The sequence below is a fragment of the Calypte anna genome, chromosome 1 (assembly GCF_003957555.1).
Source record: "Calypte anna isolate BGI_N300 chromosome 1, bCalAnn1_v1.p, whole genome shotgun sequence".
Lineage (NCBI taxonomy): Eukaryota > Metazoa > Chordata > Aves > Apodiformes > Trochilidae > Calypte > Calypte anna.
Window position 1 is genome coordinate 181104225 of NC_044244.1, and position 144179 is coordinate 181248403.

General features: G+C 42.8%; 2 protein-coding genes across 2 annotated transcripts; one reads left to right on the forward strand and one right to left on the reverse strand.

The window, feature by feature from the left end:
- The first annotated feature begins 33952 nt into the window (after positions 1-33952).
- Positions 33953-97945, forward strand: ARHGAP20 (Rho GTPase activating protein 20). The gene is made up of 15 exons (XM_008502343.2): positions 33953-34112; positions 43905-43990; positions 64555-64725; positions 71995-72144; positions 73977-74018; positions 74936-75020; positions 77814-77891; positions 81760-81826; positions 83690-83872; positions 88192-88370; positions 90981-91142; positions 92530-92639; positions 93553-93742; positions 94231-94342; positions 95901-97945. The coding sequence occupies exons 1-15, from the start codon at positions 34014-34016 to the stop codon at positions 96956-96958; spliced, it is 2772 nt and encodes a 923-aa protein (XP_008500565.2). The 5' UTR covers positions 33953-34013; the 3' UTR covers positions 96959-97945.
- Positions 97946-122727: 24782 nt separating this feature from the next.
- FDX1 (ferredoxin 1) lies at positions 122728-137385 on the reverse strand. Its single transcript, XM_030456505.1, has 4 exons — positions 137150-137385; positions 131169-131293; positions 128012-128141; positions 122728-125252 (listed from the first exon to the last, which is right to left on the reverse strand). Exons 1-4 carry the CDS (start codon positions 137314-137316, stop codon positions 125138-125140), a joined length of 537 nt encoding a protein of 178 aa, XP_030312365.1. The 5' UTR covers positions 137317-137385; the 3' UTR covers positions 122728-125137.
- Between the last annotated feature and the right edge of the window lie 6794 nt (positions 137386-144179).

Below are 144179 nucleotides of genomic sequence, written 5' to 3' on the forward strand. Positions count from 1 at the left end.
AAGCATCATTATTCAGCCCTGTTTTGAGAAGAATTATTTAAGTTTTCATTATGAAACAATGGCTTACCTTGTAAGCCAAATACTCCAGGAACTGATGGTGGCTGAAAGAGTGGCAGTCCATGACAGACGAGTTTCCCTTCTTGGAGTATACCTTTAATAGTTGTTTCTGCAAATTGCATCCCCTCATATCTCCATTCATCCCATGTCTCATCCTTTTTTCTCAGTTTCTGGGGCTCCTGCTTTCTTCAATCACATCAAGGTTCATGATGCAGAAGAGTCCTCCAAACATGCTCTGTGATTGCTGGAATATTCCTAATTATCTGTGAAAGACAAGGCCTGAGCCTGAGATTCTATAGGGACAAGTTAGGTTTTTAAGAGGACAGATTTTGAAGATTATTTTACTAAATCAATCCACAATCTTGAAATTCGGGCTATCAAAGTGTCAAGGTATGCACTTTACACATTCACTGATATGCAAAGCCTCATTTCCTCAGTGAAGCAGAAGGCCTTCAAAGCCCTCAGTGCACATGAACCCGTCAAACAGACTTTAGACCTGAAATACTTTGAAGGGACACTCTTATAATTGGTCAATGGCCAGGGGTTTGGAGGAGCAAAAAGGTTGTGAAGACCAGCTAAAATCAGCAGTCTGTTCCTCTGGGGTTGGTACTGGAACTGGTGCTGTTTAACACCTTTGTCAGTGGCATGGACAGTGGAACTGAGTACACCATCAGCAAGTTTGATGATGGCATCAAGCTGTGGTGTGTTTGACACTCAGGAGGGAAGGGGAGGCCATCCAGAGGGAACTTGACAGAGGTGGTTCCATGGCAGCCTCATGAAGGCCAAGTGCAAGGGCCTGTACCTGGGTCGGGGCAATCCTCAGCACAATTACAGGCTGGGCAGAACATGGATTGAAACAGCCCTGAGGAAAAAAGGCTTGGGGTGTTGGTTGGTGTGAAGCTCAACACAAGCCAACAATGTGCACTTGCAGCCCAGAACTGTCTCCTGGGCTGCATCAAAAGAAACATGGCCAGGAGGTTGAGGGAGGTGATTTTCCCCCTCTTCTCTGCTGTTGTGAGACCCCACCTGATGTATGGTGTCCAGGTCTGGGGTCCCTAACATAAGAAGGAGATGGAGCAAGTCCAGAGAGGGGCCAAAAAGATTATCAGAGAGCTGAAGCACCTCTCCTATGAAGACAGGCTGAGAAAGTTGGGATTGTCCAGCCTGGAGAGGAGAAGGCTCCAGGGAGACCTTATAGCAGCCTTCTGGTTCCTGAAGGGAGCCTACAGAAAAGCTGGGAAGGGACTTTTTGTAAGGGTATGTAGTGAAAGGACAAAGTGTAATGGTTTTAGACTGGAAGAAGGGAGATTGAGGTTAGACACTGGGTAGAAATTTTTTAGTGTGAAGGTGGTGAGACACTGGCACAGGTTGGCTAGTGAAGTTGTGGATGCCCCCTCTCTGGAAATGTTTAAGGCCAGGTTGGATGGGGCTTTGAGCAACCTAGTCTAGTGGGTCCCTGCCTATGCAGGGAGATTGGAACTGGGTGATCTTTAAGGTCCCTTCCAACCCAAACCATCCTGAGATTCTATGATACACATATAGCCCTTTCCCTGCTGATTGGATTTGGTGATTGCTTTTGGGTAAGTGGCACCTTTCTTGCCTCTTTCTTGCCCAATTTCATCTCTCCAAAGTTGTTGTCTGAGACTGCTTTCACCTTGGGCCAACACAGTGTGTAGAGGCTGCTGAGGGCTGTGCAGCTACAGTCATGCCACTGTAGATGTGGTTTTGTTATCTTGTTCTTATTACACTGTTTATGGCCTCTGGGTATTTGGAACTGCTGCAGCAGATAAGTGTTATGATTCATTTTTACCCCAAGAGGCTCACCATCTCTGCTTAGCTTGTCAGCTGCCACACTGCAAATCAGTTCAATATTCAGAGCTGAGGGATCTGCTGAGGCCAAAGGATGATTTACCCATCCAGGGACAGAGGTCAAGTCGGTTGGATCGTTTTTTTTAATGTCCTATGACAATTATGACATTTGTATGGCGTTTTAATGTACTGTGGCATTTTCCACATTTTCTTATATCCTATGACTTGTACTCCTTTTATCTCTGCACAAAGCTGCTCAGCTCTCTTAGTCTCCATTTCTCTCTGAATTACTGGAGTACATTGAAGTAGCCTGAATGTCAGAAAAGACAGATCACTGCAAAGCTGATGAACAGAAGCTCTGTCAGACCAATGGATTTGATTTACCTGGCTCGTCACAGTGACTTCTACTTTGGGACTCACTTTAGAGTTGTACCTGGACTAGCAAAGTGTCTCACTGAAAATATTTTGATAAGAGTATCTCAAATATTAAGCAGATTTCAATTAATGCAGTGCCCTGTGAGTGCCAGCTGACCTTTGCAAACACAGTTTAGAGCAAGCAGAGAGGAAAAACAGAGTTCTGATTGTTTTTGCTAGAGATGAAGTACATGACACCAGCTGACATAAAACAGCTGTTCTGCCTGACCAGCTCCATGTTTTTCTTCTCCTTGTGAGGACACCTTGTGCTATAGGAACATAGTCTTTCACAAGGTGGGTGTTTTGGCATTAGCAAATGCTTCATTAACATAAGCTACTACATAATTAATTATAAACCTTAAATGAAATGACTGAGGAATTGATTCAGGTCAGAAGCAGTGAAGCTAAATGAAGGTTATTGGGGTTATAGGCGCTGATCTGCAGCGCAGGCACTGTTCAGCACAGGACGCTGGAAATCATCTTGTTGTGTGAGATCCAAACATAGCACTTCTCATATCAAAACCATTTCCAGGTGAACATAGCTGAAATTTCAAAATCTGATGATGAAGGTGATCTTCAAGCTGTGATCTTCACTGATCTTTACCTCTTCAAGGTGGTCTTCACTGGCATCCAGTGAACTGAGCTGCTCACTGATGTCCCTTGACATCAATGTTGTTTGGTCCCACATCAAGACCTTCATCATCCTATCTTAAAATCTCAGTTGGTGTTCAGCAGCTCCTTCAACCAGATGAAACAACTGTAAGCTGTGAGTGTTTGACTGCAGACAGCACACCTGAGGAACACCTTGCCCTTTGCTGTGCAGGGCAGCGCAGGGCACGGCCCCCGGGACATCCACTTTGCACTGCTCCTGGGCAGCTGCTTCTCTTGCAAGTGTTTGAATTTAATAAAGCAAAGTGGGAGAACAGAATATCTGATCTGATGGCTGATAATCTGTTGGCTATCCAGAAAATTATGAGGAGTTGAAAGCGGTTCAATAAGCAGATCTTGCCACACAGAGTGTCTGCATAGCTGGAAGACTATTTCCTTTTTCCATAACCATTTCCCTCAAGTGTCTGCAGCCTTCCAGCATTTCAGTTGTTTAGGAATCATAACACATGTGTTGCTTGGGTAACCAAGATCTGCCTGACCCCCCTATATCTAGCTGCCTGAGAGACTTCATGTTCCAGGATGTAGATCAGTCCTGGAAAGACACCTTGGCCAGATGTGGCATGGCATCCCTGTCACAGGCTCCAGCAAGGTGCTCCAAGTGAGCTGAGAGATGTGCACATAGACTGTTTGTGATGCTTATGCAAGGAGGAGACTCACGTTGTGCTTTCTGGCCAGGGTGAATCTAAGGAACAACAGCACTTAACATTTTAACTCCTGCACACCACAAAAAAAGCATTCTTCCCAACGGTCCACCACATGAAGGTGTCAGTCTCCTGTGCAGCACTGTCACCTTATCTTCTGTTTGTGTTGATGGCTGGGGAGCATCTCCCCTGCAGAGAACAATGGAACCATAAAATGGTTTGCCTTGGAAGGGATTTCAGAGATCATGTAGTTCCAATCCCCCTGCAGGGGCAGGGACATTCCCACTAGACCAGGTTGCTCAGAGCCCCATCCAACCTGGTTTTGAACACTTGCCACACTTCTTGAACACTGCAACTTGTTTCTGTGTCTCACCACCCTTATAGTGAAAAAAGACAGCTCTCTGAAAAGCCCCCCACGAGGAGCTGTTATGAGCTTAATTCTCTGTAACTTCTGGCTTTGGTTATAGTTTCTTTCTACTTATGTTTTTTAATTGGTTCAAGTTTTTGAACACATAAATATGATTTTCAGTCTGGGCTTTGGATGCTGTGCTAAGGATGTGTGCCCAGTGGTGAACTAAACCCATTGAACTGAACAGCATTCACTGACTGCAGGGATTGGTACTCTTAACAATATTTGGTGTTTAACAATATTTCAGTGTTTAAAATTACATGAGTCTCTGCTACAGGCATTAGGAAACACTGAAGACTAAAAGAGGTACACCAGCAAGCTGTGTACTACGTAAATAACCAAACTGGAAGGGGGCAGGAGATAACTGAGCAGATTTCCTCCCACAAGGTCACTGCACCCTCCTTCTGGAAATTTCATTACAGCTCAGATGAACCTGCAGAAAAGGACCCTCCCTGTGTTGCTGCCTGGCCCCTCTGCTTGTGGTGCTTTCACCAGGTGGGAGGATTATTAGCCTGTCCTCTTTGAGAGCTCTTCTGGGCTCAGTCTGAACCTCCAGTTCTTCACCCTACCTCCATCATGGGTCCTGACCTCTATGCCATCCTTCACCTACTTGGCTGTTCTGGTTTGAGTCTCATTTGAGAGATAGGACTGCAGATTCATTTGCACAAGAGACTGAAAAAATCTCTCAAGATGTAGGAAACTGAGTGCAGTGAAATACTCAAGTCTGAATTAAATTATAGGGCCTTTCTTTTCTCAACTTCTGGTCAGTGCTCAGAAATGAGACTTCTGCAAACTCAGTGGCAAAAGGCATTAACCACTGGCTTCACTGGGGTCTCTAGGAGCTTTATTTAAGATTTCATTTGCAACCACAGACTTATCCAGCAAGACCAGTAATAACCAGTACTTCTGCATAAAATCACAGAATAGTCATGGTTGTAAAGGACCTCTGAGATCACAGAGTCCAACCATAATGGATCCTAAAGCATAGTTAAGTGTATCATCTACCACCACTGCATAATTTGCTTAGTTTATGTTGACTTTCTAAAGAACATATGGATTTGTGAAAAGAAAATCTCACACAACCCCTCCCTAGGATAGTACAATGCCAGGTGGCACTGCTGACCCTGCAGAACACCCCTGTAACCTAGTTAACTTTATAATGTATATCTCCAGACACATCACAGACCATGTCAGACCTCTGTCTTATTATTCTGCTTCAAAACCATTGCTGTTTCATTCCTGATATGTTGAATGCTCAAATAGATTTTCCAGAGAGTAGATTGCTTTTTTCCCTTACAGATGCAAAACTAGTTGCACATATCCTCTCCCCACAAATTGTGGGCCATCTTGGAAGTACAAAGCAAGTAGATGAATTTTATCTCAGGAACATTCATTAAAAAAAGAAAACAAAACAAAACCCAAAGCTCTATAATCTTTCCTACCCTAAGCTGCTGAACTATGAGATACAATGAAAAGAAAGTGTAAATTTGGGAGCAGAGGGCATGAGCCGCTCCTGTGGTGCTGGACTGGATCCTGATGGTTTTCAGGTTGTTCTTTCACTCATGTTCCAAGCTGTAAATTCTGATTTAGTGACTTTATGCTGGAAAGATCCAGGCTGTCCCCTGAAGATACTGTAGCAAAAATGTTCTCCTCTCTCTGATATTCAGAACTGATGTCATCCTGGTCCCTCATAATTAATCTGATTGCTTGCTCTGTGCTACTGCTTTCACAGTTATGTCTATAACCACTATCAGAAGTGTGATGAATCATTTGTCTTTTCCTGGCAACGTACTTGAATTTTCTGGAGAATTACCTCCAGTCTATCTTCTTTTCTATCAAAAAAACCTTCACATGTCTCTGCTGCACTCCGTGGCCGGAAAGTGTAACTGGGTTCAGGACTGAGCCGCTCTGAGCATAAATTCTCAGAGTTGTTATAACAAAATGTTCTTTTGAAAAATAATAATTTCCCTCACTTCAAAAAGACATGCAGTGAAAACAGGAAAATTGTGAGCTCCTTGCTCTGGATGTTTGTCCTGCAGGAGCTTTTCAGGCAGGCAGGCTGAGGGCCCATGGCAGCAGGCACTGTACAAGCACATGGTGCAGATGGTCCTAATCCGAAGCGCTTAGAAGCTAATTGCTGTGTCTCTGTACTCATTAGTGTGTGGGCACTTTTCCCAGTCCATGGTGCAGGGCTGTGTGTACATCTTTCCACCTGATCCTGCTCACTGGGACTTCACATAATCACATAGTGTTAGGGGTTGAAGGGACCTCAAAAGATCAAGTCCAACCCCCTGCCAGAGCAGGGTCTCCTAGAGTAGCTGGACTTCTCTGCTTTCTCATCACCACCACTAGTGATGCTGGCCTCAAGCTGCCACCTTCCAAAGCTGTGGTCACAACTCCTCACCCCAGCACCACCTCCTGTGCAGGGACCTGCAAAGCCACTCCACAGGTTCTGGTCATCCCTGACTTCTCTGTGATACTTATCAAATGAGTCCCCCTGGGACCAGGGAGGCCTTGGGCATGGTCCTTGTTGCACTTCTTTGACACTGTTAGCAACAGCAAGAGACACTTGAGAACTTACTTAATGGTGTGTGGGCTACCCAGGGAAATTCTCTCTCCCATTACTGCCCCTAAAAACACACATGCTGTGGCAGCAGGAGATAATAAACAGGTTTATCTAAAAGACCAGGCCTATGTTCATTTGAGATGGAGGATAGGTTCCCAAGATTCACTTTACCTCATTTTGTGGCTTCCTCGTGCTACAAGGGCTGCTCTGTTTATCTCTTGTTTTTTCATACTTCTAATTTATTTCCTCAGAAAAATATCTGCAAGTAGTTAAATGGTGCTAATATATATCCACCAAGGAATGCTGTAAAGTTTTTACATGGTGATTGGGTGTTTGGCAGGCAGAAGGCAAATTGCTCTGTCTTTCCATGATCTCACACATCACATAAGGGTGAACAAGGGATTTTCTAAACTGCGTAGTCCCAGTGCTGCTGTCATTTGGCAAATGTTGGAGCCATACATTGAACAGCTCTTATTTTTATTGGAAATATTTCACTACAGTAAAAGCAGGCTGAAAACCAGAATACCATCCAGTTTCTGAGCCCCAGAGGTAGTATTCTCCAGGTCAGGGTTGAGCTGCTCTGGAAGATGCTACGGTTGGGGAAGTTTGTACTGCTGTGCTGGGTGGATGCAATTCACCCCTAAATATAGGTCTTAGTTAGGATACAAATAAAACCAAGGTCTTATATTTTCCCTTTTTAATGAGCTGTGTTCTGCCCTGCAGGGACAGAAGCATTTATCCTGGTACTTTAAGAACAAAAGTCACATTAATAATATATAAATAAATAAACTCTCTGTGTTGCATGGACCAGAAAGATACTGTCACACAGATCGTTGTGTCCTTGCTGTCACCTGTTCTACCCAGTAACACATGTACTCAAGCATTCCCAGGGCAAACAAACAGGAAAAACGTGACACCAAGTGACCTTTCACGTGCTTTCTGGTTTTAGCTGTCTTCATGCAAAATAATTTCTTTTTAAAACTGTGCTGAAATACCCTAGCAAGGAGTCTGGGCAGGATGGCTGTACTTTAGTGGTTGTGGCTGGAACAGCTTTATGTTGATGCTGAGCATGTGTTTACATTAATCATAATGACACAGAAGACTCTTTCCTAGAAAGAATTGTATCCAAATTAGTCCCATGCATACAAAGCCAAGGGAATTACTCACGGTGCACAGGGTCAAACATGCACATCACTGCATTGAAGCAGGACCTTGGCTGTAAGGCTGCAGGGTGCATTGCAGGTGCAGGCTGCTTGGGGATGCTGAACGAGGGCATCCCCTCCCTCTGCAGGCCCCACCAGAGCTCCTCCAATGTGGCTTTGTTGCACAGAGAGCAATCTGCTCCAAGAGCCTTGGTGTGAGTTTCACATCCAGCATTGTGTGAATGACAGCCCAGCCATGGCTGATTTCCCACCAGCAAGGGCTGCATCCCCAGGAGCACAGCTCCCCCACTGCCAAGGCCCAAGGAAAGCTTTCTACCCCTTCCAAAAAGCCCTGTCCTGGGAGCACACCCAGTAGCTAATTTGCTCAGCTTCATTATCTTCATGGAATTACACCTGCTCCAGGAATTTCTGAGCTGGAGCCATAGAGAGGAGCAAGCTGGGCAGAGGAAGCTTACTGAGAAACCCTTACTTGCTGCAGAGGAGAGAGAGGGAAGAAGGGAAATATCAGATCAGGTATTTGTTCCTGAAATTTGCCTGAAAGTGATTACTCGGAAGGAGGAGAAAAAACCCCTTTTTTTTCCCCCTTTTTCTTTTTTTGGTCTCTTTGGTGATTTTTTTTTTTTTTTTTTGAAAGGTAATGAGGTACATTATCTTCCAGGTTACCAGCATCTCATGTTGTGTACTGCTTCATCCACTCTAAATACCATCTCTTTATGCAGTCTGTGTTGACCCAGTCGTCTTAGATTATGTCATTTTGCTGAGTACAATGCATCTATGGCAGTATCCAAAATTACAAAGGAAATAACATGAAAGTGGATTATTCAAGCAAGAGCAATCAGAAACTAAAGTTTTTCCTTGGTGTCTAAACACAGTTTTTCCCCCAAGTACCTCTTGTACTAGGAAAGCCAGCTTATTCAAGGTAAATATTAAATGTGAGTCATGATCCATCAAAAGATATTCTCAACTTTCTGTGCACAGCTGTCCCTGTAGATGTCTAGAGAAATGCACCAGGATGTGTGCTGTGGTTTGAGCCGATAACAAAGGACCACGTGGCCACTCACTTCCCCTCCCCCATTTTGGGATGGCAAGGAGGAAATCCAGTTAGAACCTTGGGGGTAAAGTCAAGGGCTATGTGGGTTTCACTCACCAGTTGTGGTCATGGGCAAAACAGACTTAACTTGGGGAAAAAAATAAATTTAATTTATTATTAATCAAATCCAAACAGGGCAAAGAGAAAACACAAAACAGAGCCTGAATACTTTTCCCCCCACCCTTCTCTTCATCCTGAGCCTTGTACTTTGTTCCTGATAATCTCTACCTTCTTACCCTCAGCAGCACAGGGGACAGGGAGTGGGGTTTACAGTCTGGATGTCACAGGTTGTTCTCTGCCACTCCTCCCTCTTCAGGGAGAAGGATTCTTTAGAGTCTTTCCCTATTCCAACGTGGGGTCCCTCCCAAAGGAGAGTCCTTCATGAACCTTTCCAACATGAGTCCCTCCTGCAAGGCACAATCCCTCAGGAGCAAACTGCCCCATGAAGTGGCCGGAACCACGGACTGCTTCAGGGACAGTTCCCTCCACGGCTGCCCGTCCACAACATCTGCTCCATGATCTTCCACAGGCTGCAGGTCCACAACTGCTCCAACAGCATCCCTCACAGTTGGCATGTCCACACCTGCTCCAGTGGGGTCCTTCAGGGTCTGCTTCACCATGGTTCTCCATGGGGTGTGGGGCACAGGCTGCCATCTCACCAGGGAATGTAGAGAAAACTCCTTGGTCAGGCACCTTCTCGCTTTCCTTCCTCATCTACTTTGGTCTCTCTGCTCTGGCATTTCTTTCCTCTGGTATTGTCCATTCTTCTGATGTTGCTCTCTCTCTCCAGGCATTGCTTTCTCTTACCTCCTCCCTCCTCTGCCCTGCTCTTAACCACTGGGTGTTTTCCTTTTGTGAATTTCTTAATCTCAGAGGCAGCATCTTTTTTAAACAAAGTGACCTGAGGCAGGGCCAGGCATCTTGGAGCAGGAAGAGCTAGTCAGAACCTACTGACCTGAGTCCCCTTCCCAGCTACCAGAAACAGCAGCACCACATCAACCCAGAACAATGTGCTGAAACCCTACTGAAAACATCCAGAATTTGGGGCTAAGTGCCTTTTGTGCCCCTGTTACTTGAGTCTAAATTAAAGGAAACAGATCATAGAATCATAGAATGTCAGGTTGGAAGGGACCTCAAGGATCATCTGGTCCAACTCATCTAATATTGTTTATATTATTATGTCTCAGCACCCCATCGAGCTAAGGCTTAAAACTTTCCAAAATTGGGGAATACACCACTTCCCCTTGGAGACCATTCTAATGTCTTACTGTCCTCATAGTGAAAAATTTTCCTCTTGTGTTGGATCGGAATCTCACCGGGAGTAACTTGTCCCCACCACCCCTTGTCTTGTCCCTGTGACTCCTTGTATATAGGGAGTCTCCATATTCTTTGTAGCTGCCATTTAAATACTGGAACATCACAATAAGGTCTCCCCTAAACCTTCTGAAGGCTGAACAAACCCACTTTTCTCATATGTCAGGTGCTCCAGGCCTCCAATCATCCTTGTGGCCCTTCTCTGGACCCTCTCCAGCCTGTCTGCATCCTTTTTGTACAGCTGGGACCAAAACTAAAGGTAACCTTTTAGCTTTGCAAATCCATTGCTGTGGATTAAGCAGGCAGGGTAGAGAAAGGCTTGAAAGATCCTGGGTGCAGGGTTGCAGTGGACAGGAGCTGTAGTCGTGCTACACTATACAACCTGTAGTATCACTACACATACTGCCAAGACCCACACTGCAGTGTTTCCAAGGAGGTAATTACATCATGGTTTTGTCTCATAGGAGTTTGAAAACTGCTCCATCTGACATGTTATTTAATGTTTCCATTAACAGACCTTTGTAAAACTACCAGTTTCTGGTCAAACTTTTCTGAAGTCAGAGACCAAAATACTCTTGCATATGGATGAGAGTTTTTTGGTGTTTAAGTGTTAAAGGACAGCAACAAAACTTGACAGAAAAGAGCTCCTAACTGCTTTGAGGTTAGAGAGGCAACCTGTAGTGAGAGGCTCTGCTCCTTGGAGGCAAGGAACAGGAATGAGAGTAAAGATGGTCAGAAAAATTAGAGAAACAAATTTGTTCTCCAAGAACTTGTATCTGTCAAAAGTGGAAATGTTTTGACAAGTTAGCACTTTGCTCATCCTCTCTTTTGGAGGGAAAAGGGATAAAACATTGACTTCCTCTTTATGAAACTCACAACTTTTCTTTCTCAAAAGTGACATCACATTGAACAATGATGAGCACAGAATAAACAAGGGACATGCCCAGGGCAGATCTGAGAAGTAAACTCCTCTCCTGAGCCTGTGGGAGAAAGATGAGTGCATCAGGAGTGTTCACCCTCATGCTCTAAGATGCTCATTCATTTTCCCACCTGTCCTCATCCTCCACAAAACATGACTGTGCCAATAACAGTTTCACTAGTAAAGCAAGAATGAAATCCTTACTTTGGCCTGGATTTTGACCCAAAATCCCTATAAAATACCAATGAGCACTCAGAGTTCCTCTTATGCATTGCTACATTACCTCCCGGGGGACCAGTCTGGCACACAAGAGGTAATCAGCTAAATTTGCAGTCAGAGACATTTAATTTTAAACCTTTCTAATTATGAAGATAATTAAAGATTTTTTTTAAACAAGGTCAGAGAAACATCCATTAGGGATGGTCTGGAAGTCTTCAAGCCTGCTTTCACATCTCCTGGTTTAGTTAGAGGGCCAAAGTTGGCTCAGCTCTGGCTGCAGCACCCTGCCCAGCAGCTGTGCTGCCTGAGGCTTTTTCAGATAAGGAAGAGGTGAGGCTCCCCAGGTGTGAGAATGTTAAAAGCAAATATAATGTCGCATTGTAAATGGCAGAGCTGAATCTCTTCCCATCTGTGGCAGAAAAAACTTGCATTTCACACTTTAATTTTCCTCTCACTTCACGCTGGAGAGCAGAAGCAGGTCATAGGTGAGGACTGCAGAATTTGGCTGCTTTTGGTAAAGCCTTTGGGCTGTGTGCTTGTGTCCTCCAGCCTTTGAAGAAGCTGTCGTGTGAATTACCAGTGCTCTCCAACAAGCAATGTAGGTCATACCTGATGAATTTGCTTACTGGATTAGTAGATGAGGGGGAAACAGTAGGCATTGGTCCATCCAGCTGTCGGGGGGCACTTAATACCACACTGCACGAGAGGCTGATTTGCAAGGTCAGAAAGCATGGCATAGAATAGGCAGAAAAATGCTGAAAGGGATTTAAAAATGGCTTAATGGCAGGGAGAAGGCAATGTAATTAACAGCGAAAATTTAAAGCAAGTTATCTTTATTATTTGGTTCCTTTTTTTTTTACTGCCCTTGAGGAAGGTACTGGGAAAACTGTGAGGAGGGAGAGTGGTATAGCCTGAGAGGATGCAAAAGATGGAAACACAGAGTTGAAGTGCCTTCTAGAATGTTCCTCTCTGTCCTAAGGAACCGATCACCAGTGTATATCAGAGGCTGACTTGGCCCAGAAAGCAGAAGTTGATGACCAGAGGAGTCAGTCTGCTCCTGTGGGACGATGGGGTCCTGTTCATGCAGAAGGAGCTACAGAACTAAGGTTTCCCCCTTTGCTCTCACATCTCCCTGGGACTCCCTGCTGGCTGAGATTTTCAAGCCCTTGGTTTCAATTTACCCCCCAAATAATTCGTCCTTCCAAAATGTCCAAGGGCTTGTCTGTGCCACTTGTGTGGCCAGACCCAACAGCACTGAAGAGCAGAAGGGTTTGGGGAGACTCTACAGAGTGACCCTTCCCAGTTCATCTCCCCTTCTTTGTCAGAGTCTTTGAAAAATCGTTTATCTGTTATTGGTCACTTCAAACATACCTTCAAACATACTCTTTGGGGAGTTCTGAAAACTTCTTGGCTTGAAAAAAAAGAAAAAAAAAAAAGGCACAGGCAAAAAGGTGAAAATGTAGGTACTCCACAGTGGTGCTATCCTACTTCATTATTACCTCTCCTGACACCACTTTCAGATCAGCTTCTGCATGAAACAATTAGGAGGCCTAATGTGGCTGAGACAGCATTGCTTTGGGAAATTTAGTTTGGAAAAATTGGCCCTTTTTTTCCTGCTTCTTCTGGCTTTTAGATTTAGTACATTTTCTTTTTTTCAGCCATCTGCTAAGTAACATCAAACTGTAACGGGAGAGAATAATTTAAAAAATAACTTAAACCAGCAAAGAGTTATAAAAATAACAAATCCTGTGGGCAGCATCCAAAAGACTTTCTATCATGCTGACTGATTAGAAGGCTCGTTTAATTGTCTGTATGCAAATTCTGTGTCACCAATTCCTGACATTAAGAAATCTTGAGATTTTAAATTTAACAGGTTAATATCATTTTCATTTGCCTTTTGGCTGATTTTGGGAACTGTACACTGCAGGCTCCATTTTTTCAGAGTAAGGATTCTTTTTTCTGAAAAGTTGACAAGAAGAATCTTTTTTAATTCTTAAAAGCTGAGATTTGCTCATATTCACTAGGTTGCAAGAACTGTGGTCTTAAAATATTACTAGTATTGGGCATGCCATAAAGGCTATAAGAAATTACAGGAGTAATATTTTTTCCAAATAAAGAAAATACATGGATTTTAGTTTCAAAAAATTCCCTCTTTCAGTACTAACACATTTTCACCATAAATTGGACTGATTTCTGTTGGGCTCTCACTTGATCTGTGGAGTGAAGTGGACAGAGCCTGATAAGAACAGGCCACACAATATGATTTTTTTAAGGGCTGTGTCCTGCAATATTTAAAAATCTTGATTTTTACAGTCTCCTGAATTCACTGGAAAGGGTCTCGTTGCCCTTCCCTGAATCAGGTGTGCCTGTCACTGCTTTTCATTCACAGTGGGAAGGTGCTCCATTTCTTTCCAATAGACTTCTAGGTATTCAAAGGGTGTTGCTACCTCCATCTCTTCACATCTCCCATAAGCACTCTCTGCAAGTTTGGGATGGTCTCTGTGAGCTACTTCCCACATGGGGCCAGGTGATTAACCCTACAGAGACCCTACAGAGCTCTCTGGAGAAGATGACTGAGATGCTGGCAGAGCTACAGTCTGGGAACTGGGCCCCCATGACAGTTCTGGTTCCTGGGGAGCCCCTTTAGGGACAGGGATTTCAGGAGCAGTGGTGCTGCAGTGTACATTTCTGGAGATGAGGTTTGCCCAAGGTCTTGCTAACTGCAACCAATATCTCAAATATTAATCAGAACAGGGAGCCAACCAGTTTACCTCCCATTTTTTCCCCATAGCTGAAGCCACGTATGTTATCCTGCAGTGCAGAGAGGTTTACAGAAGCCGTCCCAGTAGCAGCTAAATTGTCCATAGCCAAACTTCCTTTAAAAGTTTATGATCTCCATTTTTGAAGGTTTACTTAAGGCAGGGTCCCACTTGACCAAACATGCGCAGTGTCTGAAATCTCAAGAGGCATGTAAGAGTGACACAAGGGGGACAGAGCTGTCTCCTCAGCCCTGGTACCAAACGTGGCTGTGGCTGTAACTGAGTTTTGCATATACTGGTGTTGTTTAATAACTGTGCTCAGGCCAGGCTCCCCTTCAGTAAGAGCAGCCAGATGGACACCATAAATCAGAAACCCCTGGGCCAAACTTCATGCTCAGACCGATTCAGACAGCTCCATTTAATGTCACAAATGGGATTTGTGCAAATGGAGCCCAGAGCAGAATTTGGCCTTTCATGTTTGTTTAGTTTAAGAAATTTGGACAGTAAAAGCCTGCTTATATTCTGGCTAGCAGGCTGGTTATTACAGCACTCTAATAGTGGGAAGCCCGGACAGATGGTTACATGAATCACAGCAAGGCAGGTCTGATTATCTTGATATTTTCCATGCAATAAAGTGGAGGGACGTGGTGCCATATGGTGGAATATGGCTGAAGGACCCTCACAGCTGGGCAGGATGCGAATGCTTTCCAAGGATGAGGGGGACGGGCAAGGAGGGGGCGGCTTTCTGAGACAGCCAGAGATACTGAGCCATTACCCCATCTCCTGATGGGAGAGTAAGGCAGGACAGGTTTGTCAGGTCTCCCGGTGCAAAAGCACCTCAGGATGCAAAGAAACAGGAGGGGAGAAGCTACATGTGTGAAGGTGAAGAAACAGAGACAAGAGGTTTTGCACAGAGGAGGATTCAAGCCAGCAGCTTCTGTGATGCTGAGTGTCTAGAAAAAGTGCAGAGAAAACAAGAGTGGCACTGCTGGGGGGGAACATGTCTACTCTCTGTTTCCAAAGGCTGCTGTTGTGTTGCTGGACCTCACAGTTATTTCTTGCAGGCCACCCTGGAATAGAAACAGGCTCTGGTTCTCTGCTCTGTCTTATCCCAAGGGCTGCAGAAAAAAAGGAAATTGCGCAAAAGGAGTGCATTTCCACAGACGTCTGAGAGCTGTTTGTAAAAGTGAATTCATGCACAGAGATCATTTAGAACCACTTCAGTTTCATAAGATGTTGGCTGACATTGCTGGTCCAAGGCTTTCCATTTTGACTGTCGCAAATCTCTTTGCAGAATATCACATTTTAAAAAATACATGCCACCTAAAATCAAGGAAATTTACTCTACTATGGTAACCAAAGGATGCAGCAGGTTTTTTCTTTTGAACCCAATGACAAGAAGTCTCCAGCAGATGCTGCTCAGGGCCAGAGGTGCACCAGGGCACTGGGTGCCAATTGCATGGAAACTGTCAAAACAATGCCACAGTGCTGTAGAACCCACCAGAAATAGCTCTGCCCTCATATAGACAGTGAAAGCAGAGCACAGCTTTAAAAATACCACTGAGCAGTTAAATATTTTAGCAGCAACTCCATGGTTAAACAAAGAAGCAAGGAGCTGGTCTTCAGGGCCTAGGGACTAAAGAGGGGTGGTGGGGGCACATGGTGCAGAGACATGTGCAGCATGCATCACAGCTTGATCAGCATTTGGCAGAGTGGTTGGACTTGGTTTTTTTGTTATTTGAAGGGGCTGGTAGGAAAATCTCACATATTTGAATTGAGGAAGTGTTGTAGGTGCTGTTTGGGTCTGGTCAGGGAAATGAGGAATGAGTTTTCTTTTGTTTGGGTTCTGTGGTTTGCTTGCTGAAGCCTATGGCTGGCTGTATATTTAGCAGACCTCAAAAATAACGTTAGATACATCAGTGAGCAACTGGAAAAGTACCAGGGAGAAAGCATGAGAAGGCTATCAGGGAGATACCATGAGGGCTGGCTGAACCACATGGTGGGCACACTGAAGCTCATGCCCTTTGGAATGGATCTGTCTGGGAACATGCACCCCATAGGACACGGCATGGGATCTCTGGTGATACTGTTGGTGGCCCTCCACAATGGGGACTGATGCTCCAGGACTGCAGGGAGCCAACCCAGACTGGCAGAACAAACTGGAAATGCAACACTGAAAACTATTTTAAGAGCAAAGTATCAAGAACTTGATCTGTAAGGAAATAGCAGACTATATAGCTCTAGCTGGAAGTAACTGGGACAAACAGTTTCAAAGCGGGTGCCTGATTTTACACACTCATATGTAATCCAACATGCAGGTAGCTGCCCTGATTTATTATCACTAACTGATATCCAGCATCCCAATTCCAGAGTGAAGCCATAATGTTTACTTTTTTTATAACTGTAGGCCTGTCTGTAAAGGCTGCTAGAAGTACGTACGCTGGCAGGGAAGTAATAATTTTGAGTATCTTCAGAGTGGGGTTACATGTTGCTGTTTGATTCTAAGAATAGATGACGGCTGTACCTAATTGCTGTTAAGTCCTTACCCCACAATAGAGCTGATTGTTCTCTGCATGCTGAGGAATTATCAAATGTCTCTTTTTTGGCATTAGAAGATCAGATGGTCAGATTGCACAACAGATGAACCGGGCCTTTTGCAAGGAGAAGTAGCTGAGTGCAGCAAGTGATGTCCTTCTGAATCAGCAGATGGCTTCATCAGGATATATGGGGTACATTTGTAGAGATGTAGAAGTGCCAGTGCTCTGCTAGCCTCTAGAGAGGCCCAAGGGACTGGAATTGGTGAGGAGCAACCTTGTTATTCTCTTGAGGTGTGGCACATGTCACAACACACAGCATGGAAAGTAGGAGTGATTAACTACAGTTGTCAAAAAAGCAAGATTTAGAGCAAGAAAAGGGAATTGATATCAGACTTAGTGTCTGAGGCACTTCACAGAAGGACTCTGGCAATTTGTTAGCCAGATCAACATATGATTTCTTACTTAGAGAGGAAATGCTCATCTGCTCAAAACGCCAACGCAGGGCTGGATGCTAGTGGAGACAAGAAAAAGAATCAGTTTGCCTCATCTGGCCTCCTTTTGCAAATGTCTTAACTTTCAGTAGCTGAGAGCTTCCATCCTCTCCACATAATTCCAAAACATCTCCAGATAAACCCTGACATGAAATCACGTGCCAGCAGTGAGCTGGCATGCAGTAGATCTGGGAATCATTGCCCGGTTCTCTACTGCTGCCATCACCATCAGAGATACATTGAGAGGTGGAGGTCTGCTCTCAGATCTCCTTGGAGCTCAGGGACAGGCATTTGAGGGATTTTGATGTGCTCCCAGCTGACAGGGTCTTCATGCAAACCAGCTGTCTGGACAGGCTGTGCAAAGCTGAGCTCTGGACAGCAAGACTGAAATGGTTTCTTAGAATGTGATGTGGACTTGCTGCTTCACTCAAGTTGCTATAACCACACAACAATGAGCAGAGACTGCCCAAGTTCAGAACAGAGGTCACTGTCATTACTGTCAGGGATCCTCTCTAGTCACAGATGATGCAGTAAATAATAGTGTCTACCCAGGCTGTGAGTCCAGCTTGCAAGCCACGGCTTGGGTGGTTTGATTTTGAAGATGTTGACCTTCCCTTGGGGATTGCAGCAGACTTTTGCCAGTCAGATTGCTTTCCTGCCTGCCCCACCTCATGTGCTAGTCTCAAACCTGCACAGAAGGTTCTGTGGGTTTATAAAGGTCACGCCATTTGGAGTTTATGACTGAAGGCATCTCAGGTCTCTGTGGGCTGCAAGAGAGTGGGATGCAGGCTCTTTTCCCAGATGGAAGTGGAAACCACCTGTTTGGCTCCTGCTTTTGCTGCCCATGGTACAATTGAGTGGGAGGAACACGTGGGGGCCTGCTGGGAGTGTGGGTTAGGGGCTTGCACAGTAGCTCCCTGTCACCCTCGTGGTCGACCAGAGCCCTCAGCTGAAAACTGCAGGAGGAGACTGGCAGGGGGGATGGGCAGGAAGGGGATGAAACCCTCCAGGCAGGTGTCTGTGCACATGGATGTGAATGTGTGCCAGGGCTGAGGAACCCTGCAGAGCCAGAAATGCTCACAAGCAAACCCTCCTGGGCATTCAGAAGAGATTAAAGCACCTTTGGTTTACCCTAGAGGAGATTTTCCTGTTACCATGCTGTTAGTGTTTCATGGTGATCAAAGTAAAGAGTTGTTGATCTGCCACTGTAAAGATCCAGAAAGCCTGAGTGGGTGTAGGATGATTCTGAGTTTTGATAGATGAAGAGAGGTGAGATGAGAAATGCATGAACATGCCATGCTATGGAGCAGTCACACTTGGAAAGGTCAGGGGAAGAGGTTGCATCTTTTTTCATGGTGAGAAGTGGGAAGCTCACTGCAAGCACAGGCAGAGACGTCATTTGCAGCCAGCTTGCCCCTGGATGACAACCATAAATAACCGGAAAATACAAATTTCTTCAATCTGCACACAAATATTGTCTATTTTCTTTTCTGTATTTACATATTAACCCCATGTCTTTCATTCACAGCTTCAACCTATAGGACTGAATTGCCCTTGCAAACATTATGCCCCATTGGTGTCTGTTCTATAAGGAGCTAGACAGTCAACAATAAGCACTGTCTCCAGAGACAGTTTAGGCAGCAGAAAGCTTATATTTACATTTTTATTTGACACCAAATCTTGTCTAATGATAGCAAGTTACTCGAGTACCTGTTATATACAAATTAGTTCTTATTTGTTAACTTATGAGATCATTTACCCCAACAGCCAGTATTGAGATGGGAAGGGGCTGATTCACAGCACCCCCTGCCTGGGCCATTCCTCTAGGTCTCTGGGGAGGGTGCAAACAAAAATTGGGACCACCTCTATTGCAGCACTTGTGTGATACTTCACCAGAATACTTAATATTTTGGTTCTTTCTGAAGATTAGCCAAAACAAGTTATTAGATGGTGCAAGGATTTTTGCAGCTTTTACCTATGCAGTTGAATTTTATGAATTAAACTCTATTTCAGCAAGTTTTGTCACTAACGAGGTCTTCAGAATTAAAAACGTTTTAAACCTTGTCCTGCTTGGGCTGGGTTTTTTGTATTTTCAGTAATGGGTTTTGCGTGTTAAATTTGTCTCAGACTTCAGCCTGATTCTCCCCAATTACATTCCCTTCCCTGGAAATAATTCTTTAATTTTCATCTTTGTATCACTGTTTCCCATTTGTTTCTGACTGTAGCACTGTGAGCTGAACTCCCTTATCTGAGTGTTACAATATCAGAACAGAAAACAGCTTTGAGATCACTAAATGGCTGACTCAGCAGTTTCTCCCACAATATCTTAATTTAGATACAAATCCCCCGCTTCCAAGATATTGAGAAATTGCGTTCCCCTCACAGGTTACTCACATCATGTTGCAGCCAAGCCCAAAGTCTGCCTGTCTGGGCACATGGGATGGTGACTGGTGTGAAATTCAGCTTCCTTGCAGATACAGCAAACTCACTTGAAGTATTTTTTGGCCAAACACAAAAGGGCTGAATTGTAGGCAGCTGCTGTCCTTACCCACAGGATGACTGATGTAAAATATTGGTTTAGCACAGGCTTTTCTGCAGTGAACATCCCACAATGAGGAAAAGAAGTTGTTTCTGTCTGATGTTTGGTGTGATTACCACTGAGGTGTTGTATGGCTGGGGTTCCCACTTCTCCTTTCAAGTGGGTGCCACAAATGCTAAATCAAGTAATGTTATCTCTGATATCTTGGCTATTATAATACCTGATCAAAAGATTTATATCTTGCTCAATGTAAAGTAGTTACAGCTTGTCTCTGCTGAGAGAAAAAAAAGTCATAAGTGGAATCTGATGTCATTAAAACAAATTCTTTCTTCTTAAGTCAAACCATGTTCATTATGGTTATTTAATTTAACCTATCTCCTGTCCTTACCACCAGCTGCTCAGAGATGCCTACTCAGCTTTCAGCTAGTAAAATAAATCTCTCCAGCAAGTCCCACCAGTGTTTTCATGTTATCAAGACAAAAATAAAGACTCTATTTGAAGACATTCAACTTCAGACATATCAGAAATACGAGCCAAATATGAGCCACCCCCTTCCAAACAAGCAGTTCATTTTTATGTTGTATACTGAATAGACATCTTTCATCTCCTCAATCAAACACAGTTGTAGAATTTCCAAGGACAAAACGTGTGTACATATACACATACATCTCCCTACTCTCATCGATATATGAAAAAATAATTTACTTACATGTGCCTATCAGTTCTCTATTATGTATATATGAATTTGTTTCCAAGCCCACTTTGCTTGCAGTCAGTAGTAAACTATGCAGAAGTAGCTGAGTACACCCCAAGTGATCAAAAACTTTGCAGAGGGGAAATTTTTAGGGTGGAGATAATAAATTTAAATTTCAAAAACCTGCATGCGTGTGTACACTGCATTTTCAGAACTGTACATATACCTAAAAAAAGATCAGAGAGCTATAAAGGTTAAGACTGAAAATATAATTCAAACATTTTGACTAGTGTTTTCCAATGTTTTTCTCTTTGCTAGCAATCTGGGATAGTAATACAAAGTATAGCAGTAATTAGAAAATCTGAAAGAAACCAGTGCAGCAAATCACTCCCAAATCTTCCTCCCAGCCAAACACTGTATTTTCAGATTGGCCAAGACTTGGTTTACTGATTAAAAACTATGGCTCTCTGCTAAATTTTGGTAAGCTGTGGCATGGTGGTAAACCACAGCTTTGCACAGAGAAAGCTCTTGAAATCATTACCTCCTTGGCATTGCTTGTGCATTTTACAAGTATTAGATCTGCAATGCAAGTTATGAGGGAATTCTTTTTTTTTCCTAAAGTAATGAACATCAGGGGGAAAGGATGACCTTCTCACAGAGAATTAATGATAAAATAAACAAACATCCTAAACCATATGGAAAAAACCCCACATCTCCCTTGCATATGTGCTCTGCATTAAAAGGAAATGTGTATATGCATAAGAAATGATTGGGCAGGTATGAAACAAATGTGTCCCTCCCTACCACACTCATGTAACATTAAGACTGAAAATACAATCATGAAAAATCAAGAGGGCAATGGAATTATGTGCAATAAGACACATGTGTTTCTAAATAAAAGATCTTGCCAGACAGTCTTGATTACATTTTATGATGGAGTTTTACCATTACTGGACAAAGGCAATGACGCAAAGAAATATTCTGGGATTTTAGTAAAGTGAATGATAGGGTATCTCACACCAAAGAATAATAATCAAAACCTGCCTGGAAATGAACATTGTCACATGGATTGAAAACTGGCTGGAGAGCTACAAAGTGCTATGAAGGAATGAAGGACAACAAAACATCAAGTAGAGAAGCCTCATGAGGCATCAGAGCAACATTTGATTCATTCTTACAGAAAAACTGGGTCTAACAGCCAAGATCAGGAGTAGCCAACCTGAAGATTGGGGCAGTTCTGCCCAGAATGAAGTATCTGGCCTATAGCTTGCTTTTGGCTGCCAGCTATCCTCAGAGATCCTGAGGCACAGACAGGACTTGAGCACTGCTGAGAACAAATGACTAATGCTAGCAGCTATTCAAAAAGATGAACAAACAATAAATTGGGTTTAAAAAAAGGGAAAATTATTTTTTTTTATGCCTGGGAAAATATTCCTTGCTGTATGTAAGTACAGAAAACAAAAAGTAAGGTGATTATGCTGTAAGAAAACTTTAACTTTGAAACCAAGCAAAACCAAAGTTCTCAGAGGTTTTTGGATATCACCATCCCTATCACCCATCCTGCAGGGAAGCTAAGACACCAGTGACTTTAAAACGCACACAATTATTCCACTAAGCTGCACTTTTTTTTTTTTCTGTTTTATATTTAGCACCATCCTGTGAAATTTTCTAGGGTATTGTGAGAATATCAGTTTTTACTCCAATAACTCTTTGCTACCACTCAGAAATGAACACTGCAACCTTACTGGTCAATATGAATATGCACACCATGGCTGATGCAATGCCACAGCCTTGGACCTGTATATTTACAATGCTTTATGTGAGGAGCTGAGTGGCATTTGAGCTAAAAAGCTCCTGGTTGGGATGATTCCCACTTGACAACAGCAACAACTAGTAGACAAAATTATACCTGCTCCACATTGATAAGTATATAGGCCAGACAGAAAGCCAGTTGTGTAATGGAAATGCTTCCACGATGCCATTTAGGTATTAATGGAGCAGCTTGACACAATTATTCCCTATCATGGCATCTATTTTACTGCCCCACTTCATAGTACTCTAGGTCCTGTGTAAAAGCAGGAGCTTTCAGTAAGCCTGCTCTGATTGCCAGCCTTTCAGTGCAGCTCTCTGGAAGGGTAAATCATTGTTATACCCATTGATACGCACCTTTATTCATTAGCTAATGCTCACATGCACATCAATCCATATAAGCCAATTATGCAATGAAGCAACCAAAGCCACAGGGTGCAAGCCAAGCTCATCTTTGTTCTGCAGTTGCTCAGACACAGAACATGAAGAAAAACCTCTTTAGGTTGTGTTAGGAACCAGATGAAGGCACATCTCAAGATACTTGTCCACTTCACTGAATCTGGTATGGTCTACAGTGAGCAGCAACTGCTCTGAAGCCTGCAGTGACCACCCCAAAGTAGAGGGGATAGATGCAAATGGGCTGAAAAAATAGTGAAGTATGAATTTGTTATTCAGCAGGTTAATGAGTCTGCAGGTAACTTTGATCTGCTGGATAATGTAAGGAGCTGGGGTTTAGTAGGTTTTTATGTTACAGCCTAAAGAGATGGCATTAATCCTTAAGGTCAAGAGTTAGGAGGCACAGGAGCAGCTCCCATGCCTTGCAAACCACCACATCACCAAGTGAAGCACCCACCAAATTTCTGCACAAGAACCTGTAAGACTGCAGCACAGCTTTGCATCTGCACTCGAGCTTCCTCCCATTCACCCAGACTTGGAAAGGAGTCTTAAATGAAAAGCATCTTTCATGGGTTGTAAGGAACCTTTCATGTTGATGCTGTGGTCTAGAGGGCCGGCCCAACAGCAGATGGGAAGCAGCATGACTGCTGTGTTTTGGGACCCATGTGCTGGAGCAGCCAGGGCTCTGGAATTTGCAGTGTAAACTATTCATGAAATGCAGTGGGGGATTTTTATTATCCTGCCAACATGGATTTTTGAGCTAAAGAGAACAGAGGGTTTTCCACTGATAACACTGGAGGTATGTGAACATACATCAACTGTGGTCTTGGTGCTGGTTCCTTCTCAAACATGGTCCTACACTGGAGTCTTCATTAATATCAGATTAGAAACCTCTTTCAAAGAAATATGATTTGTGAGCATCCTGCATGTGAATGCAGAGGTGGCAGTTTGGGTTTGCATTTAGTTGCAGGAGAAGGAAAGGCAAGTTAGGAAAGGCCAGGGTTGCTGATGACTTTGTGTGAAATAACCTTCATCTTGCAGCTTTTTACTTCTCCTCATTGATGCAGTGAGGTAACTACCATTACGCCACCCAAATATCATTAAAAAGCAATAAATAAAGCACAAGGCCAGAATGTATTGTAGCATAAGTGGATAAAGTGACATCAGTGTCAGCACAACCTTTTGAAACCAGAATTATTCTCAGGACATAAAAATATATGCCATTATGTCATACTGCAAAGCATTAAAAATCTTGTAACACACAGACTGTACGTTTCGACACATTTTAATTTGAGTTCACTGAAATGAATTTTTTGCTGCCTTGGTTACTAAAATTGGCCTGGTAAGCACATGACTTGGCCAAAACCCATAATTCACTCATTTTTCTTGACAAGCCTCTCAGGATCAACAGTTTCCACTGACCTGTAAGTCTTCAACCTCACAGCAAACCTCTTTAGTGCAGGATTAAGCTGTGAACCTTGAATGGGAGCAGAATAAACATGATAGTCCTGTGATTACTATTTCAGGTTTCTTTTTAATAAACACATAGTGCTCTTCCCAACAATAATTTTAGTCTATGTTGTTATTTGTTGGTTTGTTTTTTGGGTTTTTTTTAGGCCACGTATACATCCCCACAGCCACCTATGTTTTGACAATTGCAAATATGTAATTGTAAAGTAGGAAGGATTTTATGTCCTCCTGAGAAGAGATGCCTGAACATCTAATTGTGATTATCTCTTCTTCATCTTTTATTTCTCCTCAGGCCTGTTGTTTGCTTATGTATGAATTACATTAAAATAATTCTAAGGTGTTCTTGTATCCAAGTTGTGTGTGAAGTATTGTAATGTGTGTTAATGCTTATATTACTGATGCTATACTTGATGGTGAACAGCCATCTGACCCCTGAGGGTCTTCTGGAAAAGGCCCTTCTGACAACTAGATCAGGTGCAACATTTAAAAGTGTTTGGGGAAAAAAAAGTAACATTTTTTTCATAAAAAAGCATAGCTTTCAGGGAAGTCAAATGAACATGCCTCACATTAATTAGGTTTTCTTCCACACTCTAGCCTTGTAACAGTTATAATTAATGTGTGCACAACATTTATGTCACTGCTTTTAGGTTGAGGGAAGATCCAGTTGTTCCTTTGCCAAGCTGATGCTCCCAGCTCACCAGGAGGGCCAGGCATAGCAGTCTGGAGATATCCCCTCCTCCTCACCCAGGTCACCAGCCAGATGTGCACCCAGTCTCCAGGACAGCAACCCTGGCAAGCCTGTGCTGCTGAGGAGCAGACACCCAGGGCCATGCCAACAATCTCCCTGCTGCCTCCTTGTCCCCTCTTCCTGCCTCTGGCACTTGACTCTGTGCCTCTCTTCCTGACTCTGGCTTGGCAGCACCGTGGCTACCAGCTCTGTGTCTTCTCTGCTCTCACACCTCCTTCCCACTCCTTCAGGTCCTCTCCTGCTGCTCTTCTGTCTAAATTCCTAAGCATTCACAGCAATGAACTTTTTTACTTTTCCAGAATCCTGAAGGAATTTTTTCCCAGAACAGGTTAACCTCTTTTTTTTTTTTTCCTCCAGATTATTTTTTCCCCACTTCATTATCTAAATAAAATATTAATTTTTAACAAAGTCAACAAAACAGGTTTAGGTTTCAATGGTCTGGGAATTTTTCCAATAACTTTTATATTCTCTAAAATAATTCAAGCCTACAATTACCCTACACCTCAGGTTTCCATGCAGATGTACACACTTCAGTAGTGATCCCCTTTCGGTTAATTTACACGCAATAACCATTTAGCTTTGCTTGATAACCAGGGCCCATGTCCTGCTGAGTCAGGAGAAATGCTGGGTCACAGCTTTCACATTGAGAAACAAGCACAAGAGGAGTATCTGCTGGAATCTTATCTGAACTTAAACTATCCAAATATTTTAATAGCTTTACGTATATTTTCTGGCTTCAACAGTTGCCATGACACTTAGAAAATGCAAAATTAATAGCTTTTTTCCTTGGTAAATTGCTTTCTACATCACAAGGAATAAGAAATGTTTTTGTAAAATGTAAAACATGGAGTCCTAACCTCCTTGTGCCCCTCCCCATGGCTACACCTTTCTTCAGTTAATAAAAAAGCAGAGAAACATTTGTTTGGGAGGAGGGGTGTGAAAGGAAGAGAAACATGTGCCTGGTGTCCTTACAAACAAAACATCCCCCTTTGGAAATGATGATTTAGAAAGGAAATGTACCAAATGGAAAGAATTCAGGAACAAGATTGATTGGAGGACCAGGAATCATCAGATGCAAGGAAACGCTGAAGGATTTGGTATTGTTTAGTCTAGAAGAGAAGATTGTGGGGACACAATGTCCAAATATGTAGAAGGTAGCTCTAAGGAGGAAAGAATAAATTCTTTTTGTATCCCCTGAGCTTAGGGCAAGTTGTCATAGGCTTAACTGAGGAGCAGGCAGTTTCAGTCAGGCACCAGGGAAAACAGTTCCTAGTTGTGGGGACAATGCAGAGAGGCCACACATCCCCACCACTTGCTCATTTCTCAGAACAAGTATTCCAGCTGGCCTTAAGGAAGGACATGAGTAACCCTGCTTTCTCATGAGGTTAGGTGATCTCCTGAGGTCCTTCCTACATCCGTTTCTTATGATCACCATGTTGTAGTCAGGAAAAGCTTGGATACCCTGCAAAACCATTGCTTTCTCTCTTAGAACACTAAGTTGCTGGAATTGGCACTTGAGAGGTGCAGGGGTGGAGGCTGGAGAGACTGTGGACACCCATCTGCCAGACTCTTGCTGGCTGTCCCCTTCCAGCAACTAGGTGTGGTCCTTGGGAACACAGTTTAAGCACTGCATTTGGTAGAGTAAGGTTAATGGTTGGTAGAGTTAGATTTGGTTGGACTCAATGATCTTGAAGGTCTTTTCCAGCTGGAATGGTAAAACCTCTTGAAAAAGCCAGGCTGCATTTGGAGGTCGACATTCCTCATTTTCCACATCAGCCAGAATACCCAGAAATTTCTTCCCTTGTATAACAGACCATTTAATCCATAAACCACTAGCCATGTGGTTAAAGGCTGAGACAGCAGGAGAGCCGAGTCCTCGCTCCATGGAGTGCAGTGAAGCTTGAGCTCCCACCTTGGCTTACAGAAGCTGAAGATATGTACATCAGGTTATATTGAGTAATTCAACACTGTGTTCAAGAAAAATAGAGCTATTTCCCCTCTGAACCCTAGTCAGCGGGAGAATGTCTTGCTCATTTTTTATCAGAGTCCGTTTTGAAACATCCCACTCTTATGGGGAAGAATTTTGCAGTGTGTTGTGAAAGGACAACTAAAAATCTCGCCCATAATTTTTTTTAATGTCTGTCATTCACGGCTTGACAGTCCCACAGGTTGTCAGGAAAAGGGAGTTCTCTGTGGTGAATGGAAAACACTAAATCCAGGGAGGGATCAGAAGGGCAAAACAATCCATCAGTATGTTAAAAACACAAACTGACAAAAAATATGGCCCTGTGGGTTCTTAAATACACTCAGGGTAAAAACTGTCTAGGTTGTGAATTAGAGAGAAAGTGATGCTTGAAATGAATCCAGAGTGAGGATGATAATGTGATAACTTTTATGGATGAGTGCATGCTACACTCTGAAAGGCTCTCCTCTTCATGGGAGCTTCCTTCGTGTCCCCTAAAGAGCCAATGTCAACAGTCCACTTTCTGCTTGCAATAAATTTAAGTCCCATCAGCCATAACACAAAGATGCTCTGTAGCAGGAAGAGCCCTTCTTGCTCCTGAGGCTTGACGAGCTGCTGGCTTCTCCATCGCCTCTTGCAAGAGTGAGCTGAGCTTCTCTCTGTGGGTGTGTGTCCCACCTTTATTGGCCCCCTGGTCTTGCTCATGCCCAATAGGGGCCTGTCCTAATCAGGCACAGGTGGACTCACACCCACTCTTTGGCAACTCGAGGCACCTGGTTTATCTTGTTTCTCTACAATGCTCTATTCTTAGTGCAACACCAATAACTTCCCATTCTAGTTACTATAAATGTTCTTGTTATGAATGTATAATTCTCACCAGGCACATATATGCCAACGTGACTCCCATTACTTAATTTATCACTCTGTGCCTCAGACCACTGAAATGGGAATTCATCTGTCTACATGGCCAATGATTTGTGGAGCTCCAGGGAATCCTTCAGGAACACCTGGCTATAACAAAAAATAGCACAAGTTATTTATGATCTGTATGTTGATAACCATGCTTTTCAATGATAATTTTGGGACAAGGATCTGAAAATATGCCTTCATCAAATTTTAGGTGATAAGATATGTCTTTTCTCAAGAATATGGATATGAATAGAAACCAATCCTGATGATAAGCATCACTGTGAGTGCCATGGACTGTGGGTTTTCCAGGATTCAGGTAGTGCGATGGTCCAAGAAAGCTCAAGCTAGTACTGAAGACACCTGTGTCCTGCACATAAGTGAACATTTAGATATTTCCTGAAGTCAGCCTCCCCTCTTTTAATGGCACCTACATTTTGTACTGAGGATTACACTGCAGATTCACTACCTGCCTAGCTCCAGGTGCAGTTGCTCAGATTTCGTTCAGAAATGTTGCTCACAAAGGGAATTTATCTTAAATGAAATGATAACTTTTAATTTCTAATACTTAGCTCCTACGTGAGGTCCCTCATGGGTTAATATCTAGTCACTGGCTTTTAACTTTGCCTCAGAATTTGCAATTGAAATGTTGAACTACGGACAGTGACTGTAAGAAAACCTTCAGCACAGAGAAACCAAAAATAAACAATCTGTTGAGCGTATTACTGTGAATAAAAGGGATAATGCATAAAAATCTGAAGTAAGATAGAGGAAAAACAGGGAAAATGTGAATGATAGGAAAAATGGAATGTCATTTGCTTTTGGATAATGCTGGTATCAGGCCACATGCACACTGAGGTACTTATGCCAGCCATGTTTGCTCACAAGCATTGTTCTGGTATAAATACACAGATTATAACATTAAGCTTAATTAAATCAGAACAACGTTTGCATGCAGGGAGCATGCAGGCCTTCAAAGGCAAACTTCCCTTTGATGTGCTGGACTGAATTTCAGACAGCATATGTAATAAGGCTGAAAGGGGTATTAAGAATTGGTAGGTTCATTGCTAGGTTCTTCTGCGAGGCTGGGTGGAGGAAGTCTCCCAGGCCTGGCAATTAGACAAACATCTACCTGCTTCCTCTGTCCCTGAAATACAGAGTGGTCCCACGTGAATGTGGAGTCTGAGTTTGCAGTATGTGGTTTGTTTCCAGCAGGGATGAGTGTGCACTCATCACAGGTCCAAAGGAGGGCAACCAGGCTGGTGAAGGGACTCGAGCACAGACCCTATGAGGAGAGGCTGAGAGAGCTGGGGCTGTTCAGCCTAAAGAAGAGGCGGCTCAGGGGAGACCTCATCACTCTCTACAACTACCTGAAAGGAGGGTATAGCCAGGTGGGGGTTGGTCTCTTTTGCCAAACAACTTTCAACAAGACAAGAGGGCATGGTCTTAAGTTGTGCCAGTGGAAGCTTAGGTTAGATATTAGAAAGAATTTCTTTACGGAGAGGGTGATCAAGCATTGGAATGGGCTGCCCTGGGAAGTAGTGGATTCTCCGTCCCTGGAGATATTTAAAAAGAGACGGGAGCACTCAGTGCCATGGGCTGGGAACCGCAATGGTGGTTCAAGGGTTGGACTTGATGATCTCTGAGGTCCCTTCCAACCCAGCCAATTCTATGATTCTATGATTCTATGCACATTGAATGGGGACCCCAGCTGACAATGGGGACATGCAAGTGCTGGGAGAGTCTGAGCATTGGATGCTCCACATGGTGTCACTGCTATGGGCAGCTACAGCCATCCTGCCATGGGCACACCAGCTGCCCAGAGCAGAACTACCCAAGCAGCTGTTTCTTAGCACTTGTGGAGTCTGTGAGGCAGAGCATGGGGCACAAAGAGCCCTGCAAACTTCAGAGCATGGGAAAGGACAGAATAGGGTATTTTCTGTTAATGTGAAATTATCTGCACAAAGCACTAATAACTGCTATAGCTTGAACATTCATGAATTCCACTTAGCAACTACTCCCACTGTGTTTAACTATTTGATTAGCAAGCTGCTATCAAAATGAAGGTACCTGGGCTTTCTTCTGCCCATCGCCTCTGAGGCCACAGAGCATGGAGGATGCTCTATTTACCACAACATTTTTGGCAAGGAGTGGCAGCAAATCCTACAAAGACAAGCAATGGAGGATTCACCTAACCTGCCACTAGAGCTCCTGTGCTGAGTGCTAGCATCCATTCCATTCGTCCTGTTCTCCTTCTCCAACCTTTCTTTTCAGCTCATCTTATCTCCATCTGAGTAGCTCCAATCTGTCCAGGATATGGACCTATTTTTAGCTGCTCACAATGCATAAGCAGCATGAGATTCTAGGTATTGGGGACATTAAACCAGAAAATCATTGCATCAGATTTCACTGAAATACAAATTTCTCTGGAGTTTCCGATTGAGATCTACTTCATGTCTGTAATAACATGAGGCACTTGTGAGGTTCATAAAATTAGTGTACAGGCAAATGTACCCTTTGGGGGCAAATTTGTTAGAATCACATTTATTCAGTGCAAGTTAAGTACAGCTCACTGACTTCTAGACTCACATAGTTCCTCGAATATAATGATTTTCTTGGAAGGGAATGTCTGCTAGTGCTAATGTGTTTGGAAAGCTCATAAAAACTGGAGGTAGCTGCAGCCTGTGTATTGAGCATTTGCTAACAGCTCACTGTGGGTTTCCCTAATGTGGCAGATTTACAGGGGTCATATTTCTATCTGGATGAGTTTGCCCATGAATAGGTCTCCTCTGTTTTGTGCACAAGCGTGATTTTCCTACAACACCCATATATTTCTCTGTCCCAATCCCTTCTCTGTCTACCCAGTATTTTTCTTCACACAACACTGTGGCCAAGGCAACAGAAAGACAATGTTTCTATGAAACGTGCATGCTATTTTCTGAGCCTTGCACATATTTTTTTTCAGGGCAGAGCTCAAGCAGGATTAAAGCTGGTGCTGATGATGGTGTAACATAAGGATACTTGGTGCAATTACGTACCTCAGCTTTTCATTGTTCAGACTGGCATGGGTTGGAAATACCCACGCTGATGTCAAAACGCAGACAGCATTGATGTTATGAGAGGAAGAGCCCAGAAGGAGCCCAGTGGCCTGGGTGTCTGCTCTGTGTGTGGGGTGGCAGGGACAGGTGCAGATCCCATCCTCATGACTGGCTCCTCATCAGCCCATGTGGGAGGTTCTGCATCCCTGGGACAGACAGTGGTTTTCCAATTGGGAACCTCTGCAGAGAGGCAGGTAACAGTCAGGCAGAGGGAGCACTAGGGATGCTGCACCAGCTGTGATGGCATCCTGTCCCCAGGTTCCATCACACCACTAAGGGTCTCCCAAAACTGGATTGGATTGGATCAGTAAACAAAGTCCTGATCTGCCAGATAGAAATTGTCAGTTAAGCTCTGAACAGTCCTTTGGAAAAACCTATTTTTCCCGATTCTTGTTTTTGGCAGTTGTTAGTGGGTTTGTTTATTTATTTTTACCCTTTGAGATTAATGACTGTAAAGCGTGGGAGCCACTTGCTGCCAGCACCACACCAGAGGTCTTTTCACAGGCAGGGTGCTCCAGGCTGTCTGTACATCCCTGCTGCACCGTGTGGGCTCCCTCCTGCCTCCTGCCTCCGTTGATGGTCACAGCAAGGGGAAGCGAGGCTTGTACAGCCCTGCTCACCCCAAGTCAGTCCCACCAGCTCACATCTCCAGTGCTAAACTCTCCATCCTCTTTTCTGGAAGAGCAGGCTAAGGAAAGGTTTGGGAAAGTTAGCACCAAGGAAGGACTGCAGCTAACATAAACTTCACAGCCGTTTTGTTCTCATATGCACACAAATATGTTTGTGCTGCACAGAGATGAAAGCTTCGCTGACCTTGCTCACCAAATGACAAGATTTTTGACATATTTATCTCAGTGACCAAGTGAGAGTAGTATTCACTGAAGAGTATAGGAAATGTGCTTGTGGTGGTGGATATAAGAACACCTCTAACCATTTGCGAGCATTTTGAAAGCTTATGTAAGGTTTCCCCTGTTAAAATAAACATCCTTACAGCCCCATTTCCAAAATGTCAACAAAAATATCAACACTTACAAATATTTCTGGGGAGGACGTTGCCAAATTGCTAAGTATACTCTGGGCTTCAGATAGGTATTTTGTACTGTTTCCTTTCTACTCTGACAAATCTTCCCTTCGCCCTGTCACAAAAACTTGGAGACCTGCCCAGGGGTGGCATCCCACTGGGATGGGTGCTGTGCAGGAGTAACTGGAGACTCACCTCCTGATTTTATGGAGGTGGGAGCCATGCCAGGGGAAGCTTGGAACTCCACTTCTCCACTTGCTGCTAAACCCCCGCAGGACCAGAACGCTGGTGGAAGGAGGGGAACTGGGGACAGGACCAGGGGGATGTGTGTGGAAAGATGGGAGAACCTGAGAGAGGACAAGGTCTGCAGGGCATGTGGGACTGGGTGCCTTGCCTGATGCATACATTATGCCGAGGCCCCTAGGTGAAAAAATTAGCTGATATCACAGGGTTTAGAGACTCATGCTTTAAAAAATCAGGGGTTTTATACACTCATTTGCTTTAGTGATGTATGGCCATCTGTCTGTAAATTACTGCAGATACCAAGAATGCATCATTTCAAGGGTTTCACACTTCAGCTGAAAGACTGTACAAATTCAATGAAGATGAAATGGTGCAACTCACAATGTGTTAACATACATAATGCATAAAAACCTCTGCCCTAATGATCCATTTATCTTTTCCAAGTATATTGAGACAGCCTGGTGGGCTTTCTGAAATCAGACATAAAGGTATGATATTATACAAGAGCCATGTCTTGGTGGCCTAGTGGTCAGAAATGCAAAGTTAAAAGAGGAAAAGTTAACAGTTGGATCCAGAAAATGCCTGAAGAGGCACTTAAACTACATCCTAGGCTTTAATATTTCATCTTCTCTTTACTTACACTTATCTGATTCTAATGACTTGCAGAAATGAGAGTGCAAGGAGAGGGCAGGTGACAACATCAATCTCAACAAAAAGCACTGAAGCACTATCAGCACTGTGCTGAAACGCTGTGCTGGGCCTAAGTAACTTCCCCAGGTGGCTGAATAACATGGAACCAAATTCATCATTTACTGCTTCTTCAGTCACATACGGCAAGAGCAGCTGCCACCAAGTTATGAAAGCAGCACATAGATTCTGCCAGCAGAAGAACCAGCTTGGGTTCTTCAGATAAAAAGTAACCTTATCAAAGCTGGATCAATTTCCAATCCAGTTCATCACAGGGATGTAGAAACACATCTTCTGGCAGACGGGGTAGATGAGGAAAGCTGCACATGAGATGGCAGGATCTCTCTGCTTTTTTTTGTGATCTACACGGGAGAAAATGCATGTAGAGCCTGTGACAGCTGGCAAGGCTGGAAATAAAAATATCCCTCATGAAGTGTAGGAAGACAGGATTAGAAAGGGCCTCCTCATCGGCGATCAGCTGTACCCCTTGCTGTCGAAGACACCGTATTTAATGGGGGTGTACGGCACTGTACAAACACAACAGCCATTCCAAACTGCCACCAGAACTGCTCCTGCCTGGAGGAGCTCCTGCACAACTTCATCTTCTTACGATCAGCACGATCTGTACATTTTCGTACCATCTCCAGTTGAGATTTATTTATAGCACCCATTTGTTCACGAGCTGACACCACTCATCAGCTTAACTCGTGCTCCCTTACTTATCCTTCACGGCTCTCTGGGGAACAGGGGCATCTCCTCAGCCTCCCCGGGATCCCCCAGCGACTCGGAGCCTGTGCCGCTACGGGCACCTGCCACCTCACACCAGGGACCCTCCCATCTCTACCTGCATCCGCACCCACACCCAACCTGCTGCTCGCACCTCAGATGGGCACCGTCCCTCAGCAGGGCTGCGGGGGGACTGCGGGGAGCTGTGGGAGGGCCGTGTCCCGCGCTGACCTGCCTTCTGCAGGGAGGGGGCGGACAATTCTGGGGTAGCGCAGCACCCCCCGTCCCTGTGACCACATAACAGCGCTTCCCGCTGAGACCCCACAGCACCCCCGCACTCAGGAACACCCAAACCCATCCCCCCTCCCCCTCCCCGCTCTCTCCCGCCCCTGCCGCGCGCACCGGCGCACAACGAGCCGCGGTCCCCCTGAACCCCGCCAGAGGCGCATGCGCACCGCCCTTCCCCGCCACAGAGAGCGGCGGGAACCCGTGGGGGCGTGGCCTTTACCAGGGGCGTGGCCCCAGCGAGGGGCGTGGTCTGTGCCGGGGGCGTGGCGCGGCGCGGCGCGCCCTGTCCATGGTGCGGGCGGCGGCGGAGGCGGCGGAGGCGGCGGGGCGGCTGTCCCCGCGGCGGGAGGGCGGCGGCGCGGGGCTGCATGGACGTGATGTCTCCGCAACAGGAGCACCTCGGCCCGGGCCGCTCGTCCTCGGTGAGCGACGAGAGCAGGGTCTTCGCCCCTGCTGACAGCAAGAAGGTGAGGTCGCCCTCGGGAGACCCCGCGGGAAAGCGTCCCCCCGCAGTCCTGAAACCTCCCGAGGGCCACGTCTGATCAGGAACCCCGCAGGTCCCGGGGCTGGACGGCATGCTGCCGTTGAGAGTGGGGTCAGGGAGGAGCTGCCGGAGGATCTGGAGTTGGGGGTTCCCGCGGCAGGAGCTTGCTGCAGGGATGCCTCGGGGAGCTGAGGGTGAGATGATGCCCGGGGCGGCTCAAGGGACTCCGCTGGGTGGGTAGCCCGGGGACCTAAGGAGGGTTTCTGCATGGATGTCCTGGAAGCAAAGGAGGCTGCTGCTGCCAGAGTGTCCGGGGCAGGTGAGGAGTGCTGCTGCATGGGTGTCCCGGGAAGCTGGGGAAGGATTTGCTGGATGGTGTTTGTTGGAGCCAATGGGCTTTGCTGCATTTCTTGGTGAGCTGTGGGGGAATTGCTGCATGGGTGTGCTGAGAAGACCTAAGGGGAAGCTTTGCTGGATGGATGTCTGGAGGCTTTGCTGGGTGGGTATCAGAGTGAGCTGGGCACAGTTTTGCAGAATTATTATCCAGGGGACCTGAGGGACCTACTGCCTGTGTGGCTGGGGGGAGTGAGGAGAGGGTTTGGTAAGGCTGAGAGGGTTTGCTGGTTGCTCTCACACGTGCTTTGTACAAGAGAAATGTAAGAGGAGCTTCCCGAAGAAGCGCCTTGTGCTGTGTGTCAGAATTGCTAGCAGAAGAGCGTAATCCCATCTGCAAAACTGGTTGTAAAATCCATTTGATGTCCTGAATTGCTTTTCAGCATCTGACAAGATCAAGTGCAAAATGTTCACTTCTGCATACAGCCAAGTACTTGTTTCTGCCTTATACTTTGCTCTAACCAGTGAGCTGTAGTAGCCACATTCTTCCCACTGTGTAAAACAGGGATTTTTTTTTTCTCCCTGATGTAGCAACTGCTGTAGTATTTTTCTTCCCAAAGCTGATACCTTCCTACCTTACCAATATTGCCTCACAATTACATTTAAATCTGTACACTGCCTTGTCTTTAGAGGTGCACAATACTACTGGCTGCCAAAAATGATAGCAGGGTTAGAATGAATGGCCAGGTTACAGTGTCCTTTACTAAGCTTGTCCACCTGGTGACATGAATTTAGGATGCCTGGCAGTAGAGGTTGAGCTTGTGTCCAGTTCTGGTGCTGAGCAGGTTTTGGGGCTTTGCCTGCCATGCCACAGCAGTGTAGAGAGAAGTCCTGGCCCCCCTCCTCCTGATGAAGCATTTCTTTCAACTGAGAAATTCTGCTGTGCATTTCCATGGGATGTGTCTGTGTGTACCTTGCCTTAGAATCATAGAATCATAGAATGATTTGGATTCAAAGGGAACTTTAAAATCATCTAGTTCCAATGGCTCTTCCATGGGAGGGACATGAAGACATGTCGTGCTCCAGCCTGACTGCAGCCGTGGGGAACTCTTCTCATGGCAGCTGCCACCAGTGGTGAGATGGTCACACGGAGATTGTTTGGCCAAGACTTCTACCACACTTTGCTGCAGTTAGTACCTGATCAGCTGCTGAGAAGGGAGTGCCATACACCATCACAGAGTGCTGGAGGAGATACCTTCTGCTGCTTAGCTGGACAAAGTGATGTAGTAGATACTTGCCCTTTCCAAGTACTGCAGTCTAATTTGAAATGGCTAAATTTGCAGAATTGATTTATCTTCTATAATTTCTTTAATTTTTCTGAAGACAGAATACCATGTACATTCAAATCTGGCAGAACCCTGACACCAGGCATCTGCCTGAAATGAAAAGGGATGCCCAAGTGTGGTGAAGACTAAATTTTTTTTCTTACAAGTTCTACTTCATGACTCAGCATATGAAAGACAAATATTAATGGTGGCACTTGTGTTTCCTATTCCTGCTCCAAGGAGCCCACGGTCGAAGGAACACAGACCTTGTTTTTGCCAGTGCTGACAGGGGAACGAGGATTTCACTTTTTACGGATCTTGGCAGCCCTTTTGGAATTCCTCAGTGTGGAGGCACATGCGACAGGGATACAGATGGAAATCCTCCTGTGGAGAAGCAGCTTGAGACCCTGGCTGGGCCATGCAGCATATGGCAGCTTTGCACACCAGGCACAGCCAGCACAGGCAGCCACCAACATCCAGCCAATGGCTCAGCTGCTCATCCACTGTCATGGATGAGACTGCCAGCACGCCATCTCTGTCTCTCTCTGGGGAAGAAGATTCCTACCTTTATGCATATTCACCAATGGGCTAGTCCTAATTTTGCCTGAAGCTGGATCTCAATGGCAGTTCAAATATATTTTTTTACTACTTGGGTCCTACAGACTGTCTCCATACCTGTTTGGCACTCAGTGCCTAAGCATCATATTTCTTTTACAATACAGAAAGTTGTGCGTACTGCTGGGGAGATTACACTGCTTGTATTGGTTACATACAGTTAAATGGAACAATGTGTTGGTAAGAAAACAGTTTTGATACTGGTGACACAGCACCTCAAGTTGAACAGTTTTGTTGCGAACACCTATTTAACATCAACTATTTTACTTTCTGGCAAACAGCCCCAAACATGGGATGCAAAGTGACCACTGAACCTTTCTTTTTATTGCTCTGACTATACCTTTCTCAAATTAAATTATTTAGCTGAGATTCGCTACATTTTTCTGTGGTTGTCTGAACTCCTACTTCATCTTCTGCTTGGCTGAAGGGATCACATGCTTGATCTCATCACAGGACCAGGAGATAGAAATTGTCTAGAACTTTTTTCCATGTATTTCGTATGACTGTTTAAGCTACTTTTCTGGGAACATTTCCATTCATTTTCTTGACATGCAAAGTGGTTTGAAATGCTAACCTGCCTCCCAGACACTGGGAGGTTCTATCTGTTAAATTCTTACAAGGCATTCAAGACACTCTACTAGAAGGTGACACTGCAGTGTTTTAGTTACTGCTTTTGGAAAATTATAGACCTGATTCCCTCCTTTTCTGGTCTTACTGAAGTAACTAGACTATGAGTGGCTGACCTACAGAGAAGTTTTGTACTGACTGTTTAATTTAGTAACCAACACCAGTAAATTGATGCAAGTCTGAAGTGGATTAAAGTAACATGAGTAAGAGTGATTATACTGATAAAGCTTATTTCTGTAAATTTATCAAAACAAACTGTGCAGCAGAGACATCTTTTATGCCAGTGTAACTGTGTCAGCAGTAGCAGCTGCAGTCATTTAACTGCATTTATAAGTTCCTGGTGTTTCACTTCTCTCTTCATGGAGGGACTAGATTCCAACCAATCCTGAATATTTTACACAAGACAATATTTGGTAACACAAGGAGTCACTCAGGATTTTTTGCTGCCTCCTTGAAGATTTCAAGGAGCTACTTGTAATGTTTTAGAGGCTCAGGAATTTTTTATGTTTACTGATACAATGTGTGCAAAATATTTACTGTTTTCCACACCAAGAAAAACAGTATTGATAGTTTGAGACCTGAAATATGGTATCCCATCACCATAAACATGTGTTTCTTTGTGATTGTAATCACAAATATAGCAACAGTTTACTGTCAGGGAAAGGAGAGTTGTAGTGTTCCCCAGCAGTGTACTAAATGCATAAAATTCAAGCAGATTAACAACACCGAAAAAGTAAAGGTAGTCGTACATTAAGTTCATCCCTTCCTCTGTTTTACTCTGCAAAGATGAATAAAGTATGTATTTGCCACTATACCTGATGATGCCTTGATTTCATGCCCTTAGATACATTTTTTACCATAAAGCTCCTGAAGGAATTGATTGCTCTTTCCTGTAAATCTCTGTTTACTGCAAGCCTGGCTGTGGATCTGGGGAGCTGCTGTCAAAATCACACCTGGTAGTAATGGGAGTCTCAGCTGTCAAGGAACAGTTCTGGCACCTTTTAGTGAAGTGATAGACAATTTCTGTCATCTCACAAACATATCCTGTAACAATTTTATCTCTGACCAGGACCAAAAAAGCCCCCATTTTAATGAAGTCATCTGTGTGATTGGTCCTTAGGTTGAATTCCCTCAGCAGACTGTGCTGACTTATGGTAACATACTGTTGTGATGTGCTGCCTCTTGGTGCTGCTTTAATTATGAACTAGAAATAGCAATCCCTTCTCTGTCTGTCCATGAGAGAAAATGAAAATTATGCACAAAACACTGTGTTCTAATTCTTGAGTTTCCTAGTCTTGAGTGAGTTTTTTTTTTCCCCCACGGTGGCATTAGGAAAGAAAGGGACTTAGCATGTCATGTGGGATCTTATACCTAAAAACTGCATGTATCAAATCATTGCCTGTTTACTTAGTGCAGCTTGAAGTATCAATGGGGAGTGGGGAAGAATCTCCTCCCACTGTCATGGGCAACCTGCTCCTGAGAAAGCCTTGCTGTGCAGACACTGAGACACAATCATGTCCTTGTGTTAACCTTCCTGCTTTGAGTCAGGATTGAAAGGAAACTTTGGGCTTCATCACAACCAGAGTGGCAGGTCTGAGCACTGTGGGTGCAGTGCATTGGCAGTAGGTTACCCACAGACTGAATATTTGACCTCCCCATTCTCTAAATTTTTAGTAGTCTCTCACTTCCCCATCTTTTGCTGCATATGAGTGAGATCTTATGAACACATCCATATCAGTGCTCCCAAAGATTTGTATCCTTTGAGAGATAGTTGGTAGAACATCTTCTGCTCCTAGTTTCTTCCATCTGTTTTTCTTTCTACTCTGAGATGGACTTTAGTCTCTGTCTTTGCTGTACTCTTCAGCATCTTCTGTTCCATAATGATGTGCTTTTGCTTTCACTGTGTTGATAGCTCTTTCCTCTTGTGCCCCACCATTGTTTTCTCCTTGGTTATCCATCCAACCAAGAAAGGATAACCACCTTTCTTTTTAGAAGGTCTTTGTGAGCAGAAGTATTCTGCCAGCATAAACAAAAGCATGGAGTTTTATCACCTGCTCTGCCTTCATGGTAGGGGGGCTCTCTGTGGGACCTAGACATCGCTACTTCCTGAGCCAGCAGTTCAAACGCAATCATCTTCTTAACATGTTTATAAGGGCTCAGGAGTGTTATAGGTCAGTATGGAGCCATTTCTTCCTTTACCAGCCTATGAGATTCTTGTTATCTCTGGTCTTTTTAGATAATCATACACTGTAAGTCTTAACAAATACTAGATTATGGCATGCAGGACAAAAGATTATTTTTTGCCATTCATAAGTAGCCCAGTGATACAGGAGGAAGAGTGACACCCAGTTGTCCTGGAGCATTAACTGCTAGGTGCTGAGGCTTGGTTTTCTTTTTTGATTGTCAGGCAGGTAGTTGAACTTTGCCTTAAAGTTTTTGGTAAAGGTTTGTGTTCTGTGCTTTGATTCATGCTAATTGCACCACCAATGTGTGCCACAGATGGGTTTTGTTGCTCACACAACAAGAACGGAGTTTGAGTGGGTGAAATCCTTAACTTAGACACTTTTAAAGAGTAGGCTTTGTTAAAATCAGGCTGCCTTTTATTAGAAAAACAAAGCAGTGTGGGGGAGAGCTTTAGCCACTTGAGTGCAATCCTCATCTCAAGGTATTGGCACATCTGAGTGTTGTCTCTGTCACACAGTTAGATGACCCAGGCACATGTCCCAACCTTGACCCACTTCTGGAGCCAGCCTGTAAATCAAGGGTCTGAAATCCTTTCATCTCTGGGGAGGCTTTTACAACGGTATCTGCACATTGCTGAGGAGGCATTTCTGCTGCCTCCACCTGTCAGTCAGGAGCTGAATACATTTTTCAGCTATTGCATACCTGAATCTCTTAAATAGGCATTGGGTAATATAATTTTCTTATCCTAAATTCAAACCACTCTCTGAGAAGACAATTGTTCCCTATATTTCTGAACTCACAAATATGTCTATTCCCTGTCTTTTGCTCAGATAGCAAGAAGAGGGTTGAGCTGATTAACTCAATTTTCTTGGTCACCTCTGTTTTCTCTTACAGTCAGTGGGGGAAGATGGCACTTGTAGGACAAGAGGAACTGTGTACTAGTGTCATTTTTTCTCTGTTGACTACAGAAAGAGCACTGAGCAAATAGCTCAGGTGCAAGTCTGATGGTGGGTGAGAGGAATCCTCCTTCACATGCCTGACCATCCTATCAGGCAGGCACTACAGCCTGGCAGTGTGGGCACTGTGCCCCCAGGCAGCCCCAGCACACAGCCCCTGCCTTAGCCTGCCTACTCCCACCTCCTACACATTTGCAGTAGCAGCAGTGGGATATCCATTTATTACACGGATTATCCCTTCTCTAGATACTTGTAAAATATTGCAAATGCTGTATATCTGTTACTTGTTTGTCACCACAAAATAAATAGTAAGTACTGTGATTTTTTTTGTGCATTCTTTATTTAATTTGTGCTCTGCCATTCTCTAAGTTTGAGATAGTTGAGTGATATACACAAATTACAAGAGAGTGCTTTATCTTCATTTCCAGTTTTTTTGAGGACATCATGCAGATGTTGCTCCATGTTACCTTTTTCACAGAATAGGGATTAATATCACATAACTCAATCTATTAATTTACATAAATTCCATATAATATCACTATCCTCTTTGACTGTGTGGCAAAATGAGTTGAATGCTATCTGTCAGGAATAGATTTTTCCTCCAGCTTATGACTTCTGAGATATTTGTGAAAGTGTTACTGTAATCCTGTAATAAACAGAGGTTCTGATTTCTGAGGAGAGGCAACATATTCAGTGATGGTTTGCAAGCTTACTGTTCAGCATGGTGGGTTAATGTGCTAATAAACCACCTACCATCATGGCTGACAAAACAGTGTTTCAGAGTGTAGGTCTGATCCTTATCTGGTGTAAATTTGTTCTTTTGAAATCTATAAACTTATGTCTCTTTAGACCAGATGAGAAACTGGCCAAATCCTAAAGTGTACCACCAGTCCAGCAAAGGCAAAACTTTTGTTTCTGTTTAAAATGCAGTCAAGACAACCACCTCCAGAAATGCAAGAAGTATGAAGTTAAACCTGAACTGGAGAGTACAGGGGCAGGAAGTCAAGCTTTTAAATGTGGGGAAGGCAAAAATAACTCTAGTTTGTCCTGACTGATACAAGATTATCATCTTTGCATCTAGCACACTGTAAACAGTCATTATGGATACAGATTTTATGATACATTTCACATTCCTTTTCAAAACTCAGCTAGCAAGTACAAAAATTTCTCTGTGTTGACCTTTCTAATGTTTACATGAAAAAATGGAAGGTTATGATGTGTGACACATGTTGAGAAAAGCTTCTCTGTGTCCCACACTTAGATAATTGGTCATTGCATCTCCTTTTGCCCCCCAAAATCTGCACTCACTACATCTGTCCAGGATGTATCCTCTTCCCCTCCTTGCCAGGGTGACATCTTTGGACATCTAAATACAGTGAAACTCAAGAGAACAGGCATCTGGGTCCAACTTAGCCAAGAATTAATCTTCTTTCTTCTCTGAGTGACTCAATTCAAGTTATCTTGGGTCCCTTCCAACTTGAGATACCCTATGATTCTATGATAGTCACTTATCTTCTTTTCTCAAATAAAAACACTACACACACACACACACACAAACACCCCCCCTTTCTGTCTGTAGTCAGTCTCTCTCTGTAATATTTTCATTTACATGGAGCTGACCTGACTCCACTTTTTCTGTGAAATTTTTCCTGTTCCAAGTCCCATCAGTGACCTTTATATATTTTAAGGTTCTTTTTTAAGCTTTGCTTCATAGTTGTATTAAAAGCTCATCCTCAGAGATAACTCAGATGTGGACTGGGAGGGGTCTGGAGCAGCCTTCTCAAATGGGCCCTGCTCTCAGCAGGTCCAAAGAGACTGGACCAGAGATCTCCTGGGATCCCCTCCAGCCTGCATTACACAGTGTCCCTGCCAGTCCTTTGAGCATTATTAAACTTGCTGTAGTCCAAATCTTTACCTTGGTCCTCAGATATTTAAGTCAAGACTAGAATCTCACTGCCACAGGCACTATTCAGTACTGCTAACCCAAGCATGAAAAAATGGCCATAATTGACAGCTTTTAAAATTATGCCTTTTTTCCTGTGGCTTCCTTTTCAGACCTAAAAAGTCAAAGGAATTAAGATCTCTGAAATCATAACCAAGCCTCCTCTGCATTTGCAGGAGCTGAGATGCTCTAGTTTTTACCACCCCCTGAAAGCCACCTACCCAGTAATGAGCCTTCCAGTAAATTTCCAATTGGGAGTTGATGTTTTATAATAAAATTAAAAAAAACCCCACCCTGTTTTGTGAAATCTGTGGTTTGTTTTCTGTAGGAAGTTAGATTGCATTCTTACACAGGTCTCTTTTTGCCTTTTATTTGTGGGTACACTACTTTTTGCTAACAGCTTTTCAGATTTTCTAGCAGTAAGACAAACTGATTTCATTCACTGGAAAAATTTAGCAAAGTGGGTTTGGTTTTTGCTTTTTTTGTTTGTTTTTTGTTTTGCTTTGGGTTTTTTTGTTACTTTGTTTTTGGAGCAGGTTTTGTTGGGGTTTTTTGTTTTTGTTTTTTGTTTGTTTTCTTTCAAAACTAGCAAAAATTGACATTATTTTTTTAGTAATATATTGGGTTATTATCCAGTTATAGCCCAATCAGAAAAAAGACAGCTAAATGTTCCCATCTGCATTTATCAGTCTTGAACAGGTCATTTTTTTGATAAAAGGAAGAGGGAGGAAGACATAATTTTTACAGGTGAATTGAAAAGACACTTGGATTTATAACAGTTGCTGCACAGTGGCTGTAACTGAATATCTGACAAAACAAACAAGTGTGTGCTCTACACAAATAAAGGGCGAAGCAAAAAAATGACACAACAAATTCACTGCAATGAGTAGAAGAAATGCACTTATCAAAAGTAAAGCAGGTAGTTTCATAGATATTAATTTCTATAAGGGGAGCATGCTGTGCACCTGCCCAAACAGAATGTTTGCCACATCCAGCACATGCACTGGGAGAAGAGTTGGTTCCCTAATGCATATGTGCTCTTGGTAGGCAGTGGTTATTTTTAGTATAAAAGAAGAAATTCTTGCTTTGCCATTGCCTGAGAACAGAGACTTCATGACAAGTGACTTCCATTTGAGCAGCTTGGTCTAGTGGAAGGCATCCCTGCCCATGGCAGGGAGGTAAGAACTATATGATCTTTAAGGTCCCTTCCAAACTATTCATGTCCAATATTCACCTGCTTATGATCTCTCAGCAGCTCACCAGGCTGGTGTAATAGACAAAAAAAAGAATCATTAATGACGACTGAGAGACAAGATGTAATGCTCCTGCTAATGAGTAGGGGAGGAAAATGCCCACACCTGTAAACATATGGAAATAAAAGGTAGCCCAACATAGCACAAAAGGTTAGCTGGATAGAATCCAAACCTTAATTCATGGTATGTCAGGCCTGACACAGAAATGTGTTGAACCACCACCTGGATATTTGATAAATTTAAAGTAAAGTAATAAGGGACAAAACATGGTTGAGACAAGCTTTAGGTGTTTATTTTATGTGTTCAGTGCATCTCAGGTACCTGGTACTAACCAGTTTATCATTGGCTTTCTGGTTGTGTTTCTTTTTTCTCAATAAGTGGTGTTTTGGAACCATTTTCCCTCTCCAGGGTTGCTGCTGGCAGTAACTCAACCTTTTTCCCATGGTCTGAAATAGGAGTCTGGCTGTGACATCTCTTTATGCATGCAGGTATTGTTCTGAATCTCACCTATGGTTTCATTTTTTTTCTCTTTCCAATCAGAAAATGAAGAGTTTGGCCCAAAGACGCCAGTCTGCACCATCTTTGATCTTTGTCAAAGCACTTAACAGATCACGATCAGTCTCAAGGTGAGTCAGAGTTTTGCTGGCTGTACTGTTTTGCAGTTTCTCAGGCCAAAACATGAAGTGTTTTTGAGCTCTTGACCAGGTTGTCAGCCACAATTCAGGCTGCTCAGTAGCTGCACAGCTATAAAGCCTGCTGAAAGGTGTGATAGACCCAGTCCAGCTGCTGGCTGATCTCCTAGAGGTGTTTCCCCAGTGCTGTCACACTAAGCTGTTTATACCCAACTGGAGAAGCAGAACTGCTCCCCAGTTTGCAGCTGGACATGCAGCATTTGAGCTGCACAGTTCTGTTTGTGGCTGGCTATGATTTCCTGCTGGGGAGATAGCACTGGGAGAAGAAGGTGAATGTGTCCTACTTTCTGCCCTGTGCACTTAGGCAGTGCCAGGCAAACCTCAGGAGTAGTTACTGTGAGACTGTACAATTTAATTTGAGCTAAGTGTCTGTCATGGCCTGCTGTATGATACAGTCTCTCCAGGGCTCTGGAAGCACCTGCCAGTTTAGGACAATGCTGTGGGCCAGGACCTAGTGGTCACAGCCTTCTGACATCAAGCACTAGCAGCTTGTGGGGCTGCAGGTGTGTGCAGGTGTGAAGTGTTCCGTGACTTTTGTCTGCAGCTTCTGTCAGGATCACCTGTTCCTCCTCCCTCCCTACCCCAACATAAAACTACCCTGGAAACAGGACTTCCTGTGGAGCTAATCTGCTGTCCAGCTCTAGCCCTGACGTGCCATTGGAACCATGCTGCATATATCACTTTTTCTTCCTGCACTACAGTTCATTTGACTTTGAACTTACAAAATACAAGTGTTTATCAAGATGTGAGCTATCTGGTAGGCTGTTCATGCTTCCAGCTGTGTAGAGCTCTTTATGAAGAAACAGAGAGAAAAATTAAAGTGTGGCTTTGTAAGGAATATTGTTTCCTAGTCTGTGGTGTGTTAAGTAATCAGTGTGTGTGCATTGGGAAGCTTTTTTGTATTTGATCTAATTCCTGGTTTCGTATTTGTCATGGAGAATTCCATACTATTTCAGAAACCTGTGAAGGTATTCTGTGAAAACATCAGACTTGCAAAATAGGAAAGGAAAAATCGTTGAAACTACTTCCAGGTCTTTTTACTGGCTAGGACATAAAAGAAGAAACTTTAAAATTCCTAAAAGTGTTTGCACCTTTTTGTGTGGTCCAGTGGCCTGAACCTAGAACTGAGAGCCAGGAACATGTGTACTGGTTATACCTGTAAAATTTCTTCCGTGGCCTCTCTCAACTTTGTTTTCAGACCCTTAAAATAAGATGAATGGTTGTTCTGTAACCCCTTCATAAGAGTACTGGAATTGTTTGGATTGTCTGCACTACCATATATTTATTTTTCATTTGCTACTCTGTCTTCATTATATTTGTACTCATGTTCATAACTGTAGTAGCACCTTCTGGGCATAGGTGATGTTCCTAACTCAGATTGTGAAAGTAGAGTCAGAGTATTACTATGCCCAGTAACAATAAATGGGGGACACAGTGGACAAGAGATGGGATCTCTCAGCCCTTGGACTTGAGGGTTCCCTGCAGTTTATATGCCTATGTCTCTGTGTCTTCTTTTTAAGATTTGCTCCTCAATATTAAGAGAATGAACTGTCTTTGATGCTTGTATTTCAATCTTCTGTTGTCTGCCTGCTGTAGTTCAGACACAAACATTCTTCTTAAATTCTTTTTTCTGTTTTGTTTGTTTTATTGCCTACTTTCTAAGTATCAAAGTTGGGCTATTACTCAGCATGTACATTTTCGCAAAAAAGTGTTAGTCTTTCTTAAGTGTAAATATGTCTTGTTTGTATAGCCTGGTTCAAAATTATTTCCAGACTTGGTGTGTGGAAGGATTTTTTCTCAAGCCAATGGGCAGAAACTTTGTGGTGAAGAGTGAGGAATACACTGCCTTGTTCTGCTGTTAGGGCAAAGCTTTGGTTACCTGATGGACCTGCTGCTTTCACTCACAGCTGAGGGTTGCTGCTTCAAGTCATGTCTATCTGCTTCCTGTGGCATGCAACAGTATAGCTGTTCCTCTTGTTTTGAACTGAAGTCTGTGGCCTTAGTGGGGTCTGAGGACACCAGAGCCAGAGCAGGTGATTTTGTAGCTTCAAAGTCTACCAGTTAGAAGGTAACACTTGGGATGGTGTTTGTTATTTTTCACAGGAGCAGTAATTCTGACCTCTTCCTGACTTCCTTGTTTGGCTGTGCAAAACGCACCGCTCTTCATCACCAAACTGATGGATGAGTTTGAACTTTCCACTCAGTTTGTTGTGTAAATGCTTAACTCTTGTGAAGTGCTTTCTCTTATGACAAGCTGAGGAACAGCAGAATGACTTCTCATGTTTTCTAATCTCCTCCACATGTTTTACCTCAGACCTGTCTCAGCCCTCAGTTCCCCTTCTTGTAGACACAGCTAGCCTGTAAAATCCATTATTCTCCTCTGGCAGTGAACCTTAATACTGGGACACCATAACACTTGCATGTTAGTGGTTGATTAATGACTTGTAGATAATAAAGCTCCTATCTGAATTTAGCAAACATCTGTGAAGGATTTGTATGAATCCTCTCACCTCAGCAGCTGGCTCACCTCAGTATTTGTTAAAATGAATGAACAAGTGTGTAGCTTAAAAGGGTAGGAAATACTGAGAAGCACAAGTCAAGTTCATATTTTAAGATCACTTTGTATGTCAGGTGCCCTTGGTTTTTATACAGGGCACTTTCATAAAATATGGTGGCATCTATTTTGGACAGACTTATTTTGGGGCATTTTAAAGTTTATTAATGGTATTTGTTCAAACAAACCATTATGACATCTGGAGATGGCTGTTTAGCATTTTGAAGATTTAAGTTTTTTAATGGTAATGGTGTTACAGCTGTGATGGCACAAGGATGTAAATGAGGCAAGATAATCTAGCTGGAAAAAGCAGTCACTTGTTTTTGCCATTGTCCTGTTCTTCGGCTGTGAAAGAGAAGCAAATCTGAGTCTTGCGTGCTTAAAAGCTTGTCTTCTTTTTCCTCAGTGTTAACATTAGGTTTAGTGATAGTTAAGCCTTCCTTACAAATCTTGCCTTACCATGGCAGTCATATAATAAAAGGAGTTACACGACATTTAGCTTGCAGAAGAAGTCTGGGATGGCTGCATGGCATGATGATGCACAGGTGAGTGACCACACTGTAATCACTGCCTCCAGTCAGCTGTAGATACAGGCAGCAGAGGAACATAGTAAACAATACAGATATTAAAGTGGAATTGTACATATATATATATATATGTACTTATATATATATATGTGGACCCTTACTTCCAAGAGATGAAAATATGCAGACTGTTTATTGCCTCCTGTTCTTATTTCCTCTTTTTTCGGTATGGTTTCTCTTTCCTGACAAAATAGGTGTGTAAGGACTGTTTGACATTGTCAGATATCCTCTTTGGAATTACTTTGAGCAAAGTTATTACAGAAATACACTAGAAAATAAGCTTTTGATATTTTTCTTGGCTGATACTAAGGTGCAGGATAACGAGTTTGATTGTTAACTCCATTAATGTGTACAAAATCAACAAAGGTTTCTGGTTAGTTATGTTTGGCCTTGGATCTGTTAAGCAGTTGTAATTTTCCTCTTATTTTTTTCTTGGTGTCCTTTAATGAAAACTTCACAACTTGATGACATATTTCAGAGCAACACAAAATATGGGCTTGAAACAGAAATGTCTGAGGCCTGGATTTAAGCATCAGGTCTTGTCATCTCAAAATAATGGATATCAAATAGTAAAGACCTGTTTCAAGACAAATTTTCAGCCTTTGTTCTGCTGTCCTCCAAAGCAATTTTCACATGTGACAAAGCCCAAGTTACAAAGTGTCTGCTCTGCTGTGGTAGACTTTTGCTCACACCTTGGGTACTTCACAGGGACAGCCAAATTCTGTATTGCTATTGCTGGCAGCTTCCACTTTCCTAATGCATACCTCTCTAGACCTTTGAAAGTGATATTTTTACATGCTGCAACTTATTCATGATATAGTTTCACAATTTTTGAGTCTGAATGACTATTTATAGATATGTTAACGCCCTAAAGGTGCTAAAATATTGGTAATGAAACTACTCTTTATTATAGTATGAAGCATACTTATGCTATTTTGGTGTAAGCTAGAAGGAAGGGCTATTAAAAAAAAAAAGAACAAAGAGCACAATAAAAAAATATTAATTAATATTATTCATTATTAACATTATTAATTAACCTAAAAGGAAATTAACCTAAAAGGAAAAGGAATACCTAAAAATTCACCCCTCCCAGCTTTACTATGCAGCTTTTATGGTTGAAAAAGTTGAGGTAAAAACTGAGGATTTCACAGATTTCCAAGGTATTTTTTTCCCTATCTGTATGTGGCAGGAGTGTTGTGCCATTCATGGAGAGGCTGCTCTTCCTTCTCTCAGTGCACAGTAAGTGGTTCTGGCATATTATCTTCCAGGAGTCCCGTGCCAAATGCTAAATATCCCAGATAACGAAGATCATATGTGCAATCTAGTAATGCATTCCACTTGGCGCTCGTCAAATACAGAGTGTTCCCAAAGTCTTGGACATTGTGTTTTCAGGGTTTTAGTCAGAAGATATGTGGATGATCCAAGCTATGTGACTAGATGAAGACAAAAATAGAGACTTCTAATAAATGTAAATTGCCAGAAGACGGTAACTGTCTCTTTTTCACCAGGAAGATGAGTATTTGGTGTTTCAGGCAAATTTGATTCCTGGGAATAAAAAGGGAGTAGAAGTTAATTGCACGTAACTAACTTGTTAAATAGGTATTTTGGTTGTAATCATTATTTTGCTCGTTCTTCACTTGTTTCCGTGGTAGCGAATAATTATGCCTTGCAAAGTAGTCTCCACGAGATGCATTTGGTTGGTGAGGCTCAGCACGCTGGTGCAGGACAGGGGCATAGAGAGGATCAACCTGCCACCTCATCGCCCCCACAGCCATTTTATGTGATGGCTGTGGCAGGACGGGGCCTTCCTGGGCACATCCACCCCAAGCAGCTGCACACCCATCTGCCATCATGGTATTGCTCTCATGCAGCCCTAGAGGCGCCATGACAGCATTTGTTAGGGCGCAGAGCAAGGGCTGTACCCCCGTGACTGAGGTCATCTCCCCACTGCCTCACCTCATCAGTCACCACAGCAAAACCTGTCAGATGGAGGAGTGGGACCCTCAGCCATGGCTACTGTGGTTTGGCCAAATGATGGTGGCTTGAGAGGCATGGCCTAGGGCCACCCTGCTGCAGGGCATAGCCCCAGGGATGGTGTGAGACTGATGGTACCTGGTGGCTAAACTGGGGAAGCCGAAGGTCATCAGCCAAAGGTGTGTGTGTGCCCATTTCTGTGGGTGCCTGTGTGCGTTTCAGGTGTTATCAGTGTGGAGTTTTGTCTCCAAAGGCAGTGACCACAACCAGCGGTGGTGTTGTGGGGAGGGGTGAGCCCAACACAAGGACAGACGGGGGTACGGCCAGGTCCTGCCCTAATTACTCTTCCTTTTGAATGCAGCCATCAGATTTTGGCTGGGGGTGCTACGGTGTGAAGACTGAAAAATGGAGGCGAGTGAAGAGGTTAAGAGGGTGACAAGTGAGTGTGACAAGTGACTGGTGCTGTGTGCAGGGTGAGAAGGTGTGAGGTGTCAGGGGCAGACACACGGACATTGGGTGAGCCAGGGCCCTACCTGGGGGCCACTCCCTGATGAGACCTCCACCCACTGCCCTGTGGCTTGTGAGAGGCTGAGTTGGGCAATGGGCCAGGTGGCCAATACCAGACATGCACAACTGAAACAACATCTCCACAGCTTCCCCCTGTGCCCTTGGCCACCAAAATGGCATGGGAGGAGGCCTCTTAATCCTACACCCTTGGGAAGAGGCTTGCCCTGGAAGGGAGCCCTGGCAGGCAGTCTTTCTGAAGCCACAGGGCTTGTGATTTTTTGGGAAGCACATAGGTTGTCACTATTGTCAGAGTGGTTTCCCCAGGTGAAAATCAAAGTGGCAGCACCCTGGGGGCAGCCCTGTGTCCTCCACTCCTCATTTGAAAGTTCTTTTTCTGAGCGTCTCCAGTACACTCAAGAATACATAAGAGCCATTTTATGAAAGAAAGGAAGAAAAATGGCAGAACAGCCACAAATTAGAATTTCTCTGTATGAGAGGTTAAGTACAGGCAGTGTTAATTTCATCTTGACTTGTAATATTTTGTAGCTTTTACATAAAGCTCCAGCTCCAGGCATCATTTGGTTATACAAACCACAGCTTGGTTAGAAATCGAGTTTCTAGTCATCGAGATGGAGGGAAAAATCTATTCCTAAAGTTTCAGTCAACAAAGTGAATGAAAACTCCTTTTTTGGATTTAATTTTGCCTTGACACTTCTGATCAGAATTTCACCTGAAATTTTCCATTTCATGAGGACTTTTCGTTTTTGTATATTTTATGCTTAATCTGAATAAGCATAAACCTCTGTCTGAGAACTTTCCCAGATTTCTCCCCTCAGTATGTCATGTTTCTGCATGCAAAGTAAGGAAACACAAATTTCAGTAAAAACAGTGACTTTCTAAAAATACACTAATATGTATCAAATTGCTCTTCCTTTTTAATGGGATTGCACATAATTAAAATAACTTGTGATGATATTGTACAATCTATCATCTTTATAGTAATTCTAATTCATGCTTGTTTTAAGGTAAGTATGACACTGTAGTATTGTTTCCTTAAATCATGTGCTTGAGTGCAAAAGTTATTTTTATGTAGTAATAGCTGGGGATAAAATTTTATTAACTGTTAACAAGGAACAAAGTGAACTTTCTGAGGCCTCAAATGGCCTTTTAAGTTAGAGATTGGCATTCCTGTCCCCCCACTGTGTTTTTTCTGTTTTGTTTTCTGTATGAGCATGTGTGTGTATTTGTGCATGTGTTTGTTTTTGATAAAACCCATCAGTTCTTCATTTATGACATACATGCTGGCTTATAGCAATGTTTGTACATCTGGAGATGGAAATGAGCTCTCAGAGAAACGATTCCTTTTTTTATTAAAAGAAAAGCACTGGAAGTGACAAATAATAAGGCTTGGAAGCAAGGTTTTGGAGGGATTTAAGTTTAAATGAAGGATTAATTTTACAATAAATGACTAATAGTTTAACACTAGTGCTTTAAGCCGATTCTCCTTCGAGAAGAGTTGTGACAGTTTTAAGACTAAGACAGAAAGGAGCACTGCTCATTGGGATGAGTGCAGGGCTCTGCTTCTCCAGATGTCTCCCTGTCCACATGTGCTTTTGGCTGCAGGCCATTTGGGGGGATCTTTGGATTAAGCCTTAAGGTTTGGCAAAGTGCAGCTGTTGTCCAGCCATTGTGGATCCCTGATTTTACACAATAAAATCTCTGCCAAATGATAGTCTGGCTAAGCAGTTTGAGCAGCAGCATACCTGAGGAAATCACAGACCAACTCTCTTAGACTGCTTTGCAATCATTTATCTTGTGTAAACAAGCAGAAAGCCTCTAATGATGTGCAGGCTGATGTGCAGCCTCTGCTGCTCTCACCTCTGGCAAGGGCCAGCATTAAATAATCACTGAACTCTCCTCCTAGGTGATATGACATTACTTCTCCTCCTCCAATTCCTTCCCCATGGTGCACAAAACTGCTGGTGAAGAATTTTTAATCACATGTTGGGAATAACAGTTTGTCTTTAGATTTCTTTTGTGCCCATGTGTTCAGTGTTTGAGCACTGGGGGCAAAATCCAATAAAGGGTAATAAGTCTCAGGGGCAAGACATGGGAATAATTTATGTACCTGAATATAAAACCATGACTTAAAAACCATAATCTCAGCAGCTGTGTGACCTCCCAAGTGTCTCTGTTCTTCAGGGACTCTACTGCCCAGAGAGCACCCATACACCTAGAGTTGTGCTTTTGCATGTGTCAGTACATCCCAAAAATAGATCTGTGTCAAAGAACTGAACACCTCCTGTGAGGCTCTGGAGAAGCTTCATCCACTAGTCCACAGACCCTGTTTAATCTGCCTGGGCAAGAGCAAGGCCCTCACAAAAGCAGTTACAAATCCTTCTGTCTCTTAAATGCCTGTCTGAATCCATTTTATTGGAGTCTTTTTCAGTAATTGCTTAGGGCAGTGGTTTCTGAACATGCACTATCAGGGCTGAAGTGGGAAGGAGTCTGCCTCATTGCCTATTTCGACAGGGAGAGACAAAGTTTGTGCCATGCAGCAAGCTTAGCAGAAGCTGTGCTAGGTGTTTCTTCTCAGCTCCTTAGGCAGATCCCCACAGACAATCACTCTTTGGGAAACTCCTGGCCTTGAAGGCCGTGTGATTTCAATGGATCATGCAGATTCCGCTCTTCCTCCTTAGGCAATTCATATTGTTCTTCCCAGAAGAGTTATCTGACTACTAAAGAAGTTATTTGGGGTGAGTAGACTTTCCTTCTCTCTTCCTCAGCTGAAGGAGGGCCTTATGCAATGTTCCTGGAACCAAAAATCTTGTGTTCATAGGAGCAAGCCTGGCTCTTTAGATGAATGGCAAAAGTACTTACCTGAGAGCAGAAAAGCACACATCTATTCCCAGGATTATTTTGCCTGTCACCCAGTGACACACACATGTTCAGTCTGTCCTGTCCCCCAGCTGAAGCTGGTTTTAAGCTCTGAGACTACTGCTTTTTTTGATCAGTACATCTATACCTCAGTACATCTATTCCTCAGTACATCTAGGTGCATCCTGGGTCTTCATGGCAGCATTATTCAGAAAACACAGAAAAGTACTGTAAAGACCTTCACCTGAATGAATAAGCAGTGCTAAGGAGTTTTCAAACACCTTCTCACAGCATTTTCTTCTGGTAGTATAACCATCTCCAATGCTTTGCAAGCATCTCAGCTATTAGAGCTCCTCTGAAAACATGTTCAGCTGCTGAGCCCCTCCAGCTCATTCCCCTCAGTGTTGCTGTCCAAGAGCCAGGTTTCCTGGAAGGTGATGTGTCAAGTGGGACATGCATTTCTAGAAAGAGGTCACTAATCATACATGAGCCAGCTCTTCTGGTATATCAAAGGCTCAAATAATCATGGGGAAAAATGTCCTTATGAGAAAGGCTCTTGTGTTTCCCCCTTTTCTAGGCTCCTGCTTTGTGCATGTTCCTGGCCTTTGCTTCTGAGAGCTTATTTCTTCTACTCAGATCACTGGCGGAATAGAAACCTCTGACTAACCTCTGGAGTAGCTATGTGAAAAACTTGTTGAATATGTAGGCAGTTACAGGAGAGCAAACAGGTGCATGTGGCTGCAACTAATTTGTCTGCTGGCTGTTCATAAGGAATCTGGGTCATTATACTTGCAATAGCTGGCAGCAGCAGGCATATCAAGTAATCCCCTCACTATAATAGGATAATTCCTGTGCTGTAGTCCTAGCATCAAAATATGGCTTAAAGCCCTTGAGACAAACCAAAGCCAGATTTGTTCCTGTTACTGCTCAGACAGGTACAGTAAAGTGACAATCCAGTCTTCCATGCACAACCCATATTGGCCATCCCTCAAAGGGAAATGGTCCTTGAAAATTTAAGCACGTGTGAGGACTGAGCAGATCTTCCCTTCATCTCTGCTGTGGAGCTTTGTGGAGTTCACCCCACAGTGTCCCACAGTTGTGAGGATACAGGCAAGGCCAGGCAGCAGTAGCTTCAATGAGAGCTACAGCTTGTGGGAGCATGAAGAGTGATGAAGAGGCTTATCTTTCAAAGGCTGTACTTGCAGCTATTTATAGGCCACTTTATGATTACTTTGTTTATAACCAATGAGTTTTCTCCTGAAAAGGGGCAATCAGGGAACAGCAGGCGATGGACTTCAGAATTGCTTTACCTGGCCACATGGTTGAAGTCTTGCGCTGTGTTGAATGCATTTGATTTTCTTAAAAGTCATTGTTGCTTAACTGCAGGACTCTACCCAGGTGGCTTGGGCTGAGGGGCAAAGGAGCCTAACTGAATTACTTCTTGGAGAATGGGAATATCAGAGGCTAAAGAGGAATGACTGTTGAGCACTGAGACTTTGAGAGACTGTGAGCAGCCCCCCTGATATTATCCAATAATTGTGTAAGGTGACTGACAGGCAATAAACCCAGGCAGTCACCTAGAAAATGCAGTATTTCCCTGTTGAAAGGACATGATCACACAAGTGCCTTATTCTTCCTGTCTGCAGGCTGTGTAGCATTTAGCTGCAGAAGATAGGGTGGGCAGATACTGACACATGGGCTCACTGACAGCCATAAATAATGGTCCAGAAGGGACACCAGTCTTTCCTTGTATGCAACTCCGCTTGAAATGACTTGTGTCTGCAGAGGCCTGCAGATTTTTTTTCTATTTTTAGGTAGCCCAGAATACCTGGCTATTACATGACCTGCACTGAATTCTTGTAATACAGTTTGCAAGAAGATATCTGAAACACTCTTTTGAAGGAAAGGTTAATTTCATTCATGAGGTAACTCAACATCAACAGAGTTGAGCAAGGCTTTTGAATGTCCCAGTTGTGATTAAGTGTGATTAAAAGTTCAAGTTGTGATTGCTGATTCCTCAAAAAATTAAGGTAGGACAGACACCTTATCACCTCAGCCTACTAAAATAATTCTGGATTCTCCTAGGGATACATAGGTGACACTGAGATCCCAGAGTGGCTCCCCTGTGTGCCTCCTTTGGATGGGTACAAAGGAGCCAGGATTCTTTCCTTTCCACCCCCCTAGCTCCCGAAGGTCACTTTTTTTCCTGATTTTTTTTTCCATCCAAACAATGAAACCTTTGTCTGGGTAGACAGTGCCTGGAATAGCATTTTTCTGGTGAAACTGTAATGGAAGAGTAACTCAAGGTGGTGATGCTATGTCAGTCAGTAAAAATGAGTGGGAACCACAGTGAGCAGCAGAGGATCAATTTTTCCAAAGGCTGGGAAAGGTTTTATTGACTTCTACATGTGAATATGTCCTCCCCCAAACTTCTCAGGGGGACTTGGACCAAAACCCCTTGGACTTGCTGATTGCTACCAGAGCTGCAGGGCTGGAGGACACCCACACTGCGAGAGCTTTTCTGTTGGATCTAAGGAACTTGCACTAAATTCTTTTCTTGTAGAAACAGCCATAATATGACCAAAACCCATGGTGCTAATTTATACCAATAGAGAGTTTTGCCCTTGTGCTAAATATTCAGAGTAAACACCTTGCAGCTGTTTGTTAAAATAAAACAAAAAGCCTTGGAAGCAAACCAAACCACAAGTGTGTTTCCTGTCTCCATCCACCACGCCGTAGTACATATTTGCTCTGCAGAGAATATTGTACTTTTGGCTATTTCGAAATTACTTAAGTGCAGTTTGTTTTCATTTAAGCTGCCAAGCTTCCATCCTGAATTGTATGAGGATTTATTTTTTTTTAATGATGCATTTTACCCTACAACTATGTGATATTTTACCACAAGTCTTAATCGTTTACTGGTTTTTGGAAGACCACAGAAAAATAATAGTTCATTGCATCAACACCTTGAACATTTTGTATAGGTCATGTTGATTCATCATCAATTTTTATTACTTTAATAAGGTTTTGACAAAGTGCAAAGATGATTCCAGATACTTACAAAACAACTTTTAGAATCCTTAAATAGTTTTAAGTTGGAACATTTTTTCAAGATATTTTGAATTAAAATATGTACACTGACCTTTGGAAGCAGAAATGGTACCTGATTTTCTAAAAACGATGTAGCCTTGATTTCTGTCCGAAAATGTAAATCTATCTACTTATCTGAGGAAAACTTGCTTGTAGCCTATATTAATATTAATCTTCATTCCATTGTCTGGGTTTGTGCTTGCTCTGCCTGTTGAGAAACACTCTTTTATCTTGGGTAGGGTGCTTTCCACTGTGTTTTATTGGTGTCCAGCCACTTACAAAGGTAGAGTGGAGTTAGCCCTGTGCTGGAGGCTGTGAACTGGGGCTAATGTTTGCTTGTGCAGGGGGCTTTCTGTGAGAGCCACAGATGTAATCTATGGGAGAAAACACAGGGATGAGTGTTTTGAATCCAGACAACTGTCTCAGATTTGTTCAAATACATTATTTGTAAAAAAAACCTTGCAGCCAGTAAAGCACTTTTATTGAGTAGGAAAAGGTATTTTAATACTTAGAAAGTAAACAATGCTTTTTGAAGAACTGAGCACATATCACTTATGTCATTGTAAAAAAGCTGCTGTATGTGTTGGTGGTGGCCTAGAAGACTTTAACATGGTGCTGTAGAAAATAGACTTGCTATTTCTGGAATGCTGCACTCTTTTCACAAAGTGATGCTTCAACTGTATATAATTTACCATAGATAACAGCAAGCAAACATGCCCAGCATCCTCAGAAAGAAGCTCCTTTAGCATAGTGAGGATCAAGTTGACAGCAGATTTTCAGAAATGGGTTGGCAGCCCATGTGATGAAGCGAGTTTTACGCTTGTCTATCCAAGTCCCTTCTATAAATAGTCAGTGTAAGATTACAACAGCATACTAACTTTGTGTTGGCCCATATCTTACCTACCTCCTTCCTGGAAAACACTCATACCCTCCAGGCTGATACTTTTTGTGCTTACTTTCACCCTCCAGGTATAACTATTATTTATTAAGAGTAAAATGCTGCATAAATTTAGATGGAAAGTGTGTTGAGAAGAAGCACCAAATATCCTGTGCACATGGGTGAGTCCCTGAGGGCATGGGTCATGGTTGGCAGTGGGAGTCGTGTGTCATTACCACCTTAAACATGCAAAGGATTTTTTTTAATATAACCTTCCTGTCTAAATAGGGCTCTGAGGGTGCAGACCCTGTGTGGTTGAGCCTTGTCTGCATGCAGCCTCATTTATGGTTACAACTGCAAGTGCTTAGTCCTGATGCCATCAGATCTTTGCATGGCCATGCCAAACAGATAATGGCATCTGAGTAGGCTCTGCTGAGCAGCTTTTTGAAAACCATGCACTTAAATGAGCTGTCAGTACAATACAATTGAAATTCACCAGGAGCATGTGCAGGACCATATTTGTTTTCTTGTGTTCAGTCCCAAGCATGGGTGTCTGGTTTCAGTGTACAAAAAAAGTTCTTCTTTCACTTCAGTTTTCACTCTTCTTTTTTCTCACATGGAACATTATGATCCATTATCACGAGGCTGTCAGGTTGGCCAGGATACAAGTCACATCCAAACTATCTTTTATGATTAAATTAGATATGTACTGAAGTCCTGAAACATAATAGGGGACTTCAGCGCACTATTAGCAGATCAGCACTCCCTGCTGTGTTACATGTTTGTTTTTGTTTTATTTTTTTCCCACCTTATCTCAGGAAAGACAAGGGTTGCACACTAAATTGGAGCTCTTTTGGTTGATTAAAGAATTGTTCTCAATACCTCATTAAGTTAATTATCTTGAATGCAAAATGCCCTCTAGCCACACAATATGGGTAATATGGCTTATTTGTTCAAGGTTTTACAGCAGTAAACTATCTTGGATTCCAAGCTCCAGTTATCACAACCTGCCTTGTTAGCAAAAGTATGAAGCAAGCATCTACTTAAGCTGCTGCTGACATTCCTGCTCAAAGCAGTTGTAGCAGCTTAAGGCTCTGAGGAGGAGGCACAGAAAAGAAGTGCAAAGATTATTACCTGATTCTCAATAAAAGCTGTATTAGAAAATTAAGAAACTTGACTTCTGAATGGAGCTTGCTTCTGTGGGTATCTCAGCTGGTCACACATCACATGTCGTGACTGACTGATATGTCTGTTTTGGCAAAAACCTGTAATGTGGGGTAGGCTGTAGACATTTCCTAATGTGCAGATAGCTGCTGTTTTTAACAGCCATGAAAGGGTGGGAATAGTCCTGCTTCTCCCAGTGGGTTGCTCTAGCCCAGTGCTGTTACTCAGTGATGGTAAAATAAATGCATTATAACAGACACTGAAGCTGAAAATTCATTTGCTATATTTCCCCTAAAAGATAAATCGCTGATTCCTTAGAGGAATTCCTCATGATGAGGGCTAATGGGTGCTCTTATTGACCTGTAGCCAAATCAAGATTAGGGTTATGCTGCAAACTGCAGGATCTATGTGTGTAGGCACAAAACTGGAAAAAGCTTCTGATTCTTACCTCGCCTTCAGCACTGGCACAAGTATTAAGTATTTTTCTTATGGTACCTCTGTGAGATAAGTATAGGCCAAGTTGTTGAATGTGGGAGAAATTTGGAAATTTGCTATGTATGTGTGTTTGGCAGACCACATGCAGCCTCTTACATGTCTGGGCTGACTCAGATTTCAGCCTTTTGAATAGCTGCAATTTTACTGCTCTGCTAATGAAAAGGCACATTTCTCACCTACTTCTTCTGAAGGACTTTAGAGGTTAAAGAGCAAAGTATCAGACTTGTGGAGAGCATTGATGCTGCATCATAAGATTAAACATACTTCTGCATATCATCAGTGGAGAGAGGGTCTGGCAGACAATAATAACCAAAGCAACAGAGTGAAATTTAGGACAGAGCATGAGCAGTCTGTGAGAGGGATGTCATATAGCTGAGGTACCTGCCAATAGCTCATTCCAGCTTAGGTACCTTGGAACAGATTGTTCCTCTGAAGCAGCTTAATCTAAATCATAGATAGAATGAAGTCATCATTTACTGAAATAAAGGGAAAGCTTCTCGTTGTCATAAATGGATCATGGAATTAGTAACCACTTAACAAAGGCTGTTAAACTCTCATTTGAAAACTTTGTTTTCACTGCAAATAGAGAATAGAGCTGACATCTCCATTACACCAAAAATAAATATTTTGTGGGTTATGCCACTCAGGTATTACTGAGAAACCACAAGGAAGCTCCACAGGGAGAAGAAAAATTATTATTTGTGTTGTTGTGGTTTCTGGTAAATACAGGGCTGATGAAGCAAGCACTGATGTGTTTGCTTTAATGCTAAATGCAAGGAGCATGTGTTTTTCAGTGTTTGGCTGACTATTTCAGTTTTCAGCTTTATATATTACACTTAAAAACTGGAGAGTTCTTTTAAATCATTGTGTCTTTTAAACAGGCTTAAAATACCTGTTTTGATTAATTTGAAAAATAATAGGAGTAAAATGTAGGCTCTGGAAATGCCATGGGAGAAAAATCTGCAATGATCTTCCTACTAATTTGAGACAGTATAGTGATTTTAGTCTTTTCCTGAATAATTCAAGAATATCTCTAGATGTCCTCAAATTGCAGAATTTCTCCTTGGTTAAAACCACACACAGAAATTTCAGACACTCAAAATAGTAAGATATGTCCACTTGAAACTAGAGAGTTACAATAGCAGTGACATCTGAACATCAATATCAGCCTTGCTTCTGCACAAGTGGAACATGGCTGTCTGTAGGATATCCCTATCTTTCAGAAATCAGTTCACAGTTACTTCTTAACAAACCTGGATGTTGGTGCTTTTTTCTGTTAAACTGGAACGATATCATAGAATCATCAAATCTGCCAAGTTGGAAGGGACCCATCAGCATCACCAAGTCCAATTCTTGTCCCTGTGAGCAGAACCTCCTGTCCCCAGAACCACATCATATGCCTGAGAGTGTCATCCAAACTCTTCTTGAACTGAAGCAGTCTTGGTACTGTGACCACATCCCTGGGGAGCTTGTTCCTTGCTCAGTTGCTCTCTGAGTGAAAAACCTTTTCCTGGTATCTAACCTAAACCTCCCCTGATTCAGCTTCCTAACGTTTCCCCGAGTCCTCTCTTTGGTCACAGGAGTGAAGAAACCAGTACCAGCCCCATCTCTTACCCTCGTGAGGGAGCCATATACTGCTATGGGGCCACCTCTCAGCCTCCTTTTCCCCAAACTGAACAATCCAAGTCACCTCAGATGCTTCTCATAAGTCATCCCTTCCAGACTTTTCAATTTATGGTTCTCCTTTGGACGTTCTCCAGTAGCTTGATGTCTTTTATATACAGACATGGTGCCCCAAACTGCAGACAATACTCAAGGTGAGGCCATATCAGTGCAGAGCAGAGTGGGACAATCACCTCCTTTAACTGACTGGTGATGCTGTGCTTGATGCACCCCAGGGCACAGTTGTCCCTCCTGGCTGCCAGGGCACACTGTTGCCTCATGTTCAGTTTGCCATCAGCCAGGACCCCCAGGTCCCTCTCCACTGTGCTGCTCTCCAGCCACTCATTCCCCAGCTGTACTTGCTGCCAGGGTTGCCCCTTATCCTTGTTAAACTTCATGTGTCTGGTGATTGCCCATCTCTCTAACCTGTTGAGGGAGTCGACTGCTGCTCCCAATTTTCTGACATCCACAAACTTGCTTAAAATGCCTTCCAGTCCTGTGTCTAAGTAATTGATAAAGATGTTCAAGAGGACTGGGCCAAGAGTGGAGCCCTGCATGACCTCACTAGTGACCAGTTGACATTCACTACCACTCTGTGCTCAACCTGTGAAGCACTTGCTCACACATACAATCATAGAATCATTATAGTTGTAAAGGACCCCTAAGATCATCAAGTTGAACCATCAGCACAACACCACAAGCCAACTAGACCATGTCCTCAACCGCTTTTTCTACATGATTTTTGAACCCCTCCAGAGATGGTGCCTCCACCACTTCCCTGGGCAGCCTGTTCCAGTGCCTGATCACTCCTTCCCTAAAAAAATGATTCCTAATATCCTCTCTGAACCTCATCAGGCACAACTTGAGTCCATTTCCTCTCATTATTCACTGGTTACATGGCTGAAGAGACCAACCCCTACCTCACTATAGCCTCCATTCAGGTACTTGTAGAGAGCAATAATGTCTCCCCTCAGCCTCCTTTTCTCTAGACTAAACAATAGGAATTCCCTCAGCCTCTCCTCATAAGGCTTGTGCTCCAAACCCGTCACCATCTTAGTTTCTCTTCTTTGGACATGCTCCAGCACCTCAATATCCTTCTTATAGTGAGGGGACCAAAACTGAACACAGTGTGTGAAGTGTGGCCTCACCAATGCAAAGTACAGGGGCACAATCACCTCTTTGGTCCTGCTGGCCGCACTGTTTCTGATGCAGGCCAGGATGCTGTTGGCCTTCTTGGTCACCTGGGCACACAGCTGGCTCGTATTCATCCAGCTGTTGATCAGCACCCCCTGGTCCTTCCCTGGGCAGCTTCCCAGCCGCTCTTCCCCAGATCTGCAGTGTTTTCTGGGGTTGTTGTGACCAAAATGCAGGACCTGATACTTGGCCTGAAGGTTGAACCTCATACTGTTGCCCTTGGCCCATTGATCCAGCCTGTCCAGGTCCCACTGTAGAGCCTTCCTACCCTCAAACATACCAACACTCCCACACAATGTTACTTTGTGGGGTTTTTACACATTACTCATAGAATGACTTCTGGGGGAACACAGGGCAGGCAGACAAGGCCCTACATCACTGATTTTTAATTTTAAAATTATATCAGAAACTACATTGACCTAAGTTCTGAGTTTTGCATAATTCTATCAAAAGGAATTTTCCAAGAATCAGCATTTGAATGCATAGCACTTTTTCAAAATTAGACTCATTTAATGGCCAGAAAAATCAGTGAGACATTAAAAAGTGAACTCCAAAAATACCTCTCTTAGATAAATCCCCACACCTGAGGGTATAGCTGATCTGCATTTTCTTGAGTATGACAAAACTCAAGATTAATTCCTGTAACAATGGAACATTAATTGAGACGATCAAAAGCATACTTTATAAAAAGACATTTTTGTAACTGCTGGTGAATTTATTCCATCTTCTTCTATCCTGAGGCTTTAGAAGATCTGTCTGAATTGATGGCTTTCATTTTTCCATTTTGTTTCAATGGAAGAAAATATTTTCACTTTAAAAAAATATGGCTGATCAGGTAAAGTCTATTAAAATATGTGAGTTCTTATTAGAGTTCAGATGGTAGATAGGCTTGAAAGGCACTGTGTTAGAAGTCAGTTTTCTTTAAAAAAAAATGATTTATAGTGTTGCGTTTTCTTGTTCTAAAACCAAGTTCAATGTGCTGGACCCTCCTGGCATAAATGAACATGCTGCACCTTCATTTGCTTAGCTACATGACAAAGATTTTGATTAGTTTAATTTGGGAGGTTCCTGGGCTAACAGATCAGGATGTAGAAAATGTATAAACAGGAATAACCAAATAGAATTGCCTGTATGGATACACAAGAGGCTGAACCTACAGGAAAGTCAGTAGGGAAGACACTACAGTATGATTTTAAGAATCAGTATGATTTTAAGAATGCTTCTGCTCATTTGTTAAAGCAGTGTCACATAAAAGGGCTTTTTCTCAGTATTGTGTACTGGATTCAAATGTAAGTGTCTATTTCCCTGATTTAACCTGTGAGGTAGAGGCCATGCATGACTTTCACACAGGTGGACCATTCCTGACCTCTGCTTAGGTTTCTGTGCCAAGTGCTGCTAGGGAGTTTATAAAATTGAGTCCCAGTAACCTGTCAGGAACTGATGAGCTGGTGACTTGGTGAATTCCCAGTTCCATGAAAGTAGCAAGGTAGGAGATGCTTGCTGCTCCCCTGATTCCTGTTGGTGGCCATGTGGCATATGTCACTACTGAACTGACCAAAATTCTCTTCTTTAACCTTCACACTCCTGAACACCTCTTCTGCTTAGGAATTATCAAAAAACTTCAAGTTTGCATTATTCATTCTGCAAGTAATTCCTCTTCTTTCTTCCCTGAAGAGATAGGTAATGAAAGAGAAGATTAAGACACACTTTAAGTCAAATTAAATTGAGAGATTCTTTCAAAAACTCAGGCTCCCAGCCAGAAAGGAGGAACCAAGGCCATACAGATCTCTCCCCAGTAGGTAGAGATCCTCCCCAGCCCCTTACAGATCAGTGAAAGTGTGTCCTGATAATGTAGGACAATCTCAAAGCTTATCCTTTCTCTCCCAGCTGTCAGGATTTCCTAAATAATTTCCTGAGTAATCCAGCCACAGGCATCAAGGAGAGGAGGGCTGGGAATCAGCCAGGCTCTAAGAGAGGTGCAAGAAGGTTTATGACCTTCATTGAAGGTTTCCTCTGCTCAGTCTAGTTTCCTTTCATATCTCTCCCCTTTATTTTGTGACTTTTACTGTGTAAGATTCATTTCTCCTTTCTCCTAGTAAAGTTGTGAGGTGTTTGTCATCCATTCCAGTGGGAACATATAAATAAACTATAGTTCCAAAGCTGCTCACTTCAGCCTTTCTTCAGCCTTTCCTTGCCAAGTTCATCCTGCCAAATTTTAGCTTAGCCTTTAAAAATAAAACAAAACAAAACAAAAAACCAAACCAAAACCCCAAAAAACAGGAAAAAAATTAACTGATTAATTCAGTCAAAGGAAAATAGTTCACTTGGAGACACCTCCAGGGAAAACATATAATTGAAAAGTTGCATTTAAAAGTAAGGAGTAGATGTACTGATGGGTCCTGGTTTTAATCCAGAAGTTCATGCTTTGAGGTACACCAGAGTGTAGGAGACCCAGGTTCAGTTCTCTCACCTGCCTAGAAGAGTTTGAGGCCGCATCTCTGGCTTTCCAAGGCAGATCCTGACCTGCAACCAGCTTCTAGAGAGCCCTGAAGGAGGAGTGATTTCCCCTCAGACCATCACATATAAACAGATGTTTTGGGGCAAGGCTCAGACACCAGGGATATCCTGGCTGTGTAAGTGAGCTGACCAACTTGCTGGAGAAACCCTCGTTTCTGTCTCTGTAACATTTTAACTACTTAATGTCATGCAGAACAGTTACACCAGGAGGGGTTGAGGGAATCATGTCTCCACCATCAGAAACCTTGAACTACTTGAAACTTCCTTAGAAAAGGTGTAGTCCAGGAGGGAGCCTGATCTGCCCTCCATAGGCTTGGGTTTGGATTATCCAGAAGCCCCTATACACAAAGCCTCAGACCAGCATAGCTGTGCTCCTGTCACACAACCAAACCCCACAAAGAGGATCTTACTTCAACACTTGTGAGTCATGTTCTGGAATAGAAAGAATGAGCAGCCTCTTCTCATGTTACATCTAGTACATGGTCTCTCTCTAGCAAGGTCCAGTTGCATCTTGTGGCTGTCTTTGGTTCTGAATAATTTCTATAAATTGGTCTTAATCAAGACAAATTAAACCTTAATTTGACCTTAAACCTTAATTTGATCTTAAATTGGTCAAAAACGACTCCCTTTCTGACTAAAGTGCAGTTATCCCTTTGTGACACATCTCCTCTCTCTTTATGGAGAGCCTACAGAAGGTGCAATATTTTCTCTAAGTTTTCAGTACAACAAGAGTCAAAATACAAATAGACAAAATAGAGAGTGCTATATTTAAAATATTGCTAAATGCTATCCATGTGCTTGGGCTCTACAAGGCTCAGTGACAACAGTACCTATCAGATTGTATGTCAGAATCAGACTGCTGAATTACCTTCATTGTCCCTCTCACTGAAATGTGGTCAAATAACTTGCCTTTTGGTTACATATGTAAGAAGCTCCTGCTTGGTTCTCACACACAGGCAATCAGCTGACTTGCTTTCCTTATTCCCTTTATTTCCTTTTGCAGAGAAAGCTGCTTCTCCCCCATCAGCCCAGAGGCATGTCCCCTTGTGCAATCTTTCATGTGCCACGACCGAGCATTCATCCTGGATGGCCATGTGCAGCTGAAGACAGGTCTGCAAACCCAGGAGAGACACCTTTTCCTCTTCACAGACCTTCTGGTTGTTGCCAAGTCCAAGTGAGTATGACACATTAGCACTGCTCCTACAGAGCAGCCCTTTTTCTCAGCACAACATTACATGGATTTCCATAATGCTTTTTAAGTAGCAAATCTTTCATAAATCTTAAAGTCAGTTCAAGTTAGTGCCTGAGGAGGTCAGGCACCTTTGAAAACCGATAGCCACAGAGGAAGTATTGCATGTTCTTGAATATATTGGTTGAATTGTATCATCTTTCCTTCTTTGGGAGTGCAGTGTCATGAAAACAACTCATCAGTGCTTGAAGTGCAGGACTTCACTTGGCCTTGTTAAACCACATACAATTGGCCTCAATCCATCAACTCAGCCTGTCCAGGTCCCACTGTAGAGCCTTTCTATCCTCAAGCAGATCAACACTCCCACCCAACTTGTTGTCATCTGCAAACTTAATGAGGGTGCACTCAATCCCCTTGTCCAGATAATTGATAAAGGTATTTAAGAAAATGGCCTCAATACTTAGCCCTGAAGAACACCACTTGTGACTGCCCACCAGCTGGATTTATCTCCATTCAGCACAACTTTTGGGGCTTGGTTAGCCAGCCAGTTTTTTACTCAACAATGCAGATGCTAGTCAAAGCCATGAGCAACCCAGTTTCTCCAGAACGCTTTGGGAAATTGTGTCAAAGGCTTTGCCAAAGTCTAGGCAGTCAACATCCATAGCCATTCTTTCATCCACTGAGTGAGTCACCTGATCATAGAAGGAGATCAGGTTTGTCAAACAGGACCTGCCTTTCATGAACCCACACTGACTGGGCCTGATCCTGCATGTCATGTGTGATGGCTTTCAAGATGATCTGCTCCATTACCTTCCTTGGTACCAATGGCAGACTGACAGGTCTGTAGTTTTTTCCTGGATCCTCCTCCTGGCCCTTCTTGTAGATGGGCATCACATTTCCTAACCTCCAGCTCACTGGGACTTCCCTGGTTAGACAATACACTGGTAGATGATGAAAAGTGACTTGGTGAGCACTTCTGTGAGCTCCTTTGGGTGGATACCAGCCAGCCTCATTGACTTGTGTGTAAGTGGTATAGCAGGGGACTAACCGTTTCTTCTTGGATTATGGGGGCTTTATTCTGCTCCCCATCCCTGTCTTCCATCTCAGGGGGCTGGGTACCCAGATAAAAACTGATCTTACTACTAAAGACTGAGGGATAGAGAGCATTAAGTACCTCAGCCTTTTCCTCATCCTTTATCACTGTCCATGCTCAATACAAACTATCCTTAGCCCTCCTTTTGCTGCTAATTATTTATAGAAAGACTTTTTATTGTCTTTTACAGCAGTAGCTAGATTAAGTTTTAGTTGGGCTTTGGCTCTTCTAATATTCTCACTGCACAGCCTAATGACATCTTTGCCTGCCCCTTTTTCCAAAGGCCATTAACTCTCCTTTTTTCCCTGAGTTGCAGTGATATCTCTCTATTCAGCCAAACCAGTCTTCTTCCCCAGCAGCTCCTCTTTCAGCACATGGGGACAGTCTGCTCCTGCACCTTTAAGATTTCATTCTTAAAGAGTGTCCTGCCTTCCTGGACTCCTTTTTCCCTTCAGGGCTGCCTCCCAGGGTACTCTATCAACCAGTCTCCTAAACAGGCCAAAGTCTGCCCTCCAGAAGTCCAAGGTAGTAGTTCCGCTGGCCCCCCTCCTTGTTCAAGAACTGAAAAATATAATACTGTGATTTCTATGCCCAAGACAGCCTCCAGCCTTCACATCACCCACAAGTCCTTCTCTGTTCACAAGCAGTAGGTCCAGTGGGGCACCTTCCCTATTTGGCTCCCCCACCAACTATGTCAGGAAATTATCTTCCACACACTCTGGGAATTAGGAGGACTGCTTTGTTTCTGCTGTGTTGTACAGCAAATGTAAAATCCTGCTGGTGACCCTAGAATTGGAGGTATTTATCTGTTGGTTCTTCCAGTTTCTTCCCTCATCATTCCCTGCAACTGAAGAGATAGAAGAGAACACTGCTTGTGCTACTAACTTAACCAGTTGTCCCAATGCCCTAAAGTCTCGATTGCCCTTGGACTTCTTGTAGCAACTTCATTGCTGCCTATCTGAAAAATCAATAATGGATAATATTCTGAGGGCCATACCAGGGTAGCAAGCTTTCTCTTCACATCTGTAACCCAGGCCTCAGGGAGGCAGCAACTTCCCTCGAAAGTTGACTTGGTCTGCATGGTGGGCCTTCTGTTCCCTTCCGAAGGGAGTGTCCTGTAACAATTCCCATCTTTTTTCATTTATGGAGGCAGCCTCGATGCAGGGCATAGGCTGACTTAACTTCAGCGTCACCTTCATGGACCCTTTTCCTCCTTATTGCTCAGTGTCACCTGCAGAGCCAAATACCTGTTAGGTCAGGGCACTTGGGAAGGTTGCCCTCTATCCCTTAAGTCACTGAGGTCAGACAGGCAGAGAGAGGGTAAGGAATCCTCTGTATCGTGCATCTCATCTGCCTGTTCCACCTGTTTCATCCTCAGTCCTATGGGATGTGGATAACTCCAGTGGCCATGTCACAGAGGCACCACAGATCTTAACACCTACCTGGAAGCTGCTTTGGAACACATCAGTGATGGGCAGCTGTGTAAAAATAGAGATTGCAGGCAGCATCACAGTGTCTGCCTCTTTATGTTGTGCTGTGCCAGGATGAGTGTGGGGAAGGAGAAGGAGAAAGGGAGCAGTGCTGAGCAGTCTGAATAGCGTTCATGTGTAATCACGCTTGCTGCTGAGCTCTGATTATTCACTCTACCATTCACAATTAAATCAGATTTACAAGCTGTGTTTAGCGTGCCAGCTTTGTGCAGCATTTGTAGTCTAAGGCAATTTTAGAGGGTGCTTTCACTTGTTGTTATGGGGAAATAATAATAAAAAAGTGTGATGCATCTTCATTCCCTGTTAGGCACTGTGGTTGTGGTTTCACAAGGTGGGTAATCTCGAGGTGAATCCTGGGCTTAATGTGTCTCTTTGCTTAAGCAATTATTTCAGAGACTGCTGGGGAAAGCCAAAATAAATCTGTGTTTTCTGTAGAAATCTGAACTGTGTCTGTTTGAATCAAACACAGTCGATGCAACCCCCCCAAGCTGAACTCCTTCACTTGATGTAGTGTGACAATACAGAGGGTATTTTACCCAAAACATGTTCCACACAGGTGGGTGGTGAACATAAGGATATTTAAGGGGGAATGCTGCTATTGTACCAGCAGTAGCAGTAATAGAATTGTTACTGTACTTGTGTGTGTTTGTGTCATCTAAGTAAAGCTTTGAAATGTCAAATATTTGCAATTTACCTGGTCTCCTAGGCTCTTTTTATAGTCACTGAGGGAAAACCAGCATCTTCCTCCAGCAAACTTGCCTGGCCCTGAATGACTGCTGATGGTGGGTGAGGGGTCTGTCATTCTGTTCACTGGCTACTCAGTGGGCATAGTCTCACTAGCTGAGGTCTAAGCTCCTAAATTGAAGAAGACTAAAGTCAGGTGTGATGAATCTCTCCCACTCTGGTCATCATGCCAAGCAGAAGGGATGTTTGAACCCCGGGCTGAGCTGCACATTATGGCAGGTTTGGCTGGGTCCCAGTGGGACTATTTGCATAGCAAAGCTCTACTCTGTGTAACCATGCCAAGATCTGGTCCCCAGGGAGTAGTAACAGCTCTTGCAGCATTTGATTTAGTGTGGCAAAGAGTCTGCAATATCTGAAGAAGGTGGAACAGAACAAATTGTGCTTCTGCATGTGAAAAAGGGGGAGGGGTATGAAGCCTTTGCTAGAAATATTAAAAATAGTATTTTGAGTGAAAATACTTCATGTATTTTAAAGAACTAATTGGGATGTTCTCTCTACAGCTGCTCTGTCAGCAATTAAAACATCAGAGCTGTCACTAATGAATGCTACTTAAAAATCAGCATTTTTAAAAACATCTCTCAGTAAAATACCATTGCTGATTCCTAGACCTAAGTAGTGTGTACTGCTATGCAGCTGTGACTATTGATTGTTATTGACTTTTTAATAGCTGATGTAGACTGAAAACAGCAGGTCACCAGTACAGTTGATTCCGACTTAACTTTAGAATTATTCCTTGTGAAGGTGCTGAAAATGTGTAGTGTTCTTTTGTGTTAAGTAGTTTTTCAGCTTGGGGCATATGAACACCTAAGATACCTTAGGTGCAGCTCAGTGCTGTACTGCTGTCAGGTCAGCAGGTCAGTCACTGTGAAAAGGGAGCTCATGGACAGTCAGGCTTCATATGGTCATCAGTTGGGTACAAGTTTTTCTGAAAGAGAGCTGCAAGCATTCTGTGTCCTCTGAGATTGCAGAGTAAACTCCTCTACAGGATGGAGCTTCTGTGTAAAGGCAGTGAATTTCCACTGCTCCCCATGAAATTTGTGGGTAAGACCTCCTGACAACTCATCTGTGTATGACAGAGTGGTTGTGGCTTTGTTTTCTGATACCTTTTAATAATTTTCGAAATGTAGACTTTTATCTTTTCAGATCATTCATTAGCCTAGCTTATGAAAAATAAGAACAATACCCATGCTGTGCTTCTGTCTCCTCTGCCCTGTCCTTTACTGCCTTTATGTGAAAATTATGTTATAAATCAATCGACTGAAAGTTTTTCTCACTAAATCAATATTAAGGATGGAATATGTTGTATTGATTTTAATTTACTGATTATATTTCTTACAGAGGGCATGTTTTCATTTGGCAGAGTAAATATTTCAAGGATCTGTCAGTTCACTGATCAAGGTTTCTCACACACATTTTTGTGTGGGAGGCACAGATGAATGGCTTCCTCTTTTTCCTTTGTAATACAAAAATGCATATTTATACATGCAATTTAATGTTGTTTTCCCAGCATGGCTGGACATAGAAATTAATGGTTGAGTACATACATGGAACTGTGGTAAGGGTCCTACTAAGGAGATTAGCAAACCTAGTGAGAAATTAATCTTCCATCTGTTAATGACTGCAAGGTATCCAGTTGCCAAAGGAAGAGGAACTGAATTTACTCAGCAGTAGTGGGGCAGTTTGGGGTGTGTTCTCTTGATTTCAGTGGGCTCTCAATCTGCCTGTTATTTATATTTTAACACTTGCAAGGGCACACTTACTTTCTTAAAAAAGAAAGAAAAAAAAAAGAAAAAAAAAAGAAAAAAAAAAATCTTCATTAGATTGTTACTCTTTCCATTTTATGACTGTTCAGTCATGCTGCTTCCTTAGTCAGTGATGGTATATTAATTTCTAGAGGTAATGCTTTGGCACTGTAATAGAAGACCTGCATTTCATAAACGCTGGGAACCTGTGGACTGCATAAAGGACATGGCAGATAGAGATAAAATTATACTTCAGGCTCTTTAGATGTTAATGCAGGCTACTGTTTCAGTGCCTCTGGAAACCAGGCCACTTGAATACTGATAATAGCTTAGAGCTGTGAGTAGGCATGGCAAACAGGGTAAGAATATACATCAAGCATGATTGGAGAACATCTTTGTGCTCCTGCCAACACCCTGCTGACAACCGCTGCTGGCACTGTAGGAGTCTGGCTTTATGAACTGTAAATGTTAGAAAAGTGGAAGAGCATGTAGAGGGTTCACTGTATTGGGTAATGTGAAAAAGAAATTGAAGAGAAAGGGAGGGTCAATAGATTTATTTTGTTGACTCAAGCCAGGCATCCATTTATTAGCATCTACACTAGAGTTCTTAGGTGGATTTTTTTGTAGATCTACGTTTTCACAGTTAATTGTGTGGTCAGTCAGTTACAGTTATTTCTTTATTTGTGACAACTGTCACCTGTTGCATCACAAACTCATTTGTTGACGAGCGTGTTGAAATGTTCTCCTATATTTTACATTTCTTTTTGATGGGGTAAGAAAATACAGTAGAGAAGTGAGATGTACAGCTGACCAGGAAATACCATGTTATAGTTAAAAAAAATACATGAACTTTAGATGGTATTTTACAGTATTTTATGGTAACCTAATTGAAATGCACCTTTTTTCCAGGTGTGATTTGCACTGGTGGTCCTTTCTTGGCCACCACTGTAAAGGCTGCTGGGTTATTAGTGGTGCCCTACTCCTCTACACCAGTTAGCATGATGTCAGCTGGAAACATCAGACCAGTCCGGGTCCTGAAAGTTCATCTATGTCCTCTTTAAAGCTGCAAAGTTCAAGTATCTTCATTCAGACTGCACTAGTTCAGCCTGCCCTAAATCAAATACCTTGTTAAGGAGTAGGTAGTCCACATGTATCAGAGCTCTAAGAAACTGCTTACCTGGCATCTCTATTTATAGAACACTAATCACCAGGATGCCTGGCACTCTCCCCATCCACTTTTGCAACAGTGTTGAGCTGCTATGCTTGTGCTTGCAATCCTTGGGTCAGAAGGGCAAAGTGTTTTTAGGGAGGGAACACTTTTCCTGCAGCCTTTCCCTGCTGGTCCAGGAGACTCATAGCTCAGGTGATTCAGTCTGCAAGGCCTCTGGTGCAAACCTGCCTGGAAACAGGAGCTGTTGTGTTGCTTACCCAGCTGAACTGACTTTGTGAGGTTTTACTTGTTTCTCACATAGCACTGTTGCCCACTGATCCTACAAAGGAAGGAGACTTACCCTGAAAAATCACATGGAAGAGAAGAGTTGAAATTAAGAAGTCTATAAATGTGGCATTCACTATTCTCTGATGTTTAGTATGATAAATTACAGGAAAGGCCAAATTTTTAAAAATAGGGGAAATTATGTATCTTCCTTGTTGATGAATAGATATTTTGAGAATTCATGAAGTCCTGGCTCATTCTCCGAGCTCATTCTCCAACCTACCTTCAGCTTAATTGTGGAGTCTTCATACGACTTGTGCTGTTTTCTGCTTGTTCTTTCTTCAGGATTGCCTGAAGAACTCACCACAGTTGTTGTCTCTGGTGCTAAGCAATCCAACTATACTGTAAACTCCTCAATGGCATTAAAGTCAGTGAAAGGAGAGCTCAACACAAGTGGCAATATTTACCACATGGTGAGATTTGGAGTGGAGTTTTTCCCCAAGGGCGATGTCCAGGGTCATCATAAGCAACCTATTTCTCCCACACATTGATGCCATTTCGATGAGAAATTTATATATTTTTATATGCAACCCAAATAAAACATTGTTTTCTTTAACTAAAGCAGAAATGTGTCTTCCATCAGCTCCAATACAAGCTTCACATATGCCTGAAGGAGCTAGAAACTGAGTTGTTTAACCTGCCTTGCTCTGTTTTTATGTGTATGACATACCCATAAATTTCTGCCAGCAGGTCACACTCTCATTTCAAGCTGAAGTGCCAAGCACGTCTCTGTGAGATGTGGACAGCATTTTGTACAGAAGAAGTCTGTGAAGGCAGCACAGACCCAGAGAGGTCCTTTGTCTTGGGCTGGCCCACCACAAACTGTGTGGCAAATTTCAGGTAAGAACTGAGATGTTTTATTTGTCAAAGTATCTAAATATTTTTAGGCTGGAGGGTAGCAAGACTGTCATGGGTTAATTTCAGCACCAGTGAAGGTGGGAAGCAGGAACTTACTGATTCTAAAACCAAGTCCTTCAGCTGCTGTGAGAGGGTCACTTACTTGACCTCCGTGCCACATCTCCCTGCAAATGTGGCAGCAATATTCACTTATCAGTTTATAATCTGAGAAAATACTTGATTTGGCAAAGCACTGTCAGTGCTGCATACTTGCACTGTAGAAATTCTCTTGTTTTGGAGGTATAATTTGACAAACACCTTGGCTAATTAATAACATGAACTACAAAGAGTAAACAGCCTAGCTAATGAAAGGATCAAAGACACCGTTAAAGGACACTTGTGAATAGGAGAGCTTGCATTGGAAGTAGCAGGACACATACAGTGAAATACTAACCTTGTCCTCTTCCTCTTTTAATTTCACTGTGCCAGAGCAAATGTCAAAATTCCTTTTAGAGCACCATCTCTGAATTTCAATAGACCCTTTTGGTCTTTCTTTGCAGAATTGACTGTAGGACACATAAGGGCTGTAGCAGTAATTTCAGTGGTTAAGCTAATTTCAGTCTCAGCAGGAGGACTCTGTCGTCACTTTGGATGAGGGAGGGCACCTTCCCCCTGAAATCCCAGCTGCTTAGCCACATTAATTTGGCTGGGTCTTGAAAAATACATTTTCTTCTTTACCAATAGAGAGCAAAAGCTGATGCATGCAGCTTAATTTGTATGTCACGTTGTCTGTGTCCAGAGAGAATACCGTGCACAGACTTCTCTCTGTGGGTCTGGTTGTGCTGTTTATGTCTTTTTTGCTTAAAAGGCCTGAAACAAAGCTGAAATTTTCTATTGATTTCCAGTTGAACTCTTGCCAATGAACATGAGCTTTAATCTTGAGACAGTGCATGGTCCTTTACAGCTACCAAAAAGTAGCTGGGTAGGAAAGCAATAGCTTCAGTTAAAACAGCCAGAGATCTTATAGATGTGAAATTATTTTATGTCTGGAGGTACAAAGAAAAATCTAAGATGCTTCACATGGGTCTGTATATGCATATCTGATAGAACTGAAGCAGCCAAAGGAGAATCATATTTTCAGTCTTTATAAAGTACATTCCCCTCAGAGCATCATTCAGTAGATTTCTAGTTCCCTAAATGCCTGCTCTGAAAACTTCAAGAACTTGATTTGCAGAAACTGCAGTGGGAATAGCAGTTATTCCATTTGCGTCAGGGTTTAAATCAAGAAAGTTGAAAAAAAATTAGGTTATATTCCTTGAACTATCCTGTTATTAGCTACATTTAACTGGATGGTTTGTATGCTTCAAAGTATATAAATGACACAAAAATAAACAAGATAAGCCTTAAAATGTCCAAAGTTAAACCCTACTAGGTACAATGGGATTTTTTTTCATTGTGGCTTTTGTGTACTTTGTAATGTGATAAATCAAGTAATAAATAAGGAGTGAATAAGAATGGTAAAAGTGGAAAGGAGTCTATACACCTGAGGAAATACCTTTAAACTTTTGAATGAAGCTCTTATTGCCTTATTTGGACAGTAGCTTTAGAACTCAGCCCATTTCCTACTGAAAAACTGGTACCTGGGGCTTTTGGCATGGCAAGCTTTTTAGATTTTGCAAGGAAATGGATTTTTCATTCAAATCTGGAAAAAAAAATTTAGTTCTTGTAGGTATTTATGGAAATTGCAACCAAGCAGCAGTCTGTTCTACCATGGTTTTTACAAGGACTATTTTGGAATTATAATAATGGCTGAACTGTTCCTGTTACTCTTGCAGGTCAGCAGAACAAAAGGATACATGGCTGTCTTTTTTGCAAAGGTAATTTATTAAAGTCTTTGAAGGCACTGAAAAGAGTCCCAGTCATCTAGACCATTGATTCCCAATCTGTGGTACCTATACCATCACGATAGATGATCTCTTTTGAAGTGATATTAAGAAAAAAACCATCTCTCTGCATATGATGCTAATGCAATGATCACTACACAAGGAGGGAGATGCTTTTCTGTGCCTGAATGTGGCTCAGCACAAAGCTGGAGCAATTCCTATCCCATGTGGTCCTTCCCTGTGCAGTTGTAGGAGGCTCTGCCACCATCACCCTGGTTGAGCCTGCTGTCCTTTCCATGGTGATGACATCTAAGCAAGCTCTGTACAAGAACCTGAGCTCCAACCTACCTGCTGCTCATGGTTGGCTGTATTTTGGTCTTGCAAAATGAGCCCTAAGATGAAGGGCATGGTGGGAGGGTTTGCATGAACAGAGCTGTCTTATTGCAGTGTTTGAATAGAAACTTCTGGGTGAGCTTTGAGTCTATCACAGTTCCTGAGTCTGTTTAAATCATTCTTGCTAGGTATCATTTCTAATTCATTCTTCTCCTGATCAATCCTTTGAACTAATCTGTACAGTGGGATGCAATTAATTCCAATAGGAGTATGTAGTGTGAACTGAGGAATCACAGTGATAGGTAGGTTTTATTTGATTTTTGTAATCCAGTTTCTCCAGTGCTTACATTGGTTTCTACTATGAGCTTAAGTACCACAGAGTATTCCTGGGGACCATGGTCAGCATCCCTTCCAGATATTGACGGATGCTTTCTAGTCCTCAGAGATCATTCTACTGCAGTACATTTGCAAATAATTTGCTTCTTGTCCAGTTATTGCTTGATTGCTGTTTAAATCTCCATCTTGCTGTTTATGCTTGCAATATTAAAAAATTACTTGTTTTGTGCTTGTTTTGTCAGTCGAATACGAGAAGAGAAGGAAAAAGATTATCCTAAAACCATTCCTCTGAAGATAATTGCAAAGGACGTGGGAACTTGTGCATATGTAAGTGCTTTCGAGCTAAAACGGGAGTATAAATTCCCAGCACCTGTGAGCTGTAGTCACCTGTAAATCCTGTGGACGCTGGGAAGATTCCTTTGGGTTTCAGCCTACTGGATCCTACCCCTTTAAAAGACTTGGCATATGCAGCCCTGAAATATTTGTTTCCTGTGTTTAGTTCATGAGTTCCTTTTTAAAGACAGTGTGCTTGGTAGGAAATACTGATTCTGGCACACAAACTAAAGACTGTACAGTGTGGAGTCCCAAGAAACACCTCTAGCGGAAGTTATGCAGAAGCATCTTCAGAAATGCCAGCACAATGTACCCTCTTTTTGCTCGTAAAGCTGATCTAAACCCACAGCTGCCTTCATTGAAATCTGTGAAGCTGCAATGTGTTTTATTGTTTATAATGATCATAAGTCAGTAAAGCTCTGTGTGTATGAACACCCATAAATTGCCTGAAGCATGTTTTTCATCAGCTGGCATTCATAAATTTATAGGCACAAGGTAAACTGGTAAAGAAAGGTCTATGCAGGGTGATTTTCACCTTTTTACTAAGTAACTCTTAACAAATTAGACTAAATTGTATATGTAGCTAGTTCCCTGGGGATGCCCTAGCATTCAGTGATAATCTATCCATTCTTCCTCTGCTTTGTCCTTTCTTTCTAACTGCTTGTAAGATCTCAGTTTTATGCTTAGAAGCCTAAAGAGCATTTGCAAGGACATGAGAAATTTTTACAAAAGTTAGAATTCATTTGAGGTCTTTGCCTGACAGTGAATCTCCACTTAGGATCCTGTGTTTGCATAGACATAAGCATAAAGGAGTCTGCCTTTTTCCAGAAAATCCTCATTAAGGTAAACAGTAATAGAACTGTGACATTGCTAAGGCAGATGTTAATGAGCAATAGCAGTAATTGTGATAGTTCAAATGCAGGTCAAGGAGTGCTCAGGTGTAACTGTCTATAAATCATACATGCACTCAGGTGTTGCACTCTTATACCAGAGTTTGTTTGTTTTTTTAAAAAATGTTTTTCTCTCCTTAGCGATAATTAGTTCTTATGCCAAATATGCTTTCCTCATCCTAACAGTCCTAGAAATTACACACTGTACTCTGGGTAGTATAAGTAATAAAACTGGGGGAGCAGATGGAAACTTTTTGCTGCTAATAGTTCTTATGGCACTGTGGTTCCCATGCTACAGCAGCTGGAAATGCCCAAGAATTATTTCATTTAGAGGCCATAGAAGGCTGAGCACAACACACAAACCGTTTTATTATATTCTAGCCAAGAGCAAAACTTATGCAAATATACTCACCTACTCCTGAGAGCCAGATGTCATTGCTTCAGGCAAATGTTAAATTTTTTATGGTATGAACATTCAGATATATCCTGAAGCAAAATATGCAGTATTCATGCTACTTTCCTTTGATTGCCATTGCAGCTTGCTACTGTCAGAGACTTAAACAAATGTATAGCTCAGACCCTTTCTAAATGCTAAATGTGAGGGGTTTGTTTCACCTGAACATCCTGTGGCCTGGTTGAATTGATGTGCTACACAGAGCAGCAGACTACAGCAAACAGCCCTGGGGCTGGGCAGTGAACATTTCCATCCTGGCTCTGCCATCTTCACTTCTTCAGGCCACTGGATAGGTCTGGAAGGTTTGGTGCAGTTTTTTCTGCCAGGACTTCAGACTGGCTGTGATCTAGGTGCAGTCCAAAAGCTATGAAGTCCTGCTAGTGAAGCCAAACCAGCATGCCTTTGAGGAGGGCTCAGTAACCTGTGCTTGAGACGTGGGAGCTGCCTGACAGCTTGGAATTGAGGCCAGCGTGGGTGTGATGGTGCAAGCAAAACCCACTCTGGACATGCTCTCCCCACTTGTTTTTGCCTGTGCAAGGTGATGGCAGTGGTGATGCCACATCCCAGCAGGGAGAGGGTGGAGCCACCAGTCCTGGTGTGTTTGAAAGGTGCTGTGGTGCCAAGGTACAGGCAGCAGTGCTCGGCTGTGCCAGAGCAACACTGCTGGCAGGCAACAGGTGTTGAGCTCTTTCTCTGGAAGGACTGCCTTGTGGAAAGAAAGACCTCCTCTGGCACAAATCTTGGTACTTTGTGCTGGTCTCTGTGGCTTTTTAGAAAGCAGTGTTTCTGGTGATCTGTTTTTCCATACTGCCAATCAGTAGATTCCAGAGGATGATGGAGAGGCAGCATTTTAACTGGATGAAAGATTGCCAGGGGGAAATATTTCTGGTACTAAGCCAAATCTAGTTTTGAGAAATCTATCTAGAATGTGGGATAGGATATAGAGGTGAACAGCCTGTGTACAGTATTTTCTTACCATGAAGATCTTCAGTAGCGAATGACAGAAATTATTAACAACTGATAAAAGATCCTCTTATTTCACTGAAAAAAAACCTCACTGAAATATTTCAGTTCTTCAAAGGAAAATTGCATGCTTTTAAATTAATCAAGCTCTTACATTTCCCTCATGCAGTGTCTAAAGTGCAGTTAGTGGCATATTTTAATGTGGAGGTCTTGTCCCCAGTACTCATGGCACTCCCCTCTCTGATGGAGCTGTTGGGGAAGTGGGAAGCAAATGCTGAAAGTATGTGACAAAGCAGAGGAATCAGGTCTGTCTCAGACTTCTGCATCTTTATCTGTGTAGTATAATTTATTTCAAGTTAAATTTGAATATACTCTCAATTTTTCCAGCAAGGAATTATGCAGCCAAGCTATTTCACATCAGTTACTTTTTGCAAATCCAGATTTTTCACACCAATTTTAACTTCTTTTTTGTGTTCACAGTCAAAAACCCTAAGTGTAACAAATGCTGACACAGCAAATGATGTAATTCTCATGGCCCTGCAGCAGCTGGGAATTAACGTAAGTCCTTACACCAGTTTTAATGAATCTTTTTGTCGGTGCTTTTAATAATCAAACCTTCTCTTGCACGTTTCTCATGTTTTAAGATATGAACATTAATTAAATCCTTTATCATTGCAATTCAGTATTGTTGAAATTAAACAAAAGTGCCTTGTTAATACATAGACCTCCAGAGATCATCAAGTGCCTTAGAAGTTTTGAACAAGTGTCTCATCCCTGTAAGGGATTCGTCGTGTTTGAAGTTCCTTTTAAATATATTCTGCTGATGCCTAAGAGGAGATACCTTGACACAAGAAGTGAGAGTTTGACACAGCTCTTTACTCATACTTCAGTGTGAGCAGGAAAACTACTGACCTGCTTGTTAGCTGGTTTCAAAATATCCAAACATGCATTACCAGCTGTGTCCCCAGATTACAAGTACAAGCACTGCTCTCCAGTGTCCAAATCAGGCACTCTAGATATCCGTGGACCTTTAGTGTTATGTGAGATATGAATGTAACTGAGTCATTGCCCAGAATCTGAATGTACCCAATTTAAGCAATGTCCTGAAACTGTTTCACAGAAAGGTTTTCACAGGACTTATAATAATCCAGGATAGTGTACGAAGTAGATGCAGTGATTCCTAGTAGATCAAGTACTGCCTCAGCTGGCTCCCTCTACTCTAAACCAGAGAATATAGTGCCTCAGGCATAGTAATGAATCAGTGCCAGGGACAAGAATTCTGGCTCTTTTATTCTGTTTCTGTCGTTGTTTCTCCGTGTGTCTCACACTGACACCAATGGTCATAGAAGGTCCTGCATGACAACTTTTTAGCTGGCCTGTCAGTCTGCTGTTAGGATAGCAAGATATTTTAAATGTCTTACACTTGATTCATATGCTGGTCTTGTTGCATGGAATCTGGTAGTCTGTCCTTACAACAGCTCTGGGTGTGAAGTGTCAAATATGACCAAAATGCCACTCGTTTGCTTCCCTAGGGCTTCTAGCAAAGCCTAGGGCTCCAGCAAAAAACTGAAATAACCTCAGAATTTGCCTTCCCTAGCAATCAGTATCCATAATTTATACAGGCTTCTAATGTATCCAGAAGCCATTCTGCCAGTTTGGTATTTCCCAGGCACAGCAATTTCTCTCTAGCCATCTTGTTATGGCTCAGACATCCCATTGACATCAGAGCTGGGGCTCAGGATGAAGCACTGTGTCCAATTATCCTAGGGTAGCTCTAGGGTTAATGGAGGGGCTGCAAGGTGAAAAGGTTAACATGCGTATTAAAATTAGGATTTTAACTTCAAATTGTTTTCCCCACTCTGCATTAAAAATCAAAAGACTATGCTATAATATGACTCCAAGTCTTTATTATCATATGCTTAATTTTTACCCAATTTTATGGGTGATATTTGCACTTCCTCGTTTGGTGTACAAAAAACCCAGGAAAATGGTAGTACTGGAAGATATTTTGTTTGAAATGAACAGGAGGAGGAGCTGGTTAGGTTTCAGCTCTTTGTTCTTTTGTATGTATCACAATCAATCTTTTCCTCCTCTTTACATTTTTTTTCAAGTAGAAAAAGAATTACAGCCATCCAAAGATGTAAAATCTTGCCCGCAGAATTATGTGCCCTAGTAATATACTGCAGTTTTTCACTGCATCTTCATAGCATAAGCCTTTTTCATTAGAGGCGTATCATAAGATTAGCAATAAAACCAAACAAGCTAAATAAATTAAGCTGTAGCCTGTGTATCAGTCAAACACCCAACCCCCTTGTAGGATTGTTCTGACTGTGAGGAAGCTTTTCCTTATGTGCTGTCTCAAGATTTTTTATTTATGTCCTGAGAGAACCACTTGAAAGGAGCTCTAAGACTTTTCAATGGCAATTATAAAACCTACATTTCACATGTTGTGTGATTAATGGGGCTATTACTTTGGCTGAGTTCACTCTGGTTTAACACATCAGAGTTTTTTTCCCTCTGTGGTTTCCTTGGTAAAATGACAACTAGTTTGTGCAAAATGACATTGATCATATGTTCTGAATTATCAAATGGGGCAGAAAGAAGGGCTTTGGGTTTCCCAGCTTCCTAAGTACAGTTGCTGATTTTTCTGGGACAATCACATCTATACTGACAAATGGCCTTATAAAGCACATAAAGAACAACATTTGCAATCAAGAGATGAGCAGTCTGCCTCCTGAAACCATGCTTACTAGCTCTTCCCCATCCCCTGCTTCCCTTTCACAGCAATGAACCCTTTCAAATATATATTTTAAAGGAAAAGTAAATACCCATTCTTGTGCTCTTCAGCTGTATTTATTTGCTCCTTGCTGCTTGCCCTGAGGCACCAGAGATGTCTCCAAAGCCTATTTATTTTCCTTCTGCCCCCTGCTAGCTAACTTAACAGCAATGCTAATATGGGCCAGAAAGCTCTCTCAGTCAGAGCAAACTGCCAAGGCCTTATTGGGTGTATCAGTAAGTAGAAAGAGTCTTAAGAGCTTTGGGAACACTGGATGAAAGTCCAGACAATGCAGCATAGTAGGCAAATCTGTTTAAAAGAAGGTAGGATTTAATTTTAGAGCTAAATAAGTAGTCATGAGCTATTTGTCACCTTTTGTAGCCAGAAAACCTTAGCATTTTAATTATCCTAATTTGGCAGTGTCACTGAAAAGAGATTTAAGGTCTAATAGATCACTTTTCATACAGTGTATCTTGCTGTTACCCTTTGTCCTGAGAGTGGTTCATATTAAATGTCATTATTTTTGTTTCTATTGCCTCACCATCATATCTGAAATAATGTGCTATTCTCCTTCAATTAAACCACAACACTGACTTGTATATTTAATGCTAAAGGCAGGATTTGTAATTTGCTTTCAAATCAGCAGCTTCACATAGCTTCTCCCAAAGATGTTCACATTCTCCAGTCCTCTGGGAATTGCCTCCTTTGATGTGAATTTGTCCTCTCCACTGGAAATTTTAAGAGACTGCTCAGCAGTCTCACAGCACCATCCAGCCCTCCCAAGCCCCTCCACACCAAAGCACCACAAAAAAGGGCCAACGGCAGCCCTACGAAAAGTTTTTTGGGCAGCACTGAGTGTCAGGAGCCTCTTGGGTGCCCTGGCATCATAAGCATGGGCTCAGGTCAATGGCAAAAATGGATGAGCCTGAGCTCAGGGGACACAGAGGATCCGGTGAGGTGGTGGAGCAGAGCTCTCTGGTGTGAGGCTGAGGGTGCCTGTGCACCAGAGCATGTTCTGGAGGATGCGATTACCCTGGTTCTCAGGATGGAGCTGAAGGGTCACCTTAGCTCACCCTGACTGCTTGCTGCCTGCCACAAGTTCTGCAGCGTCCTGCTGTTTATCCATAATCCCTCCAGGGGGTCAGAGCTCTCTCTTCGTGGGACTGGGTGCAGCTTGGTCCCAGCAGGTAGATGTGGGGCAGAGAAGCCCTGGGGCCAGGAGCAGCACCAGGGGCTGGAGGTCAGCTCCATGCTGGGGCTGCCTCATTTCCAGCTTCCTGAGGGCCAGGGGCAGACTCAGCCTTGTGATTGGGGCCTCCATGACTAACGTTTGTCTGGCCTCAAAGGCAATCCTGTGACCTCCATCCCTCTGCTTGCAGGAGCAGTTTAAAAACTGAGGCAAATATCCTCCTTCTCCTTGAGAAATTAGGGTCACCAGCCCCTCTCACTGCTCAGAGCTGAGCCCTGGTCACATAATCCACATTGCACATGACAGGCACAAATGAGAAGCTTTGCTGATGTCAGATTTGAGTATTGCAAAAGTAAAGGGGGTTCCTTTGGTTCCCTGGCAAGTTGCAGAAAATCCTTATGCTGTGAGAAGCCTAGCACAAACCTGTTCCTAAGGGCTCACTCTTCATTTTGGTTTTAAAGGGCTCTGAGAAAGACTACAAGTTGTGGGTGATTTCAGGAAGAGAAGATGCTCCTTACCCTCTTATTGGTAAGTTCTGGATGTGGTTTTGTTTTTCACCATCCCCTCAGTTTTTAGTGCTGAAGGAAGCAAGATATACAGAGATTGAAATGCAGGTTCCTCTTTTGTTCTGTTTTTCCTGTTTTTTCTCTTACTTCCCTGTCACGCAAGTTTGCCTGTTTGGGGAGGTAGTCTGATGCTGATCCTTTGTTTTGAAGTGCAATTGTCTGCTTGTGTCACTGAGAAGTTGAAAAAGTTCATTTCTTTCTGCTCCAATTTTGCTGCATGAGTCTCAGTTTCTCTACAGTCAGCCCCTCCAGTCACTCATCTCCTCATATGGAGCTGACTCAGCTTTACAATATTTCTTCCTACACTTCCATAGCATTGTTCACTCCCCTCCTCAGCAAAACTCAGCAGAGTTTTGAGAAATGTTTTGTTCTCCCACAACTCAGGTTAAGTGATTCAAGAGGTTGTTTCCAATCCTCTTTTACTGACTGACAGCTCCCTTTTGATTAGGAGCAAATTATTTCTTACTTACTTTCTAAAATGTTTTTTGAAACATTTCCTCCCCAGGAATCAACACAAAACTCTGAAGTGATTGGAAGGAGTGATTTGATTTTGGCCCATGGTTCACTGAGAACAAATCCCTTCCTGTTATAAAGAATCCTCCCCTGTGGAAGCCTGGCATTACTTGTGCTATATGAGTTCACAGATGATTAAAACAAAAAAAATTGCAAATATAACCCCAGTAAACCTTAGCATTCCTTCTTAAAGCAGCCTTAGCTACAAATGCTTTGCTGGAGTCAGACAACATTAATATTTATAAAATGTCTAACTTGTGCACCTTACAGACAGTGCAAACTGTTTTGTCTTTGAAGCATACCAGACTTTGTCTTTCAGAATATTATGTGCAGCTTCTTCAGGGAAAATCCCAGTCATGGTTTTAAATACAGCACCAGAGAATTCAGAAATAGGAAAGGCCTTTCTAATTGACTGACTTTCATTGCACACTCAGGTTACAATCTTTGGAAGAGAATAATCTGATATTAAATAGATGCTGTTCATTATATTTATGCCAATTTTTTATTAGGTATGGGTAGGTTTTATCATAGGGAGACAGCAGAAGCAGAGTTGAATGGCACTTCAGCTTCTTATTATCTATAATCTCAAATAACAACTCTTCCACTATCAGTATTAAAGTCTTTGTGCAAGTTAACTAAAATATCTTCACACTGCACTCTTATTTAACATATTTCAACTCCTAGGTCTTTAGACGAGTCCAAAAAATACCTCTCTGGTGGCATTTTTGAAAGCTTCTGCAAGAATGAATTGCCTCTGTATAGTCCCCAAAGATGCTCTTTAATGCCAAGGGTAGCTCATTTGCATTAGCCTTGTGATTAACGTTTCCTTCCTGTTTCAGCCTCAGACAGGAACCATAATTGTGTCTTATTTGACTGAGTTGGTGACTGCTGCACTTAATCATGGAGAGGGAGGCAAGATAACCTTCACACTGGATTTTTTGGTTTTGCATGCTTGGCAAAAATTTGACAGAGGGTTGTGTCTGAAATCTCACTTCTAGCCAGAAGAATATGAGCAACCAATATCAAAACTTCCAGTGTCATGAGTAAAGCAATAGAAAGAGTAAACATTCAGTCCAGAAATAGTCACCTTATGTTATGCGATATGGGCTTTGTCTGACTTTACCTTTACTCTGTATTGTCCAGTGTATAATTTATACTCGTGTAAGCATGCAAAAAGCATCAATTACAACATTACTTGAGAGGGAAAGTGCTGCAGGCTGGCATGCAAAATCCCCTTTTCCTCCGAGGCAGATGGAGTTTTGCAAGTCTCCAGTCAGTCCAACACAGATTATTATGATTTCTCTTTGAACAGGACACGAATATCCCTTTGGAATTAAAATGAGCCACATTCGCGATGCTATGCCCCATGGATCAAAGCCCTGTGCCTGCCCCAGGCAGCTTCAGGGCTCCTTCTTGACAGAGCAGCTGCCCCAGGAGCTGCAGTGCCAGTTTGTGCTGAAGCCCAGCCGTCTGGACCGGTGCCAGCAGCTGAACGGTACGTCCCGCCCGGCCCGGCAGCTTCGCCCGCAGCCCCGCCACCTCCCTGGCTCCGCGACAGAAAGCGAAACGTGCCGGGATGGGGGTGTTGGGAAGCAGAGGAGGGAGCAGCTGCACCTTCCAGCTGCACGGGGGAGCTCTCCCTGATGCGAGTGTGGTGCTGCTGTGTGTGTGTCATCTTTCTGTTAGTTTTGGCAAGCTGCCTGTCAAGCGGTTGTTCTAAAAGCAGCAAAAGAAAGATGAGATCTCTCCCCTCCAGTTTTTTGTAAGTCTATTAGCTGAACTGCTCTCTGCAGCCCTCTCTGTGTTCTCTAGCAAGGCAGAGTGGTTTTATGCTTCAGGAGTCATGGCTTGACTTTGGACCAAAATTCCTATCCAACGTTTGGCTGCATCCTCTGTTCAACAAGGTACTTAGGACTGCGTTGCATACCTAGATGAAGTGAGCTAGTACAACTTATTTATTTCAGTTTCCTTTGAATAAAACAGGCAGTAATGTTTTCTTCTGCCTTTGGCCTTGATGCTACAAAAACATCGGCACCTGCTCTCTGTTTTTCACTCTTTTGTCAGTGACACAATGACTGATCACTGCCCATGAGTAAAACAAACAAGACCTTTACAGGATTGAAGCGTTAGACTAAAAAACTCTGCAGGGCAAGGAAGCATCCCCTGGTGTGTTTTTATTGTGCATAACACACTAGCATACTCAGCTCAATTAGGAACTCTCCCCTACTTCAGCATTAATGACAGTGTAATAATAATAAAAACAAAATGTACACTGTTATCCTCCACACTCCTAAATGGCTAAGATCTCCCACAGTATGTGAATAGAATCCATTTGTAATGTTTGTCAAAATTAAATATAGTGAGGCTATACCAGTATCTATTGCAAATTATTCCAGAAATTGATTGCATTTTATATAAATTAATTTCCTTTCCACATGCCTTCTTCACAGTAATTTGTATCATGTATTACCTCATGGCATGTTTTAGGAATGAGGCAATCTAGCAAAGGGGTGTAATTAGGTTTACAGTCTCTGCTTGGCAGCTGACGTTGACTGGCAAGACAAAATAGAAATGCAAATCAAGCCTGTAAAGTCCTAATGCAGATGTGCTGTCAGCAGTGGTGTGCAAGCCACAGGAGGGGAGGTAAGGCTAACTTTGGGGCAGCCGAAGCCTGGGGCAGCCTGGAAGTCATGCACAGGGACTGCATTAAGTGGAAGAAAATCTTTTAGTTCGTTCATCTTTCCTACTTCCATCACCTTTTAAAGTCATGTATAGGTCTGGATGTTTGCCAACCAGATGATCTTGCAGAGAGGGCACACATTGTGTTCTCCCTAACCCTTTCTCATCTAATGTGGTTTTTGAAATGCTGAAGGGTACCTGTGTGCCAGCCAAAGCTATTATCTGGCTTTGGGCTCATCTTCAGATCAGCAAGCCAGAATCTGTGTTGTTGTTAGGTAACCACCAGGCACATCACCTTGTAGTAGCAAATTTACAGGGAATGGGGTCTGTAGCCCCCAGTTTCAGCACCCAACATGCTGTTCTCTCCTCCCTCCCATCACTTCCCTGCACTGGTACTGCTGTGCTCAACACTCTGTCCCTTCTGGAGGCAGCAAGGGAGAGCTGCCTAGTGGCACCAGCACTCACCAGGGTTAGGCAGTCTTCTAGGTGTTGACGGGTGAACATGACTGACAGATGGCTGTCAGTCAAATAAGGAACTGCGTGGACATCAACTGTGGTGGTGTAGTTATATCAGCTGTCCTGGCAGGGTGGTTAAAAAAAGTACAGAAGAATTTACTGTGTGGAAGGAGTGGAGTGTTCCTGTTGTTTCTTTGGGCAGGGAGCAGGAACGTCCACCTACCCATTAAACATAGCCATTAAGTAATCCTCAGGAGCACACATCTAAAAAGTATTGTAAATACTCATTTTGCATAAAGTTTAACTTAAAAGAACTGACTGCTGTCAGTGGCTACTCTGTGATCCAAATTATTATTTAATTGTCTGTTAGAGGAGAAAGCGAGATTTTAACGAGTTGGTCACAATGCAAAGGAGGCCTTTGAAAATTTACAGGTGGGGATCTGGTCAGAAAGGATGTTACATTGTTAGAAAGATCCAAAGTTTTGTTTAAGTTTACTTTGCAAAAAGAGGAAATGCCACTTTCATGGCTGGGAGACTACTATGAACAGAAATTCCCTGCAAGTAAGGTATGAGCAGAACAGATGGCTGCTGTGAGCTCTGAGCAAGGCCTACAACCAAAGTGTTGCTTTTTTTCCTGATTCTGGCATAAAATAGTCCACCAGAGAAAGTCCCCAAGTGCAATGCTGATGTTTCTGTATGGAAGTACAGTCTCCTGCATTTGTCTTGGCTGAGAGGAGATGGGACTTCTAGTGTTGTAGCTTTGCAAAGGTTCAAGAAACCAAAGTGTACGTCCTCTCCTTGTTATCTGCTCTTTACCTTATGACTTTTCAACCCCCTTAGAAAAGAGGATGTAAAGAGGATGTGTTCTTTTGTTGTTCAGTGAATGTTAATATTGTTTATTGCCTTACATCAGTTGTTGGTTTCTGCCCTGGTGTGTTGAAGAACACTGATGAAGATTTCCATCCTGTCCCAAGAGTGAGCTGCAGTTAATCACGTTTATTCCCTGCTCACATTGTCAATTTGGGCTACAGCTTTTAGGAGCAGACTGAACAGTGAGAGACTAAGAAAAGTTCCTTATTTTGAGACCCTTTTTTCCACTTCTGCTATTCCTTGTTCTCCAAAAGCATTTCTTCTTCATTTTTACTTCTACTGAGATTTACAGGGCTGCCAGAAAAAAACCACTAACATGTATTTGCCATTGTGTGAATACAAGTCCAAGTGAAGCAAACCATATTTATGTGCTATCCATCTCATCTAAAAAAACCTGCTATTTTGAAAGTTACAGGTTAGATTTTTACCAGAACATAATGTGTCAAGTAAAGCCTTAGACACTGCCAACCTTATCTTTCATGCAGCTTTGGACAGCTTAAAATATATATTGTCCTTATTTTTTTTTATTCAAAGAATTTTTCAGCAGGTTTTCACATTCATATGTTCACATTTTGAGTTAAACTGTAACTTTTCATACTGTAAGCCTCTACTGAAAAGACTTCCACCCATTCCCAAAGGGAGCATGATCTCCTAGAATGGAATGATATGCAATTAAAATTACTATTTGGGCTAAAAAATAAGTATAGTAAAGTATAGTAGAGAAAAAAATGGTATTGTACCAGAATCCTTACTTCTGCAAGCCTTGCTTCTACTCTCTGCCCTCTGCAACAACAGAAAGCAAAATGTTTGACCAGATGGAAGATACAGCTAATAGAGAGGTGCACTAGTTAGGTAAACAAATAAATGAAAGTTGACTGGCTTTGAAAATTCAAAAAAAGGAAAAATATAGCAGAAAATGTTTTTTCTGCTTGGTACTTTCATCACGAACACTTTCAACCTACCCTTAAGAGCAGCCCATGCTGTTAAGAAGCTTTTACACTGGCTGATGTTGACAAAGGTACCCTAATACCATCAGTTTCTTCTCTATGCATTACAAATAAGAGCTTCAGTTAGGGATGCTCTTTAGATATCTCATGAAATATGTTAAAGTAAATGAAGACAAACAGAGCCCATCAGCGTGTTGACAGGATGCTGAAATGCCATCTGGAAGGCATCATTGAGTAAAGGGCATCATTATTAAAGGACAGGCACTGTCTCTAGGCCATGGTCAGCAAATGCTTGGAGTGAGGGTCCTAATGACACACTTTCCTAGTGTAGAAGAGCAAAAGTGGCAATTTTTCCTGATCTGATAATGTCTCACCCCATTCACTGGTTCTCTGGTGTTCCCTGTGTGAGAGCAGGTGCTCTCCTGCATGGCCAGGGGAACTGGGCTTCCTCCTGTCAGAAAGCCAAGGTGAGAGCAGTGGTGTTTATGTATTATTTTTTCCAAAGAAGGTCTGTGATTTTCCACCTGTGGATTGGAAATGGGTCATCTGGCACAGCCTGGCTCTTCGTGGAGTCGGGCTGAGGTTTGCCATCCAGCACTCAGCAGTGAGTGCTGATGCTGTGGCCCAGCAGTGCAGTGCAGATCTTGGTGATCCCCTTAAGAGCAGGAGTAAGGCAGTGCATTCTCCACACATACACACAAGCACAAGTATGCACATGGTGGATTATGCTGAGCCTAATGCCAAGGAGTTGGTTGAGTTCATGACATTTTTTCCTTTGAAACCACAGCAACCACTGCAAAACAAATACTGGAATTAGATTCAAAATGCGTTTCTTCTAATAAGCACCTTTCTCTTTTCCCAGACTTAAGCCAAAAGTCATTTAAAAGGAAAAGATCTATCATAAATTGGGCTTTTTGGCGTGGCCCAGGCACTCACTTGGACAACGTGCCCCTCTCTTCAACATCTGCAGCTCCTGGAAAGCTCTTTGGCCTGTTGCTCACAGCCATCTGTGAGGATGACAACCTGCCCAAACCCCTCTTGGTGAGTCCCGGACTCAGGGCTGGCTCTTACAGTGGTGGAGTTTCTTTATTGTGAATGAGAACATGGGGACACTGTGTAAACAGGACACTGAAGTTACCCAAGCAGAGAAACCAGAAGGAAACCTCATTAGAGCTTTGGTTCCTAACATATGCTGTGGTCAGGCCTGGTTAATACCAAACAGCTTGAGAAATGTATGTGATCATTCTCCTCCTATGGGCTATTTCTTCTTTATAGCCTATTCCCTAAGGCTGGTTCCCTAAATCTCACTCAGGCAGTGCAGATAAATGCCACACTGACGCAAATGTTTTAAACCACTTCTGCCTTTGTAAAATCCCCAGCTCCGTGAATGCAGCAGCCACTGTCCCATATAGTCAGCCCACACTTTCATACAAATGCTTCTTGCCCTGAGGATGGCAGTTTCAGAGCCTTTCTCAGAGGCATCCCAGGGCAGGCAAGCATTTTGAATCCTTGGTTTTGATCTGACAGCACCAATGCAAAAATAGGTGGGAAGGCGGAGGCTCCAGGAGCATCTTTTCATCCTGTCTAGAGCACTATTGCCGTGGGTGTTTTAAAAACCAGTGCAGGAACATGAAAAAGGCTGTGCCAGAGCCCCTTCCTAGGCATAATTAAGGCAGATGTCAGGCATTTTTGGTCAGGACCGAGGATTGCCCTGTTGTTTATAAAACAATTGAAATGCTTACAGGGTGGGAGTGAGCCCTGCAGAATTGGCTCCTCATCCTAATACAGCCCAACTTTTGGCTGTAGCAAGTTGCCAGAAGCCCACTGAAATCACCAGTTTGCAGGAAAAGGTGGTCTGTCTGCTTGTGCTTAATGTGCTACTTTATCACTGCCTGAATAGTGAATCATACCAGGACTTTTCAGGTCTTTTAATAGTGTGGGTTTGTTATTTTCTTTTGAGAAGGAAGTGTGAATTTTTATCATTTAGGTTATTTAAATAATCCCTCCAGATATGGACTCTGTAAGAACCTGGTCTCTCATTCTCTGAGAGATAAGTCAACTCTGCATTTCAGAAATTTCTCCAAAACATAAATATTAGTAAATTTTTATCTGCAAAAAAATATCAGAGTTACTAAGCATAGGATCACAGCTTGGTAGACTTTGTGCTTTGAATCTTAAACACTGTGTTTATGCCACAAAATATAACTTACCTCTGATTTCATGCGGTGTCTCTGGAGAATGGAATACTGCATCTGAGGGACTGAGTGAGATTTACTTGCAAGACAAGAAAAAATATCAGGGGTGAATGCTGCAGGCATGTTTGATATCTCTGCTTCAGAGCCTCAAACTTGCTTTCACAGCTGAAGGGCTCCCTGCAAGCCATTGCCACACTGAATTGCCTTACACCATTAGCTTTATTAATGCAGTTTTGTATGGCTTCACTTCTTTAAGAAGGGCTTCTCAGTTTGATCTTGTGGGTGTTTTATTCAAAATATATTTTCAAAGCATTTGTTCACAAGCTAAGATCCTGTGCTGTGGGACTCTTCCTGTTTTGACAGCAGAGCTCTAAATCCTTGTGAAGAAAATGGAAATGCTGACAAGAATCCTGCTGCCATGAAAGGGGCTTCTCCAAAGTTTCTGCACTTACATGAGTGCTTGGCTTTCAACTTCTGTAAGAACAAGGAAGAAATGTTAAAAAAGAAAAGCAAAACATAGCAGTTTTCCTTAGACTTCTTTGCATTGCTGTGTCAGGAAGACCTACCTTGCAGCCTAGACTAGGAAATTCACCAAAACCCACTGCTTAGCCATTACTGTTACAGCAACTCAGTTTAATGAGGACCGACTCTCTCCCAGTGTCCATTTTCTTGCTGTTTCTTATGATAACTTTGTCCTCAGACCACTGTGCACATGCATGTAATCTCAGAGGCTGTCTGCATCCATTTTCCCTTGGAAAAGACCAACATGACCAATTCCACACAGCCTGGAGCAGGCCTGGGGAGAAGGGACCAGCATAGCTGAGGGACATTCCACAGGAGACTGCAGAGAATTAAGCAGATGGAAAATATCACTAACAGATTACCTCAGGAGAGGTCTCTTGTTTCAGCATTTCCTTTTCTGCTTTTTTTCCTCTTTTATTTAACAGAAGAAATCAGGCCCTCCTGCTATTTTAAAAGCTAGGCAGGAACCTGCTTGGTTTTCCTTTCCCTTTAAATAGTGATACACATTGATGAGTAGTGAGGTTTTATATCTTCCTGCAAAGGGGTGCCTGGCTGAGGCCACTGTCAGATGCATGGCATTGCATTGGGTAGACCACTAGCCTTTTCCCGTACTGCAGTGTTTATATATTTAGATGACTTGGCCAAAACTTGCACAGATCCTGGAAGAGGTTAATACTTGGCAGTGGTAGCACAGTATTTCTGAGGGATTGTTTTCCTAGATCAGTGCCACAGACCACAGCCTTGCTGTGCAGTTTGCCATGTCCTGGAGAGTGAGCCTTGACTTGTGCTGGATTTGTGAGGGGTTTTTTTTTGTTTTATTTTTTTTTATTCAGAGGTTTTCACCTGTGGCAAAAGTAGCAAAACCACAGTTTAATGGTACTAGACAATGAAATGTATTTCTGAGAAAGCCTCTCTGCCTTTTAATTTTGTTTAGGACATGCTTTCTCTTCTTTACCAAGAGGGCCCTTGCACTGAAGGTATTTTCAGACGCTCTGGAAGTGCAAAAACCTGCAAAGAACTCAAGGAGAAGCTCGATTCAGGTGTTGATGTGGACCTAACCTGTGAATCCATATTTGTGACAGCATCTTTGTTTAAGGTATGTGAAGAACATTCCATTCCCCCTTTTTAGGTGAGAGCAGTGCACTAATGACTTGGACTTTTCCTCAGGGATTGACCAGAAAGAACTTGGTAGACCAAATTAAATAGAATGTTAATGCTAAAATTATGAGCATCTCCATATGAGGCTATCACTGAATTAGGAGGGGGAAGAAGAGTAGGCAGGTTGTTTTGCTGCCAGCTTTGCTGAGGTCTCTATTACAACCTGGTCCTGTAACTTTCTTAATATCTGCTTAAAGTCAATTAAATGGTAGAAAGCCAAGATGGCATACTTGCTTCCTTCAGTAGTAACTTAGACTACAGACACTTGTGAGAATATTGTATTGCCCAGAATATTTGGAGTGATTTTTCCATGGATTATCTTTTCTTACAGACTCGTACAGTAACAAAAACAATGTTGCTTGTGCAAAAAGCATCCCAGGTCTTCAGTAAAATCTTAGCTACAAGGACAATCAGCAGATTTCACATTTTAGTACAGTACATCTGTTTATGTGTAGTTTTTGCTTAAAAGAAGTTGAAACTCCATTCTTCAGCAAGCACTGCCTCAGTAGAATATATTTATTGCAGAAATACATTCTTTTTTCTACCACATGAAAAGTTTTCATTGGTGAGGCTTACACTACTACCTTTCCTGCTTGTGGGTTTAGGACATGCATTTAGAGCAGAACAGCTGCACCAGGCAAAGTGCTGGTGTGCAGTACTCAATCCATGATAACAGCTTTACTGAGGGGCAGTTGTTTAACACTCATCACAGTGAAGAGTTGCAACATAAGATCAAATGTGTTATTCATGTGCATCATAGTTGCACATACCATAGCTTGGTTGGATTTGGGCTTCTTCCCAAGCTTCAACAGTTTGCCTCCCAGTGGCTGAGGTGTTAGGAAGCAGGAGCAGCAAGACTATCCATGACTAGTATAAATCCTCCAATTCCAAAAGGGATTGGTTAGGGGGAGGAAGGCAGGGGTACCTTGGAGTGCTTACGGTCTAGTGCTATTGGAGTGTATCAGCTGAGAAGAAATGGAGACTACACATGGTAAGTCAAGTGACAAGACAAATATTATGCAGCCTCAAAATAACTGGTCCCACTGTGGATTTTTAGTTCATCAATAGCAGCTGAAGCATCCAAATACCTCTATTTTGACAGGAAAGGTTGATGACAGGTCAAGAAATATTAACTTTAAACATAATACAAAGTACTTCTTTCTCTTAGATGATTTTCTGGTTTTGGTTTCTGTGTGGATCAAGATGCTTGTTAGCTTGTTATGTGCCACTGATACATCCTCTTGTATCTGCACAGCTTATTCCTGTTCCCTCCTGTGGTCCAGAACAGCTGTTCACATGTTTTCTTCTTCTTTTCTTTTGGTAAGGATTTTCTTCGCAACATCCCAGGCAGCATTTTGTCATCCCAGCTCTGTGATAAGTGGGTCTCTGTGATGGATCAAGGAAATAATGAAGAAAAGATAAAAAGCATCCAAAGGTAGAGTTGATTATATTGTCTGTATTCATTTCCTGTAAATTTATGTCCCATAACGCAGAAACCTAAACTTTCAACTTGCAACTTGTAAATAATTTTTTTTAATAGATGCTGAAAATATCTTCATATATGACATATGTTTTTAAGCAATTGCCTGTTTGGGACAATTTTCTGACTCTCTTTTGTCATGCTTTTCTTCCTTTTGTGGATGCCAGTAAGTAAATTTAGTGTTCCTTAATGAAAAAAAAAATTATAATATTTACAAATACACTGTTCAAGAGTTGGATTTCTGCATGATATCAAACCCAGAATCATCTTCAGGGACGTTTGGAGGCCTGGGTGAAAGGGTAACTGAAACACATTCCTCCTGTTTTCCTCCTCATTCATCTCAAATTTTAGTGACCATTTTGAAGCCAAGATGGAATTGTGAATGAAATACTGGAGCATTGTGACAGGGGCAACTCTACCCTTTCAGGTGATCAATATAAAGCAGAAAGCAGTCAAAGTTTATGTCATGAACATGAGCTTTGTTCACTACCTGACCTCATGTATGCTTACATACATATATACTTAGGCAACTGGATGGCATATAGAGAACTGAACTGTTTGGCTAAGTGAATAGTAAATTAACAGGCAACTTAGGTGAGATGCAGTTGTGTGTCATACATTGTACTTGGTTCATTAGTTTACAGAGTGTAACTTTAATTATCTTTTATCATGTTTTCTGTCCTCCCAGAAATCTGTTCAGAGATGTGTCACAGTGAGAGAAAGCAGCTGGCCTAGAATACCTCTTTGACATACTCCCTGGTTTAATTAGCAGATCATGTTACCCTGTCTCTTTGTTATCTTGACTTTTTTATTGGTTTTACTTTGTCCAGTCACTAATTTGAAGAATTATATTTCTGTATGTTCCCAGGTTAATAGAGCAGCTCCCCAGAGCTAATGTTGTTCTCCTACGCTACATCTTTGGAGTACTGCATGGTATTGAAATGCGATCTGAAGAGAACCAGATGAATGCATTTAATCTGGCAATCTGCATAGCACCTAGCCTGCTCTGGCCTCCTGTTTCTTCCACTCCTGATATAGAAAGTGAATTCACAAAAAAGGTAAGAGATGCTGCAGTGCAGTAAAAAACAAACCAACCTTTGTCCTGTTGCATCAGGCTTTTAGTTACAAGACTGAAAACAGTGAGTTCCTCTGCAGATTAGAACTTGTCCTTTTGTCAAGGCTTGAGAAACATTCATCAATCCATCCATCTAATCCATTCTAATAATCTGCCTGGAAGAAAGGTAGGAAGATCATAAAGCAGTAGTCAGTGTATTAGCAAAGTGCTTCTCTAATCATAAAGATCTCCAGTTGTGGTGACCTTGGAATAGGACAGAGTAGAAATGGAAAAAGTGTACACAAATGTGGATACTGGGACACTTTAGCTGGGCCTGGCTTTTTTTCCCAGGAAGTTGGGAAAGGATTTCCTGCCTGTCAAGGGGCACAGCATGGGCAGTTTGTTCCTGTTCCTCATCTGCAAGGTGAGCTTGCCCAGAGTGGAACAATGGAAGATCTGATCAGACATCTCGCTCCTATTGCTTTGTTGCAGATATCTAGTCTGGTACAATTCCTCACTGAGAATTGCTGCAGGATTTTTGGAGAGGAAATTACCTCCCTCTTTGGAGAAATACTGATGACATGCAAGAGAGACAACGGCTCAGGTAATACAGATAATTTTTTTATGCTGTTAGACAGCTAGAATCAGCCAAGCAAAAAATATGTATATTCCATTGAAGAATGCAGTTCCCCCTTCATGTGGTGTTCCCAGATACTGTTGTTTTTTTTCCTTTGCCCAAAGTATTGGTGATAGACACTGAGTCAATTTATCATAGATCTGGACTATATCACAAAATGCTCTCTTAAAGAATCCCTTGCTCCTATTTAAGTCATCTGAGCCATTGTGATTTTTTAAAAAGGGTCAGAGAAAAAGGAAAAAGAAAGAAAAAATCTGGATAAGGTTTAATCTCTTCTATTTTGCCCAGCCTATGATTTCCCAGAATATCAGTGATCCCAGAATATGTCAGTGATCAACAATGCTTACAGTACAGCTGTCACACCACTATATTAGAGTCAAAAGCATCTATTCTGCTTTATCAAAAGAAAGAGATGTCCAGGGTATCAATGAGACATGCCGATTTTTCTCCTAACATGAAAAATCATGAAACTGGGAACTGAAAATGTCTGGCAGAATAGTTGACTCTTGTATGCTTTTTTTCTCTCCAGCCCTATGATAGTGTTGATTTTGATTGGAGTTTTTGGTGTCTCTTTAAAATACTTTTAAAGCAGCATTTCTGTAAAATAAATTTTGACACAGGTGGCCTGTACTAAAAGTGATAATGGCACTTGTTGCAGCATGCCAGACTGACTCAGTGTGGCCATCCCATATTCCTCATGGTCTGCCTCCAGTGAAATTTGATGAAATCCAATTAAATTTGGCCTGCTTCCTCCCCAAGAGTGGAAGCACACGGGATCTACTGTGCTGGGGTGTGCTGGGACTGGATGTTCAGATCCACAATAGGTTATGGCAGCTGAGCAAGTTTTCAGGTACTCACTGAGGCATGGTGACTACCCATGCATGAACTCTGTCTGCTGCAAATGTGAGATAAGTCAGCTTAGCCCAGCCTAGAGCAAAAGAGATTTACTGTAATTCCAGTTATCACATATGCAGAGCAGGACGCAGGTGTGCACCACTCAGTGGAAATGAAGTGACTGTCTAAACTGAGCCTACAAATTTCTTCATAGTGTTGCTCTTAAAAATACAGTATTTTCTGGAATACCATAAAAGTGTGAAGCATGCCCTGTTTTCTTCATTTATCTAGAAGAAGGGAAGAAGGTTGAATATTGCTTTCAATATTCAGTAACGAAGAGAAAAAAACAAGAAATTACTGATTCAATGCACTCTATGTAAATTATTTTTTACAGCTGAATTACCTACTACTCAAGTTCCCCACTTAAACGACAGCACAAGAAAACCTAACTCTTTGTGTCATTTTTGTCTCTTTCTTGAACTGAACTACAACTTAGCACTCATTTCAGTTTTTTCCTTTCAAAATTAGACAGTATTTTTTCTGAAATTATTGGCACTTCTGCTTGAAGGATCTTTAAAGGGTGAATGTTCCTGAAAGTAAAAGATGCTTGCCAAAAAAAAAAAAAAATGCAGCTGTTTGTCAGCAGGGTGGTTCAGTCTCTGATTTGTTAACACTTGGTTTGTCCTTGCAGATGCTGCTTCTCTCCATCTGAATGACTCGTCCTACGACAGCCTGGAAAATGAGGCAAATGATGAAGCTGACTCCTCTTCCAGTGACTGGATTAAGAACCGAGATCAGGATAACAGGAGCAGGGAGTCTGTCTTCACTCTGAGTGATGGTGATTCAGAGCAGACAGAGGTAGATGAAATCCAGAGTAAAACCAAATTGAAACAGCTGGCGATTTCCGTTGATGTACGCTGCAAATTTTCGTCGCAAGAAAACTCAGAGAAGGATTCTTTCTGTGCCAATGCACTGGGCTTCTCTTCAGCAGCTACCTCAGGTACTCTCAAAACCTTGAGAAGACACAGGCGCTCCTCAGAGCCTGCAATTGGTCTCCTTGCCCCCAGCTTCGCCCGCGTTGGTGACAGACGTGAGAAGGCAACGCGCAAAGCCAGCTGTGATGCTGTGCTTTCTCATGAAGATGAAGACTATCTCCATCAGCTTCGGTCATTGCAGGTGGAGGGGCAAAAGCTTATCAATCAAAGCTTGATTATAGGGATTAATGTTGGTAAAACTGACAACACTAACCAGAACATTGAAAAGAAAGACTTTTCCCATTGCCTCCTGCCTCCACCACCAGAGGGATTAAACATTTGCTCAAGATTTAGCTCTTCTAGCCTGTCTTCTCCTGGAACATCTCCATCTGTGTCATCAATGAGCTCTCTGGACAGTGCTTTCTCTCAGTTTTCAGACCAATCTGTGTTTACCCCAACTGAAACCTCCTCCCCTTTTGATGGCACTTTTCAGTTGCTAAAGAAACACGAGGACACTGCTGCTGAGGTGGCTGATGACTATTTGGTTACATCTAAGGTGCCACCATTTCCACAACCTACCAGTACTTTGGCTGAGGGGGGCCTGGTGGAGCCCAGCAGCAGGCCAACACCCCTGAAACCTACTGATGGTGTCAACAGCTATTTGGTTAAGCCTGACATTCAGCCATTACCTCTGAAAGTCTCAGGAAGAGACAGACTTCATGATCCAAGATCAGAGAGGAGATCTAGAATAGCATTACAGCAATCCAGAGTTTGAGGAGACTGATGAAAGCTTTTTTGCAGGGGAATCTTAACACTTAAAATAAACACCATCAAGAAAATGCCTTTGGTGTTAATGTGTGTTCATTTTAAGTTTAATATCGAGGTTGTTCAAATACAGTTGAGCAGTCCCCAGATTCACAGGTTTTCTATTTTTAGGAAACTGTCTGAGCAGCGTTCTCACATAAAGCTTTGCAAGAACATTGCAGGAATAATAAAAATTGCTAAAAAGCAAGCAAACAGAAATCTTCCAAAAATCTGGAAGGGGCCCAGGAGGTAACTAAGGGCAGTGCCCTGTTCTCTGAGCCTGCCAGGGCAGTGGGTGCCTGCTGGGCCTCTCCCCTTGAGAGTTTGTGTGTTGAGCCTTGCGGATGTGAGTCCCAGTCCTCTGTGGTTTTGATGTAGTGTGCAAAGTCAGCATAGATTCCATAACTGTGGTATTATACTGCTGTTCCAAAACTGATAGGCATTACCTTCACTGTTCTCCAAGGAGTAAGTGTATTGTTTTCTGGATAACGTATGTTCAATAGGTGTAGTTATTTCTTCCACATTGCAAAAGGAAGAAAAAAAAATATCTCAAAAATATGTAAAGAGAAATGCTGAAGCTTGTAACTAACACCTTGCAACTCTGTATGTTTGATTTCTTGTGCTTCGTTGGTTGTTCTGTTCATGTTTAAGTTGTGGATAGTTTTCTTAACATTGCTGTAAATGGCACTGTGTATTATTGCAAGCAGAACACATGTAATTTTATTATGCAGCATCTAAAACATCATATAATATATTAAAAGTAATGCATTATCTAAATGCTTTGAGTTTGTATAATATATCCTGATAAATTTTGCTATTATGTATGTTCTGAAAAAAAATGTGTATTTTTGTACTTGCAAAAAACGCTGCTAATTTTATGAGTTCTGTTTTGTTGTTACAGCACTGGTATTGATGTGTATGCATTCAATGCTATATATTAAATATTATTTGTTATGTCATAAATTCAGTTTATATTCTGTGTAATTTTTGGGGGGGTGTCAGTTCTACAAGCTGTTGCTGAAGTAAAAGTCCTAGTGATACCCCTGGAAATGCTGCATGAGAAGGGACTGCAGCATTTTTTCCTTCTCTTTGAGTAGCATCATTTATACTGTATGTCATCATCCTGAGAGCTTTTGCATGCATTAGTAAAAGTCAAACAAGAATTCCTACCCTTTTACTTTTTATTTAGAGAGATGAGGGTGTTTTCAGATAGTGGGATGCAGTTAAATCATAGAATCATAGAATTTTCAGGGTTGGAAGGCACCTTTAAGACCATCCAGTTCCAACCCCCCTGCCATGGGCAGGGACACCTCCCACTAGATCAGGTTGCTCAGAGCCCTGTCCAGCCTGGCCTTAAAAACTTCCAGGGATGGGGCTTCCACCACCTCTCTGGGCAACCTGTGCCAGTGTCTCACCACCCTCATGGTGAAGAACTTCCTAACTTCCAATCTAAATCTACCCTCTTGTAGTTTGAATCCATTCCCTTAGACCTATCACTACCTGACATCCTAAATGTCCCTCACAGCTTTCCTGTAGCCCCCTTCAGATACTGGAAGGCTACAATAAGGTCTCCTCAGAGCCTCCTCCTCTCCAACACTCTGATCATCCTCATGGCCCTCCTCTGGACACATTCCAGCACATCCATGTCCCTCCTGTAAAAGGGGCTCCAGAACTGGACACAGTACTTCAGGTGGGTTCTCACAAGAGCAGAGCAGAGGGGGATAATCACTTCTCTGACCTGCTGGCCACACTTCTCTTGATGCAGCCAAGGGTCTGGTTGGCTTTTTGGGCTGCAAGTGTACACTGATGGCTCATGGTGAACTTCTCATCTAGCAGCACTCCCAATGTGAAGGTGCAGAGGCATCTTTCTGATTAAGACACTAGGGTCAGGAGTGAGGAAATGAGGGAAAGAAGACACTGAATCAAAGGAAAAATTAATATTTTCAAGGATAGAGAGAAATCAGCAAGGAATGGCAGATCTATATCAAATATACCTGGTCATGTGTGCTTCTGAAATTGTATTAATTCATCTATTAACTTTCCATTTTCAAAAGGCCTTTCCCCACTGGCTGGTGGTGGAGTTTCAGATGCTATGCTGCTAAACTGCACTCTGGTAAAGGTGCTCATTCTCCTAAGTCACTATGCAGTTTTGAAAACTGTGATCACTGTCTAGTGAAAGATTATCAGCATTGTAGGTTTTCAGCTCTGTGTCAGACAGAACCCATGTTCTCCAGCAGGCTGCGAGAGGGAGGTGGGATGTGGGATGTGTGTTAACAAAGTTACAACTATTCTTACTTGAATGTATAGAGTCAAAGGGTAATTATTTTGGGCTCTAATCCTGCAAATGTTGTATCTGTAAGCAGAGCTGCATTTGTGGAGACCCACGTAATGCAATAAACCATCGTGCACTTGGATCTACACCAGCATATGTAATTGTGTGCAGGCTCAAAGACTTCACTGCAATTTGTTCTTTTTAATTTTTTCCATATTATCCATACTTTGATAAAGTATGATATCCATATTTTCCATACTTTGATAAAAATACTAATAAGAAGAATCTGATCTGTGATAGTCACGTGCCAAAGGTAAAATCCTTGGTATGTATTTTGAGACCTGTCATCTAATAGCCCTAAATATGCACTTCCTTTAAAAGAAACAAAGAAAATATGCTATTTTGAAATAAAACAACTACTCTGCATTTCTTTTTGGAACAGTACAAAGCATATTGCCATGCTGCCAAGATTACATCAAGCAGCAAATGCTGATTCATTGCAACAATAATAAAGCTTTAGAAAAATCTCCAGTCTCTGCAATATAAATGTTCTGTCCTACAAGTGATACCTTCCAGCAAGTCATTTATCTCTGCTAATCTGAAGTAAAAGTATATCCAAGAGTGCTTCAATGTGAAACAAATTATGTGTCTACTTTTGAGCTGGAGTTAATGCTAGAGTGCTTTCAGATTTAAACATATGGTCAACAAGCTGGATGTGGACCCAGTACAATTTAAAATGCACTCCTGTCTTACAAGACACACACCCTGCCCCTGCATGAGGCATGTTCTGTGACAGGCACAAAAAAGCCAGATAGTGGAGAAGATCACTGCAGCTCCACACTGAAGAAATTAAATGCTGTTAAGATTTAAAATGAATTATACTGATCCTTTTCAGTGTGTCAGATGTGACTCTGAAGGCTGCAGTAAGCAGAGCTGTTAAAGAGGACCCAACATCTCATGCACTGGGGGTCTCCACTGCTGCCTTCCCCTGGGTATCCAGGCAGCTGGGAGTATTAACAATAAAGTTGGCAGCTTTTTTGATGTGTCTATTGGTGCCCTGGGAGAAGGTGTTGGGCTAGAAAGTATTCCCAAGGGCTGAGACCCCACTTCTGCCCTGGCTCCAGCTGCGTACCCCAAACACTGGCATCCCTGCAGATATCCTATCCAGGTCCTGGGCATCATGGGGCACCATGTTCTCCCCAGTCACCCAAATCCCTCAACTGGAAGTGGAGAGTGGCTGCTTTGGAGGAGCTGCCTGAATTTTAGGGACAAATGGTAGGTGAGATGTTGCCGAACTTTTTCACTTCTTCCTTGCTTTAACTTCTTAAAAAAACAAACAACACTACCCCCAAAAAAAACCCCAAAACAAAACAAAAAAACCTCCAGAAGACTGACTTGGGGAAGGAACTGTGGCAATGACTCCTTGCTCACCACTGTCAAGCACACTAAATTAAGCAAAGCGACAAATCACCTCTCTAACTTGGACTTTTTATCCCATAGGTGTTCATGATATCATTGTTAATGAGAATCCTATCTCAGGTACCTTTCAGGTAATTTCAGAGATTAATGTAATGTAATATAAATTTAGAGCAATTTGTTCTCAACCTCCACTGAAAGTTTCTGCCTCTTTTTTAGCTCTGGAAAAGGGCTTGTATGCCTTAAATTTCATTCTATGTGTTTTTAAATTTTGGATTTTGTTGGGTTTGTGCGTTTTTTGTTGTTGTTATTTTGGGTTTTGGAGGGGGTTTTTTTGCTTTATTGTCTATGGGGGTTTTTTTGTGTTTGGTTGGTTTGGGTGTTTGTTTTTGTTTTATTTTGGATTTTGGGGGGTTTTTTGGTGGGATTTTCCATATTTCTCCATCAGTCTCATAAATGCTATTGCTTCGTCGACCCAAGCTTCATCTCTCCAACACAGGCCAATTCAGAAGGCAGCAAGACATGTCCCATCTGTTCTCTGCCTAAGCTACTTCACAGAGTTCAAGCAAAACAGATTCTAGGTCCTGGCCCTTCAGCAGGATCTTTAAATAGAAGGTGTCCCTCTACCCATGCTTCACAATCACCAGATTTGTGCTGACCCTGCCAGTCCAGCTCCTTTCTTATTCTGGAGACACACATGACCGGTGGTTGACATCTCATTTCCAGCTCTGCTTCTCATCTCCTGTAGGTATGACATTTGGCAAACTTAATTCTCTGCTCCCTGTTTCACACTACTACTCCTTAAAGATAGGGGGAGAGGCTGCTGGTGTCTGCACAGTGCCCAGCACAAGGTGGAACTCTGCACGCTGAGGACCCAGACCATGGTGCTGTTGCACAAGGAGCAGGGTGAAACCCACTGATAGCCCTGAGTTCATTACAGCTCTGATGAACTCTGTGTTAGGTGGGAACTTGCTAACCAAGTTGCTTGGTAGCACAGAGCTGTTATTTAACTTTCTGCCACATCCACAGACATTCCTGTGCCCATTCAGCTGACCTTACTCAGTGATGTGAAGTCCAGGAAGGTGATGGCTGGAGAAATTTAGCAAAAGGAAGCTGGCTCAGGCAGCTAAATAAAATTTTTTGGAACAGATTAGGATGATTTTCAAAAGAACTTTGAAAATGTCTAAGAAACCAGGAAAAGCTGTAGTCTTCTACCCAACCTTCAGGTTATCCCAATAACCTTTTATATCAGGAGCAGAGACTATGATACATTTCTTGCCTTTATATTTAACATCTACCATACCCTACATCCAAACTACATGAATACATGTAAAGAATTAGCCTCAGTGACACCCCTGTACATCCTCATGCACTCTCATCATAAGGGACCATCCAGAGGAGGACCCAAGGCTTTGGCCACACTGGGTCCAGTTCCCTTGCTGATGTGAGGAGAGTCTGAGCAGGCAGTCATATTAACCTTATCTTTGGCATTTATGCAAGGCCATGTCCCCTTGGAAGAGTCCTTCCCTCCTGCCAAGTGTAAGAGGCAGTGGAGCATGATGTCTGCTGGCTAAATGGAGCCCTACATAAACATCAAGGGAAGCAAGCCAGCTCTCTCATTCACAGAAACACTTGCCTGACTGCACTTTCAAGATTAGTTACCAACATCCCTGTATTGAGGCCACCATCAAGCTAAACTAGTTGACCCACTAGTGTCCAAAGGGATAGTGTCCAAATACTGGTTAAAGGTGTTGGATGTTTCTGTTAGGACATGGCTGCCATAAAGTGCCTGAAGATTTTGGCCATCACTTTTCCTTTATAAATATGTGCAATGCACTCTGTAATGATTTCTCCTTGATACTAGGTTTGCTTCAGGCCTTATTTTGTCTGCTTTTTGTAGGCTTCACTGCAAATGTCAGCAGTTCCTTGAGGACAAGCACTCCAGTAGCTGCTGCCAGTTGCATTAAGTTGGATATTTCAGAATTTAGCTGTTCAGTGACCCTGTGTGGGAGAGGTGTTTTCGGTACAGAAATTATTTCTCTGCACTTGATTCTCCTGTCACAAACCATTTCTATCAGCCTGCTATAAAACTGTGCTCAGATGCAGCTGTAATTCTCGTGTGACCACTGAAGGCTAGGTTGTCCTCCTCCTTGCTGGGGAGAGCTTCCACGGAGTGTCCTGCTGCCCCAGATGTTGGGATGGGCGGAGAGTGGTGGGTGTTCTGTCACCTGGTGTGGGGAGGGACAGGACCACGGTGCTGACGTGCACAACTGGGGCTACAGCATCCCAGCAGAGGGTTTGGACAGCAAGCACATATAGTAAGGGGTGATGAAGCAAGAGTGACCTGTGGAGGGCACATGTTGGTGGCTACAGCCCAGCCATGGGGACATGAGGACCCTCAGGGCTCAGAGGGCAATGCACCAAGGGAGCCCCACCTGCTCCCTGGGACCCTCGGAGGAGAGGGGCCAGCCCATAGTCCCTGGGAAAATCCCAAGAAGGAGTCAACAGGACCACGTCCTCCCCAGGCTGAGGGGGATGAATGCCTGCAGAGGTGTAGAGCTCATGAGGGGTGCAGGGGAAAAGCATTTGGGGATGTTGTGCAACTTCTTACAAGGTGTATTAAGGAAGGAATGGGAACATGCAAGACCTGTGTATGTGGGATGTTTAGGAGAGGGATCAAACGCAGAGAAAGGGAGGGGTAAAGGTGGACTGAGGAGGAACCAATGGGAGAAAACAGAAGGAAAATGAGATAAAAGGGATTGACTGGTCAGTACAGTTTGCTGACTGAGCTCAGCACCCTATTGCTACAGCCAGACCTGCAGCCTTACTAAATATTCTTATGTAATCATCATCATCATCACTGTAATAGTAATAATAGTAATAATAATAAGTTACGGCTACTAATGACTCCTTGATGTAAATGATTGTTCCTTTCTATCTATCCACCTTCTATAGGGGCACAGCCTCTGTTCTGACCCCATGTGATAGAGCACCAGCAGCCTACCAGCCAGCCCAGCGGGCAGCAGCCCCAGAGAAAAGTGGGACCAAGAACCTCAGGGGCTAGAGAGGGCTGGTGCCAGCACCTGGGGGAACCAGAGCCTGAGGACAGCTCTGGGGCAGACCCAGTAGCTAACATCAGCTACTGGAGAGACCCATTTTGTGTGTTAGGGTAGGTGTTTGACCAACAGATGTTATTCATGATCCTCTAGAGAGGAACAGCCCCTCTGCACGTGCTGCTCACAGCAGCTTCTATACGCCAGGTAGTTTTGAACAAGAAGTGGTTTTAAATGTTGGAACTCTATGGACACCTTGCACAAAAGATTTGGTGTAAAATATACTGAAAGGACTTAGGGTGGGAGAGAGATGATCTTCCCATATCCAGATGGAGCTACCAAGGGGCCAAGCCACCATTTGCTGAGGGGAGAAGCTTGTCTGGATTACCAACCTCACAGCTTTGTTAACACAGAATGTTTTATCTGAACAAATCATTTTATCTTAAACACCATGAGGAGCACCAGGATGACCCATTCCCCTAGCAGATCTGGGGTCAGTACAGTCTTGAGTGGGGTGGTAGGAAGGAGACAGGGCTGTGGCCAGGTGCTTTATTGTCACATCTGCTTGGGAAAGGAATGTCTGGTATCCAATGGAATGACCCACATCCACCAGTGCCTTTGACTTGAAGAACCCAGGGTGACCAAGCAGTGAAGGAAACTGATGTCTCAAAGTCACCTTTTTAAGCAGGACTGTCTCCATCAATCAGAGCAGTGTGGAGAGGTTGGTACTGAAAGATCCACTTTGTTGCTCAGGTCCAGCTGAACATTTCCATGTCATTGCTATCCCTCTACCAAATACCTACTAAATAAGTAGCTACAGAAACATGCAACATCTGACTGATGTACTTTTCATTCAGAGACTGCATGAAATGTCAGGAAGGTCAACTTCAGCTGAGTACCTGGCCTCGGGCTTGGCTTAATGCATAAACAGCCCCAAAGAGGTCCAGTAAGATTGTTTATATACTTAAATTCCTTACTGAGCTGGAGCCCACATGCCTATTTTCTACATAAATTAGAAACCATGCCAGGTGTTCCCACACTATTGGAAAAACTGCTCCCTATCAAATTTGCATTTACCATTTTGATCTCTATTACAGATATCTATCAGTTATTTTATAAAGTAGACACTTCAAATATTTTTCGTTGTGTAAGAGCAAAGAAAGTGTTCAGTACTTATGCATCTTGTCTAAATTAAAAAGTCATCCAATAAAATATTTGGCAAACCCAAGGTCTGAATTTTTTGTACATTTTTTACCTTAGGATATGAGTTTACAGTGTACTTCTCTGAGGTGTGTAAATTCAATAGCATAGTAATTGGTTTATTAGACAGAAACTGGAGGCTGCAACTTTGCCAAGAATTTTTACGGTATAAATTCTCCATTTTTCTCACCTCCAAAAAAGGCCATAAAAGCCACAACTCTGCAAACAAACCTCTGTCAAAAAAATCCCAGCCCTGCCTTGTGGTCAGGAGACCCACCCAATGTGGGTGCAGAGCATGTCCCATTGGGAAGCAGGCTGTTAGTCCAGACCTATCATTCCAAGGTATTTACAGCCTTACTACAGTCCCTCTGTAAATTCACTGTGCTTTCTGTGAGCTAGCTTTCACTTCATAAAGGGATGGATGCTCTCAAACCTGATTTCTTCCATAGCTGGCACAAAACCAGGCCCTGCAAGATGCAGGTCCTCCAGGCCAGAGCATTAGACCTGAAGCAGGCACACGACTGTGTCCATTTTGTGTTGCCTGATCCTGCTGCAAGACCTCAGGTTCTTGATCCCTTCCCAAGGGCTGTTTTCTGGCTGTACATTAGATGCACTGTGCATATAGGATGTAAGGGCAACAGTTCTACCCTGTGCTGGTCTACCCTTCCCTGCTAAATCCTCTCCAGGCATACTTAGACACCTAAATTCAGCAGACACAGGTTCATCCCAAGGATTTTTAAGGCCACTTTCTTTTCTCAGTGCCTACAGAGGGAACACAGGCATAACCTATGGAGGGAATGATTCCCTAGCCACCTGAAATCATGAATGAAGAATATGCTTAACCTGTGGGAAGGACTACATCCCATCTGTGGAGCAAGAACCCGTCTCATGGCATGTGGATCTTGTAGAAGAGAGCATCCATCATGTCTGGAGTAATCAGTCACTAGTTGTGTAAACCACCAACCCCTGATGATTCTTGTGTTTCCATGCAAAAAGGGCCTCTCCATCAAACATGTCCCTTTCACTGGGAGAGCTCACAGCCCTTTTGTTCTTCCTCTGTCCCTCATCTGTTGTTCTCATACCCAGGTGACACTGGAGTAACTCAGCTCCACACGTGGCTGCATGTGCCAGACCCAGCTGTTTAGGGGTGGCTTCCAGAGGTGAGTCCAGAGGGAGAAGAACAGCCACTTTGCCATGAATTTCCATACACCTGCAAGTCAAAACAAACATGAAAATAACTCGTATCCTACAGTGATGTAAAGCAAAGACACTTCAGGAAAGAAGTGTGTTTAGGAAGGTCATTCCCAGGATTGAGAAACAGAGTTCTGACCATCTCCTGAGCATCACATCCCCCTGGACCCAAGCTGAGGGTGTCTGAGTGCTTTCCTCACTCAGGGCTTGGAGAACATTCAGGTGAACACCCAACAAATCCAAGACAAACACATCGGGTTTGAGGCTGGAGGAGGATTACTTTGATTTATTTTCCTCTCAGCAGATGTGATTACAAAATAGGTCAGCCCAAGTATTATAGATTCAGCCTGTTCCCCTGTTGATGCTTGATTTTAGCTTTTTTTTTTTTTCACATTATTGATTATCAGAAACTGACAAGAACATGCAACTAAGGTTTCTTTTTCTGTCAGCATATCTACTTCCAAAGGAAAAAATTTACACAGAATTATCTTCATAAAAAGAAAAAAAAAGCCTTCTTACAAAGGTCACCTTATTCTTTAAAAGAAATAAACAGAAAACCAACAGTAATAAAAAATTGTGTTAAAAGCTTGGAAACTCATCATTTTTCAATCACAAGTTCATTTACCATGAAACTTAAACTACAGATTTAGTGACCTACCACCATGTGCCCAGTATTTCAGCTGTTGTCTGGAGAATTTCCATGACCAGCCCAGCTCTTATATCCACTGTGAGGAGTCACCCCTGAGGGGCTCCCCAGTGGTCACCACATCCAAGTGGTTCATTATTTATGGACACAAGGATATACACCAAACATTGACAGAAATTATGCTTTTGATAAAATTGCCCAGAACAATACTTCTATCTGAAGGTGGGAATGCAAGGACAGGGCTGTCCCACAAACCCACCTAGTGAAAGCACCATCCATGGAGAAAGCCTCCAGTGTGGAGCTAGTGCCAGCAATGTTCCTTTCTCCCCTGCTCAGGGGCACCAAAACAGGGAAACATCTGCAGTGGCATCACACAGGTGATGCCTGCAGGTTTCTGTGAAAGTGACTTAAGTAAAAAAGTTCTCAGGTCCCTACAAGCTTTTGGCATCTTAAACCTGCTGCTGGCAGGGAGCTCCCCACTGAGCTCTGCCTGTGTGAAAAGGGCATCCTGGGGCTTTGTTTCAAACCTGCCACCTGTGCCAAAGTGCTGACAAAGGGCAGGCTGGCATTGCACCCAATGTGCCCCCAGGCCCAGGGCTTCCAAAAAACCTTGGGATCCAGACATGGAAATGTCTGAACCTATGTATTGCAGGACCTTGTCCTCCTCAAGAGGCCAGGTCACACACAGATTCTCCTGAAGTAATGGAGTTCACACCCACCTTGAGCAATTAAATCTCAGCTTTTCAACATAGTTTCTTATGGGTTGAGAGTGTGGGGGAGAGGTTGCAAGACAAATCTCTCTTAGGGCACGGCGCTCTGAGGTCCAACAGGCGTTCCAGCAGAAGTGCACAAATAGTGCTCTGAGTCTGTTATCCTCAGGACTGGTTAGCCTGGCTCCATGCTACTACTCCAGATTCAACTAACCCCTCTGCTGACTTGCTCAGGAGTGAGCTGAGCCTGTGCCTCAAGCCTCACCTTTTATTGGCCCCCTAATCCTGCCCATGCGCAGTTGGGGCCCGCCCTAATCAGGCACAGGTGGGCTTAACACAAGCTCATGCCCACTACCTGGTAATTAGTGGCACCTGGTTGCCTCATTTCACTACAGGGAGAGGTTTTTATTTGCCTGCATATCGAGAAATGGATATGGTTTGTAAGTTTCATTGAGCTTTATATCAAAATATGTCCAAAAGGCTGCCATTTGGATCCCTGTTTTGTAGACCTACCGTGAACAATTTGTCTTAACTGGAGTCTGGATGCATCCAGTTCTGGGCTTCCTTGTTCAAGAGGGGCAGGGATTTACTTGTGAGAGTACAACAGAGGGTTATGAGGATGATTAAAGGATTGGAACACCTGACTTACAAAGGAAGGCTGAGAGACCTGGAGCTTTTTAGTCTGGAGAGGAGAAGAGTGAGAAGGGATCTAATTACTGTGTATACATACATGGGAGCTGGGCATGGAGAAGGAAGGGACAACCTCTTCTCAGCTGTGCCCCATGATAAGATGAGGGGCAATGGATAGAGATAGAGCACAGGAAGTTCCACCTTTTCTTCCACAGGAAGAAATTCTCTACTGTGAAGATTAGAGCCCTGAACAGGCTCCCCAGAGATGCTGTGAAGTCTCCTTCTCTGGAGGCTTCAAGACCCCTCTGGATGATTTTTTGAGTGACCTGCCCTAGGTTTGGTCATGCTTTGGCAGGGGGGTTGGACTCAATGATCCTCAGAGGTCCCTTCTAAATCCCTGACATTCTGTGATTCTCTGAGTACCAGTGTGTGCATGAAAAGCTACATATACATACACACATACACATACATGCGTATTCATCTCTGTGCACAGATGAGGAATATGCTCAGCATTGTTTATTGCTTTCTCTCTCATTCAAAGGTTTGCTCATCCCATGGGCAAGACCTGCAGGCTGTGGCCCTCCCCACCCATGCACATAATTAGCAAAAACCAAAATCAGCTGTACACTGGGAGTTGGTTGCCCGAATCATTGGAGAGACACTGCTGGCTATGGCAAAGGTCCTTTAAGAGAGCATGCTAGGCTCATGAACAGAGGGGAAAAAAGAAAAAAAAAAAGAACTGTATTCTTTAGATAATTTATTTGCAATGAATAATTCATCTAGCTTTTGTTGGGAAGCTGAATTAAATCCAGAGCACTAAGCACAGTGAGATTCTCAAATAAAGGGCACTATTCACTCCTAGCACAAAGGAATATTATTTACTATCATTAATTATCTTCCACATTGAGCCACAGTCATTTCTTTAGGTTCTGAGAATGAACAAGAGGAGAGCATGAGCAGGAGCAGCTATGGTTTCCCTTGGCTTCTCTCTCTGCCCACAGACACAGACAGGCTGCAGGCTGCCCTTGGCTCCCCACAGGGTTTTTGGCAACCCCCCCCTGCATGGAGCAGGGGTTGCTTGGTATAGAGGGTGGTGGCGATGCACCATGGGGCCACCCCCTTGCCCCACACCACTGGGCTGTGCCAGGGTCCTGCCACACAGTGGGCTTGGATGGTGGTAGTCACAGGGCAGCCCAGTGGCCCAATGCTGTTGCAAAAACTGTTATATGGTGTAAAGTGGAATTCTTGGAGGGTATGGAGATTAAAGGGTTAAGGTTGCTGTAATAAAGCCTATGGAGGCAGAGATGCATTTGCCTTTGGGAAAAGGGTTCAGGGCCTGGAAGCACCATCTACCCAGGCAGGGAGAGCATTTTTTAGCATTTAATGAGCCTTTGTGCTAATTAGCTCTCAGAAGTCTCTAATTTGAAATACCAAGCTTTAGGATAACCAGAAATGCAAATTCTGGGCATTATCAGGAATTATTATTACTGCTGCAGAAGTGACTACTGTGACTACTGAGCACCTCTCTGCAAGCAAAAAGGGAGGTACCAGGCTTCTGTTGGACAGTTACACTGTGCTCTTTGCAAGTGATGTCATAGATCACACAAAAAAAAAAAAAACTAGGTGAAGATTTTTGGCCAAAATCTTTTTCTGTTGGAAGACAAAGGTTTAAGTTCTCTTGGCACATTTCATAAATACACACCAGCTTTGTTTAATTGTTCAGTTTTAAAAGTTCTGAAGCCCTGATTCCTTTATTCATGAAAGTCCACATTTTCTTTTGACATTTTAAATAAAAAAAGCCAAATGAAATTCAGCATAAGATCTTGCTTCTACTTATGACATTTTTATAAAAGTCAAGGAAAAAAGTCTGAAATTCAATCTCTCAGGTTAAATTAAACATTTCATTTTATTTCATATGATTTATTTTGGTTTCTCTGTTGAGAAACCTCCAAGGCTTTCCAGCCTGAGCAATTTGCTGGAAGGGAGATGTGGTGTGGCTGAGTAGGGAACAGAGCCATCAGCAATCACACAGCATGCACCAGCAAGCCCACCCTGAATGTGAAGATGCACCCCTCAGAAAGGGCACGGCAGGGACATATAAAGTGGCATTTTTAATTGAAGAAATGTCTGGCTAGGATATAGTTGGGGAAAAGGGCCTGACTGCCTCCTCCAAGTCCAAGATGGGCATCTCATCCTTCTGCACTCTGATCCAGCCTTGAGTGTCCTACAGCATCTCGTGGCTGGATATTATCTTCCTGATATCTTGTTACCACTCTGGTGACATCAGGTTATTTTGACTTTAGATTATCTTGTTGGGATTTAGACCCAAGATTAAGACCTTTAATTTCAAGTACCTACACAGGCTTCAGGCATCCCAGCTCCCACTGCAGCAGGCAGGGTCAGTAGAGCATAGAGTGCAACTTGGTGAACAACTAACGGCAGGGAGAGCTGTTTGGTGGGTGGGATGCACAGACCAAACATGGGCACTTGCTGCTATTCTAGATGTCCTGGGACAGTGGATGCAGCTATGCAGGGTCAGTAGATGCCACCCAGGACGTGTAGTCCTTCACCCCTGGGACAGCACGTGGAGACCAAGCAGTGTCTGCTGTCTCCAACGTGGCACTAGACACCTATGCTTTGGCAGTCAGATCCTTCCCTGGTCCTTGCTTGAGGGGACCTGAGTTACTTTCTGGACTCCCCTGACCATGCTGACTGGATCTCCAGCAGCTACTATGGGTGCTCAGGACTTAGCTCACATGTGGACACCTATATATACACCCTTACACCTTGATGGGCACCCAAAGAGCCTGCATTCAGCCTGAATCCCAGCCTGTCATCCCTTCTACCTTAGCATTGTCTGCAAAAGCATCTTCTCATCTCCAGACTCCAAATGATCTGGAGGTGCAGAGACAAGTGGGGAAGGACAGACCCCTGCAAAGCCTCTTCCCATGCAGACAGCCACAGAGCTTCTCACCAGCTGGGGACTGCTCTCTAAATGCAGTTGTTTGTGCATGCCATAGTTCCCCTGTTCCCTGTAAGCACACCAAGCTGCTTGGCACAAGAATCAAGATCTAGAATATCTACTGCCTCTTCCACCTCCATTTATCCAGGTGACTCTCAGAGTAAGAAAAGAAGGAGAAGGAAGAAGAGCCAGGTTTGACAACAGATTTTTCTGAATCAAATAATACTGTTTTTTAAGATTTCTGTGTCTGAATTGGGCAAAGTTTGAGCAGGATACAGAAAGGCCCCTGGCTGGCACATGTGTGCAGATGGGGCAGGAGAGCTCAGATGGGCTCAAAGAGGTCTGATCTGCTCCCTGAACTGTAATTACTCTCTCTCACACAGATGTTATGGAGAACGTTTTATCACAACAGTTGCTCAGGCTCTATTAATTATTTCTGTCTCGTCAAATAATCTTTTCCTCGTTAATTAGGCCGTTGAGGAAATGCTTCCACAGTGACCATTAGTCAGTCCTCAGCAGCCACCAAACATCTAATGGGGCAAGAAGAAAAAACATTTCGTTGTGTCAGAGGAATTAGCTGAGATGAGGAAAGAACAGCAAGCTGATCTTGTTCCGCAGTGCTTTAAGGTCAGAGCAATCCATTCAGCATCTCCCCTGAGTGAAAAATATTGGAGGAGCCATTCTCAGCAAGACAAGAGGGCACGGTCTTAAGTTGTGCTGGGGGAGGTTTAGGTTGGATATTAGAAAGAATTTCTTTACAGAGAGGGTGATCAGGCATTGGAATGGGCTGCCCCGGGAAGTAGTGGATTCTCCATCCCTGGAGATATTTAAAAAGAGACTGGATGTGGCACTCAGTGCCATGGTCTGGTAACTGCAGCAGTAGTGGATCAAGGGTTGGACTTGATGATCTCTGAGGTACCTTCCAACCCAGCCAGTTCTATGATTCTATGATTCATTATCCATAAGAGACAGATAACAGCAGCACAGCTCAGGATGGGGGCACAGCTCTTCTTGCACTGAGCACACCCCTATGCTGCACTTGTGGCTTTCTCCTGAAGGATCTTCAAGCCCCTCCACCACTCCCAGCAGGTTCCTGCTCCAGAACAGGCAATGTGCTAAGGTCTAATTCCCACCTCAACACAGCATGCTGAACTGGGGACAAAGGGCACCTGTCCCAGACACCCCACAGATCCCATAGAGCCACAAGACCTCTCAGGAGTGATGCCCACAGCCCTAATTCACGGGCTGGCTCAAGGCAGAGTTGCCTTTCAGCTGAAGGAGCTGAATGACTGGATCCAGCCTATCTTTTTTCTCTAAAACTGTATTTGTTTTGAAGCAGGTCACTGCACAACTTTGGGCTGCAGTATGGCATGACAAAAGAGAACACTCCACTGTGCTACAAGGGCTGTGCTCAGACAGGGCTGAGGGGGAACAGTTGCTAATGTGTGGCAGAAATAGGGACCTCGCATCTAAACATTCCTTCTTGATTCTTCTTTTCTGTTTCAGAGCTCCTCAGCTTAGATGTTCATGAAGAGTGTCAGGAAAGACATTTCCATTGTAAGCTTTACTCAGCAGCTGCCCAGCCAGGATTAGGTGCTGTTTGGGGTGGCAGAGCTGTGCCCGGAGCTGCCAGAGGCACCAGGGGAGATGCAGCCGCTCGCTCCTCCTCCCACCGCTCCCTGCACCTGCGGGAAGCTTCGAGGCTTTGTAAAAGAAGATGACTCCGGGGTGAATGCTCCAACTGTCTTCCCCTACCTAACCACATCAATCCATTTTATTTACATTTCTCAGATCCTTTCCTCCAGGGAAAAAAAACCCGACAACAAAACCAACCAACCAAAGAAACAAAACAAAACAAAAAAAAGAACACACACCCCCCAAAAAAAACCAACCCAAAAAACCTCCCCAAAGCCAAACAAAAACAAAACAACAATAACAAAAAACCCCACACATGCTGGCTTCTGGATGGAGAGTTAACTGAGTGGATTTCTCTCTCTGCTCAAGTGAATGTGAAAACTGAGCTAGTATTCTCTTGGCCTGGCCCCTCATGAGTCCAAGAGGAAATCTCATGGTTTCTGTGCTCATTAACACCTGGAGAAGCAGCTCAGGGGCAGCAAGGGAGGAGGGCAGATGTTCCTGTCCCAGCTCTTAACCCCTTCAAGTTTAAACTTGGGCTGATGCTGGTCAGCTGCCACACGTAGGACAGAAATGATGCTCACACATCGAGCAGAAAGGTCTTGCCTAAAGTGGTTCATTATCTGTCAAACCTAGACATTTACAAAGGAGAAAGACGTCACTGAGGCATGTAGGACAGGAAAATTAGGCAGAACACATCAGAGGGTAATGTCAGGAGAGTCCAGGGCTCAGCAGAGGCTAAATATGTAATTGAAAGGATACAACAAGCAACACAACAAGCTGAAGCTGGTAAAGGTACCATGCATTGGAGACTTACTGAGGACATGTACATCTATAATTTCCATATTTTTCAGACCATCTGGTCATAGCAACCTTAGATTTTCTTCTAAGCTCTACTGCACCCTTTTTACTGAAAATCTTGCCTAAGGAGGCACTGTAAAGCAGGGGCCTGACATAGCACCAAGGCTCCCACGCTGTCAGCAAGGAGTTTCCAGAGTCTAACCCAGGGCACATGAAGTTAAACCTCTGCTGTTCTATGTTCATCACACCCCGAGCTCGGGTGCTTCCAGAAGGAAATTTAGATCAGCTACAGCCTCTTCTATTCACTGTGCAGGCAACAAAGAGCAGAACGCCTCCCTGAGGTTCACTCCCCTTAGTGCTCAAGGGAATATCTGACTTCTCTTTAAAAAAAAGATGAGTGTTTTTTTCAGAGTTGCAGGCAACCCTCTGAACTGCAGTAAGCTTGGGTGATGGAAGATACCCTTGAGCAGGGCAGCCCAGTGTTCATCCACTCTTGACTTAAGGCACAAGGAAGTTCAGGCAAGGAGACCTCTGAATCCATGCTGCATAGGGCTGGAGAGGAAACTAAGTGGTTCTCTAGGATTTTACAGGGAATTTGGGTGCCTTCAGGTTGAATTTAGGTTGAATCCCAGTTTAGGTAGGGCTTAGAGGAACCAGCTTTAGCCATGATTGCCTGTGTTTTACTGTCTGAATGGAACTACTGAGGTAGCTACTGTGTGCACAAATCCCATTTGAACCCCTCAAGCTGCCCAGGGGAGACCTCATCTTGGTCTTGTAGATGTGAGAGCAAGGTGAGTGTCAGTGGGTGAGAATTTTCTAAAGAAACACATCATAGGGCAAAGATCTGATTATCTCATATTCATCCTGTCTGACCCGATGCAAGATCTCCATCATTTCACTGAGCTTCTGAGACAAGGAACAAGCTGTAATTTATAAGAGTAATTGCCTGCAGGAGTTATGAGTTCTATTTTTACCCTTCCCTGTAACAAAAGCTTTCCAGTAATATCCTCATCACTCATCAGCATTACCCACTAAATACATTCAAGTAACACAATTACTGTATTACCCTTTTTACTCCCTGCTTGCTGCCCGATGTTTGGCCCAACAAATAAATGCCACATCTCTGTTTCAAATTCTATCTTATTAATAGGCTCTCATGATGACTTCCAAAGATCATTTCCCAGTTCAGAAAGAGCATCTCTTCTGGAAAGGACTGTCCTAACCTGGAAAACAAGAAAGCAGCTCACAGACACTGACATCACAAATCAATTGAAAATACATGCTGAACAAAACAGGAAACTATGGGTGAATTTCTATGGAGCTTCAAATTCCATCTGAACAACAGAGATTAAGTAGAGAAGATGCATTAAGGCATTTGGTTGTGTAGTCCCTGATAAAGCTGGAATTAGTAACTATTTTCAGTATAGAAGTCCATCAACTCTAAGATGTAAACCACCTCAAACCACTTCTAGGAACAGCAACTCCCCAGGGAGCAGAGAAGTCTGTTGTGCAGCACTAGGCTGGACCTCAGCTGACTCTAACCCTTCATCAATGCCCCTGGTGAAAAACAAAGACAAAAATAGGCTGACTGCAGGGGTTACAGGAAAGAAATGAACTGTAGAGGCTCCACTGACCACTCATCTTGCTTTGCCATTATGAACTTTGCCAGACAGAAGGTGCTGGAAGGACACATGTACCATACCTCACATAGGTGCCTCCATGGTCACAAGGATGGCACAATCCTCCACTCCATCCCTGAGCTGCAGCCTCCCACAACTGGCAGGGGAGTTTCCCAGCCCTGGGAGCAGAGGAGCACAATGTCAAACTCTACATGCAGGCAACCAAAATCACCAAACGGTGAGGTTAAAAGTTGACCCTCCAGTGGCAGCAAACAGATGCAGTTGTAGTGATGAATCATAGAATCCTAGAACTGGCCAGGTTGGAAGGGACCTCAGAGATCATCGAGTCCAACCCTTGAACCACCATTGCGGTTGCTAGACCATGGCACTGAGTGCCACATCCAGTCTCTTTTTAAATATCTCCAGGGATGGAGAATCCACTACTTCCGGGGGCAGCTCATTCCAATGTCTGATCACTCTCTCCATAAAGAAATTCTTTCTAATATCTAACCTAAACTTCCCCTGGCACAATTTAAGACCATGCCCTCTTGTCTTGTTGAAAGTCATCTGGCAAAAGAGACCAACCCCCACCTGGCTACAACCTCCTTTGAGGTAGTTGTAGAGAGCGATGAGGTCTCCCCTGAGCCGCCTCTTCTTTAGGCTGAACAGCCCCAGCTCCCTCAGCCTCTCCTCATAGGGTCTGTGCTCAAGTCCCTTCACCAGCCTGGTTGCCCTCCTTTGGACCTGCTCCAGGACCTTGATATCCTTCCTGAACTGAGGGGCCCAGAACTGGACACAGTACTCGAGGTGTGGCCTCACCAGCGCTGAGTACAGGGGCAGAATCACTTCCTTGGACCTGCTGGCCACACTGTTCCTGATACAGGCCAGGATGCCATTGGCCTTCTTGGCCACCTGGGCACACTGCTGGCTCATGTTCAGCTTCCTGTCAATCCAGACTCCCAGGTCCCTTTCTGCCTGGCTGCTCTCAGCCACTCTGTCCCCAGCCTGTAGCGCTGCATGGGGAAGACACAGACATGGGGTTTGCAGCCTCTGAGGCCCATCAGGGAGGTTCCTTGCCCATGGTGAAGACAAACAATGGAATAGCATTCTTGGATTCAGAGCCAGGGAAGATTAAAAACGTTTCTAATCCTCCCACCCTAATTTCCTTCATTTCCTAAGACAAATGATAGCATCTGAGTATTTACATACTTCATGCAGATTGACAGGAAAACAAAAAGGCCCATCTTCCCACTCAAGTTCTGATCACAAGTTTTCTCCTCCTTCCAGGCATACCTTGAAAAATGTTGGATAATTGCAACCTAGCTGAAAGATCATACCTTGAAATAACTTTTCTAAGAAATACCTTTTTACCCACTTTTCTTAGAAATACCTCCCTAGGCCTCCAGGCACCTCCCACCCATTCCAATCTCATCACCAGAAGCAAGATACCTCTTGTTCAACAAACATGAAACAGAGACAGATCTTGCCAAAGCACATACAAAACAAGCTGATACAGCTCCACAATGTGTCCTCATGATAGAAACACCAAAAGCCTGGGTAACAGTCATGCTCAACTAAAATGCTTTCATGGAAATTGCTTGGGTGAAACCTAAATAATGATTAGTCAATAAAACTAACTGGGAGAGCTGATAAAGACCCTGATAAAGAAGCATCATCCAGTTACAGGTGAGAGATAGGCTTTCACAGCACTCTGGGTTTGACTCTTGGCTCCTCATATCAGGGCACAGGCTACTTTTTCAACTGGGTGGTCTGCTAATGAATATTGTTTCTTCTTCTCAACCTTGATCTTTGAAAAGCTTTTTCAGAATTTTTTTTCTTTTTCTAGATTACAAGGTTTTCTTCCTAAAGTTGCTGTGGTGGCCACCTCGCTCGTGTCAAGCAGGACACTCTGAGCTCACCGATGTGACAGCAGAACCTCTACACTAGGAATAACCTTTGAACTAACTCTTCATATGAATCCTTGCTATGGGAACTATGTTTTAAAGAAGCAGCAACCAAACCACTTTCATAGCCTAGAATACTTCAAGTTTGCCAGTTAGTGACAGAATTACTATGGTTTAGGGTAAATTTTGGATTTCTTGGCATGTTGTCTCCTTAGGAACAAATGCCATTAAGAAGCCCCTTCCAGTCTGCGGACACCAAGAAGTCCCCATGGTGGCTCACACTCCCAGTGGCACCAGAGACACCATCCAGTGTGTTGCTGAAGAGGTCTCTGATACCCTACAGACAACCCAAGGTTTGCCCAGTGGTCACTGTGGCAACCTGCCACAGACCCACAGCTCCCGTTGCTGTGATGTGGGAGAGAGATTCATGCCTGGCAGAGACAGCAGATGGAGGATGCTGCTCTGGATGAGCTGTTCAGACATGAGGTTTCTCAGTGGTCCTGGGGAGCTCCTTATCTGCAGGAGGAGCTTTGCTGAAAGCCACACATCAGAAACCTGAGATTTTTCTGGCATTCTACAGATCTGAGAATACATGTGTTTCACAAATCCATTTCAGTTGCTCCTTTATGGCCCTGTGTACTGAGCTGCATCTCAACAGCACATGGGGGTCAAGGCCAGAGTTGTCCCTGCAGGTCCTGGGGGTTGCAGAGGGGCCACAGAGAGCATCAAACACTGACGTGGCTCTGGGATCCAGGGGCTGCTCATGTGCCCATTCCCTGAGCTCCTGAAAGGGCTGCTGTTTCTTTCAGCAGTTTACCCCACCAGGATGCCAGGAATCATCATTACTCAGAAAGCAAGAAAAAGCTGAAAAATGTTACAATTATTGAAATGAGGAGTTTGCACTGAATACAAATATTGATTTGGGCGGTAAGAAGGAAATTGTTGCAGGACACACCATGTCTCCATGACAAAGAAACACAATAAACAGGACAGAAAGAACAGAAAAAGGAAAACAAACAGCAAACCCACAGGTGTAACCGCTGAGTAACTGGAAGTCATGGGATTGGGGTGAAGAGCTGCAGGTGATGGATCAGGAGGGAAACAGGGAATAAATCAGGGACTGTCCAGTGGGAGAAGTAAAAGAGGAGAGGCCTGGGAGCTCAGGGGGGGGCTGTCTAGGTGGTTTATTTCTATATCTAAATATTTTGTGTGGTCTGGAAGCAATATTGCTGTTTTCACTTCTGAAATAGTACCGTGACTTGTATTGAATGTAATTTGTTTCAACATTTTTGCTAAACCAAAACATACTGGTCTATTTATTTTGGAGAGGTGGGAACAAGTGGCAAAGATCAGCTAAAGGCTCTTTTTTCTTCCATCACTGGGCTTGGAACAAGCATTTACAGACTCAAACCTGCTGTCAGAGAAGCATCCACCCAAATTTGCTGCCTTGAGTGAACATGGGTCACTCAGTGGGTCTCGTTCCAGGCTTCAAGGTGACCTTACCTTTGCAGTGAGAGGACCTTCCCGTGCATGTTTGAATTCAGTCCAGATCTGAAAGAGCAAAAGCCCCCCCAAAGAATACCTCATTGCAAAAAACAAGTAACTGCTCACTGTGTCTGCATTGTGAGACACAACAAGTGCCAGGGCAGCTGTACTTGCACAGATTATAACTGCAGCTCATGCTCACTTCAGGCTTGGAACTGGGATTAATTTTTCACTTACTAGCAAAAAGATCTGAGGAAATTATTTTGCCAGAGAGTAAAAATTGCTGGCACCTGACACTCAGAGGAAGGTTATATTATCAAATTCCCAGGATGAAAAGCTATTATAGGGGCACTTTGGCTGAAAGGAGGCAGAAATGGATTAAATGTATTATCTATGCTGAAGGCAGGGATTCGTGGTAAACCAGGAGCAGCCTAGTGCTGGGCAGTTGGCAGTGTTGATTAATGTTGTATAAGCAGCAAAATACCAAAGCAAATATCCTGTGGCTACTCTGTGCTTTTATTCTAAAAATTAGCTCCTGTTACCTGGTAATTTGATTTTCCCTTTTCATTTCTGTGTGTTGCTGTAAAGGTTTCTGATGTCTTTAGGCATTTTTACCTCTGAAAACAAGTACTATAACAGGCAAATCAAAAGGGAAACATTTCCCATCCTTCTTATGGGAGACAAATACTTAATAAAATGCAGAAGTAATACAAAATAACAACCGTTAATGAGGTCTTTAAATTAAGGTCATTTCTAATATAAAGCTCATATGCAATGCTCATACATGGGCTGTTTGAGTTGGAAATACATAATTTGCTGCATCCATCACTCATTGAGGGGGGGATCCCTGTCTCCTGAGCTTTTCTGCCAGGACACCCACCCTTGGGGCATCTCTTCTCTGCTTCCCCACTCCTTTGCCCCAGAGACTCCTGTGCTGTCCTTCTCCTTCAAGGATAGTTCCATGAGGGCAAGAAACTTCAAGGCAAGGGATATGGATTCTTTTTTAATTCTCCATGCCAGGACAGAACATGCTTTTCCTAATTTCTGATGATAATCCAATGGCTGTGACTATCATAACAACTCACTTAAGCCAGAATTAAAAAAAAAAACCAAAAAAAACCAGTGCTGAAATCTGAAGCAGAAACTCTCCTGCTCTGGCCATCCCCTGCTATGCTGCCTCCTGAGATTCATCAGTCCCCCGGAACTGAACCACAGCCTGAATGAGCCACCCTGTCACTCCGAGCTACCATATGCCTCCTCTCTATGACACCATTTATTTTCTTTTACAGCTATTTTCATCTGTTGTTAAACATTCCTCTGAGATGAGACCTTCTACCTTTATCCCCAGCCAAAACCCATCGCTGGCTCCCTGGGTGGTATGTGTCTGCCTCTCTGCTGGATCCAAGAGGCTGCAGCTGCATCACTGTGATCTTGCATCAGCTCCAGCCCTTTACTCCCCTCCAGTCAGAATTTTCTAGGAAGGCAATGCTCATCTTCCAAACCATTACCAGTAAAGCCAGTGAGCATTCATCACATCAGAAGCTAAGGCTGGCTTACCTGTGCAAAGCAGAGCTGTTACTTGTGGAAGGGTTAATGAGCCACTCATCTGCCTCTGAACATGCTCAGGTGCACTTGGCGTAAGAATCTCAAATGTGTCTGTGTGTGTTTGATCCAAAACTGGTCCTTAATAAGTGTCATTTTTTATCAAAGATAATCATGAAGATAACCATCCATGGCCTGACATTTCTTCAGCGAGATGGGACAGAGTTCTCCAAAATTCAGAGATTTCAGTCCATCAGCTTGCTAGCAGGAAGAAAACTGACCCAGCTGTAGGTGCAACCCAGGTACAGCTGCCACAAGCACCCACAGTCTGAAGTACCTGGAAGTGGGTGCCCCATGTCATTATCACTTCTCATGGGCAACGCATCCTTTGTTGCTTGCTGGAGAAACCAAGAGCCCAAATGTCCTGTTCTGTCACTGAAGAGTGTTGGTTTATATGATTGACAGCTTATCTCCATGAATGTGAAGGAGAAGAGGCACCATGACAGGCAGGGAACCCCCATAACCTCACCAGAGCCAAGTGAACCCCTGATAGTTCTGCTCCCAGGGCTGCCATTGGGAGGCATCAGCCCCATGGTCAATGGGAAAGTGTCCCCAGCAGCCCCCAGATATGGCATTGCTGCATGGGGCTTATGAGAGAGATGGCTGGTGCCATGATTTCTGTCTGTACTGATCAGCATGGCTGATACCCGTGTCTGTCTGTCTGTCCGTCTAAGGGGCTGCGTGCTCAGCCTCACACTCAGCTGGGCTCGGGCACCACGGGTGGTGGCAGCCTGGCCTTATCCAGCGAGATAGCTTTTTTTGCTTAAGCACACTAAAGCCACGTTTCTTTCACAGCTCCAGAAGCCCCACGCAGCCCCTCAGTACCCAGCTCCAGCTGCAGGCGGCAGCCGAGAGGGGCTCACACGCGTGGGGCTCACACGCGTGGCTGCTATAACGCGTGGTGCAGTTCCCGCTCCCGAAGTTTAATCCCTCCCGGCTCCGTGCTGCAGGGATTTACCACCTGGGGTCAGCACTAGCAGAGAGAATTTCAGGCCATGTCCTGTTCTCTACCGCAGCCGTGCTCCGGGAGAGCCAGAAATGGGAAGAAGAAAGCTCCACTTACACAAGTGGGAGTTAAAGAAGGTTGCACCAAGTCTGTCCCAAATTTTGTGTCCTTTCTCATCTCTAGCAGATGCAAGAGATGCACCTCACCGCCCCTTTGGGAAAGGCAGCATTGATGTGGAAGTCATTAGGATCAAGATGAGGGTGTTACACTGGCCAGAGTGAGCTAACAGCTTGTGGAAGCACAGGGGCAGTCAGGTGATACTGAAAATAACATTGCTGCTGCTGTGCTGAGGCCAAGGGAGCTTCCAGACCCATGGAGGAATAACCCAGAGATAACCCCTGGACACAACAGGGCCACGGCTTTAGAGGAAGAGTTGCAAACACTTCCTCTGCATCTGTTGCAAATGCTAAATCACTGCTGGCCAAAAGTTACTTTTAACAAAATCTTGTAGAATTTGGATTGTTTCACATGAAAAACAAAAACCAAAACACTCCCCTGCTCTCCCCCACCCCCCCAAAAAAATAATCCCCAAACAAAACAACAAAAAAGCTTCCTCAAAAAAAGAAAAGGGCAGGAGATGAGAAAGTAACTCTGAGGATCACTCTTAACACCTGTTTTACCAATGGACAGCACCTCTTCTTCCTCTGCTGGCAGCACAGGGGGGAGAGCACTGAGGCACCACTGCAGCAGACAGACACCCACAGAGGCAGCAGCTCCTCTGCAATGAATGAAATCCCCATTCCTTCCCATTCACATCATTTGAGGGAAAACCATCAAGTCACCTCAGCAGCTGCAGCCCCATCCCAACAATTTACACCCCCATATTCCAGTGACTCGACTGTCTCTTCACCACCAAGATTTACTTCTTTTTCCTCCCCAGGAACACAGATCTCTTGACCCAGCCTGCCTTTGTATAGCACATTCTCCTCTGTGTGGTCAACACCCAAGCCAGGCTGCTGGAGGGAACTTTCCCCATGGCTAGACCAGTGAGCAGGCGACAGAACTGCCACTTTCACTGCAGCTTTTTTGGACTTGAGCTTTTCAACTTTCCTTCAACCGGGATGTGAACTGAGCTTGGAACATATCTGCCTTAAATCTTTTGGAGCCCTGCAGCCAAAAGCTGTGAATTTCAGATTTAGAACTCTTTCTGACAAGGAAACAACAAAGCATCTAGAGAACCTTCCTCATCCTCTCACCACTGAGAGTTTGCAGTCCAGACGACGCAAACTTCCCCAGCAGAATGAGATGCAGTGATGGTGGACTGTGAGGCATCTCCTCCCTTCCCCTTCAGGTATCACACTGAACACTAACAAATAACTTTGTCACTGCTGATTATGTCCACATTATTTTTGAGGGGACAGAGGCAGAGGAGACCCACTGACTCCATGGTTTGACAAAGAAAGGAAATACCTTTAGAAAATAAATTATACAATAAAAGCATCAAAACTCAGATACATTTACTTCCTTGTCCAAAAGAAGACTGCAGGTGCCGCTGTACAGTAATTCACTTACACTTGGAGTTGCTTAACCATTAAGTTCCATTTTACACCAGAAATGCACTGAAGGACTTAAGAAAAAGGGAAGAAAAATCAATACTAACAAGGCATGTCAGAAAGTGCTATAAAATAAGATTTATTTGCAAATAATTTTGACAATAAGGAAACAAGTGTCTCTGAGCTGTGCATTTTGGGGATTACATGTTAGTTCCTCTGCCTTCTGAGATTTACATTTGCATGCAATATGGGATACCTCTAGAATTCAAAATGAACTTTCAAGTGTCCTTTTTTGCCTTGCTGTGCACCAAATAGTTCTTTCCACAGGCACACTATAGGAGAGTTAAAGTCTTTGTAATAAGAAGCTGTCACAGGACATGCACCATGAGACAACCTTGGCTTAGAAAAACTTTGTATGAAAACTGTTTCACGTTTGTTTAACACAGTGTTAAGCACTTCAAGATTCCCTCGAGGAGAAGTGCCTGGTGCTGTTAAGTAAAAAAACAAAAAAACAAAACAAAAAACCAGAAAACCACACACACACACACACACACACACACACAAAAAAAACCCCCCACAAAACAAAAAACCCCCACAACCAAACAACAAACATAAAATAAAAAAACCAAGAAAATTCAGAAACCCAACAAACACCAACACCTACCTCTAAGACCCCACAGCTATACTGATTTCTTTCCAATATAAGAATGTAAAAAAATGAGAGTTCAAGATATAAGAATAATAATTACTGTATATAAATGAACTTGGGACAAAGGCAACACAGAGTGATAAGTAATTTACCTTAGTGCCTGATTGTGGGAGGCTAACCTCTAAATTATGGTTAGTCACAGGACTTCAGAGGAAGACAGCAGCTATCTTCAACCATTTTCTTCCTAACTGCCTGCATCTTTCAAATTGCCAGGAAATTGCAACTCTGAAGTTGTATTTTGAATTAGATGAGGCAGGAAGTTTATTTTGAAAACTCTGTACGATTAAATTATCTGAGCAGACCACATTATGCATACCTTGTTCTAGTGGAAAGCCCAGAGAGAACACCATGAAACAAAGAAATAGTTACTGAGAAAGGCAAACAAGGCATTTCAACTAGATCTATTTTCAGTAAAGTTCTAAAAGATATTTCTTTTTGTAACAAAGAAGGATGATTTTTTTCCTAAATGAAGCTCAAAAATAAACCAAATATTGGATTAATTGGAAGATATTTTTTTCCTTTTCCATAAATATAATCATGAAAAATATCTAGATGGCATCATCACCAGTTCAAATAAGGCATTAATGAATGCATTAGATCATTCAAGTGTAAATAAACAGGTTCTATACATAAAAATAAGCCCCAAATATTAAAATAACCTTTATACAGCAACAAAGATATTCTTAGTGACAGCCATTTCATTTGAGTATTTCAGCAACAAAAACTTGAGAGAATAGTCTTAAAGAGATTATTTTATTTTGGTCTGATTTTGGAAAGACTAAACCAAGATCCAACTGAAAGCTTTTTATCATCAGTCCATATGGCCCCCACCATGGGGGTCTCCCTACCTCTCCTGAGAACCCTAGTGCCTCCTTATGGAATATATATACTGTGTCATGGCACTTCAACCATTACTGAAACGATCCTGGGAGTAAGGTGCAGAACCTGGGATTCTCTTCCAGCTGCATGCCCTAGCTCAGTCAGGTTGCCTCCTGAACAAGCTCAAAACTGGAAAAGAGATGAAGACTTCAGAACAAGTCTGATGTTGACAAAGATTGTCCTCTTCAACCCCAACTCAGATACCTTAAGAGAACAGCAAGAGCCTAATATTCCCTCCAGTGGGCATGCTCTCCCATTAGGCAGCTCCAAGGCATGGTTATCCCCATATTTGCAGTGTAGTCAAACATAAATACAGTTAACTGAGGTTTAACTTCTCTTTGGGCAACAGAGATGCACTGCAGCAATTAAGCTGCAGTTGCCAACATTCTGTATCAGCCCCCAGCTTTCATGGTATTAACAGTATTTTTGAAAGACAAAGTTTGTCACATTTCATTAAGATTCCAAAGTTTGGAAAAATCCCTACACTGGTAAGGAAGTATCATATTTACTAAGAAAGCAAATCAGCTCTGAGGACACTATCTGTAATAACAATGCTTTAGAAAGACCCACACACAGTCTTATAAATTTTGTTCTCTAACTTAGGTCTAAAACCTAGAAATGCCCAGGGGTTTTCAGAACTCCTGTAGAAGTGATCAACTTTTCAAACATCATGAAAGCTTTTGGCAGAATTATGTCATATGAAATCTGTAGTACACTTGCTCATGTTTATAATCCAACCATCATTTATAAGAAGTATTATTGCATTTTAAGCGTAAAAATATAGGAGGTTCTATAAAGAAAATTAAAATAGCATTAATCTAATATTGATAGTCATATAAAATAACTCACAATTATGTAAGTTTCCATATTTAATTACACATTTAAAAATAAGTTATAAAAATAATTCAGTTTCTTTAAAACCCCTAAGATATTTTCTTTAGGAGTTTTTACTCATATCTACTGATTGTCTAGCATCAGCAACAGCTTCTGGTACTCTAACAGTCATATCATCCATTGATTTCTTCAAGCAGATCTGGCAGCCTAAGCGTGATCTGTAGAGAAATACAACACTTGTTAGTTCAAGTCAGTCAGGTATCTAACTGCATTTACCTCCTTATGCCACCCCAAACACACTATGATCTACAAACAGCCACCTTTGTGCATTCCCAGCATTTCCAAACTAAACTCAGGATCAGTTCACTAAGCCAGAAAGGTGAGAGTGGAGAGACAAGAAACATGGCAAGGAGAAAGATAAATACTCATGGCACTTGAGATGTAATCCTTCTTTCTCTACCTATCATTTCAGCATGAAAAAAAGAACATGTGCATGAGCAATTAAAATCAAAAGATTTAGTACCACCACAAAATTCTGCAGACATCACAAGTCACTTTTATTCCTGGGTTATCTTTAATTCAATGTCCATGCCTTGGCACTTAAGTATAGGATATTTAATGATCAGCAAGGGTGGGCAATGTTCTGCAGCATCATTTGAATAATTTATTACAGGAATATAGACAGAGATATGATAAAAATGATACTACATTAATATCTCTGTAGAATTCTTCCAAGTATGTAGTGATCAGCTGTTAAGCTCCCAATTCAAGAATATACCCAAAAGTAGTATTTCTATGGAAGTTACTGTACACATCAACTTTAAATTATTGGAATGTAGGTAAATTACATGTTACCAGAGCACGGATCTGTAAGAAAGCCTTTAGAAATTACATCTATTAGAGATGCAATTTTTGATATTTATGTGTAGCATTGCTGCAAGGCTTAATTTGACTGAAGTTTTTCACTGAACACCAATGCTAATTGTGTATGTACTCTGTAATGTGGCAATGGATTTACTAGATGTGAAACAACAGTACCCTTGGTTTTGAGTCTACTATGCAGCAGAACAGAAAACTAGGCAACGCTAGATACCACTGTGAGAGGCAAACTACCTTCCCCTATCCAAATTCTTCCATGACATTTACAATTTTAGAATTCCCTACCTTTGAAAGCTACAGAAGCTTGAATGCTCCAAAAAGATCACCTAGTCAATCCTGCATAACACTATTCCATTTTTAACCATTCCTATAGGCCTCCCCTTTTATTTCCTCTCATTCAACTATTTAATAAAAATTAAACAACCAAACCAAAATGATAAGTCAGAGTTGCATAAGTATAAAGATTTGGTGAATTCCTATTTTTTTCTGGTTGTCTACCATTCCCTGTCTAATACTGCACCATTTACCTCTGAGGTATTTTTAAACCAAACCTTAACCTGACATTCCTAGAAACTTACTAGCTAGCTGACAACCTATTTCAAGTATGCAAAGTAACCATTGTTCTGCCCACATCTCCACATGCATTAATATGCATTTTTTAATACCAAATTTCATTTCACATCACTCAGGGGCAAAAGAACCTTCTGTATGACTTCACTGACAGTTTATTTTACCACAATGAGTAACATGGCACTGTACCCAACCTTACTCTTCAGGTCTTTTCCCAACTCCTTCACAAACATGCTAACTACATAAAACCTAGCACAGTTCACTGTTAGATCACACTGTTGATCACATACTCTTACAAGACAGTCTAATTCTCCCACACTATTAAAAGAATTTATTTTTTTTTAGCAATTACTCATCCTTTAGAGGGTCTCTGCTCTTATCCCATTACAACTCAATGCTTAGTAAGGGATTTATGTATTCATGTACTTAAGTAAACTATTTGAACTCTTTTTTTCATGCTCAGTGACTTATTTGAAGAACTCCCATATTTGTTACTTTGATCCACAAAAGCTCTGGTGAATACTTTCCTTACCATTATTTGGTAGAAACTATTAAAAAGTAACAGCCCATAGACACATGATTAATGTGTCCAGTGTATAATCAGACTCACTCTTCTCCAATTCCAATGATCTCATTTTAAAATTGGTTTCCTACTTTCCACTCCTTCAATGGGGAAGCATTGAACCAACCAATTAAACTTTCTGTACTACAGGGAGTAGTATAGAAAGCTCACACTGAATTTCTGTAGAATTTGTGGGTGAATAACTCTCCTTATAACCACTTGTTGCTAATGATTTTACTTATTTGCTGTAACAGTCCTTCTCTGGATGCATCAGTTTGAGTCAGATACTCCAGGAAGCCCTCTGCAAAGAAACCTTCCTGTGCACGGACAACCCTAACATCTCCAAAGAGAACATCACACAAGAAACTTTGCTTTTATGTTATTTTTTTATATTTTATGTTCTACACCACCTATTGGCTTCTCATGCAGGCAAGTTTCCTGACTCACAGTTTAGAAAAACAAATGTTTTTCTACTTTTTAGCAAGCTGTTTCTCAGCTTATTTTTTTCTTCGTTTTTTTGTTGTTTTTTTTAACACTTGCCAGGGTTTGTGTGCCCCCCCTCTTGCTGCTTCTAATAATCTCTACTATTCTGCAGTTACTCAAAACAATTTTGGTTTAACCTTTCTAATAAGCATCTCATTTTAAAAAAATGCTTTGATGGCAGCTGCTACCTGAAATTTTCCTAAATCCATCAAATCATTGACAAAAAAAAAAAAAAAAGGCTTTTAACCTTATAATCAAGGCAAAGCATAGTAGTTCATCTGACAACTGCCACTCTGTTTTACAGAAACAGTACTGACACCTGTTTAACATGAATCCAGGTAAACAGTATTTAAATTTGGCAGTGCTTTTTGTATAATAACATCCAGATATTTTTTACAGGTGTTTAAGGCATTTTGAGATTACTGTCCCATCTGCAAACTCTTCTTTCCATTCTTTGGTGTAATGAAGTGTTACATTGCTTACGTTTCTGTAAGGCCATACGCCAGGTCCAGCATGTCCATCTCCTCATCAGTAATTGCATCTAGTTTCTCAAATATGTGGTCTTCAAAAATTAGATGACAAGTTGAACAGGCCAGCGTTCCTTCACATGCACCTAAAGAAAAAAATTAAAGATAACAGAAAATCCAAGTTTCAAATTACAGCAGAATTTCAGAATAAATTCTTCACATACTAGTGTTTGTATCATACAGGAAGTTTGTTGAGCAGAAAAAATCATGTTTTATATATTCCCATATTCATGTATCTACCATAAATTCTCAATAGCATTTCTATAATTCTTAGAACATTACAATTTACTTAAATGCTGTAGTTGAATATTTAACTAATTCCCTTTCCACCATTTAAAGGGAGAAAAGATTTCTACTACAAGAATGAAAACCAGGCAACACTGTCAAACAGCACTACCTCATTTATTTCCATGGTTGACCCTTTTATCCCTCTCTTTCTTACGGTTTTCAGAAGTTTTCCTCAAGAAGTTCAGCCAAATACACTGATACAAAAAAATTTCTCAGAAGAATGGGAAGGAGGAATTTTATACTTGGTATTCTCACTCAACAGAATACTAACTCACAACAACAATGGCAGTCAGGCTAAAGAAACATGGCTTTTACTGTGTTGAAAAAGCCCAAATATACTACTAGGCAACACAGCCTGAGCCAAGAATATAATAATTTGCTAGGGTTGAACAGAAAAAGCATCAGCTACATCTACCTGCTAGAGCAAACAGGTCATCACAGGACAGTAAAAGTTCAAACACTAACAAATTTGTCAGTCACTGCAGAGAGCTGGCACCAAACTCTATTCCTTGCTGAAAAAGAAACATGCAACTTCAAGAGGAGGAGAAAGCTGAACTATTCACACATCTGTGGAGACCAGGGTTCCAGCACACAAAATCCTGTCTCTGATTTAAATTGTTAAGAACAAAGCAAGTAAGACATTAACCCACTTTAATTTTTTTAACTCATTTCCAGTAGAAGCAGAACCAAGAGGATTGTGACCACATCACCTTTGTACTCATATGGAGAGAGAGGGAAGCAAGGCTGTGTGTACAACCACTGCTATGAAAAGAAATATTCATCCCACAAAAATTCAACCCACAGGAACCATACAGAAAGCACTGGGCTTTCATGTACTACAGTATCAACAGCACATTGAAAGGGAGCAAGACACTGCACTAAAGGACTCAATTTTTAAAATACATCATGCCTTCAAGTACCCACAAAAAAGGAGAGTTTAAATAAAGTGACAAATAATGTAAAATTTGTCCTATCAGCAGTTTTAGGTATTTTAACGTTGGGACAGGTGAGGGGAGAAGGAAAGAAAACTGACCAGGGTCTCTCTGCAACTGTAAAGCTAGCAGCAGCAAACAAATTGAGTGCAGCTGAAACGTTCAGCAGGTTTGTCTTTGTATAAAGATTTTTCTATTATTATTACTGCACACGGGATGCCCCCTAGTGATAGAAGTAAATAGGTAAGCCTTACATTTTACTTTTTTTCTCCTCTTTACTTTTTTCTAAACCTAGAACATACATTTTGACATTATTTATACTGCATTATTTCTCTGTCCTAGAAAATTACTATTCAAATGGGACTAGCACATATTATAATTGAAATTGTTACAGTATCTCAAGTTTTTAGTTAGGATTGTTTACTGGCAACACTATCTTTTGCTTTAATATGTCTGATATTTACATAAACTGCAAGAATATTTACTGTAGAATACAAGCAGACTAGTCATAAGGCTACAACATACTTAATGATGCATAAAGCTTTTCAAATATGTAAGGGGTGAGTGTCAGGGAGATGGAGTTAGGCTTTTCTCAGTGGTGACCAGTGATAGGACAAGGGGTAATGGGTGTAAATTGGAGCATAGGAGGTTCGAGTTGAATATCCGGAAAAATTTTTTTACTGTAAGGGTGACAGAGCCCTGGAACAGGCTGCCCAGGGGGGTCGTGGAGTCTCCTTCACTGGAGACATTCAAAACCCATCTGGACACGTTCCTATGTGATGTACTCTAGGTGGCCCTGCTCTAGCAGGGGGGGTTGGACTAGATGATCTTTCGAGGTCCCTTCCAACCCCTAGGATTCTATGATTCTATGAAAGCTAGCTATCCCACCATCACATATTTTTAAGAGACAGTTCTTGTTCCTGATATATATGCAACTGTAGATGTAAGAGCTGTCTCAGACAAGTCTGAAATTTAAAATCTTAATAAATCTTAAAAAATTTAAGCAGTGAAATTTACCTGCACTTAAATAAAACACCCCTCAGATTTCAAACTGTGCTACACTAGACTACTTCCTTTGTCCCTTTAATTGATCCATGCTATGCATTCATTCATGCAAATGGCTCTTCTGCTTGCTGCTCTGGTTTGTTCTATAAATTCTTAAGCTCATGATGATGTGAATACCTGTCCTCAGGTGTGCAAATACCCATCCTCTGCATGGGCAGAATCCTACAATTTCAGTGGAACTAACTATGTAAAGGACCAACACGGGAAGGACTCCAGAGGTATTGTAACTTACTCCTATTTTGATTTTAAAAACTAGCACTGGCTTAAACTTCACTGGGGCTTTTGTCCTCCTTTACCCCTGTCCTTTAAGAAGAATTTAACTCTTTGACCTTCCCTGCTAATTGTCATGATTTGGTTGCTTCTTTCACTTAGCATCTTGTGCTACAAAGTGCTAGACAAGAAATTGAGATAGTATGGCACTATTGCACTAATCAGACATTGGTAGAAATACACTGGTTTTGTGTTTCTTCCTGGACTTCTCAGCTCACAAGAGTCTGCAGGCAGCATCTCTGAGATTCTACCTTGACAGCTTTCTGTCCACATTCCCCTCCTTTAACATTCAAGGAAGGCTTACACCAAATATGTTTCTAGAACATAACTCAAAATATTCTATACACCTGAAGGAAAGAAAAACATACAGGGAGAAAATCCAAATAAAGTATAGCTAGGTTTTATAAATAAATAAACAAACATTAATTTAGGGTTGGACTTAATGATCTTAAAGGTCTTTTCCAACCTAAATGATGCTATGACTCTATATTTATGAATAAACTGGTAACAGAACACGACTTTTAGACACTGAATAAAGTATTCGGTCAATCTACTTACCAAACCCATCTATGTCTAGATTATTATCAACAACGACATCCAGCAATGAATCCCCAGGTTTTCCTTTGGCTGTTAGTTTGTCACCATCACGATTTATGAAATGAACAGTTATTTTATCTTCTGAGCTGAAAAAGAAATGCATAGAATGGAATTAAAGAAAGAATTCTAGATTTTTAAAATATTTATAAAAATCACTATTACTAAACCAGTAATCACAGCTCTAAGAGCACAGAAATTCTTGGTTTCTAAAGCTGTAACAGATACTGGCATTTACTGCTGGACATTGAACAAAGGCAACAGGTTGGTTTGTGTTTTGTCACAAGAAGCTATATAGCATCCTGATGTTCTTACTTTTCACTGAAGAGAGTCAGAGCTACATTATATTAGGCATAATATTTGTATTTTTACCAAATGAAAGGCTTATTTTCCAAATGCTTCTCTTCACTCATTTCTGTGGAGTCTTTTTTTGGATTTCTTAGTTGTTCTCATAATCGTCATTTAGGACAAATTTTTAAATTTTACCATTTCTGCTTCAAGTTTAAGGCTTTTTAATTTTAGCTCCAAAATACAATTATCACTCCTTCCAAGAATGAAAACACTCTACAGACATTCTGTTTTGGTTTTTTTTTTTTTGGATTCTCTCAGGATTACACTTTGCAAATATTAACTCCAGTGAGTTTCAAAGCTTTGACACTGGCTTCAAAGAAAAAAGGGTTTGTATTTTTCTTCTTTGCTTTTCAGACAATCATACTTTAAGAAAAATTTCTCACAGTCTGCATAAAATTTAAGACTAATGCTTTTAAAAATAGTATTCCGTATTATGTGATTTTATATGCAAATAAAAGGAAATCTGTTAAACTAACAACTAAAATATGATTGGTTTTAAACTATATTCTTTCCTACAGAGAGTAAAACAAGGAAAACTTGTTGGATGGGCAGCAAAGAAACTTGCTAAGAGATGAGAGATCCAAAAAACCAAAAAACACAAACAACAACCAATCCACAACCCAAGCTAGTGCAAAAAAATCTGTTTCAATTGGAAATTCACGTCCAGGAACCACATGCTTATTATTACCTTTAATGTTTTTAGTAATTTGGTCTTTGAGAGATCAACCATATAGGAAGCATACAAGTTTGAAAAATCAAGTCACTGCCTGGAAAACTAACCTGCAGAGCTGAATATTACAGCAAAACTTGAAAGTGGCCATACTGAGACATCAGTAAACAGTTTATTTATGGAACTGACTGTAAAAGAAAATGTGTTTTTAGCAGTCTGAGTCCTAGCTTGTTTTGAAAAACAACAAATGTTTGTTGCTGAAGACTTAATACACTTGTCCCAACTGTAAGCTCAGTTGGCAGCAGTCTGTGCCATGATTCATTGTCATCTCATGTTCAATCCTTACCATCCCTCACTGCATTCTCTAGAAGGTAGTCACAAGCTACCATTAAGTATAAATTAATTCCAAAATTATGATCGATAATGAGAGACCTTGCTGACCTGCAGAATGCAACTCAAGTAAGCACCAGAATGTGATTCAGAAATCTTAAAGATCTGTCTTAACAAAATGCTGCACTGTCACCTTCGATAGCCAAGGAGCACCTCAGTAAATGATTCTGCAGGGGTTAAAGTTACCAGCTCTGCTCTTTTTGCTCCTCTGTTGTGTTAACACCTCCCACAGCAAAACCAAGGAAACAAGCATCTGCTTCTTAGATATACTAGTAAAAAATTCACCACCTTCACTGGCAGGTTAAGAATGATGGGTTTAGATTGAATCTGCAAAGGTATAGATTCACATTCTGACAGCCAAGTAAACTACTGACAGTTTAATTTTAAACTTCTTCAAGAACCTTTCAAGAGCTCACCAAAACCAAAGTATTTATGTCAACATGACAAACACAACACTGACAGAAAACATAATGCAAGATGTACTTATATTTATGTGCATCCTCTGCTCAAGGCATAGACATGCCAAATACTAAATATTTAAGTTTCAAAACATGCCCTTTCTCCTATTAGAGCATGAGGCAATCACAAATAACACAGGCCAACCCCCTCTGGACATTCATTAGATCACTGGAACCCTTGTGAAAGACAAGCCACCTCCCTTCCTGGGTTTTTTGTTTATTTGTTTTATTAAAAAAACACACCTGAAACTGTCATAACCCACGACTACACTTCAATCTGGCACAAGAACAGTCCTGGCCTCCCTGTTTTGTTCCTTCTCTCCAGCACTCACACTGTCACACAGTGAACTGGGTCGGGAAACAAAACTGGCTGAAACCCAACCTGCTGAATGTCAGAACCAGCAGTATCACATCTGCCCCTTGTATGAAATTTACATTGTTTAAAACAATTTTGTTATTGCAACTTTATGATGCAGCAATCCAACCCAAGCTTCACAATCAGCTTTCTGATACATAAATGTAGTTTTGGGTGACCCTCACTCCAAATCCCCCTGCCATGACCCTTACACCAGTACTCCAAGTCAACTCCTTCTGATAAGCTGGCTGAAAAATCAACTGCAAAACCAAAACAGTCCCAGTGGAATCTGCAAGCAAAACTGACAGAAGTGCCACTGCTCAAAACAAATCACTAAACAGGATGGGATCCCCTTTTTGGTAGTAACAATCTTGCAGCAACTTCAGCCAATTGTGAAACTGCACCATGGCTGTGCATGGCTAAATGATGCAGCATGCACAAAGGGGACAAACCAAAGTACCACCACAAAGTCACCGACTTATATTAGAGATCTCTACAGCAACTGGTGGGATCTAATTCACCATGGTTGATAACTGAAACTAAATTTTATTTATTTGTAATAAAATTAGATATAGTCTTTTTATTCTTCCAGTAGGATCTCTTTTTCTGCTGTTGTTCACTCTTCACAGTCAAAACGTTTAATTTTCTTTGATTATAACCTGCCTACACTTCTGAGACTAATCAGACATTCAAAACACAACCTGTGCAGATCTTTTCAGCTTAAAAATTTCAATTTAAAAATAATTTGAATCTTACCTGCATGAAACAGTATTTAGGCTTTATAAATTTCAAGTAACACGGCTTTTGTCTACCCAGACATTACTTGCATGAAGAAACAAAAACCAAACACCACCATACTGTGAACCAATCACAGGCAAACAACATGTGCCAGGTTATGAAAGCATAAATAGCCTCAGGATCATCAGGAAGAACAAAACATATTTTGTGTAATCTGCATAAAGCATAAATATCCCAATCAAATATGACATACAATAATTTCTTCCTATGGTTGCCACAGTGTTACCAAGCTTCCCTAGGATACCTTAAATTAAGCATACTGCAAAAGCACAGAAAAGCACCAGAGAACTGTAAATGCTGCTCATTGTCCTTCTCATGAAACAAAGCACTGCATGAACCCTGACTACCACCTCTTCCTTCTCAAAGAAAGCAACCCTTCTGAATCTTCAGCTATTACTTCCAAGTTAAGAATCACTTCTTACATTCCTCCAAACAAAACAAAGATAACAACTGTAGCCTGGTGTTGCACGTGGCAAGACCAACTCTATTTTCCAGATCTTTTATTAAATGGTAAATCTAACATCCCTATCTAACTGCCTGAAGAGTTTAATGAATGAAACTATTATACAGGCCTCAATTATAATACAGAAATATTACAAATCTTTAAAAGATGTAGTAAATATGTTGTGTACCAAAAGCAGTGTACAGCTCTATCTAAGCTGGTATTAAAAAACACAGATAAACAAGAGAGCCAAGAAAGAAGATGAAACAAAAACGTTATCACCCAATGCTTTCCTTACTGCTACTGGTAAGGATCATCTCATCTGATGATTTATATAGCTAGGTGTTCATTCTCTAGACAAAAATATACTGATTTGACACACTGAAACAATGACCTATACTTTACTGGAATAATATGGCCTGACTATATGAAGTTCAGGAACTGGGCCTCAAATAATATGATAGCCCGAAACAGTAGGACTAGATAAAATAACTTGCATGTAAGTAGAGAAAATAGTATTAAATAAAAAAAATTATTTGCCTTTTCTTCCCAACTCACTCAGCCAGGTTATGACATGCAGTATATAAACAATATATTTTAAAATACTTGCTTGCATGAGTTTTTTTGCCAGAATGCTTGCGCAATGAATGGGAATCAATTTGCAATCTGTATTCAATCTGTTAGTGAAAGACCTGAAGGAGTGCAGGTCTTGCATTACTTTGGGTAAGGAAATGTTCTCCCTTTTTAGTATGCTTTCCCCCCCTCAATTTTGCACTGATACATAATTTTGTATAACTATCGAAAAATTTACAAAAATACTTTGATTTTTTTTCACAGAATCACAAAATCATTGCGGTTAAGGTTGGAAAAGATCTCTAAGACCATTAAATTCCAACTGTCAACGCACCACCATCATGTCCTGAAGTGCCATGTCTACATTTTTTTGATGGCCTCTAGGGATGGTGACTCTACCACTTCCCTGGGCAGCCTTGAGGCCACCTCCTCTCACCCTATCAAAAGTTACTTGGAAAAAAAGACCAACCTTCACCTCACTACAATCTCCTTTCTGTCAGTTGTAGAGAGCAATAAGGTCTCTCTTCAGCCTCCTCTTCTCCAGACCAAACAATCACAATTCCCTCAGCCATAGCTTGTAAGACTTGTGCTCTAGACCCTTCACCAGCTTCACTGCCCCAAATGAATTCTGAATTAAATAATGCTAATAAGAGACCTCAAAATAACTGATGTTCAGGGCACTCACTCTGTGGAGACTTATTTTGAAGACACTCAACAGTATCACTCAAAACAAGAGATCTAGAACTAGCAACTTACCTATCATAGGGGAGTCCTAGACTAAGAAGTTAGTTTATCTTCCTGTATTAGAAGTAACTGCTTGAACAAAGTAAAAGACAACCTATAACAGAGTTTAAAAGCAAAGTGAAACATCTTCGATGGCAACAGTGCTACCCAGCCCTCTGGAAACAGGCTAGGCTACGCCAATGATGTTGGACAAGTCAAAGCAACTTCTCTGGCACTCAAGTAAATCGGGCTTTAAAAACTTACATAATTAAAATATTTAGTTAATTGTAGGCTACAACTTTTCTTTGAATGTACAAGTTACAAGCTAGAAGGCCATGCATAAACACACTCTTTAACTACATATACCAAGTTGTAAATCTACAGTTGTGAAACATGTTGTGAAATAAATGTTTACAGATGTATCTTGAAACACCTACTCATACATACCAGTGAGCCGGGGTTCTACGTGTTTGGATGTAGAAGCACTCATAAGTAAAAAACAACTACACTAAATGAACAATAAATTGTTAGTATTAGGCTCTGACATGTTGATATTCTACCACAAGCCTAGCAAGCACCGCACTACATAAAAATCCAACATTGATGTCACAACCTTTTAGAAAACAAGTTTGAAAACTAGTAAGGAACCTAGCTGAGCTCTCTGTAACATTACGGGCTCTGTCAATGGGGTCCCAGCTCACACAGACCCGGTGTTTTAAGCAGACAACGGGAGCTGCGCCGTGCCTCACCCGGTCCGGCCCCCGGGCAGCCCCGGCACGGCCCTGCGGGACGCGGCTCGCCCCACCTGCCCAGGGGGCCGGCCCGCACCCCGGGGGAAGCGAGTGGAAGGACCCCCGCAGAGAGCACAGTGCCACCGCTGCCGGGACGGCGAGAGCCGGGGTGAAGCGCAACCCGGAGAAGAGCGAAGAAAGCGAGGAAGAGGCCGGGACCTGCCCCGAGCGGGCCTGCCAGCGGCAGGGCCGGGACAGCCGGGCACCGCGGGCGGCGAGTGACCGGGGGAAGGTCAAGCAGCGCCAGCCCGGCCTGTGCCACAGGCGGACGTTGGTCCCGGGTGCCCTCAGCACCGCGGTCCAGGCGGCGGCCCGGCCCCGCGCTTTCCTTTGCGGGAAGGCGGCCGTCTCCGTGAAGAACCCGCCCGGCGCCTCACGGCTCCGACCCTCTTACCTGAGCGCCGCCCGGGCAGAAAGGCTGAACAGCCGGGCTGCCCTCACGGCAGCTGCAGCGCTGCCGCAGCCCGGTCTCGTCCCGGCTGCCGGCGAGGCGGAGAAGAGCCAGCGGCGGGAGGAAGCGGCGGCGGCTCGCAAGAGCCGTGCCGGCCCCGGGGCAGCCATGGCGGCGCAGGACACGAGCGCGGAGCTTCCGCGCCGGCACCGGGCGAGGGGCGGGGGCAAAGTCTCATCTCTTACGCCACTGGCGTAAGCTGCGGCGATTCTCGCAGCCGTCTACGTAGCGCACTTCCCTCCCCTCTTGACGGCTGTGGGGAGCGACCGCGCGACGGGAAGAACGAGGTTACGCAAAGTGCGCAGCAATGCACTGCGGGAAGGGGCCGGATCTTGCGGAAAGGGCGTAAGGCTCTGCTCGCTGTGTCAGCTTCCTTCTGGCTTCCTCCCACCACGGCGGGAGCCCTCTGATACCCAAATCCAAGCCCTAACCTTAGTCTTCCCAGGAACATGTTCCCGGGGGGGCCCGACATACCCTACGCCCCATCCTGGTTAGGCCTGTGTGGGATTTCTTCTCATGTCTGGGGCCACAGCACATCCTGGATCCTGCAGGGGTCCCTGACACGCAGGGTGGCGGTGGTGCCCAAGGAACTGTCACACATTCCCAAGGAACTGTCACACATTCCCAAGGAACTGCCACACATTCCCAAGGAACTGTCACATTCCCAAGGCCCCTTTGGGGGGCCTGACTTCTGAGGGACTGCTCAGGTAGGGCAGAAAGCACAGCCCCAGGGAAGCCACCCGGGCTGTCCAAGCGGGACCACTGAGAAATCCTCAGCTCCGAATTACCGTGACAAAAGATCAACTTCCAGTTCCCAAACTCCAGTACCAGGCATCAGCAAAGGGACAGCAACGCTCTCAGAGGTTTTAACGGGAAGAGAGCATTTGTGTTGAATGGTTCAGAGATCCGAATATGCAATAAGAAATTCTGAGATTTTCTGAGCAATAATTACAGACCCCACACATCGAGTTCATTTTGCTCTCTCCAATCCACATTGCCTTACAAGCATCGATTTGATGGTAGTGTAGAGAGATCCCCCTTCACTCTCCCACACCCAGTCTGGAGAGTGCTGAGTGAATGAGGAAATGGAGCATCTGCTTCAAAATAATTCAAACAGGAGTGGTAATAAATGGGAAAAACGGGGAAGTGTTTCTTACCTTTAATGTGTTTAAGGTAGCTAAGGTTATTCCTGATGCCTTAAAATTTTAGGATTGTGTTTTTGTTGTGTCAAAGTAAAATTAAAAAGGGAGACAATGTTATACTATGTAACTTAAACTTGTATATCATCTTTAAAAGAGAGAAGATGTGGTGGAAATGTGAAGAGCCTCCAAACTGGTCACCAAGTGACCTGAATGTGCCATAATGTCACATTATTTGTTGTGCCCGCTCTTGCCTGTTTATTTCAGCCTCTGTTGTTACTACTCTCCTTTCACAGGACTGGAAACTCTTAACCTGATGATCCCACTGAGTCATTTGTGTGTTTGATAGTTTGAATTCACCCTTGTTAAACATGGGCTCTTTGAACTTCGATCTGCTTCCATGTGGGATTTTCATTCACACACAGTTTTTACGGTTCATTTGCATGAACCAACTTTACCCCCATGTCAGAGATGTTCCATAGCTCTGTCCCAGCCCTCAGATTGCCATGGCCCTGAGCACATTACCCCCTCACAGAAGTTTACTTGGCAGAGTCCGAGGTCATCTCCTTCACTGATTAGAGCAGTTGTGATAAAAACTAGCAGCGAGGACTGGCCTCTCCTTTCTCTTCAGAATCCCTTTTCAGCTGAGGCTTTGTGCCACAGTGCATCTGAGCAGCATCTGCATTTACACCATCTCACATCTAGCCATGAGCTGGACTTGTCTAAGCATCCTCAGTTTAGGAAAGATATCAAGGTCCTGGAGCGGGTCCAAAGGAGGGCAACCAGGCTGGTGAAGGGACTCGAGCACAGAACCTATGAGGAGAGGCTGAGGGAGCTGGGGCTGTTCAGCCTGGAGAAGAGAAGGCTCAGAGGAGACCTCATCGCTCTCTACAACTACCTGAAAGGAGGGTGTAGCCGGGTGGGGATTGGTCTCTTTTCCCAGACGACTTTCAACAAGACATGAGGGCATGGTCTTAAGTTGTGCCAGGGGAATTTTAGGATAGATATTAGAAAGAATTTCTTTACCGAGGGGGTGATCAAGCATTGGAATGGGCTGCCCAGTGAAGTAATGGATTCTCCATCCCTGGAGATATTTAAAAAGAGACTGGATGTGGCACTGAGTGCCACAGTCTAGCAACTGCAATGGTGGTTCAAGGGTTGGACTTGATGATCTCTGAGGTCCCTTCCAACCCAGCCAATTCTATGATTCTATGATCCTGTCTTGGCCTCAGACTTGCCTCATCACCATGGCCCTGCTGGGGAACTGCAGGATTGTCTGGCCCCCACCACGGTCTCTCAACCCAGTTGTGACCACTTGCAGCTCTGCATCCTGCCTCCTTGTTGGTGTGCTGACTGCTTTCACCTGCCTTGGTACTGCCCTTAGCTTCCAGCACACCTTCTATTGCAGAGCACCCAACTCTTGCTGCTCCCTGACAGCCCCCCACTCCCAAACAAAGAACCCTCCTAATTCTCTCATAATTTCTACATAATGTATGCTTTTGGGTGGGAATGCTTGAAGAAAATGGTGGAGCAAATTAGGTCAGGACACCTTGATGAAATACAAGTTGCAGGATGAAATAAAAGCGAGAAAAATTACAATGTGTACCTAACATCTCTCTGAATCTCACATGGGTTGTCTTCAAGTTTTTGTTGCTTGACTCCATGGCATGTTCAGTCTAATGGTAAACACTTTGCAAGAGGCCCTTCATTTTTTCTGTGTATTTTGTAGGCTCTTGCATGTTGGGAAACAGATGTAGTACAATATTAAAAAAAAACCCAATTCCTCCAATGTTTTTGTATTTTTTAAGTTTATATTTGTAGGAGGTCAACAAACCACTAAATGACAATTTCAGCAGGATAATTCACGCAGTCTTCTGTCCTCAGCTTCATCATTGAGGCCATGGAATGTAGTCCCGTGGCAATTCATAGAAATCTGAAGTGAAGCTGATATGGCTGTGCTCCTCCCTGCCTTTCCCTCCCTTTTTCTGTGACCCAGGTGGAGTCGATTAATAGAGGTCATGTATGCAAAAATTCACCTAGGGAAAAAAAAACCCACAACAAAAACCCAAACAAACAAAACCAAAGGAAGGGAAAAAGAACAAAGTAAGTGGTTTCCAGCTATTTCAGTTCCATCGACCAGTCTACAGCCCCCTGAACAAAACAGGAGGGTATATTCTGGGATGACACCAGTCCCAGCTTGGATTGGTTTATGCTGCTGAGTAAAGGTGTCATGCATTCTTCTACTTAACATAAATTCCCAGAGCTCAGGATGATAAAAACATTGTATATTATACCAATGGTCAGAAGATAATTTCTGGAAATTACTACAGATGATCTGTTTGAGCCCTGGTTTTCTATCTACAAGGCACATGGCATGAAATCATGTATACAGGATGCAAATCCAGCTGTTCTACAGAGATTTTTAAAATAACAAATCCACCAAGAAATCAGGCCTCTGTATACAGTTAGTTTTTCTGGTCATTATCAAAGTTCTATGTGAACATGTGTTTTAACCTGGATTTTCTCAGAAATCGGATTGTGTCAAATTATTATTATTAAATACTCAAGGAGATCAGAGAAAGGAAAGGATGCATGGTCCATGTGGAGCTCTCTTTCTGAGATCATCTGCTGCTAGCTGACATGAGAGCAACACCATCTCATCCAAAGTTTCTTCTCTATGGTAGTGTGATTTGTGACACCCTGGGTTTCCCCACCCTGTTTTTTGGCATGACTTCCATCTCAGTTATTTGACTGAGAAAAAAAAAGGCAGGAGAGCAGTTGGCCACATTATTTCATCTTGGCAACCTTCATGTGTCTGGGGGCAGGAGTGGTCATGTGAGCTGCTGACACAGAACATTTTATACACATTTGTTCCCACAAACTGTGGCATCTCATGATTTATTTTTTTTTAATTCTGAGACTGTGTAAATGACCAAACTCTTTCTCTCCACCTGCCCCTTACAGTTCAGTAACACAGACCTTGATCTCATTTTAAACAGCCAAACTTAAATAAAACATAATCATTAATCATGGAAATCTCCAACCAGTCAGAAGCTGGCAGAGACTCAGCCTGTAGCTGAATGAGTGGGACACACAGGCTGGGCACTTCATTGTTACCTTCAGCCCCTGGAGCATGGGATGTGAGAACAGCAAGGTCTGAGAGAACCCATGCTAGAAAGAAGGCAGGAATGTGAAGGAGAGGTCAACTTAACAGATAGGTAAAATGCTCATGGCTGGTTTTATTTTGGGAACTGAAGTAGTTTATAAGTCTCCCTGTAAAAGGCAATATTCTGAGTGTGTGTGTAGCTGCCAAGGGATTCTGCAGCTAAAGGGAGATTTGGGAAGTTTGGCACTTTGTTGGTGAGGATTCAGTAGCTTCAGGGCAGCAGGGCAGGAGAGTGTTTTGTTTGCAATTGCTTTGTCTTGGCTGGTTTCACTATAGCACCTGAAATACTGCAGGAAACAGACAAAAACGTTTGGAGTTCTGTCAGTCTAAGAGGTGGAGCTCTGGGAATAAGCCAGAGCCTAGAGTTATCCACTCAGAGAGGAAAGCTGAGGAGGTGGGTCTGTCTTATGACAGGAAGGTGTTACTGCTAAACTGTAAATAATTGGTTGCTTCAAAGCCATCGTTATGTCACTCATAAGAGAATGAGAAATCTGTGGGAGAATTTGCATCTCTGAGTAGGGGATTTTAAAGTTAGTTGTCTGAACGTCTTGATACTCTTAATAGACGTGTGAGCTTTCCACAGGAAAACTTTCCTGACTCTTCTGAATTTCTTTAATTCTTCTTCATGTTACACATAACATCTCATAGCAACAGCCCCTTCCTGTGACAAACTGAAAGGCTGCTTGGACAGCTTATGATGGAATTTTCAAAACAAAGCAGATTTTTTCATTGCTGAATTCGAGACAGCTTCCGTTGTGAATGTCTCAAGCAATAGGGAATCTTAAATTTTTTTCAAAATAGAACTGTCATGGAAGGGAAACCCACTGCTGGCTATTAAATACCAAAACACTGTGTTCCACTCATGTCTGAAGTCCTTGCAAATGGATGGAAGACAGGAAGGTATTAAAGGGAAGTCAGTGCTTGCTCCATTCTCATACTCTTTTTCATGTGTCAATTTTTGCAGTTCCTGGAGACAGAATACTGGGCTTGAGGAACCTTTTTTACTAACATAAAATGGACTCTTTTGCCTCACTTCTTCCTAATGATCATGCATATAGCAACGCCCTGAAGCTGAAGCGGTGGAGTTCTTAGTGGAGGACAGGAGTTGAGGACCAAAATCCACCGCACCTTCCCAAGTGAATTTGGGCTGGGCAATCTTTTTCACTTCTACCAGTATCCCAGCTCCAGATCAAGGCATTGGAGTCTCCAATTAAACAAAAAAGCCATTCTCCAACTACTCAAGATTTGTGTTGACAAGGAATTACAGCCTGATACGGACTCCTGTTTCCTGCTGGTGCCCACTTCTCTGGATAATGCTGTTAGGAATTTTTACTCTCTGCTCAGAAGTCTTTACAGTTGTTTGGTAAAACCATATGCAACAAAGTGTATGCAAAATTTCTCCATTAAGAGAGGATGTTGATTGCTGTAAGTGCTGCAAATCCTTCTGCCCTGTCAGTAGCCAGGGAGCTCTGTACAAGATCCCCCATGCTGGTCTTTACTTCTACCTTTGAAAAATAAATGTTCATATAGACTGCTAGGAAGGAAGGCACTTACTTTTAGTGGTAGCCTACTGGTTTGTAATGATAAGCAGCTCAGTTACACATGAGAAAGGCTTTCGTGTAAGATTCTTAGAGAGAATATGAGGCTCAAAGGGGTGTGCTGAGGCAGGAGGTTCGTCTGCCCACCGGGAGGCGCAGCAAACCGGGGCTGCGCTGTGCTCACTGCGCCGCAGGCGCTGCCCGATCCGCCAGCGAAGGGAATCTCAAGTTTTAATCATATTTTTACATCCGGAAGCAGCAAATTGAGATCTGTCTAATGAATACGTAGAATAAAAATCAGAATGTGTAGAACTGGCGAGAAGCTGAAGTGGTAAAATGCATATATGTGAAAATATTAAAATATTCTCTGGTCAAAGACTGTAAGTTGAAATAATTTTTTTTTTTTTCGCTGTTGTTCACAGTCATTGAAAGTCATAATTGGTATATCTGAAAATAAAAATGCTAATCATACATAAAGCAACACTGAGTCTCAGATTCTTAAGGTTGTGTAAGAGGCCAGATTAGATACCTCCATGTACCTGTGGAGAAGAATAAAGTCTTGATGCTGCAAAAATTTAAGCGTGTGGTTGGTCATATCTGATATATCTTAAAAATGTAAAAGAGGTTACAAAACAAGCCAGAGGCTTATCAATAAGTATTTGCATATTTGGGACTCCATGTGATTCCAATTTGTGATAAGCTTATCAGTTATGCTTCTCCTCTGAAAGTGTTACTGGCATTAAAAACAATCCTTCCCTCAACACTGTAGGAGCATATATATCACATCAGGAATGTGAACAGGGGTTTCAAAGCTGCTAAATTTTGTATTTTAATCAAAGCCTTCTTTCTGTTGTTTCAAAACCAGATAATCAGCTAGGAATTGAAAACCTAAAACCAAGCAAGCAAAAAGTTCTCTTCCCAGGCTTGAAGAGAAACTTGAATATAAGAGCATAGAATAGAAATAAAGAGAACCCCTAACTATTATTAAGGACTCATGAGGGTTTTTTTTTTAATGCCAGCCTCATGACTTTCTGGGAACTGATTTATTGAAAGCCTCAGTTTGGCAATTCTGTCCTTGCCTAGCTTGGGCTTGACCCAAGTCCCCTTTTTTTCTTGGCAGAACTTAAAAC

Bases quoted from the DNA above. Each gene is read 5' to 3' on its own strand.
- ARHGAP20 (XM_008502343.2), top strand. From the start codon at position 34,014: ATGGACGTGATGTCTCCGCAACAGGAGCACCTCGGCCCGGGCCGCTCG. The intron at 72,145-73,976 runs GTAAGAACTGAG...TTACTCTTGCAG, and splicing joins AACTGTGTGGCAAATTTCAG to GTCAGCAGAACAAAAGGATA. The intron at 77,892-81,759 runs GTAAGTCCTTAC...TTGGTTTTAAAG, and splicing joins TGCAGCAGCTGGGAATTAAC to GGCTCTGAGAAAGACTACAA.
- FDX1 (XM_030456505.1), bottom strand. From the start codon at position 137,316: ATGGCTGCCCCGGGGCCGGCACGGCTCTTGCGAGCCGCCGCCGCTTCC. The intron at 128,142-131,168 runs GTAAGTAGATTG...TTTTTTCTTTAG, and splicing joins TCTAGACATAGATGGGTTTG to GTGCATGTGAAGGAACGCTG. The intron at 125,253-128,011 runs GTAAGCAATGTA...ATTTCTCTACAG, and splicing joins GCGTATGGCCTTACAGAAAC to ATCACGCTTAGGCTGCCAGA.